Genomic DNA, 121,896 nt, shown 5'->3' on the forward strand with positions numbered 1-121,896 from the left:
CAAAAAAACTAAAATGGTGAGGGTGAGGGGACAGCACTCCCAGAAGCCGGTCAGCGTGCATCAGAGGTGAGTGACAAAAGCAATCTCTTCTTTCGCAGGAAGAGTCCCAGTTGGGCCTCAGACTCTGGAGTCTCAATGTCCGGGCTAGGAATGGGGTTGGGGGGGGCGGTGCGGGGCGTCCTGAAAAAGCATCACTAGAAGTGGCACCGCTCTTGAGGGCATCCAAAGCAGTCCCGGGACTGCTTAGCGTTGGAACCACAGGTGTCCTTCAGCCATTCCCAGAAAGTCCATCTTCTGCCTCCCCACACCGAGAATGACCCCAAACCACCAAGACTGTCGTACAAATACTCGGGAGTGATTCCTCTACCGCCAGACCATGGCATCACTGGGAGGTGACCAGGAGAGGGTGATTCCATTTTAGCCAATGCCAGGGTGGGTGAGGGGAAAAGTGGAAGGATATCTATTTTTTAAATTAATTAGTCTATTTTTAAGTTTCAGTATAATTAATATACGGTGTCGTATTTAGTTTCAAATGTACAATACAGTGACCCAACAATTCTACACATTACTCAGGGCTCATCACCCATCACCTGTTTTCCCAAAGCCATTTGTTGAGAATTTTTCCCATTGCATATTCTCATCTCCTTTGTCATAGATTAATTAAACATGTAAATGTGGGTTTATTTCTGGGCTCTCTATTCTGTTCCATTGATCTAAGTGTCTGCTTTTGGAGAAGTACCATACCATTTTGATTACTACAGCTCTGTGCTATATCTTGAAATCTGGGATTGTGATACCTCCAGTTTTGTTCTAATTTTTCAAGATTGTTTTGGCAACTGGGGTCTTTGTGTTTTCATTCAGATATTAGGACTATTCTGGTTCTGTAAAGAATGCTATTAGATTTTTTGATGGGGATTGCATTGACTATAGATTGCTTTGGGATGATGGGCATTTTAACAATATTTGTTCTCCCAATCCATTAGCATGGAATATCTTTCCATTTGTTTGTGTCATCTTTAATTTCTTTCATCAGTGTTTTATATTTTTCAGAGTACAGGTCTTTAACCTCCTTCATTAAGTTTATTCCTAGGTATTTTCTTATTTTTGGTACAAATGTAAATGGGATTGTTTTAATAAATCTCTTTTTTTGCTACTTCATTATTAGTGTATAGAAATGCAACAGATTTCTGTGCATTGATTTTTTTTTATCCTGCAAATTTACTGAATTCATTTATCAGTTCTAATAGTTTTTTGATGGAGTCTTTAGGGTTTTCTATATATCATGGCATAGGCAAATAGTGAAAGTTTTACTTTTTTCTGTGCCAATTTAGATGCCTTTTATTCCTTTTTCCTGTCTGATAGTTGTGGCTAGGTCTTCCAGTAATACGTTGAATAAAAGTGGTGAGACTGACCGTCCTTACATTGTTCCTGGTCTTAGGGGAAAACCTCTCAACTTCTCACCATTGAATATAATGTTAGCTGTGGGTTTTTCATATGTGGCCTTTATTATGTTGAGGTATGTTCCCTTTAAACATAAGGAGAAGGATATTTTTAATGTCTCAGACTAGACTTGAAATATATTTCATAATAGAAACGATGACTGGATGATTATTAGGTTTCTTGGTTATTTAAGTAAAGCCTACTCATAATACAGAAATGTACTGTATTTTATGTTCAAATAGGACTGTATTTCAGTAAACTCGTGTCAAAGAGGCTTTGAGGAATTAGAATGGAAGTATAACCATCCTTTATAACATTGTTTCTATGAGAACTATGGTATCACTACTTGGGACTTTAAGAAATATCTTCTCAAAAAAAAAAAAGAAAGAAAGAAAGAAATACGTTCTCTCCTCTCTGACTCAGCTTAACAAATAGAGAGCCCACTGCTCATCTAACGAAAAGAGAATGAGGCAGCTCAAAGAATGTTGTGTGCTCTCTGGAGTTTAGCACAACTCTTTCAGTTACTGATCTTAAATTCACAACATACTTGAGGTTGAGGACTAATTCTTTCCTTCATTTGTTTCTCTCTTCTCAAGCACCCTATCATATAGTATGAACATATAGTAGACATTAACATGTTCATAGATAAGATTTGAAATCAGTAATGACCTCACTTTCAGTGGAAATACAGGACACTGGGGGTCCATACCCTGCAGTGACAAAATGTTCCTCAAATCATTACTTATTGTTGCCTGGAATCAGGCACCTTTCAATGACAAGACTTTAGGAAACTAAGTAACAATTAAAGTAAGTTATCCTGATGGAAATTATGAGTTTAAGGGCCTGGGGATGGTTCTGATTGCACTGGAAAGCTTACATAAAGAAAATGACAAACTCAGGGATTTATATTATTAGCTCAAGGTACTGTCAGAGAATCAGAAAGCTTCCTTGACTACCTTTAAAAAAAAAAGTCTTATTTCTTCTATCAGTGGATCTGAGATACCAAAAATCAAACCTACATTTGATTTTTTTGGTTTTATGCATTACAATGCAGACTTTGTAAACACTGGTTGGAAGCATGAGATCGCCCAAATAGAAATACTTGGGTAGGTCCTAATGGTGCTTACTGATCATTCTAATCCGGCTACCTTGAGTCCTCAACTCCCACCGAGTCTTAACTGTTAGGGAGAAGCAGTCTCTCTTGCTCCGTCTGACAATCTCTCTCTCTGCCTGATAATCTGTTACATTACCTCAGGTAGTCAATTTGCCAGGAGGTGATGAAACTCCTTCAGGTCAACCCCCACTTCTTATGGCATCCAGATGTATCCAGATGTATCCAGATGAACCCAGATTCAAATCTGGACATACCTCAGGGAAGAAGAAGAAAAGAGAAAAACTAAACAATACACATGACTACAGCCCTCATTTCTATATAGTTGATTCACTTTATAATTAGGACTGGTTGCCCCCGTCAATACAGTATTTGCAGCTCTGTCTTTTTGCTTTCCTTACACTGTTCCCACTGTCGGCTGACACTTTAGCTAGTTGTGTTATTTATCAGTCCCAGGGACCTAAGCTTTCATTCCTGGAAGGTCTGAACCACTAATGGTTCTTGCTTGGCTTGAGTTGCTCTAATCTTCTAGCAACTTTTACCGTGGACATGGGAGTATTAAGAGTTCCCAGAGACTCCCTGGACTTCCAGACATAGTCTTCCCTCTCTGCCTTACAGAACCAACCCTCTTTCTACTTTATAGTTAGAACCAGTTGCCCCATCCAATACAGTAACCCCCTTCTTTACTTGTTTCAGTGACATGAAGAGCCCGAAGAGGTTAATGTGGCCATCTCCTATTCTTCTGGTATTTTTTAGGGAAAATAATCTCCCCTTGGAAAGTAAAAACACAACATTGTGGAGATAGAAACAAAGGTTGCATGAATTAGGTCATTGTGAATTACAGTGAAGGAGCCACCACTACTTGTACATTTTGGTCCTTAGAGCTGAGTATGATGGCCGAGGAAGAAAGAACATTATATTCTGGTTGCTGGCTTAGGAAATACAGTATAACTGGTAGGACTTCTCTCCCGTCCCACATGTGGCAATGTAGTGAGTTGTCGATAGGGCATTCCACCATTTGTCAAACCAGCTTCTTCATAAGGACATGACCTATATCTTCAATTCTAATTCTTTTTTCTTACGATTTATTTATTTATTTAATACAGAGAGAGTGCATGAGCTAGGGGAGAGGCAGAGAGAGAGGGAGAAAAATCCTCAACCAGAAAGTCCATGCTGAGTATGGAGCCTGACACAGGGCTCAATCCCAGGACCCCGAGATCATGACCTGAGCCAAAATCAAGTCAGACTCTTAACTGACTAAGCCACCGAGGTACCCCCAACCCTAATTCTTTAAATGGAGTTTCTTAGTCAAAAGCAATATTTTATGGGATGCCAGGACATTGAACAAGGCAATCCATAAGTCCATGGACTGTGGTGCTAACAGAACCATTATAGGCAAAGAAGTTAAATCCATATCCAAGTTGAGTGTTTTGTCCTCTATGATGACAGAGGTTCAGTGTAATCCACCTGCTACGGAGCCAGCAGGTCCTGGGATTAGTGCCATTTTAGGGACTTAGTCTCTGATATAGGTGAGGTAGGCACTCATCAGTGATAGTAGCCAGATCAGCCTTGGTGAAGGAAAGCCTACGTTCTTAAGCCCACACTGTTGCCGTTATGTTCCCAAGCCTATCGTATACGCACCAGGGTGGCAGGGAAAACTGCTAACATCTACAAGATTTGTCATATTGTTTACTTGATTACTGAGAATCTTTTTCAGTGGATGTCTTTGATTGAGTATTTATGTGGGACACAATTCTCCTCACTCTACTTACTCTGAGAGGCCCATCCATATAACTCTCAGATCTCCTTTTAATCACTCTGAAGCCTATTTTTTCAAGCCCCTGTATTTTTAAGCCTCATTGTCCAAATAGCCACTTGTCCACGGGTCAGCATAGATCTCTACTTGTCTCTTGCCAAGCAAAGTGGACAATCTGGTTTTAACACATCTATCATGATGTCTTCCACCCTGAGGCCTGCCATCTTCATAGGAACAGAGTAGGGCTCTACAGTGTCCCCATTGGTCATGAAACTAATAAACCTCTATAATCTTTGTGACATATTGGGACAAACTTCTCTCTTGTTTTATCTTCAAACTTCTTCTCTTCTATCTTGTTCTCTTTCCTTGAAGCCCTCCTCTTCTTTCCTTCTCTAGGACTCCTAGCATAATCTTTCTTATAAAAGATAAGAAGAATTTTTGAAACCTCAGACAGCTTAAGATTTCCCCAAGCAACAAACTTGCAGAAGTGGGGGAGCTGGGTGGCTCAGTAGGTGAAGCATCTGGCTCTTGGTTTCAGCTCAGGTCTTGATCTCAGGGTTGTGAGATTGAGCCCTGTGCTGTGCTCTGTGCTCAGCACGGAATCTGTTTGAGATTCTCTGCCTCTCCATCTGCCGCTGCCCCTCCCCCACTCGCACGCACTCTAGCTCGCGCATGCGTACCGGCATACATACATACATACAATTCCAGAAGCACAGAAATAGAGAGTAATCTGGCTACCTGCTTGCATAGTTGGAGAGGGAAAAAATATATATAAAGAAATCATAAAAATAATATCTCAAAAACTATCCTGCACATAATTCTTTGTTTTTCAAAGCTCTTTTGAATATTTTATTTGCTTCACTGAAATACTGTGAAGTGAGTATGGCTAATACTAGTGTGCACACTTTAAATATGACACAACTGAAATGTAGAGTGAGTAAAGTGGCTTTGTCAAAAGTTCTATAACTGTCTAAGAATATAACCAGGGGACCAGGATTTTGCCTTCTAGTACAACGACAAAAGAATGAAAGCACAAACCCCATGGTCGTGATATTCTGGGGTAACTCGGGTTTATGGAGTAGAGAAAGAGAGATGTTGGTTGATGGAAGAAAGATAAAGCAGCAAAGGTCATTCAGGAATGGGTGACCCCAGTGCCCCAAGGGTAGAAACCAGTCAGGCTTTCCAGAAAATCCTGGTAGAATAACCATTGGCATTGCTTTATTTTTGTTTTGTCTTTTTTCTAAGTACATTATCAAGAGTTTTTTTAGAGGTAAAGAATAGGGAAGGACATAAAAAGCATACTCAAACCCAAAGAAATATTTCATAAAGATCAAAATTGCAGAGATGGGGAACACAGGTAACTTAGTGAAGGCAGACAACTTAACATTCCAAAAATAAATTTGTGTCTGATATGAAGTTATATAAACTTAAAAAAAAATCCAGAGAGAAAGGGGGAAAAATTGTCATGTTAGCATCAATTAGACATTTTTTCCTTTCAGCAACATTGAGTCTTCACTGACCAAATCAAATGAAGAGTTTATTTTAAAATCAGTGTAAGTTCCTGAGGTTTTGCTTGCCCTCCTCATTTTGTGGGTTATAGACACTTTTATTTATTGTGACCTAAAACGCCATCTGGGTAAACAGGCCCAAGACCTGGGTATGTCTTTATTTCCTGGTAATCCCAGTTCTGTGACCTAAAACGAGTCATTTAACTTCTTTGAACCAAAGGCTGTTTCATCAATTATGAGCTAAAGAGGTAATGCTGCATATTCTCTAAACCTCTCTTAGCTTTTAAATACAAGTATTCTATAAAAACTCTTTTATCCTTACACAGCCCCGATTTGGCTTTTTGAGTTAAAAAAAAAAAAAAAAAAGCTCCAGCAGGGGTCACTATCGTCACATTGTGCCCTAAATCCAAGTCTTTTACTTTGTAGTTCAAGGTTAGTTATATCCACCCTTTGTCCTGATTTTCTGTTGGAGAATGCGTAGAGCCTCTCAGTACCCAGGTGTTATCCGGATTGATTTCCAAATGTACGTAGAAAACCCACTGCAAATGTTCTCTTGTTCTGTTTCTTTATTTTCCCTGTGCTTGGAGATCATTTATCTCCATTGATTCTGGGGTCCTTTAGGAGAATTTATCTAATTAACTACCTTAGATTTTTTTCACCTCCGAGAATCGTGATGAATATAAAATATTATATACTTCTTTAAATATATGATATGAAAACAAAACACAAATTCTAACCTATCCTGAAGGGTTATCTTTTTGTTTTGGGGGTTTTGTGGGGGGGGGGGGGGTCTATGAATACCTCAAAAAATGTGTTTAGCTTCTTTAGTACACCTCTGTCCCTGAGAAGTCTAAAGTTCTATGAATTGCTTCTACTCCTCCATAGCTATGTTGCTGTGTATATGAAACCATGAAAGGACCCGTTTATATATCCAAGAGAAGGGTAAGGATTTCAGTGACAGTCCTTTTTTTTTTTTTTTAAGATTTTATTTATTTATTTTGGCAGAGAGAGAGCGCACAAGTAGGCAGAGTGGCCGGCAGAGGGAGAGGGAGAAGGGAGAAGCAGGCTCCCCGCTGAGCAGGGAGCCCGACGTGGGGCTCGATCTCAGGACCCTGGGATCATGACCTGAGCAGAAGACAGCCGCTTAACCGACTGAGCCACCCAGGCGCCCCTCGATGACAGTTCTAATTTTAAAGTTCTATTGTCAGATTACAACCTAGTAACTGTACATGTAACATGAAGAGTGGAGGATCCCTGTGTCCATGATGCTGGAAGGCAGCTATCCAAAAAAAGTCAGAATTACTCCCAGAAAGTCATAGGATTCCCCAGAATCCTAAATATTAGGTTTAAGTCCTTAATCTTAAACTCTAAATCTTAACACTTTTTAGAACTCTTGTTCTATTTAGGACTACTCCAAAGGGGTTCAGTCTGCCTTAAACGTTTCTCCAAACTCCATATGTTTAAAGAAGATGTAATAATAGTGTATCAGAAACCAAAGAAAGTTAACTTTTTATACCATGGAGAGCAGTGTCTCTGGTCCTTTGGCCTGATGCACGTGGCATCCCTATCATGACACTAGTAGCCCAGAGTAGTTCTTAACAGGTATATGGTGGCCCATTAGTCTCATTCTCCCCTTTTCCTCCTTATACATATGCACCTGTCCCTTTGAGAAAGACTGGCAGCCCTAGCTGCTGCCGCCATGTCCAATATCCCTCTTAAAGTCTTAGTCTAGGCAGGAAATAGGGCCTTGCAGCATCTCCTTCCACAGCTAATCAGGATGGTGACACATACAGTGAAACCAATAGCCTGTGGCTCCAGAGACAAGGTCATGAAAAGCCTGACAGCGGCCTTGGCCTCAGATTGCTTGCTGGTCGGGGAGTCGGCTGTCTGTCATTCCTCCACAAATCCTGTGGCCAGGAAGGGAGGCCTCCTAACAGTAGCCAGCACCTTCTTGCCAGCCACGATGGCGGGCACTCGCAGGAGGATTCTGCCCAAGAGGATGGAGTCCCCTCCCGTCTCCCAACTCCTGCGGCACGGCCCTCTCTACCCCACTTGGATAGAGCCTCCACCAACCACTCACTTCTGATTTTATACGACCAGCTTACGCAGCTGCCACACCTAAGTGATCGAATTTCTCTTGAGATGCATTCCAGCCTGGGACAGGTACGTACAGGTCGGCCCAGGGCTGCCTCCTCCATGGTTGGAGATGGAGATACGTTGTACAAACAGGGCTGCGATACAAGGAGAGAAGGCGGCCTTCAGGGAAAGGCGTAAGAGCTGAGCAGGTCCTGCAAGTGGCTTCTCCCAGGGTCCCATCCTACGTCTCCCTCGTGGGAGCACTTCTCTTGGAAGAGTACTTAGGAAGCTGTAATCTAACGGCCTGTTGACTGTCAGGCATTCACTGCGTTCTGTAGGCTCCTTGAGGGCGAGAACTCCGGCCTGTTGGAGATGGACCCCCCGCCTAGCACAATCACTGCCGCCTAGTAGGTGGCCAAGGAAAAAAGCTGGAAGTATTCCTTTATGAAAAGACTTTGGTATTTTTCCTGCTTAGTTGCTCCCACATTAATAGATGAACCACCCACACAAATTGAGAAATGAATTTTGCCTAGTAGTCCCAAGAATGGAAAATACCTATGAAAGTTCAACAACATATTGTATTTAAAAAGAAATTTTTTAGATGCTATGTTAATCAGACAGTCTATCTGTGGTACCTGTTCGCATCTGGGGATAGAAACAGAAATTCATCTTAAGTTTAACTCTGAAAGACCAAAGAAAATATTACCAGTATTTCCAGTTCGACATCTTATATATGAATTTACTTCAGAAAGTCTTCCTACCATGATATTTTGAAAGTAATTTAAAGGAATTTTAACCTGTACTAAAATACATTACAAGTGACCTACTTTTAAAGATTAAAAAAAAAAAAACCTGTTTCCTTTGTTTCTTAAAGTAAAAGATAATTTATTTTTATCAAACTAGTAGAATTTATCCTCTTTTACTTAAAAAAAAAATCACAAGTAGCCCAAGTGGAACCATTTTAAGGACTAAAGAGGTCATAACTCACATGAGTGATTTAAAAGGACTATTCAGTGATGTAAGCTATGTTTCTTAACTTCTTAGAGGCCAAACTTTGGATCTAGAGTTTGTACCACAATATCTCTGTGATTCCTTTCAAATATGAAATTTTATAATTCCAATAATAAGTGCAAATACAAATATAAATAAGTTCCATAAATTTGTTTTTAAAATTTTTCATAAGCTTTGAAATAAATTTCATAAACACAAATATAAATATGCTTAAAATTCTGGGTTTCTAGGATAGTTTTTAATACCTGACAGAATTTGAATACAAACTAATGCATATTCATCATAAAAGATTTATAAAATACAGAAAGCACAGAGTTAAAAACAAAAATCCCCTCATCATCTCTTCATTTAGGAATAATTACTGTTAACATTTTGGCTTATATACTCAGTAAACAAATTAGCTGACTACAATGAGAATATTTTCCCATAATATACAATAATGTATAAAAATATTTTATATATTATTTTTATGCATTATCGTTCAATGATTATATAGTATTATGTCATATTAATATTTAACAATTTAGCTCATATTGTAGGACATTTAGATTCTTTCAAATTTTCTGTCATAATAATATTTCAAAATATATCCTCAATGGAAAATCCTTTTATAAATACATATATGTCTTTTTAAAAGAGCTATCCTTAATAAATACATCTTTAAGAATTTGAATCATTTTTCCAATTTGTCCTTCAGAAAGATGTATTGATTTAGATGTGTAGCAGGGGTATTCAAAAGTGTCTTTTCCCCCCAAATCCTTGCCAACCCAGAGAAATAGCCTCTCACGAACATTGTACTTCTGATCTGGGCATAGTTTTGTACTTGCTCAGACATGAGGACTGGCTATTAAAACCAGAGTTCTCTGTCTAATTCTAACTTCTGTGAATAACATTTCACTTGTATTGGGTTTATTGCTAGAAGCAAAAGAAAAGTACTGGAAATGCTATGTTGTCAGTTTTTCGTTTTCAGGGCTATCATAATTCATAATGTTCCTAAAGACGGTGTTCGCACCGCCCATCTCCGGAAACTTCAGCCACAGGTAGAAAGTGTTCACAGGGTGTAGGTGTGCTCATCAGAGTCGTAGATGAGTGTTTACTGGTTGTTTTTTTTAAAAAGTCGTTACTGAGCTAAAATAATAATAATACACATGGCAAGAACCAGAAAATAAATCTTCTTGGGCGCTCTATGGTGTAAGTAGGTGACAAGAGCATTCCGTTTAAGGTTACAGAATAAAAATGTGTGCTCTTGGCCCCAGAATTTTTTAAACTACTGACTGTAATCATAGGATAATGTTTTATTTGCATGTTTTCCTTTCTTCATCCATAATTTCATTTCATTCTGGGACATCTTTAAGTGTGTGCTCTCTCCGTGTTTGTTCAGTCTTTGGGGATTGGTTTCCCCTCCTTTAAAGGTCAAATTTGGCCCTGTGTGTAGTTGTTAAAACGCGGTTCAACAGATTCCGAAGGGGCGCTCTCGCTCCGGGATCCCGGGCTGGGTGGGGCCGTGGAGCCGCGGGAGAAGGCGGCAGCCTCCGGGGCGGTCCGGGGGGAGAGCCGTCGCCCGCCCGCTCCCTCCACCTGCGCGGGGACGGCCTGGCCTCGCTCTCTGTCCTGCCTGTCGGACGCGCACGTGGGGCGGCTACTGAAGCAGCAGCTGTCGCTGAAGGCCCAGGGCGGGCTTTCTCTGATGCTGCTCTCCAGGGACCCGCCAGGAGCTCCCGGCCGCCCCCAGCCTCGGACGGACTGAGCTCCTGCAGCCTCGGCCGGGCCTCGGGCCTCGGGCTCTGCGGGAGAAGCCTGGGTGGATGCGGCGCTCGGGCTGCAGAGGGGGCGAGGGGCTTAAGCGAGCGGAGCGTCTTCAAGCATCCGTCTGCGGGGCGTTTCCAGGACCTCATTCTCAGACACATTTTTACAGGCATTAACAGAGGGACACGTGCAGTTTGCGCTGCTCACGAGTAAGAGGCTGCGCCCCGCTAGTGCCTTCTGCTTTGCCAGAAGGTTCACATGTGGTTTCTAATCTTTTCCGCGGTCCCGTGAGGCTGGTACTATTGCTGCCGTTTTGTAGATAAGGAAACTGAGCTTCTGAAAAGTTAAACTGTTGGCTCAAAGCCACGGAGCCGTGGAACGCCAGGACCACGACCGACACCCGGGCCTGACTCAAATCCCGCACTCCCTCCATGCAGCTTGAGTTTGTCTGTTTTGTTTTGCTTTTTAAGGGTTAAAAGCATGGAATTCTAACTTTGCAAGTATTTGTTCTTATGTTTCTGGCTGTATTTGCAGGATTACTTCATTTTTTAATTTTGAACGGTGTTTTCCAGAAATCAAAGGATTGATTACGGGATGTTTTCTTGCCAGCCAAGTCTGTTGAGCTGAACGAAAAGCCTTGCCTTGCCTTCTGTCACTATTCATAATTTATTCATGGATCCCTGACTGGTTCCTTATTAGCAATATATCTGAGTTATGTATTTTAAATGATCCTTTCAAGGCTTTTGGGAGGGTGTTGAAGGAATGGTAGGGAGAGACGTTTATAGATAGCTTTAAGGAGGAAACAAATGATTACTTTATCTGAATATGAATCATTTAGAGTCTGCTCGTCCAAGAAAAATAATAGTCAAGGAAAGTAAGGGACAAGTCAAAAGAGTAAATGACCAGAATAATAATCCACGAGAGGCACTAAATGTAATTTCTATAAATCACAGAAATTGGAATGAATTTTTGGCAACATCCAAACAAATATGGAAACTCAAAGGTTCAGAGGAGCAGGGTGTATATAAACACATACATTATCTTATATCCTATCCAAAGGGATTTATTACAGGGATTTGACCTTATGGAATTTGGGAACTAGTTAAGTAGTTTCTATAAGGCCGTTGTCTTCATGTCTAATGTTGGAGCTTGAAGTCCACAAGGTAAGCATTTGGGAAGAAAAGATGAATATGATGTAGGAAGAAGCAAGAACCAGCTAGTGGAGCCCACCGGGTGGTCTGAAACCTTTGTCTGTTCTTGTTGCTTCTGACCTTGATGGTGTGGGTGGCCTGCGGAAGCCACACCTTTCTTCACCGAGTTAAACACCCACCTCAGGCTTCAGAGGGGCTGAAGGAGGGTTTAGGGGAAGGTGGCCCAGTTTCAGCTGTGACACTACCTTGCCAATGAAGAGAGCCAGAATAGGGTTGAGCTACAGCATCGCTGCCCCTTCATTCTGGCCCTTCCTGTCACCCACGAGAATGGCTCCTGCAGCCTACCCAAGCCTATAGGAAAGGAAAACTCCAAGAAGTTTCGTTCAGTCTAGACAGGTTGACAGAACTACCACACTAAACAAAAAGAATGTTAGGATATGGCACTGGAGAAAAGAGGGCAAATCTCTATTGGCCAAAAATAAAATGAGCTCTTAATGAGAGTCTGTTAAGATGCCTTCAGACTAACACAGAGCACAGCCATCGGTCTTGCTGACCCCTGCACTTTTACCAGGTAAGACGCACAGACCATGTGACTCCCTTTCAGGAGTTTGCTCCCTGCCTATGTTGGTCCCCAGAGCAGAGGCTGTTTTCTCTGTTAACAGATATCCGTGTTATCATTGCTTCTGCTCTGCTACTGTTCACCTTGTCCTTTTTCCAGATAATTTCCCTTCTTCAGTTTCCCATTCTCGGGGTGCCTGGGTGGCTCAGTTGGTTAGATGCTGACTCTTGTTCTTGGAGTTCAAGCCCTCTGTCGGGCTCCATGCTGGGTATAGAACCAACCTACTTAAAGAAAATTTCCAATTCTCAAAACTTTTTCTTTGGTTTTGTATTAGTTTCCTATTGCTGCTCTAACATATCACTATAAAATTAGTGGCTGAAAGTAATTCAAATTTATTTTACAGTTCTCGAGGTCAGAAGTCTGAAATGGGTCTCACTAGGCTAAAATCAGGATATTAGTGGGGCTGTACTCCCTCCGAGGACTCTACAGGAGAATGCATCTATTTGCCTTTTAAAGATTTCCAAAGATGACCCACCTTTCTTGGTGCAATGCCCTCTTCTATCTTCAAAGCTAGCAATGTCCAGTCAGGTCTTTTTGTGCTGCGCGGGTCTTGACACTGACTCTTCTGCCTCCCTCTTCCACATTGGAAGACCCTGGGATTACATTTAAATCTCCTGATTTCCATCTATAGCCTTAATTCCTCCTTGCGGGAAAACCTAACATATTCATGGTTGCAGAAGTTAGGACATGGACATCGCTGGGGGGCTGTTGTTCTACCCAGCCCAGCTCTCCCTTCTTTTCGTGGCCTAGGCTATTAGGGGACGGGAATTTAGGAGTAGTGTTTCAGGCCCTTGGCTTTCCACTTTCCCACAATCCTCACCCTGAGGCAATGAGCAAAAACTAGCTATTTACCAGGGCAAACACAAAAGATAAGAAAGAAATACCAAGAAGAATATCCATTAATATCCAAAACTAATTTCCTATCACAAAAACAGCTGTGTGTGTGTATGCGGACCAGCTCTGCGGCCATTCTGTCTCCCCGTAAGACTTTTTTGGGCAACAGTTCTGGTTCCCATGATGTCTGGTGGAACGGCTGGATTCCTACTGCCTAAGTGATAGATTTCTTTATCGTTCCCAAATGAATTTTCCTGGACGCTTGCTTCTCCAGCCAGGGCAAAACCCTGCTCTTTTTTAAAAAGTCTGGATTCACCATCCAACTCTCTTCCTTTTTTGTTGCTCTCGTCTACCAACTTGCAATGGCCTGTCCCCTTCACTCAAGGCTGTAGCAGCTCATTCAATTTTCCTTCCTACTCGGGCAGTCATCAAGGATGACCTTCCGTAATCTCTCTATTTATGATCACCTTCTCCCCCATCCATTTCAGCTGCTGTGAAGAGACATTAGTTGCTCACTGGTTATCCGTGTACTCCTTCAAATTTCCCAGCCTCTTCACAAATGATGAAACCATATGACTATTTCTGGACAAAGGATTGTGAACTGAAGTTACATGTTTTGCTTCTAGACCAAGACATTTAAGAACTTGGTGCAGTCTTGTCCCCTGCCATAGAGACCTAGAAGCTATGTGTTGAAACGGCAGCATTTCAAAAAAACAGTATGAGTAATAAATAAAGCTCTGTTTTATTTGATATTTTTGTCTGAGATTGGTGTTACTCCTTTATTTTTTTACTTATTTTTATTAATATATAATGTGTTATTTGCCCCAGGGGTACAGGTCTGTGAATCGTCAGGCTTACACATTTCACAGCACTCACCATAGCACACACCCTCCCCAATGTCCATAACCCCACCACTGTATCCCTACTCCCCCACTCCCAGTAACCCTCAGTTTGTTTTGTGAGATTAAGAGTCTCATAATTTGTTTCCCTCCTGATCCCATCTTCTTTGATTTTTTCCTGCCCTATGCCCCGCAATCCCATGCCCTACCTCTCAAATTCCTCATATAAGAGAGAACATATGATAATTGATAATCTGATTGACTTACTTCACTCTGCATAATACCCTCTAGTTCCATCCACGTCATTACAAATGGCAAGATTTCATGTCTTTTGATGGCTGCATAGTATTCCAGTGTGTGTGTGTGTGTGTGTGTGTGTGTGTGTGTGTGTGTGTGTGTGTGTGAGAGAGAGAGAGAGAGAGAGACATCTTTATCTATTCATCTGTGGATGGACATCTAGGTTCTTTCCATAGTTTGGCTATTGTGGACATTGCTGCTATAAACTTTCGGGTGCACGTGCCCCTTCGGATCACCACGTTTGTATCTTTAGAGTAAATACACAGTAGTGCCATTGCTGGGTCATAGGGTAGCTCTATTTTCAACTTTTTGAGGAACCTCCATGCTGTTTTCCAGAGTGGCTGCACCAGGTGCATTCCCACCAACAGTGTAGGAGGATTCCCCTTTCTGCATCCTCGCCAGCATCTGTCATTTCCTGACTTGTTAATTTTAGCCATTCTGACTGGTGTGAGGTGATATCCCATGGTGGTTTTGATTTGTATTTCCCTGATGCCAAGTGATATGGAGCACTTTTTCATGTGTCTATTGGCCATCTGGATGTCTTCTTTGCAGAAATGTCTGTTCATGTCCTCTGCCCATTTCTTGATTGGATTATTTGTTCTTTGGGTGTTGAATTTCGTAAGTTCTTTATAGATTTTGGATACTTGCCCTTTATCTGATACATTGTTTGCAAATACCTTCTCCCATTCTGTCACTTATGGTTTGGTTTTGTTAACTGTTTCCTTTACTGTGCAAAAGCTTTGATCTTGATGAAGTCCCAATAGTTCATTTTTGTCCTTGCTTCCTTTGTCTTTGGTGGTGTTCCTAGGAAGAAGTTGCTGGGGCTGAGGTCAAAGAGGTTGCTGCCTGTGTTCTCCTCAAGGCTTTTGATGGATTCCTGTCTCACACTGAGGTCCTTCATCCATTTTGAGTCTATTCTCATGTGTGGTGTAAGGAAATGGTCCAGTTTCATTTTTCTGCATGTAGCTGTCCAATTTTCCCAACACCATTTGTTGAAGAGACTATCTTTTTTCCATTGGACATTCTTTCCTGCTTTGTCAAAGATTAGTTGACCATAGAGTTGAGGGTCTATTTCTAGGCTCTCTATTCTGTTCCATTGATCTATGTGTCTGTGCCAGTACCATGCTGTCTTGATGATGACAGATTTGTAATAGAGCTTGAAGTCTGGAATTGTGATGCCACCAACTTTGGCTTTCTTTTTCAACATTCCTCTGGCTATTCAAAGTCTTTTCTGGTTCCATATAAATTTTAGGATTACTTGTTTCATTTCTTTGAAAAAAAAAATTGATGATATTTTGATAGGGATTGCATTAAATGTGTAGATTGCTTTAGGTAGCATAGACATTTTCACAATGTTTGTTCTTCCAATCCATGAGCATGGAACATTTTCCCATTTCTTTTTGTCTTCCTCAATTTCTTTATTAAGTACATTATAGTTTTCTGAGTACAGATTCTTTGCCTCTTCAGTTAGGTTTATTCCTAGGTATCTTATGGTTTTGGGTGCAATTGTAAATGGGATTGACTACTTAATTTCTCCTTCTTCTGTCTTGCTGGTGGTGTATAAAAATGCAACTAGTTTCTGAGCATTGATTTTATATCCTGACACTTTACTGAATTCCTGTATAAGTTCTAGAAGTTTTGGAGTGGAGTCTTTTGGGTTTTCCACATAAAGTATCATATCATCTGCAAAGAATGAGAGTTTGACCTCTTTGCAGATTCAGATGCCTTTAATTTCTTTTTGTTGTCTGATTGCTGAGGCTAAGACTTCTAGTACGATGTTGAATAGCAGTGGTGATAGTGGACATCCCTGCCGTGTTCCTGACCTTAGGGGAAAAGCTCTCAGTTTTTCCCCATTGAATGATATTTGCTGTGGGTTTTTTATAGATGGCTTTGATGGTACTGAGGTATGTACCTTCTATCCCTACACTGTGAAAAGTTGTGATCAAGAAAGGATGCTGTACTTTGTCAAATGCTTTTTCAGCATGAGAGTATCATAATGGTTCTTGTGCTTTCTTTTATTAATGTATTGTATCACATTGATTGATTTGCAGATTTGAACCAACCTTGCAGCACAGGTATAAATCCCACTTGGTCGTGGAGAATAATCCTTTTAATGTACTGTTGGATCCTATTGGTTAGTACTTCAGTGAGAATTTTTGCATCCGTTTTCATCAAGGACATTGACCTGTAATTCTCATTTTTGATGGGATCTTTGTCTGGTTTTGGGATCAAGGTAATGCTGGCCTCATAAGATGAGTTTGGAAGTTTTCCTTCCATTTCTATTTTTGGGAACATTTTCAGGAGAATAGGTATTAATTCTTCTTTAAATGTTTGGTAAAATCCCCCTGGGAAGCCGTCTGGCCCTGGGCTCTTGTTTGCTGTGAGATTTTTGATGACTGCTTCAATCTCCTTACTGGTTATGGGTCTGTTCAGGTTTTCTATTTCTTCCTGGTTCAGTTGTGGTAGTTTATATGTCTCTAGGAATGCATCCATTTCTTCCAGATTGTCAAATTTGCTGGCATATAGTTGCTCATAATGTGTTCTTATAATTGTATTTCTTTGGTGTTGGTTGTGATCTCTCCTCTTTCATTCATGGTTTTATTAATTTGGGTCCTTTCTCTTTTCTTTTTGATAATTCTAGCCAGGGATTTATCAATCTTATTAATTCTTTCAGAGAACCAGCTCCTAGTTTCATTGATTTGTTCTGCTGTTCTTTTGGTTTCTATTTCATTGATTTCTGCTCTGACCTTTATTATTTCTCTTTTCCTGTTGGGTCTAGGCTTTCTTTGCTGTTCTTTCTCCAGCTCCTATATGTAGGGTTAGGCTGTGTACTTCAGACCTTTCTTGTTTCTTGAGAAAGGCTTGTATTGTTATATGCTTTCCTTTCAGGACCACCTTTACTGTGTCCCAAAGATTTTGAACAGTTGTGTTTTCATCTTCATTTGTTTCCATGAATTTTTTTAATTCTTCTTTAATTTCCTCATTGACCCATTCATTCACTAGTAGGATGCTCTTTAGTCTCCATGTATTTGAGTTCTTTCCAACTTTCCTCTTGTGATTGAGTTCTAGCTTCAGAGCATTGTGGTCTGAAAATATGCAGGGAATGATTCCTGGTACCAGTTGAGACCTGATTTGTGACCCAGGATGTGATCTATTCTGGAGAATGTTCCATGTGCACTAGAGAAGAATGCATTTTCTGTTGCTTTGGGATGGAATGTTCTGAATATATCTGTGATGTCCATCTGGTCCAGTGTGTTATTTAAGGTCTTTATTTCCTTGTTGATCTTTTGCTTGAATGATCTGTCCATTTCAGTGAGGGGGGTGTTAACGTCCCCTACTATTATTGTATTATTGTTGATGTGTTTCTTTGATTTTGTTATTAATTGGTTTATGTAGTTGGCTGCTCCCATGTTAGGGGCATAGATATTTAAAATTGTTAGATCTTCTTGTTGGAAAGACCCTTTGAGTATGATATAGTGTCCTTCCTCATCTCCTATTATAGTCTTTGGCTTAAAATCTAATTGATCTGCTATAAGGATTGCCACTCCAGCTCTCTTCTAATGTCCACTAGCATGGTAAATTGTTTTCCACCCCTTCATTTTAAATCTGGAGGTATCTTTGGGTCTAAAATGAATTTCTTATAGACAGCATATTGATGGGTCTTGTTTTTTTTATCCATTCTGATACCCTGTGTATTTTGATTGGTGTACTTGGCCCATTTACATTCAGAGTAACTATTGAAAGATATGAATTTAGTGCCATTGTATTTCCTGTAAGGTGACTGTTACTGTATGTTGTCTCTGTTCCTTTCCGGTCTACTACTTTGTGGCTTTCTCTTTGCTTAGAGGACCCTTTTCAATATTTCCTGTAGGGCTGGATTGGTGTTTGCAAATTCTTTTAGTTTTTGTTTGTCGTGGAAGCTTTTTATCTCTTCTATTTTCAATGATAGCCTAGCTAGATATAGTATTTTTGGCTGCATATATGTTCATTTAGTGCTCTGAATATATCATGCCACTTCTTTCTGGCCTACCAGGTCTCTGTGGATAAGTCTGCTGCTGGTCTAATACTTCTACCATTGTATGTTACAGACCTCTTGTCCCAAGCTGCTTTCAGGGTTTTCTTTATCACTAAGACTTATAAGTTTTACTATTAGATGACTGGTTGTAGACCTATTTTTATTGATTTTGAGTGCATTTCTCTGTGCCTCCTGGATTTTGATGCTTGTCCCCTTTGCCATATTAGGGAAATTCTCTATTATAATTTGCTTCAATATACCTTCTGCCCCCCCTTCTTCTTCTGGGATCCCAATTATTCTAATATTGTTTCATCTTATGGTATCACTTACCTCTTGAACTCTCCCCTCGTGGTCCAGTAGTTGTTTGTCTTTCTTTTGCTCAGCTTCTTTATTATTCATCATTTGTTCTTCTATATCACTAATTCTCTCTTCTGCCTCATTTATCCTTGAAGTAAGAGCCTCCATTTTTTATTGCACTTCATTAATAGCCTTTTTAAATTTCAGCTTGGTTAGATTTTAGTTCTTTTATTTCTTCAGAAAGGGATTTTATTTCTCCAGAAAGCATTTCTCTAATATCCTCCATGCCTTTTTTGAGCCCAGCTAGCACCTTGGTAATCATTGAGCTCTAGTTCTGACATATTACCAATGTCCATATTGATTCGGTCCCTAGCCATCGGTACTGCTTCTTTTTCTTTTTTTTTATGGTGAGTTTTTCTGTCTTGTCAATTTATCCAGATAAAAATATATGAATGAGAGAGTAAAATACTAAAATGGTAGCAAAGACTCCAGAAAAATATACACTAACCAAATCAGAAGAGACCTGAAACCAAGGGTAGAAGTAAGGGGGGAAAGATTAAAAAATTAAAACTAAAAAAAATATATATATTAGACTGGTGAATAGAACAGAGCCACCCACTTGATTTTGGGTGTATTCTGGTCTCTTAAATGAAACCACCTCCCAAAATCTTAAAGAAAGAAAAACATATATATATATATATATATATACACACAAAGAAAAGGGTAAACATGATGAAAGGATGGAATATGACTATAAAGATGAAAATTTAAAAAGATTCTGAAAAAGGAATGATAAGATAAGGTGGTTGGAAAAAGGAAAAAAAAAAAAAAGGAGAGAATGTGACCAGACTGGAGCTAGATTTAAGGTATATTTTGATCTATCAGAAGAAATTGTATCCCAAAATTTTAAAGAAAAAAAAAAACCCTATAGGTATACAAAAAATAAGGTTAAAATCAATGAAGGGATGAAATATGACTATAACAATGAAAGTTTAAAAAGGTTTTTTTAAGGTATTGATAAGATAAAATAGTTTAAAAACATTTAAAGAGGAAGGAGGAAAAGTTAAAAAAAATAGAATAAGATAAAAATAAAATTTAAAAAATTTAACTTTGTGAGACTAAAGGATCATGGGGAAAAAGCCATGAATTCTATGTGCTGCTTTCCCCTTGCTCTGGAGTTCCGCAGTTCTCACTAATGGGTGAACTTGGTCTTGGCTGGATGTTCTTGCTGATCCTCTGGGGGAGGGGCCTGTTGCAGTGATTCTAAATGTCTTTGCCCGATGTGGAATTGTACCGCCCTTGCCAGGGGCTGGGCTGAGTAATCTGCTCAGGTTCACTCTCGGACCTTTTGTTCCCTGAATGCTTTCCGTAGAACTTTGGAGGCCAGGAATGAAGATGGCGGCCTCCCAGTCTCTGGCCTGGGAGCCAAGATCTCAGGGCCCCACTCCTCAGTGTGCCCTCAGAGAAAAGCAGTCAATCCCTCCCATCTCCCTGGTCTCTGGCCATGCTCCGTGCTCACCTGGCCTGTGACCGAGCATTTCTAACTCTGGTGCACAGCCCCATTTGTTAGTCTCCAAACCAGCTGATTCCTGCCACATGCTCCTGCACTGCTCCTTCCAGAGGAGGAAGGAAGGAGTCTCTCTGGATCTTTGAGCAGGGACCCGACTGGGCCTTGGGTCATGGTTTAAGGTAACCCCATTCTAAAAGCTAACTCTTTGGCTCCATCTCTGTAGCCAGCTTCCCCACTCCAATACTTGGCAGCCTTGCCACACTCAGATACCCCTAGTCTTTCTGTGACCCCGTGGATCCTGAGACCACACTCTCCCCATGTGGGCTCCATTAACCTCTGGAGCAACATCCCTCAGTGAAGCAGACTTCTAAAAGTTATGATTTTGTGCTCTGTTGCCCCACCAGTAGCTGGGAGCCATCCCCTCCCCCTGCGGTCTATCTTCTTGTTACTTTGGATTCACTTCTCCGCAAATCCTACCTTCCAGGAAGTGGCCAATTTTCTGTTCCTAGAATTGCTGCTCCTCTTTTTTCTCTCTTGTTGAGTTTGTAGGTGTTCAGAATGGTTTGATAACTATCTAACTGAATTCCTGGGACCTAATGCTATTTCAGTCTCCTACCCCTCTGCCATCTTGCTTGGTGTTAATCTGTTAATGCATTATAGTTTATATTATCCTGACTGATAGAGCTATCATTCCCAGAAGCAGACTCTGGAAGTCATTACCGGAAAGTGCTCCACTTTTTTTTTTTAATATTTTATTTATTTATTTGACAGACAGAGATCACAAGTAGGCAGAGAGGCAGGCAGAGAGAGAGAGAGAAAGAGAGGAGGAAGCAGGCTCCCTGCCAAGCAGAGAGCCCGATGTGGGGCTCGATCCCAGGACCCTGGGATCATGACCTGAGCCGAAGACAGAGGCTTTAACCCACTGAGCCACCCAGGTGCCCCAGTGCTCCACTTTTAAACCACTTCTACAAACTCGACATTCTTAAGTTATAGACTCTGATCATTTTGGTTGACTCACTTGGATCGATCACTACTTCCCTTGCAACTTGCACCCACTGATTATTTGTTTTAGTCCATTTGGGGTGCTATAACACAGTACCACACACTGGGTAGTTATGAACAACAGAAAATTCTTTCTCACAGTTCTGGAAGCTACAAGTCTGAGTTCAGGGTGCCAACATAGTTGGATGAGAGCAGTCTTCTGGGTTCATACCTGGTAACTTCTCTCCATGTCCTCACATGGCAGAAGGGCCCTAAGGATCTTTCTGAAACCTGTTTTATAAGGGCAATAACTCCATTCAAGGGGATTCCATCCTCATGGCAAGAGCACCTCCTGTGGCCCTAGTTCCTAATACTGTCATCTTTGGGAGTTAGGATTTTAACTTGTGAATTTGGGGGTAATGCAAATATTTGGATCACAGCACTATTCTACTATCTTCCTCTCATCTTCTCCTTCCTGAATTTAGTGTGCTCCCTTGTCCAGACTACATAATCCGTCATCTTAGCCACTTTGCTATCAATATTTTTGCTTACCTTGATTCATTATCCTTTTGTAGTGCCTCTCTGACAAATCTCCAAGCCTGGCAAAGCTCAAGCTGGTTGAATCCAGCTACCCACCTCTATGTTTGTACTCAGGCTGAAGAGCACTAGTAGAGAAAAATCGTATGAAATGGCAGACTTCTGAGCTGGCAATATTGCCTAGAAATCCTATTGTGCCTTGATGGTCCATTCTATCTTAAGCTCTGTCTCCTCAAGCCTCTCTCCTTCTTCCTACCCTATTACACTGAGCAGATGAACTCATCTTCTACTTTACAGAGGAAAAAAACACAGAGTCAGAGAAGAACAACCACAGACTTTCAAAAATCAACTTTACAAATCTATCTGCCTCTGTATCCCCTATCCTTTCCCCTCCTACTACAATGTTATCCCTTCACCTCTGCTCTTAATCCACATCCTCTTCCAACTTTCCAGGAATTTCATGTTGGCAAATGTCCTTCCTCTTTATAATAACTTCAATCTTACTCTTTGGTGTCCTTCCTATCAGCAAATAACTATTCTCTAGTCTGTCTCTTCTTAAGGGGAAAAAATTCATTCTTCATGTAACACTTCCCTCTAGCTGTTCTTTTCTTGGCTTCTCCTTACCTCTACCCAACCATCAAGTGAGGGAATCCCTCAAGGTAGATCACAAACCCTCTTTTTCTTCTACTCTACCTCCTTTATTCAGAAAATCTCATCTACTCCAAACAGTTCTGTTTTCCTTTTACTTCCAGCTCAGACTTATGCTCTGAGTCCCAGCCCAGATAGTCTGAGTCTTACTTGATATCTCCCCTGGCCTGTCTGCTGCCTTAAACTCAACATACCAAAAATAGAACTTGGGAAATTTCTCATCAAGTTTGTCCTTCTTCTATTATTTCATTACATGGCATTAACAACCACTCAGATACTCAAGCCAAGCACCTAAGAGCAATCTTTTTTTTTTTTTAAGAGAGAGAGAGAGAGAGAAAACAAGTGTCAGTGGGGGTGGTGGAGAGGCAGAAGGAGCGGGAGAGAGAGAATCCTAAGCAGGTTCCACACCTAGTGCAGAGCCTGACACAGGCTCAATCTTACAACCCTGAGATCATGACCTGAGCCAAAATCAAGACCCAGACACTTATCTGACTGAGCCACCCAGGCACCCTGACCTAGGAGTAATCTTTGACTCATCCCTATCCCTTCCCCCCAATTAAGTCTAGACACAAGTATTAACTAAATTCATTACCTGGGTATTTCTTAAGTCCATTCATTTTTATCTAACCACCCTGTCTAGTTCAAGTCACCATCATCACCTGCTCAATAACTGTATACCACCCCACCCACATCTACTCTTTTTGGGATTCAACCTATTCTCCACTCTGTGTTTTTTTTTTTTTTAAGATTTTGTTTATTTATTTGACAGACAGAGATCACAAGTAGGCAGAGAGAAAGGCAGAGAGAGCAAGGAGGAAGCAGGCTCCCCACGGAGCAGAGACGCCGACAAGGGGCTCAATCCCAGGACACTGGGACCATGACCTGAGTTGAAGGCAAAGGCTTTAACCCACTGAGCCACCCAGGCACCCCTCCAACTTGTGTTTTTAAAATGCAAACTTATCTTAAAATTTTTCAGTAGCTGCCCATTTGATCTTAGGGAAAAAAATGTAAACTCTCAACATGATTTTCACACTCCAACTCATTCTTCAAGCTTATCTCATGCTTCTCTATGTTTACCTTCTATCCTTCAGTGCTATAATACTTAGAACTCCATAAATATTTTTATTTAATGATAAAATATTAAGGTATTCCATAAATATTTTTTGAATGAATGAATATGTTTTTAAAACAGTTTCCCAAATGTATCATGTTATAACATGAGCTAATACAAAAGAATTCTTCATTCCTTTGCTCTAAATGGAAAAAAAATACAGCTTAAAACTTTTTTATGTCTGGGCTCAAAACCAAGAAAGATTGTCCCCAAGTATCATAATTAAAGAGGTAACTCCAAGTCAGGGTGCTAAACAGAATCTTATGCCCCACACAGCTCATAGAATTGTTCCAAGCAGATATGAGCTTTAAAGCCTAGAATTGGTTCTAACAACCACCCTGGAAAGTTCCAGGTCCTGGGACCGAAGAGGAAGTTTGAGCTATTTAGATAAACCTGGGAGTAACAAAAGGTTGTACTGACTTTGAAATGAAGACTAAGGAAACTCTGGTCATCAGCCCAAATAAACAACAAGAAGGTTTATAGTATTCCAGGATCACAGAGAAGACATCACCTGCAAGAAATCAAACCCCCAGGTCCGTGCCACGCACAGATGGAAAATCTGAAATCATATGGCCTGAGTGGAGAAACTTGAAGCTGAGAAATGAAGCTTAAAAGGGATCTGATTCTTTTGCTCAAGTTGAGACAAAAGTAACTTGTAAACGACTTCCTCACAGAGAACTCTCTTCTAATGACTAGTTCATGGTCAAAAAAAATTTTTTTTAAAGATTTTATTTACTCATTTGACAGAGAGAGCACACATACACATGAGAGAGAGAAAGTATGTGCACAAGCAGGGGGAGCAGCAGGCAGAGGGAGAAGGAGAAGCAGACCCCCGCTGAGCAGGGAGACCAATGTGGGACTTGATCCCAGGACCCAGCGATCATGACCTGAGCCAAAGGCAGACACTTAACAACTGAACCACCCAGACGCCCCTGGTCAAAGCTTCTAAACTGCCCTATGACAAATAACTGTGCATGAAGGTCAGCAGATGAAAGAAATAGGCAGAGTTTGAAAGAGTAGAACAACCTTAATGAAAGGTTTACAGAGTATGTTTAAAAAAGTTCAAAAGGATGAAGGAAGGAATATAAACCATAAGGGAAAAAAGCAAAGAGAGAAAAGACTGTAAGAATTTATATATATAATTAGAATTTTGAAATCAAATATGATATTCTTTCCCATCCTAAGGTCTTAGTAATGTTCTTCCTTTGCCTGGACACTCACACTCACTTCTTCCCCTTCACACGCTAACTCATCTTTGCAGGCTTACCTTGGATATCCTCTCCAGAGGCACCCTTTGCCAGCCTCTGAGAGGATATCATTGTCCCTCTAATAAACCCTGTGGCTCTTTCACCTCTCTTTTTGGCAACACTCAACACGGTTATAGGTTTTTGTTTAGTGTTTGTCATTCCCATAGGATGTAAACTCCATGAAGACAGTCCTATTTCTGCCTTGTTTTCCACCACATCCCCAGTGCCTAGCACTATGTTGAGCATGTGGGTCATTGGCAGGGTAGCTGTGCCTCCTAGGGTCATCCCAGTGTATACCTGCTGCCTGGAATGTTTATCAATAATCTCTTTGGCTCCCTTTCACCCAGTTTGAGTAATAAGTTTCATGTATACCCTAATTATTGGCTGATTGATTTATTGAACCAAAATGCCTAATTCACGGCCTTATAAAATATATTGAGTTTTGGGGAACATGGGTGGATTATCATTTAAGCACCTGTCTTCATCTCAGGTCATGATCTCAAGGTCCTGGGATTGAGCCCCTTGCCAGGATCCCTGGTCAGAGGGGAGCCTGTTTCTCCCTCCCCCTTTGTTCGAGCTCTCTCACTCTCTCAGATAAATAAATAAAATCTCATGTGTGTGTGTGTGTGTGTGTGTGTGTGTGTGTGTGTATTCAGTTTTACTGAGTTCCTGTAGTTACTCTAGAAAAAGCTCTTTCCTATGTTTCCAACCATCTGTGTCATTATCTGGAAACATTCATTCTAATCCTAATTCTGATTATCTGACCTCTGTTTACCCTCTCTGACCTCTGCTCACTTCTCTGTTCTTAATTTTTGTCCAGTCCGTGAACATTGGTATATTTAAAGGTTTCTGGCCTCTCTCCTTATCACCTATTTTCTATAGCACCCCCAAATGATTCTGAATTTGGCAGCCATAAAGTCTTTATCTCTTGGATCTAGATTAATTCTTGTTTAAGCAAATCGTATTTATAGTCCAACTGAGGTACCTTATAGCAATAGTATCATCATCCTAAATGTCCAAGAAATGCAACCTGTTCAACAAGATGGTTTTAAGTAACCATGTTCTTTGTCTGTCTCAAAAAAATTAATAATAATAATAATAATAATAATAATCAGGGACTAAAACAACTTTTTTTTTCATTAGAATTTAGGGTAAACAATTGTCTAGCAACTCAAGAGGTATGTTTTTTGTTGTGGTAATGTTAAGTGGTGACCATCACTGAGGAACAGCTTAAATTCACCCAACTGAGGATATTCTATTCCTAGATCCTACTATTCTGCCAGCAAGAAACATAAGCTGGAGAAGGAAGGCTTGAAATTAGAGACTGCTAAGTAATCTTTGGCAACTGTGTGGGCCACATCTAGGTGTACTGAAGAGAAGGGCCCTATTTATATGGAATAATGTTCTTTTTACTCAAGTGTCCAAGCTAGTATGCTTCCGTGTTCTGATATCAGATGTTTATTAGTCAATATCTAAAATGTGAGAAGGGAGTGATATAGTGGAAAGAGCATCCAAACTGACCTGGGTCCTAATTGAGTCTCTCATTTACTAGTTGTGTGATCTTTGACAAGTCACCAAATTTCTCTGAGACCATGTCTTCATCTGTAAATTGGGAACAATAATACTTACTTCACTGAGTTGTTAAGATAATAAAAAAGATATTTCAAGTATATGACAGAACATCTGTCATAAAATAAGCAATTATTTAAAACAAGTTTTCATTAAAGTTGTTGTTTTCTGGTTTTGTCTTATTCATCCACATGTGCTTGGTCCCAGGACTTCAAGCTGGACAAGGAGATGAAATGGGTTTTTCTTTTAGTTTGAGAACTATGGAGTTGGGCTGGTTTGCCAATAGAAGTCAGCTCTTTAGATGAGTCTATTTGATTTCAGGATGATGTCCAGCCTCATCCTTCACCAGCTGAGGACTGCTTGTTCCAGAAGTGTGTTGCTGAAAGAGTGGAGTCATGCAAAGTCAGGCATGGGTGTCTCAAGAAAGCAATGCCAGGACACAGTTTTGGAAACATGGTCTAAGAGTCATTTGGTAATGTTTATTCTTTGCAAATAATCTCAACTAGACAACGTGAGGTGATGCAAAAGAACAGATCAAATTGGATTTTACGGCATCAACAATATTTATGTCTGGACTACACTTTAAAGACTACTAAATATTATTTAAGATCAGAGTCCAATTCCTTCATTTCATGGATGAAGTAGGGCCTGGAGAAGTTAAATAACATGCCCAAGTTAACAAAGCCAGTTGTCTTTATTGATGATCCAGTACATTTGCCACCAAAATCTTTTGGTGATACAGTCTCTGCTCCATATAGAAATTTAGGGACATGTGCAAATTATACATAAGGACAACTCAAAAAAACATATTAACCAATGTAATTGCTTCCAGTTAAATAAAGAAAACTAAATTTGTTATAATAACAGATGCTCTGTGAAGTCATTTGGAAAGAACGCAACCCATTCCCCATGATTTAGCTGGCAATATTCTTGGTACCTCCATATCCAGAACTCCACTCTGGAATATGGATATTTCCCTGAAAGAAAGCTGAAATGATTGAAATGACTAGGTTTAGGAGACTGAACCAGGTAAAGATGTTCTTCTTGGCAGCTGGATATGAAAGTCATAAGAAATGTCTAGGAGTGGCCTATTGGGATCAAAAGGGAAAGGGAGGTTAAGAAGTTTGAATAAAAAGCTAGTGATAGAACACATATTAGAAGCCATGTAGTAAGTACATCTACAGTTTGTTTTGTTTTGTTCTGTTTCTGAACTCTTTGGGATTCTTAATAAAATTCCATAAAGGCCTCATTTCAAGATTAAAAAAAAAGAAGTTATTCTTTTGGAAAACTTGAACATAAAATTATAACTCTCAAAGAAAATTCAAGGAGACCAAAAGGGTTAATGGGAACTCTAACTAAAATTTGCCTCTCTCTCTCAAATTCTTACCAGAGAAGGATAAGTCCTAGCGTTCCCTTTCAAAATTCTTCTGTGGGATTTCTGCTTTTTTCAGTTTCTTATTGCTTCATAGGCGCTGGTTTATAGTATTATAGGAGAAATAGTGGAAGAATCAGTATTAATAAGATGTGTTTCTCAAATATCCTTGACTTAACTGTGAAATTGTATTTCCTGACTTTCAAATCTCATTGATTTTTATATATTATAATGCCATGGTCAAGGGAAAAGGTAGGTATAGTGTGAGGTATAGGAAAACCAAGTAGTTGATTAGAATTATAGGTCACCAAAGCAAGGGTGAAGGAAGTTGTGATAACTAGACAGGCCAGCATGTTTGAAAGTGATGTCTAGGTTTCCCCAGCCTGTGGGCATAACATTCATCTGTATTGCCAACATGACAATGCCTGCAGCACCTGCCTTAGACCTCTATTTTCTCAGATTTGTTCTGACAGTGTCCCAAGAACTGTCATACAGGCTCCTTCATCATTGGGCCTCTATGCCACCACCTCTGCTGACTTTGGTCTCAAGAGATCCCTCTGCATGGGGAGTTCATTTCCAGAACTCCAGGAGATCCTCCACTGGGATGTTCTTCCAACATAACCCAGCTTCTGGGAGAGACCCTCTTCTCCAATTGGCCACTCTGTCCTAAGAGGAATAGACTTTTCCTCTGGTTTCTAGTATCTGTAATCACGAGGCCTGGAGAAGAGAAAATAATCCCCACTTACCCACAAGCTAGGGTGTCTTCCTCTGTCCCCATTGCCTCTCCCAGAATCTGCCTCTTTCTATAGTTGTTGACATAGAATTGTCCATTTTCTTCTGAAGAAATTCTAACTTCAAGGTTAGAATGAGCCTTGAGCTCTATGAGCCCCAGGGAATATTACAACAAAATCCAATATCCCAGCATCAGAAAATTGGGTTCATTTAGATATCTATGGTGCTACCATGAATGCTGTATGTTGAGGGTATAAATGATCTAGGACCAAGGCTTTCAAACTAGCATGCATCAGGATCACCCAGAATTTCCCTCACAACAGAGATTGCTGTGTCCCTGGCCCCAGAGTTTCTCATCTAGGAATTCTGCTGCAAGGCCTGAGAGTTTGCAGTTTTACAAGTTCTCTTATGATACCAAAGCTGCTGGCCCAAGGAACCACACTTTGAAAACCACGGACTTACATATGACAAGATCTATAGAAAGTCACAACCAAATAGAGTAGCTCAAAATCAGAATATAGAAAATATGCTACTTCTATAAGTATCACATAGTGAGGGTATATTTAATCAAAGAACATTAAGCTATTTTTAATGAGATGGAAATTAACGTTTATCTTGAAAATTGACAATGTTTGGACAAAATGCCACTTTGTGAAATGACAGATCATCTAGAAAACTGCCAACCATCCCCATGATACCACGGTCTAAATTCTCATGGACAATAAAGAGCACTGTTTTCCAGACCCACATAAAACTTTGGTCTTTACATTCTGCTATAACACTATTTCTTCTTGAACATCAGGGATTAAATTAAGTGATTTTAAGGCCCTTCAATTTCCTTAAATCTAGAGTTATCCCAGACCCTGCTCAGATGTAGATTGAAATCAAAGTTACAATAACAGGAATTAATAATGACATCACACAAGGCGTAGTAGATAAATAATGTAGTAGTAGATAAAGTGAAGAATAATTTAAAAATCACAACTTTTGGGGCGCCTGGGTGGCTCAGTGGGTTAGGCCTCTGCCTTCGGCTCAGGTCATGATCTCAGGGTCCTGGGATCAAGCCCCACATTGGGCTCTCTGCTCACCAGGGAGCCTGCTTCCTCCTCTATCTCTGCCTGCCTCTCTGCCTACTTGTGATCTGTCAAATAAATGAATAATATCTTTAAAAAAAAATCACAACTTTTTTCTCTTACGTAGGAATACTATATAATTTAAATAACATCACTATTTATTATCATATATTCACCTGGTCTCAAAAATGATCTACAACTTCTAATCGGTGGTGTTTAGGAGCACAAAGTTGAGGAATGAAATACTTCTGACCATGTCTTGTAGCACTGATGGATGCTGAGACATCTGCTGCTTTTACCATCTCTGAGAGCTGTCCTTACCCTTTTACATATGTGGCAGTCTAAGAAGTCTGGTACACAAACCCTAAGGAGAGATGAAGAATATGGACCACAGAGATTGGGGCAGAGGGCTTCCACTCTGCCCCAGGGGCTCTCAGAGCACTTAGAAGCTCAAAGATGGGGCAAAATCAGAACAATTGCTTTATGACTCCTAATCTTTCTAAAGGTCATTGTCAAATAATGGAAAGCAATGCTTCTAATTCTGTGTCAGGGGTGAGTGATTTAGGCCTCTAGGAGAGCAGAGAACCCCTCAGAACATAGGGAACAGTCTGATTTGTGCTGTGCATGAGCACAGGAAGGAGACTGGTAGCAGCAAGGAGATTAGAAATTGAGTGATGAATGGGAGCTGCCATGTGACCCAGATACCTCATCAAAATGTCTACTTTGAAAACAACACAAAATGCAGCCTGAGTTGGAGTCTGTCTGTGGCTTGCTTCTTTTCCTTCAGGAGTGAAATCGGATTCCTTCTCATGGCTGAGTCGCATTACTGGTGATCGAATTCCTGAGTAGTACACCATCTCAAATAGAAGACTGAGCCTCAGAGTGCCCAGTGTCCATTAGCCATCAGTGATATTGCATTAATAAACCCAAGTAGAGGGATGATATTACACTGTAAATGCATTTGGAAGATTTTTATTATCATTCTAATTTACTGAGTATGCTAGCACCATCTCCTCTAACCCTGGGTAAACTAAGCTAAGTATTTAGAGAGATTAAGTCCTTCAGGACCAGCCTAGGTTACATTTACGGCACTTGTGAAAGCAATAATAAGCCTCCCTAGGTCTTTGATGCTTGTCCTTAAAATAGAATATATGATATGTGTAAAAACACATCATGATCAAGAAATAGAATTCGTATCAGGAATATGTCTATGTATGCACCCACTCATATACCTTAAAATATGTAGTATAGTTGTTTGTTTATAAATTTTACATCATTATATAAATGTACAACTCTATTTTTTACCCCTATTATGTTTTTAGATTCCATGTGCTTATAATTAGAGAGATTTATTTCCTTCCCACTTCTACATAAGTCATTCCAATCATAATCATGGTATATCCCTCCATTATTTATAACTTTAATAGAATTTTATAACCTTCTTTGTAACCTCTAAAGAATTTTAAAGAATAAATTTTTCTTATGCATTCATTCATCATTGTATGTAGGGGAACTTAATCTTTTTGTTACTATTGTGATATCTTATTTTCTAATTGTTGGGAAGAGTAACACTGTAAATTTTTGTATGTTAATCTCATATTCTGTTTATTTCTCTTTTATTTACTTAATTTATTTAGTTTGGGGCTTGTCTTCTATTAGCCAGGACCTACCGTGTTTTATGTCAATAGTGAGGATCTTTATCTTATTCCTAAATGTAAAAGGAATGCTTCTAAAGTTTTTCAATTAATAGGATTCTTGCTATGGATTTCCCTAAGGGAATTTCCTTCCATTCCTAGTTTTCTTAAGAGCTTTTTAATCATATATAGTTGTTGGATTTTATAAAGTTCTTTTTTTATATTTGTTTTTACATTTATATGCTTTTCCTCCTTTAGACTTTGCCTTTGGTATAAACCTTACCTGATCATGATATTCTGTTATTTCTGTTATTGTTGTTATTTATAGCATATTGGATTTAATTACTTTTTTATTTAGTATGTTTGCAGCTGTTTTTATGTATGAAATTGGCCCATAAGTTCCCTTTCTTGTCTTATCATTTTATTATGAAGACTGTGTTAGCATTATAAAATTAGTTGGTAGCTTTCCCACTAATTGGAGAGTATAGGTTTCTTGTGGACCTTATCTGTAAAACAGTCTAGACTTAGCCAATTTTAAATGTTTTTAAAAAGGGTCAATTAGATTTCCTTAGTACCTATTGGTTTATTTAAGTTTTCTTTCATTTTGGGAAATCTCAAAATCTTCAAGTTTTCATCATTACTAATTTGTAGTTTATGGTGTGCTTTTATTAATTTTTTAAAAATCTGTTATTCTTTTGGATATTTTCACCTTTTTTGTTCAGTATATTTAATTATATCTTCCTCCTTTTTTTTTCTCTTAATAAGCCTTTTCATTCAGTTCTAAATATTTTGAAATTTTCCTCATGATGTTTTCCTTGATTTGTTCAGAAACAACCCAATAGAATGGGTAAAAATCTCACAAGAAACACTCAACATATATACATGTGCATATATATATGTGTATGCCATACACACATGGTATCTATGTACATAGATATATGCATGTAAATATCTAAACATGCATGGATGTGTACATTACATACATATGCATACTTCTGTATCTGTATACACATATTTATTCAAAAGGTATTATGTTTTATGCAGCCGATTTTATTTATAATTTATTTAATTTATCCACATATTTATTTTGTTTTTCACTCTTTACTGTCTTCTTTTACACTGTTTTCTCTATTTTCTAAACTTTCTTCTCTTTGTCCTTCAGTTTGGATATTTTCTTGTGATCTGGTTTCTAGTTCATTAATTCTCTCTTGAGCTGTGTCTAATCTTCCTTGAAAACAATTGATTGCATTATTTCAGTTATTGTACTTTTCAGTTCTGGAATTTTTTTTTCAGCTTTTTTGTACAGTTTTTAGTTCCCAGCCAAAATTCTGAATCTTGCTTATAGTTCCTTGAAAATATTAAGTGTTATATTATTAAGTACCCAATCTGATAAAGTCTATATCCTCATATGTCTCTTTCTATTATCTACTATTTCTCTTAGTATTTTGGGATATTTACTAGTATAGGTTTTCTTTAGCTTGATATCAGAATCGAATATGAAAAGTTGTAGAGGGCTGCCTGGGTGGTTTGGTCAATGAAATGTCTGCCTTTGGCTCAGGTCATGATCCCATGGTTCTGGGATCCAGCCCCACATCAGGCTCCTTGCTCAGTGAGGAGCTTGCTTCTCCCTCTGCCTGCCACTCCTCCTGTTAGTGCTCTCTTTCCCTCTCTCTGACAAATAAGTAAATAAAAATAAAAATCATAGAGAGATTTGAGGACCAGAATGATGCTGTTTTTCCTCCAAAAAAGTTTTACTCTTGTCTAGGTGTCTAGATGCATTAGTGATCCCAATTATTTTAGTTTAATCCAGTTACTGAGATGATTTAAAGCCAGCTGTTCTATTTTAGTTCATACTTACTCCTAGAGTGTAGTATTTGGGGATGCCCCCTCAAGCTGGGAGTGTTACAAGTACCACATTACCACTTAATTGGTCCTGTCCTCCAGTTTTCATCCTGCTAACTGTATGAGTCTGTGAAACGCTCCGTTCAGATTTTAGCCTATCAGCTGGTTCTTCAGGAATCAATAGATGTCCCAAGTAGCAGGCTTCCCATCTGTGTTTTTTTCCTTTTTCTGAAACTTGGCCCTGTAATTCTTCTTAGGCTTTCCAATACTAGCTTTTCTAGTTGTTCTCAGCAGTTGCATTATTTGGAATTACCAGGTTTACCATTACAGAAAATATGTTACTTTTTTAAACCTTGCAAGACGTAATTATTATTATTTTATATCACCCATTGCTTATATAGGTTACCTACATATTTCACTTAACATAATACACACTGGTTCCATCCATATTGTTGCAAATGGCAAGATTTCATATATATATATATACATATATACTACATCTTCTTTATCAGTTCATCAGTTGGTGAACTTTTGGGCTCTTTCCATAATTTGGCCACTGGTGATAGTGCTGCTATAAACACTAAGTTGCATGTGCCCCCTCAAATCAACATTTTTATATCCTTTAGATAAATATCTACTGGTGCAATTTTAGTTATCATCTTGTAAAGTACTGGTCTCTCTCTTCTTTCTTTGAGAGTCCAATTAGTTATGTTAACCCTTCTTATTCTATCCTTTAAACATATAACCCTCTTTCCTATATTCTATTTTATTACCTCTCAATGCTGCATTCTAGATATCTTCTCTTTAGTTATTTTTCAGTATACTAATTCTTTCTTTAGCTGTATGTAATCTACTGTTTAAACTATCCATAAAATTCTTAATTTGGAACTGTATTTTTCAGTTCTAGAGGGTTTTTTTCCTTTTAAATATGATCTACCAGTCTTTATAAGTTCTTCTTCCCCACAAACTTTTCCCTCCAAATTTGTCTTTATTTATTTAAACATAGTTTGGTTTTATAGTCTTTAACTAATAATTCCAGTATCTAAAGGTTCACACATCTGTTTCTTTTGTCTATTGCTTTTCCCAGTTCTCATTTGTAGTGTTTTGTTTTGTTTATTAACTTGGCTATTTTTGTCTGCCTTATTATTTTTCCCAGTTCTCATTTGTAGTATAGTGTTTTGTTTATTAACTTGGTTATTTTTGGCTGCCTTGTGGCCATTGTACTTTGAAAAATATTACAAGAATATTCTGAGATCTTGGATAAAGTTACATTTTTCCAGAGAAGTTTTGAATTGGTTCCTGCCAGATACCTAAAGACATGGATTATATTACCATATCAAGGCCTCCTTAATCCATGTTCAAGACTTAAGGTCCCTGGGTCTACCTCAATGATGGAAATGTATACTATAATACCCCACAAGTGCTGGTTCATTTCTAGTTAATCCTTAGTCTCAGAATGTAACTTTTTGAGAGTCCAGCTTAATGTGGGAAGTGCCTGGTGTTAGATTCCTCACCTTGTATGACCCTGGGCTTTTTTTTTCTCATCTCCTCACTCAAATGAAGTTAGCAAAATGGAAGTTCAAATATACTGGGATTGGCAAATATTTTCATGTGAAAAGAGGACTCTGCTTTGGCTTACCCCTTTAGATTTCACTGTTCCCTTCAGGCTTTACCTGGTAACTCCTTACAATCTTGTTGGCTCTTTGTTAATTTTAAGAAGGTTTTTTAAAGAAGATTTTTTAAAAATTACTTATCCAGTATATTCAGTTGATTTCAACAAGACTCATTCAGATAACCAAATTTACTAAAACAAGAAGGAGGAGGAGGAGGAGGAGAAGGAGGAGGAAGAGGAAGAAATAAAAGGCAGAAGTTCCCCCTAAGAACTTTATTTCTCAGTTCTAATTTTATTTTATTGAAGTCAGAGAACATAGATTATGTGTCAAGTCTTTGAAGGAGCAGAATATTAATATTTGTGTATGCATCCTTTGAAGTTCAAATGACATAGTATTACGTTTCTTAAACCTAATGAGTTGAACCTCTATATGATGATCATCATTACAATCATTTCTGCCATCTTTTGGCTTTTCTTTTTACTTCAGCCTTTGTTGAAACCATCACCTATGTAGAGGTATAACCTGACAACACACTGTCTCAGCTGCATTGTGAATCTCTTGCTTTCTACTCCAAGGCTTCTTCACTACCACTGCCTGGGACACCTGTAAGAACCTCTCACCATTGTGACACATGGATGAACCAAGAAGGGCAGACAAATTAACAACCATGGGCAAACCTTGATCAATGATGCAGAGGAGCTGAAGGATAAATATCCTTCTCTTCTAGCCTTTGAATAGATGATTCTAAGGTGCATTCTTTAAAAAAAAAAGATTTTATTTATTTATTTGACACAGAGAGAGCAGTAGAGGGAAAGGAAGAAGCAGACCCCACTGAGTAGGGAGCCCAACGTGGGACCTGATCCCAGGACCCCAGGATCATGACCCTAGAGGAAGGCAGACACTTAACCAACTGAGCCACCTAGGTGCCCCTCTAAGGTGTATTCCACATGGCTTCTCAGAAGACCCTAGTGGGTTGAGCTCCACTTGCCCACCATTCCGATTGACTTGATAATGTAGTCTTAAGCTGATTCCATGAATTTGGCTTTCCCTCCTACTCAGCATCACCCTTGCCTGTCTGCTACTCCTATTCTTTGGGATTCTTTCCCAAGTAACTACCTAAATACAAAACCTTGAGGCAAGCTAGGAAAAGACACCATACTTTCTTCCCGAGTTTTTTTCTTTTTCTCCTTTCCTTTCATTATTGGATAAGTTACTCATTCTACTTTTATTCTAGCCATTACTTCTAAATTACTAAAATAGGGAAACTATCTAAAGTTTATCAATATCTCAGTCTTTTTTTCCAAATAATCTTAACTGGTTCTTAAAACACTTTGACCTTTATCTATATACCCCAAACTCCTATTTGTATGACTTAGAATTTTATTCCAGATTCATATAGGTCAAGTGGGTTTTGTGGTAATTGCTCATGTAAACAATTAAAGCACAAAACTCTTTACTCTTTCACACGTATCTCACGGCTTGCTCTTGAATTTATTTTTTTTTTCCTGGAATTTGACTTATAATAGTTATTTCAAAGAGGATGTATGGTAAACTTTCTGTAATATTTACTTCTCCTTACATTTAAACTGTAGTTTAGCTGGAAATAAGATTCTAGGCTTAAATGTATTTTCCTTCTGAACTTTGAAGATAAAACTCCAATGTCTTCTAACTAATATTGTTGATGAAAAGTCTAATCCCTCTCTGATTCTTGATTTTGGAGGTGATTATTTCTATTTCCTTTTTTTAAATTTTTTTATTTTTTCTTTTTGTCTCTGAAAGCCTTTAGAATTTTCTCTGTCTTTAAAATTGTTAAATTTTGGGGCGCCTGGGTGGCTCAGTGGGTTAAGCCGCTGCCTTCGGCTCAGGTCATGATCTCAGGGTCCTGGGATCGAGTCCCGCATCGGGTTCTCTGCTCAGCAGGGAGCCTGCTTCCCTCTCTCTCTCTCTCTGCCTGCCTCTCCGTCTACTTGTGATCTCTCTCTGTTAAATAAATAAATAAAATCTTTTAAAAAAAATAAAATAAAATTGTTAAATTTTGTGGTAATTTGAGTTTTTTATCTTTATGTCAAAATGCTCACATTCCTTAAAGATCAAATTAATTTTTCTCTTTAAATTCATGTTTATTTTTTGGCACAATGGATTTCCTTGCTTAGTGACATTTACCTTAAACAAAATCCTAAGCCTTGGTTTATGTTTCTCATAGAGTATGTGTGTATGTGTGTGTGAACACGCATGTGTGCATGAGACAGAGAGAAGAGAAAAAAGTGAATGAAGAGTGGATGAGAAGACAGGGAGGAGAGAAGAAATGCATGTACACCTTAATCTGGGGTTCTGTTATTCCTATTTTCCTTTTCAGTGTCCCACTCCTGCCTTGGGTATTCTCAATCCCTCCACTGGAGGCACTATTCATGTCTCAGAGCAAATGGCTTTATTTTTTATTTCCTTTCCTGGTCAGGGAGTGAGGAATATAAGAAAAGCACAGTAATACACTACCTCCTCTGCCTTTCCACTCCAGCCACCCAGGCTCTATTTCCATTTTCATGTGGCTGCTCCCAGCTAATACTCTTGCCTTCTATCTCCATGAGATCAGCGTAATGGGCAATGTTCCGGGTCTAGGAGGTTCATGCTCACACAGCATGTGTGTATATGTGTGCGTTAATGTGTGTTAATGTACAGCAAATGTCGCATTGCAGAGTTCTGATTCCTATACAAACCTGCAAGCCTTCAGTGTTGGTCAAACTTTCAACTTTAAAAAGAAGTATATTCTAGATCTGGCCCCAGTTTGGCTGACTGACCATGACTGCCACCCCTATTTTAGGTTCCCACAGGAGAGTGAGAGCAGAAATGAAATTTGCCATCACCACTATCTGCCTCAGTCTGTATCTCAGTTGTGGCTCTCTGGCCCTCCCCTCTACCTTTATCATTTCACTCTCTGTTGGGCTTACACTACTTTCTGATTCCTAAGGAGCACTCACAATGTTGGTTTCCATTTGCTGAGCGTGGCTCTTGGTTTCATAAGTTTCTTCCTCCTTCTTCTGGCCTCTTCTGGTCCTTTTTGTCCCAAAGGTGGAGGTGAGATGGGAGCCAGAAGCCCAGACTTAGTTTCCCATCTGGCAGAATTAGGTTTGCTTTACCCTTAAGTTCTCATGTGGCTATTTAACTCTGTATGGGTGTATGTAGGTGTACTATTTTTTTTTTCCTCCAAAACACCTGACATAGTCTACTATAAACAAATTCCAAAACTAGTTTATAATGGAAATAATGCCTCAAGCTGGAGAGAGGCAGTATAGACTAGTGATTAAGGGTGTGGTATATGGGGTCAGATGACTGGGCTCAAATCCCAGCTCTTGAGGCACACTAATGGTATGACTGAATAACTTACTACAGCTCTGTATAATTCTGTGTCTCTGTTTCCTAACCTGTAAGATGCAAATGGCTAATGCAGATATGTTCTCCCATTATTTTTCTTTACCAGGTAAGTAAGCTCTATTATGGACCTCTCATTTCTTGTAGGTGGCAGTTACGTGACAAGGGATATTGGAGCTGAAATATAGTGGCCCTTTTAAAGAAAAACACCAAATTATAAATACAAACTTAGATATAGGGCCTTAGAAGAGGCCTATGCAAGTGAAGAGGACCCCTGAGATCCACTAGCTTTACTGCAAGTTTCCTCTGTCACTGTGGGAATGGTATAGAAACTACTTTCGTGTTATTCTATACTGTTATTGGGGCATATTTTTACTTAATATAGCCCCTGGCAGATAGAAAGCATGTAATCAGTTAGCTCTTATTATTCTTGGAGGAAAAAACAGGATCCTCTGTTGAAATAAGTGTGAAAATACTACATAGTCTTTCACTTTTGGAAACTGATTAATTACAGTTAACATAGTACAATCATAATACAAGAATCCAAGTGTGCCCGTAAGTTGAGTCTTCTTCACTTTGCAGCTGATCGGGTCTTCTACCCATGCTCACCACCTGTTGCTTAGAAGAACAAAAATAAAAAAGAAAGTCCAGTCTAAAGTTTCATCCAATATTTTAAACACAGGTGGCTCTTGAACAACACAGATTTGAACTGCATGGGTCCACTTATACATAGGTTGGACTTTTTTTTTTTTTATAATACAGTAATGTAAGTGTATTTTCTCTTCCTTATGATTTTCTAAATAACATTTTATTTTCTCTAGCTTACTTTATTGTAAGAATACAGTATATAATACATATAACCTACAAAATGCATGTTAATTGGCTATGTTCTTAGTAAGGCTTCTGGTCAACAACAGGCTATTAGTAGTTAAGTTGGGGGTAGCAAAATTTATACATGGAATTTCAACTGTGTAAGGTGTTGGTGCCCCTAAGCCCCGTGTTGTTCAAGAGTCAACTGTAGTTCTTTTGGAAAGCGTATGGGTTCTCTTGCATAAAAGTGTTTGGGTTCTCTTGCATAAAATACCCAGTCTTTTATCTATCCTCTTCCCTCCTCCAAGAAGGTCAGGTGTCTGAAATGAGATATATCATTATTGTATTGAGAGGTATGTGGCTCATAAGACCTGAAGGAATGGGGGCAAGATAGGCTCCTGGCATTCCCAGGGCTCTACCTTCACTGCCTCCATTGCATGTTGGGCAACCTATCTGCCTAGAGGCTGTACGAAGATGCTCTTCCTTTTAGGCTTAGGCAAAGACACTTGCATGACTCACTGATGGACTCAGCTTCACTTTCAGCCCTTGATGGTGCTACGGACCAGAGCTTCTCCAGCTTTAACAGGAATAAGAACTACCAGGACAGCTTGTTAAAACACAAATTCCTGGACATCACCCCCCCCACCACCCATCCCAGAGATTCGTGTTGAATAGGGTTAGTTAGGAGACTTTAAATTTCTGAAAACTCCTAGGTGGCGATGGTGCTAACACAGCCCATCACAGGGACACGTACTGAGTTGGAAATGCTCCCTTCTGAACTCTGTGGCTGCAACAGAGCTCTGCCTGTGGAGTCTACCCTGAACCACCTTCTGGCTATGGCCACCTTGCCTGCTTGCTGCCATTTGAAAAGATTCTCAGCCAGGAAATTTAACCTCTCAGTATCCCTCTGTCTGATCATGCTACATCAACATGTTGCAATAGCTCTATGTGGGGGCGGGGTGGGGGAGTAGCCTGAGAGAGCACGGCTCCCTTATCTTTGGCATTTCCCTGACATACTGAACACTCGTCCCCATCACCAGTTCAAAGTCAGGAGAGTGGAGCAGTTTTCATGCTTTTCTCGCTGTCTACCTCTCTTCCCTGGATCTCCTTCCCATTAATTCCGGGGTCTGAGAAAAGAGAAGGTTGTTTATATATATATCTCTCACACCATAATCCTCTCCTCAAAACCCTTCAGCAGTCTCCCATCTCACTCAGAATAAAAGCCCAAATCCTGATGCAGGCCTCTGAGATCCCACATGGCCTGGCCGCTTGGTTCCTCTCTGTTCCCACAGCTCTAGCTCTTCTCCTGCCCATTCTTAAGAACACAGTTTGGGAGACTCAGACTAGGAAGTAGTTAAATCTTCCTAAAAATAAGATGAGATACTGTCACTTTGTTAAACTGAAAAGTAAAAGACACGCCATTAAGCAGAACTCAAGTACTTGTAAGAATAAAGGCACAGTCATCGAAGCAATTTGAAATTGTTAAGACCTCAACCCCAAGGAGATAGCACCTCACTGTCAAAATGGTTGAAATAAAAATCACAAGAGGAGGAGACAAGATGGCGGGGAAGTAGGAGGAGGCGCCTTTTCAACCTGTACCCTAAAGTGAGCTGATTACCTACCAAAGAACTCCAATCACCCATGAAAACAGCCCTAGATCAGAATTATACACGTCTGGATCTCTACAGGGGCAGAAGACGCCAGTGGGCAGGTAAAGTGGAGTGGGAATGTCGGACTGATATCGGAAGGTAAACAAAAGGGGGAGGGAGCCACCAGAGGCGACCGGTTGGAAAGTAACACCCCTAATACGAGAGTGCCCTGCGTCTGGGGACCAGCATTAACTCGGAGTCTGGTTGAAAGCACTCAAAGAGAGCAAAGGATCGCGGGGGGGGGGGGGGGGGGAGATTGCGGGAATCGGGGTGGCTAGGGACAGGGGCTTAAGTCCTTGGACCCAGGACAGCCTCCCCTGGCACTGAGCCAGAGAGCCTGCAGCGGAGAAACCAGGTCTTGCTCCTGAGCCGCCAGCTCCTGTGAGGGGGCTGGGAGCCTCGCCAGAAGGCAGAGGCTCCAGAGCCAGAGGGCAGGTGCTACAGAGCCTGAGACGCGCCCCCGCCCTGCTCTTAGACCCCCGCCATTCCACCAGAGCCTGAGTCGCGCGCGCGCACCCCACGCACCCCCCTGCGAGAGGTGCGCGCAAGCCCCGCGCTCTTAGACCCAGAAAGACCAGGCACTCCCAGCCCGGGCCAGCAGGAAAATCTCAGCCTGCCATCGCTGCTTGGAACCTCTCTGGTGGTCTGGAGCTGCCCAGACAGCCGCCGCTGCCGCTGCCGTGGTTTTGGGTACAAGCAGAAGATCCTGCATCCCCAGGGACCGCGACTGGGAACCTGCTCTGCCAGCAGCCAAGGGGGAATTTATTTGGGCTCTGCAGCCAGACTGAGGCTTCTCTCTCAGAGGGAGGTCAGGGTGCAGTTTGCTTTCCTCTAAACCTACAAAAACCATCAAAAGCCGTCAAGGCAAGGAAAAAAAAAAAAGTGAACAAACATAAAAACCTCCAGAGAACAAAAGCCTGAAAAAACCGGTTTCCGCAGAGCCCACCCCCTTGAGGGGGGAGGGAGGACTTAACTCAGGGAACATCATTGACTAAAAACCCACGTGGCAGGCCCCTCCCCCAGAAAACCAACCAGGAAAGAAAAAAAAAAAAGACAAGAGAACAACCACCACTACTTCATGGGACAACTTTTATTTTTAACTCGTTCCCACTATTCTGGTTCATTTTTTAAAAATATACATAATTTTTAATACCATCACAGTGAGATGTCCAGTACATCAAATTCCGTAATAGCCTTCTAACCTGAACTTTTTGATTCATACACCTGTGTATTTCTTTTGCATTTCTATTTTTTATTTTTTTAATTTTAGTTTAGTCTAGTTTATTCCTTTTTTTATTTTTATTTTCTAATATTCATATAGAGTTAAACTTCAAGGTAATCCCCTTTCCCCAATCAATGCTACCCCTATAGGTAAACCAATTTTTAATCCCCCTTTATCTTGGGAAAGTTGAGTCCTTTAACAAAGATATCAAGATACATCCAGGAAGAATCAAAACAACCTTCCTCGCCCACACTGAGAATTTATTACCACTCTCCCATCTTTTTCTTCTGCCAGTGTTTCTGTGTTTGTCCTGATAGTATATAAATCTTATACTTGGGGTTCTTTTTGACGAGGTTCTTCCTTTATTTGCCTATATATATATATATTTTTTTTTCCCCCTCTCTCTTGTCATATACTTTTATCAGTCTTTTTGTTTGTCTGTTTTTGTTTGTATACTCCATAAATCTTACCTTGGGGCCCATTTGGACTGAACCTTCTCTTTTATCTTCCCTTTTTTTCCTGTCTTTCTCTCTCTCTCTATTTTTTTCTTTTTCTTTTCTTTTTTTCTCTCGTTTGGGTGGGGAATCCTGATTGCTCAGAAGCGTTCCAGGGTGCCCCTTGACTGCACCACAGTCGATACATCCAGCTACATCCGTTCAGTCATCTCTCACCAAAATAACTAGGAGGAGGAATGCCCAACAGAAGAAAAATACAGAGGATGGGCCTTCTGCAACAGAGCTAACAGCTATCAACATAGACAATATGTCGGAAAGAGAATTCAGGCTAACAATTATCCAGGCAATAGCTAGGTTGGAGAAAGCCATGGATGAACAAATGGAATTGTAAATTAGGGCCAAACTGAAAGCAACCAGGGAAGATGTTCACAATGTTAGGGCTGAGCTGAAAGCTACCAGGGAAGAGGTTCACAAAGCTTTCAATGAGTTCCAATCTAATCTAAATTCTCTCAAAGCTAGGGTAACTGAGACAGAAGATAGAATTAGTGATCTGGAGGACAAACAAATAGATAGAAAGGATCAGGAGGAAGCCTGGAACAAACAGCTTAGAAGCCACGAAAACAGAATCAGGAAAATAAATGATGCCATGAAATGTTCCAATGTCAGAATTATTGGAATCCCTGAAAGGGAGGAGAAAGAAAGAAGTCTAGAAGACATAGTGGAACAAGTTATTCATGAAAATTTTCTCAATCTCGCGAATGGAACCAGCGTTCATGTACTAGATGCTGAAAGGTCTCCACCCAAGATTATAGATTCCAGAAAAACATCAAGGCACCTGATAGTCAAATTGAGGAATCATAATTGTAGATATAATCTCTTGAAAGCCGCTAGGACAAAGGCTCCTTACTTACAGAGCAAAGCCCATCAGAATAATGTCAGGCCTGTCCACAGAGACCTGGAAAGCCAGAAAGGGCTGGCAAGATATATTCAGGGCACTAAATGAGAAGAACATGCAGCCAAGAATACTTTATCCAGCAAGACTGACATTCAAAATGGATGAAGAGATAAAGAGTTTCCAAGACCAGCAAGGCTTAAAAGACTATGCGACCACCAAGCCGACACTGCAGGAAATATTAAGGGGGGTTCTATAAAAGAGGAAAAATCTTAAGAATAGCATTGAACAGAAATATAGAGACAATCTACAGAAAGAAAGACTTCAAAGGTAACATGATGTCAATAAAAACGTATCTATCAATAATCACTCTCAATGTGAATGGCCTAAAAGTGCCCATAAAATGAAACAGGGTTGCAGATTGGATAAAACAACAGGACCCATCCATATGTTGTCTACAAGAGACCCATTTTGAACCTAAAGATACACCCAGACTGAAAGTGAAGGGATGGAGCAGCATCTTTCATGCCAATGGGCCTCAAAAGAAGGCCGGGGTAGTGATTCTCATATCAGACAAATTAGATTTTAAACTAAAGACTGTAGTCAGAGATACAAAAGGACACTACATAATTCTTTTTTTTTTAAGATTTTTTTTTTATTTATTTGACAGATCATGAGTAGGCAGAGAGGCAGGCAGAGAGAGAGAGAGGAGGAGGAGGCAGGCTCCCTGCTGAGCAGAGAGCCCGATGCGGGACTCCATCCCAGGACCCTGAGATCATGACCTGAGCTGAAGGCAGAGGCTTTAACCACTGAGCCACCCAGGCGCCCCAGGACACTACATAATTCTTAAAGAGACTATCCACCAAGATGATCTAACAATTGTAAATATCTACGCCCCCAATATGGGAGCAGCGAATTACATAAGAAAACTGTTAATCAAGAGAAAGAGTCATATTGATATGAATACATAAATAGTAGGAGATCTTAGCATGCCTTTCTCAGAAATAGACAGGTCATCGAAGCAGAAAATCAATAAAGAAACAAGAGCATTGAATGAAACACTGGACCAGATGGATCTCATAGATATATACAGAACATTCCACCCTAAAACAACAGAATACTCATTCTTCTCAAGTGCACATGGAACCTTCTCCAGAAGACCACGTACTGGGTCACAAATCAGGGCTCAACCGATACCAAAAGACTGAGATTATTCCCTGCATATTCTCAGATCACAATGCTTTGAAACTGGAGCTCAATCTCAAGGAAAAGTTCCAAAGGAACTCAAACACCTGGAAGCTAAAGACCACCTTGCTTAAGAATGCTTGGATCAACCAGGAGATCAAAGAAGAACTGAAACAGTTCATGGAAACCAATGAGAATGAAGACACTTCAGTCCAAAACCTATGGGATACAGCAAAGGCAGTCCTAAGGGGGAAATACATAGCCATCCAAGCCTCCCTCAAAAATATTGAAAAATCCAGAATACACCAGCTGTCTCTACACCTTAAAGAACTGGAGAATCAACAACAAATCAAACCAACTCCACACATAAGAAGGGAAATCATCAAGATTAGAGCAGAGATCAATGAGGTAGAAACCAGAGATACAGTAGAATGTATCAATGAAACTAGAAGCTGGTTTTTTGAAAGAATCAATAAGATTGATAAACCGCTGGCCACACTAATCCAAAAGAAAAGAGAGAAAGCCCAAATTCATAAAATTATGAATGAAAAAGGAGAGATCACAACTAACACCAAGGAAGTAGAAACAATCATCAGAAGTTTTTATCAACAGTTATATGCCAATAAGCAAAGCAACCTAGATGAAATGGATGCATTCCTGGAAAACTATAAACTCCCAAAATTGAACCAGAAGAAATTGACAACCTGAATAGACCGATATCTAGTAACGAGATTGAAGCAGTGATCAAAAACCTCCCAAAAAACAAGAACCCAGGACCTGATGGATTCCCCGGGGGAATTCTACCAAACTTTCAAAGAAAAAATAACACCTATTCTCCTGAAGCTGTTTCAAAAAATTGAAGCAGAAGGAAAACTTCCAGACTCTTCTATGAAGCCAGCATTACCCTGATCCCCAAAACAGGCAAAGACCCTACCAAAAAGGAGAATTTCAGACCAATATCACTGATGAATATGGATGCTAAGATTCTCAACAAGATCCTAGCAAACAGGATCCAACAGCACATTAAAAAGATTATCCACCATGACCAGGTGGGATTCATCCCTGGGCTTCAAGGATGGTTCAACATTCACAAATCAATCAATGTGATAGAACAAATCAATAAGAGAAGAGAGAAGAACCACATGGTCCTGTCAATTGATGCAGAAAAAGCATTTGACAAAATCCAGCATCCGTTCCTGATTAAAACGCTTCAAAGTATAGGGACAGAGGGAACATTCCTGAACCTCATAAAATCTATCTATAAAAGACCCACAGCAAATATCATCCTCAATGGGAAAAAGCTTGCAGCCTTCCCGTTGAGATCAGGAACACGACAAGGGTGCCCACTCTCACAACTCTTGTTCAACATAATATTAGAAGTCCTAGCAACAGCAATCAGACAACAAAGAGAAATAAAAGGTATCCAAATTGGCAATGAAGAAGTCAAACTCTCTCTCTTCGCAGATGACATGATTCTTTATATGGAAAACCCAAAAGACTCCACCCCCAAACTACTAGAACTCATACAGCAATTCAGTAACGTGGCAGGATACAAAGTCAATGTACAGAAATCAGTGGCTTTCTTATACACTAACAATGAAAATACAGAAAGGGAAATTAGAGAATCGATTCCATTTACTATAGCACCAAGAACCATAAGATACCTGGGAACAAACCTAACCAAAGAGGTAAAGGATCTGTACTCGAGGAACTACAGAACAGTCATGAAAGAAATTGAAGAAGACATAAAAAGATGGAAGACCACTCCATGTTCTTGGAACGGAAGAATAAACATTGTTAAAATGTCTATACTGCCTAGAGCAATCTATACTTTTAATGCCATTCCAATCAAAATTCCACCGGTATTTTTCAAAGAGCTGGAGCAAATAATCCTAAAATTTATATGGAATCAGAAGAGACCCCGAATCACTAAGGAAATGTTGAAAAACAAAAATATAACTGGGGGCATCACGTTACCTGATTTCAAGCTTTACTACAAAGTCGTGATCACCAAGACAGCATGGTACTGGCATAAAAACAGACACATAGACCAGTGGAACAGAGTAGAGAGCCCAGATATGGACCCTCAACTCTATGGTCAAATAATCTTCGACAAAACAGGAAAAAATAATACAGTGGAAAAAAGACAGTCTCTTCAATAAATGGTGCTGGGAAAACTGGACAGCTATGTGTAGAAGAATGAAACTCGACCATTCTCTTACACCGTACACAAAGATAAACTCAAAATGGATAAAAGATCTCAACATGAGACAGGAATCCATCAGAATCCTAGGGGAGAACATAGGCAGTAACCTCTTCGATATCAGCCAAGTAACTTCTTTCAAGATATGTCTCCAAAGGCAAAGGAAACAAAAGCGAAGATGAACTTTTGGGACTTCATCAAACAAAAGCTTCTGCACAGCAAAGGAAACAGTCAAAAAAACAAAGAGGCACCCCACAGAATGGGAGAAGATATTTGCAAATGACAGTATAGACAAAAGGTTGATATCCAGGATCTATAAAGAACTCCTGAAACTCAACACACACAAAATAGACAATCATATCAAAAAATGGGCAGAAGATATGAACAGACACTTCTCCAATGAAGACATACAAATGGCTATCAGACAAATGAAAAAATATTCATCATCACTAGCCATCAGGGAGATTCAAATTAAAACCACATTGAGATATCACCTTATACCAGTTAGAATGGCCAAAATTAGCAAGACAGGAAACAACATGTGTTGGAGGGGATGTGGAGAAAGGGGAACCCTCTTACACTGTTGGTGGGAATGCAAGTTGGTGCAGCCACTTTGGAGAACAGTGTGGAGATTCCTCAAGAAATTAAAAATAGAGCTTCCCTATGATCCTGCCATTGCACTACTGGGTATTTACCCCAAAGATACAGATGGAGTGAAAAGAAGGGCCATCTGTACCCCAGTGTTTATAGCAGCAATGGCCACAGTCGCCAAACTGTGGAAAGAGCCAAGATGCCCTTCAACGGACGAATGGATAAGGAAGATGTGTTCCATATACACTATGGAGTATGATGCCTCCATCAGAAAGGATGAATACCCAACTTTTGTAGCAACATGGACGGGACTGGAAGAGATGATGCTGAGTGAAATAAGTCAAGCAGAGAGAGTCAATTATCATATGGTTTCACTTATTTGTGGAGCGTAACAAATAGCATGGAGGACAAGGGGAGATGGAGAGGAGAAGGGAGTTAAGGGAAATTGGAAGGGGAGGTGAATCATGAGAGATTATGGACTCTGAAAAACAATCTGAGGGTTTTGAAGGGGCGGGGGTGGGAGGTTGGGGGAACCAGGTGGTGGGTATCAGAGAGGGCACAGATTGCATGGAGCCCTGGGTGTGGTGCAAAAATAATGATTACTGTTACGCTGAAAAAATAAAAAATTAAAAAAAAATAAAATAAAATGCCTTTAATTTTTCAACTAAGACAAAAAAATAATCACAAGAAACAAAAAAAATCACAAGAAACAGCAAGTGTTGGTGAGGATGTAGAGGAAAATGAACCCTTGTGCACTGTTGGTGGGAATGAAAACTGGTGGAGACACTGAAAAACAGTGTGGAGGGTCCTCAAAAAGTTAAAAAACAATAAAAGAAAGAAATACCTTACAATCCAGTACTTCCACTTCTGGGTATTTAAGGATACAAAAGGATCTGAAAACACTAATTCAAAAAGATACATGTGCACCCCTGTGTTTATGGCAGCATTATTAACAATAGCCAAGATATGGAAGCAAACTGGGTGTGTACTGAGAGATGAGTGAACGTGGATGTGGTACAGACAAACAATGGAATATTATTCAACAGCAAAAAAGAAAGAACGCTTGTCATTTGCAACAAAATGGATAGACCTGGAGGGTGTTATGCCAAGTGAAACAAGTCAGTCAGAGAAAGACAAATACCGTATGGTTTCGCCTATATATAGGATCTTAAAAAACAAAACAAATGAACAAACAGATACTTAAAAACAGAGAACCAAGTGGTGATGGCCAGAAAGGAGAAGGGTAGAGGGGATGGGTGAAACAAGCCAAGGGGACTAAGAGTTGAAAAATATTAAGACCTGAGTCTTAGAGCTAGAAAAAATAAGGGCTGAAACTTAGTTTGGCCCCTTACCTGCTGTGTGACACTGGGAAAATTACTTAACCTTTCTAGTCCTTCTTATACTTAAAAGGAGTGTAGGCAGTCCTCACTTTGCACAGTTCCAACATGTACATATTTCAGCCAGCCTCATTTAGGTTAAATAACACCAGTTTCTCATCAATGCAGTTCAAATTTCAACTACCACACATAGTAGCTGCGAGAAATTGCATAAAACACAAACTTTGTTACTAGCATTTCCGTTTCAAATGTCTGTGTAAATAACAGAAGCACATCCTGGTCAATAACCAGTCACATCACCGTTTTCAGAGTCTGTTCGTAATCGGCACTGCGCACCTGTCACTCAGTTCACGCACAGACCACAAGGCCTGTGGTTGAGCTGCCTTGTTGGCTCCCAGTGATAAAACACATGTGACATTTTTAAAATTTGCTGACCAAAAGAAGATTCTGGACAAAAAGAGGAAATGCAGCAGAGAAATGAAAAGCAGTGATGCTGGAAATGAAATTAAAACCAAACATAAATGGAGTGACCGTGGGACTGTAGCCATTGCTGCCCCTGGGGAGACCCTAGACCTGCAAGCAGAGACACTTAGAGAGGCTGCCTTAGCAACAAATGAGCAAAGTAATTACGAAGAGAAAAAGCAAGATGTCCCAGAGGAAGAGATGCCGGCAAGAATCTCCCGCCACAGGAAGTCTCTAAGATACTGCATGATGTTGGTAGACAAAATGGAGACATTGGTGGACAATGGTGGACAAAATAGGAGAAGCTGGACCCCGCTGAAAAAGGCGCATGCCCATTTGCCAAAGAACAGAGAGGATGCTGGCTCTGATGAGGGAGCAGGAGGCTGGCTGAGGACAAAGCAAAAGCTGGCACCTTGCACCCCCTCTCCACCCACCCCCCTCGATAATATGTGTGACATTCCTCAGGCACCCCTGACTGCCCTAAAAGAAAAACAAATAGTTAACTTGCAGAGATCACAATCCTGCAAGACAGGAGTCTCCCTTGGTTTACCAATGTCCTAGAGATTTACAACAAAGAAGCTATCTTAATAGCACAATTTCCAGAGGCAAATAACTCAGTTCCTCAAGTCCTAAATAAAGTTAAATTTCTTCTAAATCCAAATCTCACTAACAAGGACACTTGATAGGAGAAATGTGAAACTTTATCTCTAGATCTCCAAGATAGTGTCGAGAATCATTCTCAAGCATATGGCCCACGGATATACATCTAAAGGGTCTCACAAGAAGATTTTTACTACTAGTAATAAATAACCTTTCTCCCAACAATAGCTAGCCCCTCAAGGTCCTGGAGACCTTGCTTCCAAAATTCCTTAGAGACTAACATCACCCCCTTTGTTCTCACCTACCCAACTCCTGTGTATATAATCAGCCACTCCTCAGGATAACGGGGCAGCATCTCCGTCTGCCCACGGGTCCTGTCCCAGTGCTCTAATAAACCACCTTTTTGCACCAAAGATGTCTTAAGAATTCTTTCTTAGCTGTTGGCTCCGAACCTCACCCCACCAAACCTCACCTAGGTTCAAGAACTTCATCAGCTCCACTGTAAGATACACAACGGGAGGACGGAGGCTGGAGCTGATCACACTTCTCTTGATGAGTGTTTACTGCTTCCTGTTTATAACTCGGTCTCAATAAGAAACAAAACACCTAAGTTCTGTGTGTTTCTACTGTTTTAAATTGCAAGATGCTTATTTACTGATTTTATGAATTGTTTGATTTCCCTGTATATTTAGAATCTAACAATAGGAGAATTTTTAAAGTTCTGACAAAACATTTTTAGAGTTATGGACCATTGCCATTTTTCCCATTGATTATTAGAATCTCTGGACAGTTTCAGCCTACACAGTCATGTTTATAGTCTTGTGTTACCTCCCATGCAAAGGGAAAACCACCTGGATAATAAAATAATTTACCTTTCAGGGCTGAGGGCCAGATTACGTGAAACCCTGCATGGCAAGCATTGACTATGTGGTCTGGTCTGCATTAGGCTGTAAAGGAATGTTGTTTATTTTATGGGATGATTCTTTATTCTAGGAATTTTGAGGACTTATAGTTACATATGACTTATTTTTAAATTATACTTGGATGCTTTATTATTGTTGGAGATGTTTTTTAAAATATATTCCAAACTAAATACCTAAGCATTTTCTGTGGAAGAATTTGTGATAGCTATTCTCCCCTCCAAAACAACCACAAAATTTAGGAGTTGTTCATGGAAGGGAAACACAGCATTTATGAGCACTTCCATTAGGAAAAGTTTCAAAAGGATTCAAATCCAGTACAAATAAGACATTATTGTTTCATTTCCTTATTTTATTTTTGCCTCTCCCTGAGTTTTCCTTTAGGAAATAAGAAGTGTCAAGTTCCTAAAAAGATGCCTTTAGAGATTAAAGAATAAACATTTTCTGAAGCTCATTTGGGGAATTACTCATGAAAGTGCCTAGAATGATTACAGAAAGGGGGACTTTTCAAAGGAATCAGCACAAGGCTGATGGGGGTCTTAGATGGGGGTCATGGGACCCAAGAAAAGCCCTGGAAACAGAGGAAGTAATTATGTGCCTGTTATTTAACTGTTGGTCACATATTAAAGATAGAGGCTGAAAATACCCAGGGGATGATTTTTGTTGGTTACATGATCACGCACCTTGAAGTAGAGGAAAGCTCGTAAGAGGCAGCTGGCTGAGTGAGCTTTTTCAGAGCGGCAACTCCTGAGAGCTTTTTTGGGTGGGCGAGCAACCTGGGAGTTTTTTTGTTCTTGAAAAACAAGATACTTGCTAGAGAATCCAGGCAGGCTGCTGAACTGATTGATAAACTGATTGATAAAGTGTGGCTTGCATCACCTCCTGTCCTCTTGCGCAAGGGAGAAGTAATACCTGTTCAACCATTAAAATGGTTCACTGCTTGGGAACAGGTGTTCTTAAAGCAGCAGGAGTCGAGCTAAGACTGCAACCTAGTGGTGAGATTGTGATGGGGAAGTGGCTGAGTTCATCTGGGCTGTTGAGAAAGCAGCATCAATTCAAAGTGACAGTGACCTCAAAGGAGAAGTGTGCTTGTGCCCCGTCCGGGAAGACTGAGCTCCAAATCCTGTTGTACCTGAGCTGGAAATGGAGGAAGGATGACTAGAACCGGCCCTCTGATGCTGTTCACCGTATGTAGCATTTTCTGTGTTCTCTGAAGCTTCTGCTCGCTTCTCTGTTTCTTTAATGATGTAGAACCTTGCCAAGCCCGCTTTCACTTATCTGCTCACACTGGGCATTTCTTCTATTTACTTGTGTAATCCGTTTCGTCTTAACGTAGACTTTTAGTTGCTTTTGTCTTTGGGATTGAACCAATTCAAATCCTACTGTTTCTTACTCCAAGTAAGTTTTTCATGTAAAATGATTCTAAGTATCATTCTCATTCTTTGACTCACCAATCGTGTTCAATTTTTTCCAGTTTGATGTAGCTTTTATTTCTTGGAAATGCTTATTCCTAGTTGTACTGACTGCGATTTCCTAGGCTATCGTACTGACCTGGAGAATGGACTGACAGAGCCACGTGCAGGCTGTGATCTTATTGAGATCATTACTTTTCTTACACAAAATAGAGACTATCCAAGAAATGTCTCTGGATGAGAATTTGAGTTTTTTAAATTTCTGCGTATCTTCATTTCATTTTTAAAGTCTACTTGTATCTTAAGTTTCCTCATTCATCTTTTTTAAGCATACGCTTAAAATGTATGTTTTTACCTTCATCATTAAATCATCCTTGTTCCCTAGTATTCTAATTTTTATTTGTTTTGTATTACCTTTCTTTTTAGAGTTTTATTTTACCAGTGAAATTTCACCTATCATTTTTTTTTCTTTGTTTGCTCTTCCCAAATCTCTTTTCTCTAGCAAAGCTTGGTATCTGGGTATGAAGTCTGGTTATTCTGTAGATAATAAAATCAGTCTTGTGCTTTCATGAAGGTTATGAAAATATAATTTTCATTTTCAAATATAAATTTCTCCATCTCAGGTCTTCTGCATTTGATTCCAATGCATTTTCAGAAGCTGTCTTAATTCTTCAAGTTTACATGCTCCTGAGTGCTGGGGGTACATGAATCCATAGCATTGTTAATGCAGACAACCCATGACTGCACAACTCGCTGCAGTGAGTTGACTGTGGGAAGCCCATCCCTGTCCGTGAGATAATGGCTTCTACATAATTCAGAGGATTTTGTTGTCTCTGGTGTCACCATAATGAAACAGTTTTGGATTTTTCTGTCCTCTTTAAAACAACGTTCTACAAAGTACAAATTTGGACTCGATTTAAATGCAATGAGCCAAGAAATCAGCTACCGTGTCATCAATTCAGAAGTCAATGCTATAACCGTGAATTATCAGAGAGAGCTTCCTCTTTCCCTCACACTCGTGTGGGCTGTAGCTTATGTCACCAATTAGTGACATAAGCTCATGGTGGTTGACATGGCATTCTGAAGGCAATTTCTACTAAAGTCAAGTTTGTGGGGCCAAATTCTTTTCTGGAAATCACTGAGCAGAGTACTGAGGGAAACAAAACAAACCCCTCCTCCCCCATAGAGTTGTTATGTTTTGAAAGGAGGAGACAGATTAATGACACAACATGGCACCTCTTGGAGCTATAGATTTTCTTTTTTTTTTTTTTAAGATTTTATTTATTTATTTATTTGACAGAGATCACAAGACGGGGGGGGGGGGAAGCAGGCTCCCTGCTGAACAGAGATCCTGATGTGGGGCTCCATCCCAGGACCTCGAGACCATGACCTGAGCCAAAGGCAGAGGTTTAACCCAATGAGCCACCTAGGCGCCTCTGGAGCTATAGATTTTCAACAAATTTCTTCTACAAAGCTATGAAAAATATATAAGGAGATATTTTTGAAAACCTTCAAAAATCTTTTTAAAAACAAGAATGTCATTAATAATTCAGATTTATTAATTACTATAGAAGTAATGTATTGAAATGAGAGTAGATTGTATAATGGAAAGTATCATTATATAGTTAAAATGTCATTAACGGGAAATCATGTTGTATAAATATGTATAAAAATACTATAGTAAACTGAAAGCATCTTTGCAGTTTCCTTTAAGAAAAAGCTTAATCTTGGGACGCCTGGGTGGCTCAGTTGGTTGGACGACTGCCTTCGGCTCAGGTCATGATCCTGGGAGTCCCGGGATCGAGTCCCGCATCGGGCTCCCAGCTCCATGGGGAGTCTGCTTCTCTCTCTGACCTTCTCCTCGCTCATGCTCTCTCACTGTCTCTTTCTCAAATAAAAAAAAAAGAAAAAAATCTTTAAAAAAAAAAAGAAAAAAAATAAAAAAAGAAAAGAAAAAGCTTAATCCTTGAATAATTCCTTGATTCTCATATAAAGAGGGAAACCCACACGGTTTATTCTTCAGGTCTCAAAGAGCTATTTTATTTGGCAATCTAAATACATCTAAAAGAAATATAAGGAATACTGTTTTATTTTGTCCTTCTCTAACAACAACAAAAAAATCTTTAGTTCGTGATTAATATTCTTTAGAGTCCATAATAAAAGCTCCTGGATATAGACTTGTTTAAGGGCACAGCACAATAGAGTAAGTTTCAGAACTAGGACTTTAGGTGAGGGAAGACAGAGCAAACAAAATTTGGCCCACAAATTCACAGATTTGGAGAGGGCAGGAGTGGTAGGAAAAAGGGGGGGAGAGGAGGTGGTTTTAACTTAAATGATAGACGGAAATAAATGACATCAAAAGAACTGCCATGCTCTTTTTATTTTTTTTTTATTTTATTTTTTTTAAGATTTTATTTATTTATTTGAGAGAGAGACAGTGAGAGAGAGCATGAGTGAGGAGAAGGTCAGAGAGAGAAGCAGACTCCCCGTGGAGCTGGGAGCCCTATGCGGAACTCGATCCCGGGACTCCAGGATCATGACCTGAGCCGAAAGGAGTCGTCCAACCAACTGAGCCACCCAGGCGTCCCTGCCATGCTCTTTTTAAAAAAACACACACTTTATAGGCTTAAATAGAGGATGGATGGCTAGCAAGGGAATATACCCACTCCCGGTCCTGAGGTTTTCGATGTATTGGTATATTTGGCCAGGAGCACGCAGGCTTAGGGGAAGCCGGCGGCCACAGAGCTCAGCACATCTCAGTGCAGCTTCCCCTGGCCACTAGAGCCCTCAGAAGAGAGAGAAACAACCGTTAACACTAGCTGCAGACGGTACACCTTTTAGGTCTGGGAAGCTTTATTTTGTCCTGTATTTTTTATTTAATTTTTTTATTTTTTAAAGATTTTATTTATTCATTTGACAGAGATCACAAGTAGGCAGAGAGGCAAGCAGAGATAGAGGAAGCAGGCTCCCTGCTGAGCAGAGAGCCCAATTCGGGGCTCGATCCCAGGACCCTGAGACCATGACCTGAGCCAAAGGCAGAGGATTTAACCCACTGAGCCACCCAGGTGCCCCTGTCTTGTATTTTTTAATACCAGGGACATACATTAGTATTTAGGGAGAACTTGGGCAATATTTGCTTTTATTGGAAAAAGCAATTAAAACATCTAGGACTCTCTGGTTCTCTAGCCTCACTCAGCAACAAGCTCATTGAGAAGTAAAAGCAGAATGAATGCCCAGATATCCATGGGTGGTGTCCTGACTCCAGCTTTCTGGGAATTAGGAAAGTCTGTCCCCCACCGCCCCAAATACTCTTTCCTCCTTCAACCTCATATCCCCAGATCACTACTCAGAGCAATAAACTGATGGGATGTAGAGATGTGAATCATGAATTTATGGATGAGAAATCTTGGACAAGCCACGTACTTGCACACATTTGAGGAGGATGGTAAATCTTGGAGCCGTCTAAACATAGCTCTTATACTACTACAGAATAAAAATTCATGTGGAAGAAAAGCACCATGAAGTTTATTTGCCCCTTATGATCTGTAAAGAAGTGATTCAAAATGGGGAGCATGTTTTCCTAGCAAATTCTGTCACATTTTCTCCTGCCTTACATGTTCAATGTTTGGGATAACCCTGGGTGGAGAGGTCAGAAATGAGTTCTAGTCACGGTTAGCATTTCTGGTAGAACTTGCCATTTAAAGTGTGGTACATGGACCAGTAACATGGTATCGTGTGGGGACTTGTTAAAAATGTAGACACTTAGTCTTCATCCAACACCTACGAAATTAGAATCTGCATTTAAAAAGCCTCTGGGGGATGGGGCGCCTGGGTGGCTCAGTGGGTTAAAGCCTCTGCTTTCAGCTCAGGTCATGATTCCAGGGTCGGGGATCGAGCCCCACATCAGGCTCTCTGCTCAGCGGGGAGCCTGCTTCCCCCTCTCTCTCTGCCTGTCTCTCTGCCTGTCTCGTGAACTCTGTCAAATAAATAAAATCTTAAAAAATAAATAAATAAATAAATAAATAAATAAATAAATAAATAAATAAATAAATAAAAGGCCTCTGGGTAATTCGCAGCATATGACATTTGGAGAACCACCGCTTTATGTAACTTTGGGCCGGTCACTGAATCCTGCTTAGAGGCAGGAGTAAATATTTAGAGCAGAATAGAAGAAAGCAAGGAATCATCAAGCCTACCGGGTGCCAGGAATTTTGAAGAAGGCGTGAGGTGACTAGAGCAGAAGGCTTGTTAGGCAGTTGAGGGGCTAAGATCGGATCTTCTCGATTCCAGACTAAATACCGAGAGAAAGTGAGAGAGAGAAAGAGGGAACGGCAGAGAGACTAAAGTGATGCAGGAAAACATTAATAGACAGGAGGTCTCACAGGGAGAGAGAACAAAGGAGATAAAAAGCAAGATTGGGGGGCGCCTGGGTGGCTCAGTGGGTTAAACCTCTGCCTTCGGCTCAGGTCATGATCTCAGGGTCCTGGGATCGAGCCCCACATCGGGCTCTCTGCTCAACAGGGAGCCTGCTTTCCTCTCTCTCTCTCTCTGCCTGCTGTTCTGCTTACTTGTGATCTCTGTCAAATAAATAAATAAAATGTTAAAAAAAAAAAAAAGGAAGATTAGTTACTAGACATGGAAAAAATATCGTAGAGGCGGCAGTTATAGCTCCAGGATTTTAAGTCTAAAGGACCAGGAATGGGAAGGCACCTTTAACAAACATGAGAATAATTTAACAAAAATGAAAAAAAGCATGCTGCTTTGAGGAAAAGTTTTATTTGTTTTTGGAAGTGTTGAATATTCGTGATGGGACTTCATCCAATTAATGATTGGGCAGATGTACTAGAAAAACCTGCATTTGGAAAAAGGGCCAATCACACTTCTCCCTTTTATTTTTGTATTACTGAGCACATTACTACCATGAATACAAAAGTAAGACCTCAGAATTCTAGAACAACATCTTTGTTTTCTTTATACATTTCAAATTCTCAGAATCTGCCTACTAAATATTTTTAAAATAAGTTTAAATGAAATGAATTGCAGTATTGGTGTTTTGTAGATCAATATAAAAACTTGGAAGACGAGTCAGATCCATTATCCGATGTGCTGATCCCTGACAACATTTACACTGGCCTCAGAGGAATTAAGAACAAATGAAACATGCAGCCTTAAACTATTCTAAAGACTCCTAGACCTAGAAGGCAAAGATCTTCATCTTTTTGTTCAGGAAAGACACTGGCGCAGTTCCGTGTCCACAAGACGACCGGCCAGCCTCAGTGATGTTGGCCACGGTGTCTTGCCTTTAATGAAACAGGAGCAGCACGGTCGACGGGGCGGTGGGTTGTGTGTCATCACAGCGCGGATCCTTGGGTGGAAAGTGCATTTGTGAGCAAATCGGGTGCCGCCTAGCAACTGTCTCTAGGCGGAGGGGCCTGGGAGCCGGCCGGATGCCTTCCGGGGGCCACGAGCCTGTTTCTACACGCTTCATAGGATACCTGTTTTGGATCATTTGGATTCCAGTTTTAAGGTACAGTTTTCCTTAGCAAACTCTTCATACCAAATATTTTGCTTTTTAGTGATTGACACACTAAACCTGATATGACTAGTTTCCGTCGCTCGCCAAGTCTAACGACGCAGGGGTTCAAGCCTAATGGAGTGTGTCTCAAGTCAGGAGCTTCTGCATTTTAGAAGCGGCTGGTGTCGGCTCCTGCTGGGCCTGCCGCACCCTTGAGCTGCCTGAGACGACACCTAGATTGACACCCACTTCTGAGAGCGTAAGATGTGGTATTGAACATACCCCAGGATCTTTGAACTTCCAGCTCTCCTCCCGGGAAGCCTTCCCCACCCCCCACCCCCACTCCCACTCCCACTCCGCCCCTCAGGACTCACAGCAGGAGCCGCTCAGCCAACCGCGGTGAAGCCGGAGTTTCCAGAGGAACCGGGTTAGGCCAGAACTCGATGGGGGGCGAGGGGCTACACCAGCGAGTACGAGTCTCTCCAGGGACAAGAGCACTCGAAGCCCCAGGAATGCAGTGAGGGCCGCAGCCTCGTCCTGCCTGCGAGCCTCCCGACCCCTGGGCGGTTCTGCTCCCGTCCCCGCCGCTTGTTCAGAGCCGCGGGTCGTTCCCAAGCAGCGGCGCGCTGTCGCTGTCGGTCAACCGCGCGTTCTCTTGTCCCCGTGGCTGCGGGGGCGCCGCACCCCCTTTCCTTGCTTGTTTCCCGCTCTGGACTCTTCCCTCCACCCCGCGGGCCCCTCTGAGAGCAGTTCCCTTCGCAAACCCGTTTCCCTCGACCCACTTACAGGATATCCCACCGCATCCGTGTTCTGTGACGTGCGGGGGAGACCCAGGGCCGTTCCCAAGGGCCCCCACGAGGCTGCGCCCCGCCGGCCACGAGGCCGCCGTCAGCCGGGACCCGCTGCGCTGCTATTCGGGGCCTCGGCCGCCTCCAGGCCCTTCTGGTCGTTCCGGCGAGGAGCCGCTCACACTCGGGACGAACGCCGCCTTCCAGGACGTGGGGTTTGACGCGGACTGGGTTGGGGACGCTGGGGAGAAGACCCGGCCTTTCTGACCCTCCGCTTCCACGTCTGGGGAAAGAGCATCCGAATCTCGCTGGAGGTTTACGGAGCATAATTTCCTCTACAAACCTTCACCGGCCGCCGGCCGCCGAGCCTCCTCCTGAGTCTGAGAAGAACGATTCCGGCCTCGTGGCGCTCGTCGCGTCGTGAGGCAGCGAGTCCTCAAACAAGTAAATGCGCGTCAGTCACGGAGCTTCGTGTGGAAGGAAGCGGAGGCGGTGACGACGCGCCTCTTCAGAGGTACGACCCGGCGGGGACAGCGGGGCGAGCGGCCGTCGGGCGGTGCGGCAGGGACGGCGCGAACACGGCGAGAAGCAGCCGGACACACCCCGGACATGGACGAGGACTGTGCGGGGAGCACTGTGAGGGGAGCGCGGCTGGAGGTGCGGCGGGACCGAATCTGTGGGCGCGAGCGGTACAGCCAGGGAAGGGGTTTTAGGATCATCTTGAACGCAGTGAGGAGCAGTGATTTCCCGCAAGGCTGTCACGGGACGCGCGCCCTTACCAGACCTCCCTGAGGAGGGCGACGGTTGCGGGATGGGCGAAGCGGGTGACAGGTCATGGGGGAGACACCCGCGGACGGACGAGTCACAGGAGCAGAAGGCGCAGCGCAGGGAACACGGTCGGTGGTAGACGGAATGGTGGACCGACGACGACCACAGCCCGGACGGCGCCGGCTGGGAGCCGCGCTCGGGGTGAGCACAGCAGCGCACAGACTGGTCCGGTCGCGAGGTCGTGCCCGAGAGCCGCGCCACACGGCGCGACAGCTGCGCTTCCGTGAAAAATCGAGAGCTCCCTGAGGACGGCGCCGGGAGTCCAGGAGTCCTGTGGTGAAAGGAATCATCTTCACGGGGTCTCGCTTCCCAGTGTGTATGGGGTTCACTGGACCAGGGCCCCGGCTTTTCTCTCGACCCCAAACTCCGGCTGCCCCGTCCCCTTGACGAGCGCAGCCACCGCCCCTCTTTGGAGCGCCCGCCTGCACGACTCCCAGGCGACTCTGCGGCGCCTCGAGGGCAGGGGCCGCCTCGCGGAGGAGACCGGACACGCCGGAAACTCCTCCCACCGCGACTTCGTAACTTCCTGGTTCCTGCCACACCCACGCGGATCCAGGTCCCCGCAGGGGTAGGAGATGAGAAAGGAAAAGCCCTTCGGGCTAGGGCCAAGTTGTGCAGGGTTGCTTTGAGCCTCAGGAATTTGAAATTTAACCTATGAGAAAAGCCACACTGAACATTTACAGTTTCCCAAACATGCACAATATTCATTGAATTTATCAACATTAAAAGATTACATCGAAATCTCTTTCTTACCCACGCCTGTGCACCTTTTCCCTCCAGCTGCTGGATTATTACCGCTATCAGCTTGTGGGTGGTCCTCCCAGTGTTTCCTTGGGCACGTACGCAAGCGCGAGTGCACGGTGGCCGCAGCCGTTTACATAGAAGAACCGAAAATACACACTGTTTTATTCTTTATCTTTTCGAGCATGAAAATTTATCCTGGAGATGTTTCCAAGTCAGTAGTTGGTAAGGATGTTCCTTATTCTCTCTTGCAGATGCACAGTTTCCTATTGTCCACATATCCCATGACTTACCAGCCCCTATTGCTGCGTGCTTCTGTTCCCATCTTCTGATCTTACAAAAATCCTGCAAGGGATATCCTTCCACAACTGTTGTTTCATATTAGTACAAATAATGTATGCATGTATAGATGTTATTTGTGATATCTATATCAATCTATATCTATATTGGGATTCCTGGAAATTAGATTATTGGGTCAAGAGTAAGTGTATCTGGGGCGCCTGGGTGGCTCAGTGGGTTAAGCCTCTGCCTTCGGCTCAGGTCATGATCTCAGGGTCCTGGGATCGAGTCCCACATCGGGCTCTCTGCTCAGCAAGAAGCCTGCTTCCCTCTCTCTCTCTCTGCCTGCCTCTCCGTCTGCTTGTGATCTCTCTCTGTCAAATAAATAAATAAAATCTTAAAAAAAAAAAAAAGAGTAAGTGTATCTGAAATTCTGGTAAATGTTTCCAGAAAATCCTTCCTGGTGGTTATTCCATTTCCTACTTCTACAAGCGGTGTTTGAAAGTGTCCGCTTCCCCAGAGCCTCCCCTGCAGTGTGCTAGAGGACTTTTGGATTCTGCTAATCTGATAGTTGAGGAATTGTATCTTGACGGAATATTAATTTGTATTTTTACCAGTGAAGTCTGGCATTGTCTCATATGTTTAGTGACAATTTTTTTTCCCGTGACCTATCCATTCATATCCTTTGCCCACATTCATATAAAGTTGGTCTTTTTCTTTATTTCTAGAAATTTACATATATATATATACATATAGAGAGAGAGAATGTAAGTACTTATTCTGTGCTGTGAGTCACAAATGTCTTTCTTATTTTGTCATTTGTATTTTGATTTTGCTGTTTGTATATTTCTAACCTGCAAAAGTACTTGTTTTTGTGTTTACTTTTAACTGTCAGCCTTTCTGGATTCTGAATCATCATTAGAAAGGTCTTCCAAAGGATAAAATAAAACTCACCTACTGTTTTCTAATGTGTTTATTATTTCATTTTTTTTACATTTAAATCTGTGATCCATATGGATCTCTTTGCTTATCCTGATACGTACCATGAGTATGGAACATGCTTTACTTTTTTCCAACTTGATTCCCAGTTTTTCCGACACTATTTATTGAAAAGACTATCTTTATGTTTGATTTGGCGTGCAGTCTTCATTTCACACTAAATTCCTTTATGTATTCAAGTTTATTTCTGGACTTTCTGTTCTGTTCCATTAGTTTATCTTTTTATTAGCCAATCCTGCACTTTTAATTTTTTATATAATGTTTATTTTATTTTAAATCTACTATACTTAACATCCAGCATTACGTTAGTTTCAGGAGTACAATATACTGATTCAGCAATCCCTTACGTTACTCAGTGCTCATCATGATGAGTGTCTCCTCTTGAATTCCCGCCACCTCGTCCACCCACCCACCTCCCCTCTGATGGTTTGGTTTATTCTCTGTAGTTAAGAGTCTGTTTTTGGTTTGTCTCTCTTCTTTTATTGTTCAATTGTTTTCTTTCTTAAATTCCACATAGGAGTGAAATCATATGGCATTAGTCTTTCTGTAGCTTACTTTGCTTTGCATTATTCTCTCTAGCTCCGTCTATGTCATTGTAAATGGCAAAATTTCATTTGCTGACTGAGTAATAGTTCCTTTTACACACACACACACACACACACACACTGTCTCCTTTATCCATTCACCTACCAAATATGAGTTGCTTCCATATTTCGGCTATTATAAATGATGGTGCCCTAAACATCAGTGTGTGTATATCTTTTCAAATTAGTGTTTTCATTTTCTTTGGGTAAACACCTAGTAGTGTAATTGCTGAATCATATGGAAGTTCTATTTTTAACATTTGAGGAACCTCCATACTCTTCTCCACAGTGGCTGCACCAGCTTGCATTCCTTCTGCAAAGGGATCCTTTTTTCTACAACCTCACCAACACTTGTTGTTTCTTGTATTTTTGATCTGAGCCATTGTAACAGGTGTGAAGTGATAGGTCATTGAGGTTTTTATTTGTATTTCCCTGATGAATAGTGATGTTGAGCATCATGTATCAGCCATCTGTGTATCTTCTTTGGAGAAACATCTGTTCATGTCTTCTGCCCATTTTTAATAGGATTATTCATGGGCATGCGTGCATGTGTGTGTGTGTGTGTGTGTGTGTGTGTGTGTTGAGTTGCATAACTTCTTTATATATTTTGGATACTAACCCTTTATCAGACATGTGATTTGCAAATACTTTCGCCCATTCACTACGTTGTCTTTCAGTTTTTTTTCTTTAAGATTTTGTTTATTTGACAGAGCGAGAAGGAGAGAGAGTGTGAGGGAGAGAGAGCATGAGCCAGAGGGAGAGGGAGAAGAGACACCTTGCTAAGCAGGGAGCCCTATGCAGGGCTCGAATCAGGAACCCTATCAACGTAACCTGAGCTGAAGGCTGCCACTTAATTGGCTAAGCAACCCAGGTGCCCCAAATGTCTTTTAGCTTTGATGATGGTTTCCTTTGCTGGACAGAAGCTGTTTATTTTGATGTAGTCCCAATAGTTTAGGTTTGCTTCTGTTTCCCTTGCCCCAGGAGACATGCCTAGAAAAAATGTTGCTATTGCCAATGTCAGAGAAATTACTGCCTGTTCTCTTCTATGATTTTTAGGTTTCGATTCTCACTTTGAGGTCCTTAATCTATTTTCAGCTAACTTTTGTGTGTGCTGTAATAAAGTGGTCCAATTTCACTCTTTTGCATGCAGCTGTCCAGTTTTTCTAGCACCATTTATTGAAGAGCTGTCTTTTACCCAATGTATGTTCTTGCCTCCTTTATTAAAGATTAATTGACCATCTAATTACGGGTTTATTTCTGAGCTCTCTATTCTGTTCTATTGATCAATGTGTCTTTTTGTTTTGGTACCATGCTGTTTTGATTGCTACAGCTTTGTAATATGATTTTAAATCTGGGATTGTGATACCTCCAGTTTTGTTTTGTTTTGTTTTGGTTTTGTTTGGTTTGGTTTCAAGATCTCTGTGGCTATTTGAGGTCTTTTGTGGTTCCATATAAATTTTGATTGTTCTAGTTCTGTGAAAAATGCTATTGGCATTTTGATAGGAATTACATTAAATCCGTAGATTGTTTTGGGTAGTATGGACATCTTAACAATATTTGTTCTGCCATAGGGTGCCTGGCTGACTCAGTCAGTAGAACATGCAACTTCCTTGATCTCAGGGTTCAAGCCACACATTAGGTGTAGAGATCACTTAAAAAACTTCTTTAAAAAAAAAACAACAACCAATATTTGTTCTTCTAACCCATGAGCGTGAATGTCCTTCTATCTCCAAATCCTTTATAGATGTTTTATAGTTTTCAGAGTACAAGTCTTTCACCTGTTTAGTTAAGTTTATTCCTGGATACTTTATTATTTTTGGTGCAATTGCAATGGGATTGTTTTCTTAATTTCTCTTGCTGCTGCTTCATTATTAGTTTATAGAAATGCCATGGATTTCTGAACATTACTTTTATATCCTGCAAACTGATTGAATTCATTTATCAGTTCTAATAGTTTTTCAGTGGAGTTTTTAGGGTTTTCCATATACAGTATCATGTCATCTACAAATAATGAAAGTTTTACTTCTTCCTTACCAATTTGGATGATTTTTATTCCTTTATCTTGTCTGATTGCTTGATATTTCTAATATTATGTTGGATAAAAGTGGTGAGAATGGACATCTTTGTCTTATTCCTGATCTCTGGGGGAAAGTTCTCAGTTTTTCACCATTAAATATAATGTTAGCTGTGGGTTTTTCATATATGCTTTTATTATGTTGAGTTATGTTCCCCCTAAACATACTTTGTTGAGGGTTTTTATCATGAATGGATGTTGTCCTTTGTCAAATGGTTTTTGTGCATCTATTGAAATGATCATATGGTTTTTATCCTTTCTCTTGTTATTGTGATGTATCATGTTGATTGATTTGTGAATATTGAACCACCTTTGCGTCTTGGGAATAAATCCCACTTGATCATGGCGAATGACTTTTTTAAGGTATTGTGGGATTCAGTTTGCTAATATTGAAGATTTTTGCAACTATGTTCATCAGAGATATTGGCCCGTACTTCCCTTTTTTGTAGTGTCTTTATCTGACTTTGGTGTCAGGGTAATGCTGACCTCATAGAATGAATTTGGAAACTTTCTTTCCTCTTCCATTTTTTGGAATAGTTTAAGAAGAAAATTAAAAAAATATATATATGTACTCCACGCCCACCATGGGGCTTGAACTCACAACCTTGAAATTGCGCTCTACTACCTGAGCCATCCAGGCACCCCTCACTCTTCTTTAAACATTTGATAGTATTCGCCGGTGATGCTGTCTGGTCCTGGACTTTTGTCAAGAGTTTTTTGATGGCTGATTCAATTTTATTGCTGGCAATTGGTCTGTTCAAACTTCCTACTTCTTCCTGATTCAGTTTGAAATGATACATGTTTCTAGGAATTTATCTGTTTCTTCTAGGTTGTCCAATTTGTTGGCATATAATTTTTATACTATTCTCTTATAATCCTTTGTATTTATGTGGTGTCACTTGTTATTTCTCTTTTCATAGTGTTGTGCAAAGTAACTTCTTGATTTCCTTCGTTTCTGTGATTATTTCTATCTTCCTATATCTTATTTTTTTGAACTTTTGATCTGTTTTGGATTAGAAACTACATTAAAGTGTCCTATTTTTAGTGTGTTTCAGTTTCTCATTGTATATTCTATCGTTTTTACCTCATAGAGTTATTGCTAAGTTAATTGGTACATAAGTATTCATATCTTATCTTCCTTGTGAATTTTTACCTTTAGCACTGAAGCTTTTTAAATTGCTTTTTGGTTTGAATTCTATATTCACTGATATCAAAACCAGGGCCCATGCTTTCTTTGTATTCATATTTACTCATCCTTTCATGTTTATCTTTACTGAAAGGCATTGCCTGAGGAGTATCTCTTATTTACAACATAGGGCTGAGTTTTGCTTTGCAATAACAGTATGACTTCTATCATGCACACAAACCCCCAAAATCACATTTTCTTTTGTTCCACTGACCAAAAAAAGTTACACAGTTGAGTCTAGACTAAAGGGGTGGGGAGTCTACCCCTTTTATACCTTTTTTTTTTTTTTAAATACCTTTTCCACTCTCAGGGAGAAGGTATAAAATACTGTGGCCATTTGGGCAAGGACTAGGTCCATTCAAGACAATGATGTGGACTGTCTGTGAGGGAGCAGAGAGAGAGTGGAGAAGAGCTATACACCTGCAGGCAGATCTCTCACCTGAGACCCTTTTCCAAGGCTTACTTAAGAATCCATGCATACAAGTACTAGAAGAGAAAGCCAGCATTTTAACATGCACTCCCCATAGTGGCTGCTCAGTAGTAGCCCCAGAAGCAGGGACAGCCAACACAGAGGACTGCGATTTTCCACAATCAAAGGAAGAGACATTTTTCTCTCTCCCTTCCCCCGCTACTTTTGCCCCAAATACAGAAGAGCTAGAAAGAGGATGAGGAGATCTGTGGGACACAGACCCTTGTCTGTCCTCACTCTAAGCTGACAGAGCCATGTTTTAGCCCAAGTTAAGGGAGGATAGGAGAAGAACCGTCGGTCAGAATTTTTGTATTTCTGATCATTGGAAATGGCTGAATGGCTGTAGAATCAGGTCAAGAGGATTAAAGGAGCCCCTTCGCAACAGAAAAGAGGAATTTAACAGCACAGAGAGGATACAGAAGAAAACAAGAAGCAGAGATGGAAGATGCGGGAGAGAAGGCGGCAAATCAATGGAGCCAGGTCCTCAAGGAAGCTGAAAGAGTTGGAGGCAATGGAGTCTGGGCTTGAACAGGAGGAGACAAATTTCATCCTCCAACAATGGAGGAAAAGCTTTTAAGAAATGGTATGAACACAGGTGATCATGAACACAGGAGTCTGGAAAGCTGATAACCTCAATTTTCTTAATGAAGTAGGAAGTGAGGATGTCTGGTGAGAATGAGGACAGCTTGAATAATGAAGATTTAGAATGGTCTTTGGGATACTAATGTCAAAATTGATCTAAGTTGGATAAAGAAAAATAGATTACTTTTTTTCTCTACTAGCAACAAGTTTTAAAAGAAAAAAAAAACAAAGGACCATCTGAAAAAAAATAAAATAAAATGTTATGTAAAGACATCAGTGTTTTTAGATATATATACTACCAAAAAACATGAATTCTCCCAAAATTAAGCAAATGTAATACAATCCTAATTTAAATTTGAGTAATGTTTGGGAGGAATTGGATAAAGTGATCTTAAAGTTTATATGAGATAATAAATGTAAATAAGACTAGTGAGGAATGACTTGTCTTACAAGATTAAAGCATATCACAACCTGCTTATAATGGCTTTGGTTTTGGCTTAGAAAGAGGCAAGTCAGAGGATAGAATAGAGAGAGCTCGGAAATAGATCCCAGTACATGTGGCTATTTGATATATAACAAAAATGGTATTTCAGTTAAAAGTGGAAAGATGGGTTATTTTTAAAATGGTGCTGACCTAACAGCCTGTTCATCTGGAAAAGAGTATTTCAAAGTAAATTCCAGATTGATTAAAGAAAAGGAGGAAGAAATAATAGGCTTCATATGCACAGAAATATCCCTCAAGTTGTTGATTACCTGAGATAGGGCTGAGAAACTATGAAAAAAAAAACACACATAATTTATAATTTTAATCCATTTGCAAAGGATCAAATGTCAACCTAAAGGAAATGAATATTGCACTTCAATAAAAATTTAACTTTGAAAGAGGAAATAGCTTAGGGGAAATGATCTGAAATACATGATAGAGATATATCTAAACTATATAAAAAGTGCTTACAAATGGATAAAAACCTAAATAGCCAAAAAGAAAAAATGGACAAATGAGATTTGGACAAAGCAAATGCAGGAGACCAATAAGCATGAACTTGTGCTCAGCCTTGCTGGGAGTTCGGGAAACGCACATAAAACCAGCATGATACATCACCACATAGCCATTAGATCAGCCATTAGATTAGCCATTAAATCAGCCAAAATAAAAAGTGGGAATAGCTCTCACTGAAGAGATTTGGGGAGATGGATATTCTCGTGCATGTGGAAATGCCAACTGTTTCAGCCTTTTTGAAAAGAAATGTGGATTAAAATCCACCACATGGAAGGACAAGTCACTGCTGAATGAGATACCCATATAATTCTATGTGTTGTAACATTGCTTGTACTAGTCAAAGACTGAAAACAACGAAAGTGCCCTCAGGAAGTCAATGACTATGCACATTATGCCCCCCACATCCCCCCACAGCCATTGAAAGAAGTAAATTAAACTCTTAAGAAGCACACCCCAAGGGACGCCTGGGTGGCTCAGTGGGTTAAGACTCTGCCTTCAGCTCAGGTCATGATCTTAGGGTCCTGGGATCAAGCCCCGCCTCGGGCTCTCTGCTCAGCGGGGACCCCTTCTCTCTCTGCCTGCCTCTCTGCCTACTTGTGATCTCTTTCTGTCGAATAAATAAAGAAAAATCTTTTTTTTTTTATTTAAAAAGCACACCCCATGAGCTAGGCACTCCTTTGATCCTCATGGCAACATTATGAAGTAGGTGATGGCAATTTTACAGTGAAGAAAACGAAAACGCAATTTTTTAAGTTACCCGGGGCCTTACACAACTATATTCAAAATTACTGTATTTTTTTTTCCTTTTGCTCATTGAGTTAGATTTTCAGAGTACTCTTTAGTGTGAAAATATTAATATAGAGAAGTATCTATAATAAGATCTCATTATTATAAAAACAAATGACCACCTAAATTTTGTACACACACACACACACCATGGCATGCTCTATATGTAGAATGTTTGTATACCAGAAAAGTGTGGAGGGCTACACATGAGGCTGTTAAGATTATTCCTTATAGAAGAGGTAAATTTCCTATTCATAGTTTAAAAAAATATGTAAGGTATAATCCTATACAACTATTTATGATAGAATGACTTTCTGAGAGAAAGAGTGGATGCTACAGGATTTTTGTTTACCTTGTTTTTATGTTTAATTGTACTTTTTTAAATGAGCGTGCATGCTTGAGGGAAGAGAAAGCTATATCCATGGGGGGATCTAGTTAATGGAGATATAATAACAATAAATCTATAAATCCACCTTGAGATTATTTCTCCACATCTCTAGAACTTAAAAAGGTAATGCTACCAGGAGAAAGCATAGTGATAATATACAAGACTAAGCATCTAAGTATCAAGTCGTGAAAGCAGAACTCTGTAGCAGAAGTTAAATTTAATCTACATTTTAGAATGTGTGCAAACCCTTCAAACATTTATGTATGTCATCACATTTAAAAATTTTTTACTCTAAAATTTTACAGATTTTTTACACAAATTAATTTGAAGCAAATTAAACTGTTTCACGTTTTGAGCAGGAAACCCTAAGAATTTTTTTAATAATCTATATAAATATTTATATATTTTAGATGAGTTTTATTACACACAAACTGTAATCACATTTTTTTAAAGATTTTATTTATCTGACAGAGACAGAGATCACAAGGAGGCAGAGAGGCAGGCAGAGAGAGGGGGAAGCAGGCTCCCCGCTGAGCAGGACCCTGAGATCATGACCTGAGCCGAAGGCAGAGGCTTACCCCACTGAGCCACCCAGGCGCCCCTAATCACATTATTTTTTAACATTGTTGATAAAATTAGAAATTCCTGAGGTGATCCGCAGTCTTATCACTGAAGACGTTTTCCTTTCTGATTCTGTTCTGCTTGGACAAGGCACCTCCAGGGGGGAAAGGGAGGGTGGACGCAGGCCGGGAAGTCCCGCTGAACCGGGAACAGTGTGGACGAGGCCGAAGTAAAAGCATCGCGGAGAGGTTGCGCACAGGGCAGCAGCCTCAAAAGCGGGGAAAATGCTCACAGTGGGGGACTGGAGTGGGCGCAGAATCTTCCATTCCTGTGGGAGCGAGGCCTGCAGGGGAAGGGCTGTCCTGGGGGAGGGCCAGGTTCCCATCCGGCCTGGAGGTGCGGAGACTTGTAGGACAAGAAGAGGGTGTAGGAGCTTGCGGAGGATGGGATGAGGGTTCTCAAGGCCGCGGTGAAGGGGCCACGACGGAGCATAAGGTGGGACTCACCGGAGCGGAGAACCAGAGGGCGCGAGGAGCCACAGAAGGGAGGGCGGCGGCGTTGCGGGGGAAGCATGGGACTTCCTCTCCGCAGTGAAAGTTACGATTAGAGGCCATTGGCCTCCACCCAGTTTGGTACAATATTGGTGCTGTGACTGCCCGAGGGTCCCAGGCGGTCGGACCGGGCTGGGGCTTGTGCACATGGGCCTGTGACCGTCGTGGAGCTGAAGGACAAGACCTTCTCCTGGGGGGTTCGTGAACGTTCTCGCGGAGTCTGTTGTGCGAGCTGCTGTATTCCCGCTTCTGTATACATCACCTCTAATAATGGTATTTTTGGGAGGACAAAACATTCACTCTTTGGTCATGAGCTAAACTGTTTGGACTCAATTTCTGGAAACTTTGATTCTTTCCATCACATTCAGGATGTGCCTATTCTGATCTGAGAAGCAAGGGGTGCTGGAGCGACAGGGTTCTCTCGTATTTGAGGGGGGGAGCCTCACTTCTATGAGGTCCTTTTGTTTGGTGAAACTCGGTGTCCCAAGCTCTCTTTCCCCAAGGCCGTCGGCTGATTGAGTGCTCGGTAGCCACACCGCTCTGGCCGACAGGATGTAAGGCAATAGAGCTTGCCAATGACATTCAATATCTAGGATTGAGAGATCACTTTCAGAAAAAGCTGAATTCAGTGACTCCCAAACCAAGACTCTTGGCAAATGCGGAAGGGTGAAATGTCAAGGGAGCCAGTGAAGAAAAATGTGAAAAGGTCCCAGCTGCAGGCAGCCATCCTTGGAGCCGTTTTTGGCCCCTTCTGAACTTCTGTTCTTTAACTTGGGAAACTGTGACCTTTATCTGAACACATGAAGCTGCTGGAACTAGAATTTGCCAAAGCCCAACTGGAAGTCATTTGTGAGTTTGAATTTCCCTGCAAATAAAACTTTATCAAACACTTTCTTTTGGTGTCTAATTCCGTTTAGAATCGCGACCTCTCTAGAGACCCAGGCAGCCACGCTGGTGGTTCCTCTGGGGGTTTCATTTTGTTCATTTTTAAAGATATGGTTACTAACGTTTTAGGGACAATCAGGAGATGTTTGATCTTTCCATGGATCTGGTTTTGATGTGCCTTTCAGTCTCAGGCTACTTTGATCTTTTTGGTTTCTATTTCTTCAATTCGGTTGCTTTGCAAACACCTACACATTCAAAGGCCTCAGAGGAGGGTAACGGGATGGCCATTTGCCAGCCACCTTCACACAGAGCCCCATTGTCCCCCTGTTCCATTCCTACCCTCCTCCTTCCAGTTGCCTTGATGGCCTGGTTCTAGAAGAAGGTTTTTTGCAAGCTATGATCATAGCCGTGTCTGTCCATGTTACTAATGGAGGATCCTTCACCTCAAAATGCTGAGCTCAAAATACTAGTTTCTTGGTCTTCTACTTAAAATTCCTTTGAAAATCGCATAGCTTACCATATCCTGTGCTGAAAGAGTGTACTCGGAAATTTGTTTTCTCCGGTGATGTTTACAAAATATGATTACAGAAATCTTGTGTGTTGACTTACGGAATGGGAAACAGACTAGAATTTTAGGACCTAACCTCTTTCTCATCTGGGGCAAGAATGACTAGACTTTCGTGTTTGACCTACACCGACTGGGCCAAGTGACATTAAGGCCAGTGTTTTATGTAATGAGCTCCTTCTTCATTTGGGATTTTTAAAAAGAGGAATAGGCTTTGACAAAGCAAAGGTATTAAATAATAACCAGGAAAGAACTTTCGCATGAGGAATGAAATCGTCTGACTCCAAGACAGATAAAGTGAATAAATTTCATGGATAAATAACTTTTAATTCTTAATATAACAGTGAAATTTTCTAATGATGCCACACGTCCATTTGCAGTCACAAAGACGTGTAGTCAGACTTGCCTCCAATCAGAAATGTGTTATAGCCCAGACTGTCTCCCTAAATGAAACTTCATTCAGTTAAATTCTGTAAATTTGTAGTTAATAATTATAGAAAAAGTCAATATTATTTAATGTTACCTGAAATCAAAATTCTATGCTAGAATAGTATATGCATAAGAACTATTATATAAAGTACGAGTGGATAGATATTTACTGTAGAATATATAAAAGACCGAGAGGAAATATATAAAAAACAAGAAGTTTTATTTTTGAAAGACATACTGATTTTTTTAAATTCTGTTTAATCTTCTTTTCTATCTTTTTTTTTTTTTTTTTTTCAAGTAAGCTCTATATCTAACGTCGGGCTTGAACTCATCACCCTGAGGTCAGGTCGCCCGTTCTGCAGACTGGGCCAGCCAGGCACCTCTATTCTGTTTAATCTTAAAAGAACTAACAGAATTAATTTAGCTTCTGCTCAATCACTTCTAGTCTTCAATGAAACCTAATAAAATACTGACATATGAAGAAGGCTAAAATGTAATTTCATAGTTGATTTTGATTTATAGATTAGCAAATAGTTCCTCAGAGGCTTGAAAATTGTTAAAACTTCCCAATTATTTAGGGACAAAACCAGGGCTTTAGTTCAGTTCCTTGATTTTTAGATTTATAATTCAATTGCTTTTTTTTTTTTCTCTCAAACTATACCTGGTGTAAAGTGAAGGCAAATTTAATCCATCGTCAGTGGTTTTCTGAGTTCCCAGACCCTCTTCTGTTTTTATGAGGGTGATTTTCTCATGCTGTTTTTTACATTTGGGCATAATTCCAAGATAGCCTGCACAGCCTGCTTTCCACGTTCTTGCTTAAGTGGTGGAGGGAACAACTCCGCAGCCAGAGTTCTCGGTCAATATGGTCAGCTGTGCCGGAGCAAGCCAGCCCTAGAGAAGAAACTGAATTTTAGCTGTCCTTTGAGAAGGAGCTCCCACTAATTTCAGCCCCCCTGCCTGGGCGTGAAGGAAGACTCCGCAGGGAGAAACCCTCGCCTCCAGACAGGATCAGGAACGCCTCCCCCTGCCCTGTCCGGGCGCTTGCCTTTAGCAGCCCCCAGGGATGGCCCCGTACAGGTGAACCCAGAATGCGCTCGTGCCGGGCTCTAGAGGGCATTTCTTGATGATCACCAAGAGGCACACCTAGTAACGTAACGGACATGCCCTCTAACATTATGCTTGGTTTACTCTTCAGAAACCGTGCGTCTGGGCTTCCCGGGCCTCGAGGTTAATCTGATCTGATCTAAACAACTTAATCTAAACAAATAGCAAGTGGATAAGAGCAGCCACAGTCGGTCCATGGTTTTTATTCTCGTCCTGTCCTTTTCATAGAGAGATCTGTTAGACTCACTATAAAATAGAATGTTATTTTCTATTTTTTTTTTTTTTTTTGACCTTTCATCAGCCTTTGACTCCTGGAGCGGGAATCAGTTACGAGATAAATTGTGACAGTTCAGCAGTGAGAATCCGCGGGCCCCTTCACAGATGCTGGCAGAGAAGCAGGACTGAGAGGGGAAGTCTTCTCTTCTCTTCTCTTCTCCTCTTCTCTTCTCTTGTTGCATAAGGAGATATTCGCCAATGCACTGAAATAGGGATGGGTTCTGGATTTACTCTTGGATAAATAGGTTGTGTTGTTGTTGTTGTTGTTGTTGTACTCAGCCACCAAGAAGAAAAGATCTAAAATCAGATTATATGAATTTACTATTCAGAACCAGGAGTGACTTTAGAAAACTATTAATTCTAGGGGCACCTGAATAGCTCAGTAAGTTAAGCATCCAACTCTTGATTTCATCTCAGGTCATGATCTCAAGGTTCTCGAGATCAAGCCCCAAATGGGGCTCAACACGGTGTCTGGTTGTCTCTCTCCCTCCCCCTCTGCCCCTCCTTCTTTACCCCTCCCACGACTTTCACTCTCTTTCTCAAATAAATATTAAAAAAAAAAAAAGGACTATTAGTTCTACTCTAATCACAGCCAGAAAAAAAGAAAATGGTTTCAGTTCAACTATTCCAAAACCAAGGGCTTTATTTTTGGTAGACGTTTTACCTGGTTCATAATTGGTAGCCCTATTAGTCAAGTTTCTGCAGACTCACTGCTGCCTAGGATGCTCCTTCCGGTGTGGAAGACACAAGATTTAAATCCAGAGAATATCCCTGGATCAAGCTGCCTAACTGAGCACACATGTTTAGTTCCCCCAAACCCCACCCTCACCTCCCACCTACTTGTCACCTAGTGGGGTAGAGATGAACAAGGATAGGTAATAGGAAATAAAGATGTTATTTTCCTTGAGAATCTGAGTAGTAATATGACTAAAGTGTTTATTCTAAGATAATAACTTTTTAAAAATTGGTTTATACATGTGTTGGTTTTATGATAACTTTGTTTAAGCAGAAAATTATTCTCCTCAACCACTCTAGGCAATGAAGTAGTTGGTGAAAAAATGGAGTGAAAAATCTTTGGAAGGATATAAGCCCTAAATGTGGAACATACATGAAAGAGAAACTTGTTATTAAAACTCTATGAAAAGAAGCTTTGGAGAAAAACAGTAGAATTGCTAGTAGAGTCAGAAAGGCAACATCGGAGAGAAAGAAATTCTACTACAATCTCTACTACTACATTTGTGACTACTGAGGTAAGGCAGCAAGGCTCCATACCTTTTGTTTTCTCCATCACTAAAACTGGAAGGCTAATATCCCCATGTTCACTTAACAAAATATCAGAAAAATAACCAAGCTGACTGTTTAAGAACGTTGGTTAAGATTTATCAATAATAAATAAACTTAAGTTCTGATAGACGTATCAGAGGATCCTTTTGGAGTTTTAAGATGTTGTGCATGTGGGAGCATTTTTAGGAGACATTTTAATGAAGATGTTTCTGGCAATGGATACTGTCCATCAGAGTTGATGGATTAGGAGTTGGATAAGGAATGCTGCCTGGAATGCAGCCAGACTTAATAGGCTATTGTGGGTGTGGACAATCAAGACTTTGGACTCAGGCCTGGGTTCAAATTCAAGTTTCACCACATATTAGATGTTGCCTTATTTTTTCCATTTCCTCATATTTCAAACAAATTACACATACCTCAAGGTGCTAGTGTAAGGATTAAATGAGATAGCATGGAGAAGGCTACTATGGTTCCCAGCACATAGTAGGTACTCAGTAAATAGTAATTACCATTATTAGCTCTAAGTTTTAGTAGCTCCCCCCTCCATCAGACAAGGTTATCCGTTAAGTGAAACTTCACAAGCCATAAAATATCCCCATGTGGATAGACTGTTGCTTATGTCCAATTAGCTAGAATTCTTCCATGAGTACCAATTTATACAACATTTGGTAGTACATTTGCTCTTTAAGGAAAATCTTTACAAGATGATAAACTGCTTCCTTAGGCAACAACCACACCAGAGCTGTCTCTGTCCTTGTAGAGGGCACACACAGTAGGATATCAAGATAATGCCTTAGTGCTGGGTGCATTCCAAAGGCCAGCTCACATGTCTTCATATTGCAAAACAACTCCTAAATTATAGAATCCTGGCTTTGGAGGACTCATCTTACAGGATATGGAATTTTGCTATTCTTTTTAAAAATCTTCATTACAGCATCCCAGATAGATTATCTAACTTCTGGTTTAAGAGGAAGCCCACAAATCATTCCATCCTGTTGTAAACTCTAACCAATAGAAATCCTTTTTAAATTAAAGCCAGATATGCCTCCCATGATTTCTTCTTGGTGGTTCCAGCACTTCCCACCAGAACAATCTAAATTAAGTCCCTTGTCCATGCGAATACCCCTCAAGTATCTATTCTAATACCCTTAACTTCTTAAATAAACATTTTAAGGTTTAATGGCTTTCATATTAAAGCTAAGAATTTGCTAAATATACCTTAAAAATGGGAATAATAAAAATTAGGAACTAATAGATATGTGAAAATACAAAATTCCAAGATGGAAGCTGAGTTATTTTGATGAAACTGGGACAGATTATTTTTAACAATCAGGCTATTCAGAAAATGGATCAATCATGTTGGAAGGCACATATGCCCTAAGCAAAAAACATACAATACAATATGATGTTTGAAATAGTAAATTTTTGATCAATGATTGCAGTATTTATCTGGTTTTAATACCCACATTGTATGCAAAAGAAGTTGGCTCCATCTCAAAGCCAGAAATGATTGTCCAAATAAACATAGGTTGACGACTTAAAGAAGCTCAGACTCATGGATCTAAGTTAATATAGTTTTTCTTTGTTTAAAATGGGACAAAATCATAGTAAGCACCACAGCAGAGTGAGAATGTTCAATTCAGCAAACACTGAATGCTTTCTATATGCCAGGCACTAGAAATAAGCACATAGAATACATAAAGAATGTGGTTCCTGTCCTCACCATGTGGAGAATATAGGGGAGAGAAGAAATATACGTAACCATTGAAGACGGCAACAGTAATTAAAAAAAAATAAGATGCTAATTTATTTCCAGACATTTCTACCGTTGGGGGGTGGGGGGAGTGCTAAATCTACTTATACAAGAGAAACAGAGTGCTGATAGGGATTTAGAAACTCCAAAATATATTTTATTTAGTATGAAGAGCTTCAGGCCGATCCTCTACAGGTACAAGAAGCCTCATTTACTGACAAATATACATTAGCAAATTTATTTACTTATTTATTTTACATTAGCAAATTTAAAGACTGTTAACCTTAAAAATAAAACTGCCGGTAGTTAACCAGCAAAAATGTGTTCATTCAGGAGGAGCAGACAGTTACAACCTGGCACAAACCCGCTACAGCAAAGCCACAGACAAGCCCAGAGAACAAAGGAGAACCTTACGGAACAAAGGGTCTAGTTGGGAAGGCTGGTATAGAAAAATAAAGTCCATTAGAGTAAACTGCGAGTCCCAAGTACAGTGGCTGTTCATTGGCTGAGTAGCAAAGTCTCTCATTGGCTGGGCCGTTGCCGGGGCAGAAGAAAAGCCTTTCTTCTTCCCGCTGGTAGGCAGCGTTCCCAAGCGAGGCCCCTCTCTTCCTATTGGCTCCGCAACGGACGACGGCGGTGGGGTCCGAGAGCTCCCCCTGCTGGCCTCCCAACTCCACTGTAAAGGAAGTTTCTTTTTTCTTTTTCTTTTTTAATTTTCACAGTACCAAAACTCAGAATGTAGAACTTCAAGGAAAAATGAGACAATTGAGAATAGGTCGATGGCGCAGGTGACAGTCTATCTAGCTGTTAATGAACAGGACTGGACTATAGAATACATGGTTGGGAAATACTGTTCCATAATACTCTATCTAATGCTCTGCACTAGTTAAACTCTTATTTGGAACTTTCCCTTGTTTGCATTGACAGACATTTAATTACAACTGGAGAACAAGAGTGGGTCTAGAGAAGCCTGAGAAACGTGAGTAAAAGAAATCCTGTGAGAAAAAGTGAAACATTTTTCTTCGGGAAAAGAGGAGGTCTGAGAGGTGATTGGATTCTTGTCTTTCATATGAGGAAGATAATATAAATCATTTCTCGTTCCCGTGACATAATGAGTAAGACTTGAATAGCCTAAAATGCAGCTTTGAAAATTTATTTTGGGTGTAAGACTTTTTAACATATTCTGATATATATTAAAATGTCAAAAAAAGAAACTCTCTTAGGAGATTTAATTTACATTTTCACCTATTTGGCTGGTCAGGTAATCTTATAATTTGCTCTTTGGTTCTGAGAAAATCCTAAAGAAGCATAGGTCATTCACAACAGTGTGATTAAGGTTTGTAATGAGATTCCGAAGCCTGCTATGGCACAGGAACCACCAGGAGGATTACAGGGGCGCGGAAAACGTTTTAAGAGCACAGGATAACACCACTTTCATATCTGCAGCTAGCTAGTGCTTCATCAAGAAATGTATTGATGTGTCTTGGGCTACAAAAAGTTAAAGAATCAGTATGTCATTTCTGCTGCTGATTTTTTTTCTTTTTTTTATAGATCTGCATCTTAAAACCCTAGTCTAGGGTCTGACATGAATATGTGTCTGTCGCCTACTCAGAGTAACTATCTGGTCTCTCAGCCAAATCTAAAATATCTTAGCATGTACAAGATAAGTTTTAGAGACACCATTTTACCCTAAACATAAAAAAGAGTTCACAAAACCTGAATCACTGAAAAAAAATATGTGGGAAATAGCCACGTTGCCCGCAACCACTAAAGTTTTTTCCTCCCTAGACTAGTGGACTATTGATGAGAAATGAGGAGGTAGAATTATTATTTTTATAAACATTTTAAAAAGCATTATTTTTTTCTTAACATAGAATTATTATTATGAAAATCAAAACATCAAAATGAGTTTTCTCATAGGTCTTATCTGGGTGCCATTCTCTCAGTATATATCCCATAACGCTATATCATAAGGTAATTTTTTTTCTGTCTCCTTAGTCATTTTTTACCCTTTCTATATGGTTTCTGTGACTTTCATAACTCTTTAACGGACAGGCACACTCTAGCCTCTATATGAACATTCACTACTGTTCCATTTTTGTATCCTGTCCTCATCACTTCATTGTCAGAAAACAAGTGAAGACATTTGAGTCTCTGGTAGGCCAGTAAGAGCCCCAGTGGCAGGTGAATCCTAGAGACCAGATCCCTCCTGACAGGGGCCATCTTACCAGTCAGAGCTCTTTTAGAAGGTCCCTTCTGCCTCAGTAGCTTGCCCTCTCTTGCTTCTCCCAGAGACGTATGCTGTGACTGTCCACCTGAAGCAGAAATGGAAGTCAGAGGCGTTCAAGAGTCTAAGTGGAGAAACCAGTGGAGGGAGTCAGCTGCCTACCTCTCTCCAACCTGTCTGTTCGTAGTGGAAGTGGAAGTTTTACAGGGACTGGGTTTGGAAATGGGATTTCTTTACTAGGGTAAAAGGAGGGGGGTGGTGCCTTGATTCAATTCTGTTAATTGCAAGTTTACTCTCTGGCCTCAGTCCAGCTCAATAGCTCTTTGCTGTCAGCCGCGTGGGTTCTGGGCTCAGACTGCGTGTGCTCAGATTCTAGTATTCTATCATTACTGTTTTTATCTTACTTTCCATGCCCTTCTGGCAAAAAGAAAACCCACTAAACACTTGCACCCCAGCACCCTCAGCCTACCCCGACCTCACCCTACCACATTCAAGTCAGGCTGTGTTTGGGTCCCTCCTCTTCTCTCTCACTTTGTTCTCCGACACTTTCAAAATCCTACAGTAGGCGTCTGTCAGCAGCCTGAAGAGCCTGGGCTCCCGCCCGCCCATCTTGTTGGAGCCAGGAGATGATGACAGGAGAGCAGAAACGCTGGGGTGGGGGTGGGGGGCCAACAGGGTCCCCTGAGCCATCTTGCCTCTGGCTCTTACAATGGCAGGTCTTGACCAAAGCATGGCCTGTGGTCCCGAGGAGAGGCAAGGCCTCACTGATCTTTTGACATCCTAAGGCTGGAGGCAGGTTCTTTCTCAAAAGCATTTGGAGAAGCAGTTTCTCCTGCAGCCTCGGACATCTTGGCCGGGAGTAGGCCCGGTGCTGCTGGCAGAGCGGGGCAGCTGCCCAGAAGCTCCAGGGAAGCCCCACTTGCCCTTGGCCCCGCCTGCCAGCTGTCTCAGACTTGGGGTTCTGGGGTGGGCGGCGTCTGGGGAGGCCGCGCGGAGAAGCAGCAGAGCCCTGCTTCGGGGTTTTTCTGCGTCTGGGCTAGCCCCAAGACGAGGAAGGGGAGCCTGCCTGGCTCTAGGGGAGCCACAGCCAGAGTGACAGCTGCCAGCCACCTGGGGCCAGGAGGCCCAGCAAGGCCGCTCCCGCGTGGGCTCATTCATTCTTGAGGCCAATGGAGCAGGGGACAGCTGACCCTTGGCAAGGACGATCCCGTGAGTCTCCGAACCGAGTGAAAGGACGCCTGTGTGCGTCATTCTCTTCTAGTGGGGTCCAGGGCAGTTTCCTTGCCCGCCTCTTCTCTGTAACTGGGAAGGAAAACACAAATTTCTGAATTTCTCTTCTCTCGCCTGGAGCACATCAAGGGCTGACACTGCTCTCTGGGCAGGGAACCCAGAGGCCTCATGGATCAGTCCAGCACGAGGCTGGTAACGGCTTAGTGCCGGGAAAGCAGGAGAGCAAGCGACGAGATGCTGTCCGTGAGAAGCAGGCCTAAAGGTGGCTCCTTGCTTTTGACCCTAATTAGTCAGCATGATACGCCCGGAATATGTAGAACTTAAGTATTTGCTGGTATTAGTGTCATCAGTTTGCATATATTAAAATGGGATGCTTGCCCGACGCATCAGTGTAGGTGTATTCCCACCCGCTCCAGTTCTACTAGTCACGTTCTCACGACGGAAAGTCACATTTGGGGGCTCCCGTATTGTACAGCTCAGTCACCGTAGTTAATTAAGCAATAAATAAGAAAGCGCGGCTCGTCTGAAATCCGGCAGGTGCTGCGTAGACTTTGTCTGATCTTTGCCGTCAAGGGCTCCGCGGTCTGGCGGCGCAGGGATGCTCGTGTGCGTCCCAAGAGCTGGCGGTCGGGTGGTGTCCGGATCGTGGGGGTGGTTCGGCTCGTTCTCGACGTCGTGCAGCCGCGGGGTCCGAGAGGCCCCCAGGGTGTCCCCGGGCGCGGACCCCGCCGAGCAGCGCGCCTTGCAACGCACCGGAACCGCGGTCCCTGCTACCGCCTCTCAGAGTCGGCCGCCTGCGGGCCAGTGCGGGAGGACACCGCCGGCCCATGGCCCGTCGCGGGAGACATCCGCGGTCGGAGGAGCGGGAGACGTGTTTGCGCCGAGGTGCTGTGTTCTGAGAAGCGAACCCGAACCCGGTTCTGAGTGTCTCCCGAGCGGAGCGCGAGCAGCCGCGGGCTCTTGAACCAGGCTCCGCACCGTCCCGGGCGAGCGGGGGGCAGCGCCGAGCCCCGGCGCCCCTGCGAGCGGTGAGTGCTAGGGGCCCCGCGGGTTGGGCGAAGCCTCGACCGCCCTCCAAGCCGTCACCAGGAAGGCCGCGGGGAGCGCACAGCCCCGGGCGCCCGCACGGTCCCCGCAGCCAGCTCGGCCCGGCCCGCGCGGAGGCCTCAGGGCAGCCCCTCGGGTCACCCGGGCCGAGCCCCGCACAGCCCGCAGCTCCGCGGGCTCAGACGCGGGCCGGGGTGGGGGGCTGCTCGCTCCCGCGTTCCGGGAACTTTGGGGTCTGGTTTCCCGCGGGGCAGGAAGCCGCACGCGGGGGTGAGCGCGGGCGCGGGTGGCCCGGCCCCCGCCCGGCGCCCCCGCCCGGAGTCCTCCCACCTGACCGCCGCCCGCGGAGGACGCGCCCGGGACCCGAGCGCCGGTTGTCCGCCACCGCCGGCCCGGCTGCTGGTGCGGGGCGCGAACCCGCGAGGAGTGCGCGGCGGGCGCGGCGGCGGGAGGAGGGGCCCGGGGCGCGGAGCTGGGCCGAAGGACACCCGGTCCTCCGAGTGCCGCCGCTCCAGGGAGCCGCGCGCGGGCGGGGAGGCGGCGCCGGAGCTGCGGGGACCGCGCGGGCCGCAGCCCGCCCCGCGCCGATGGCGCTCCGGGCCCGCGGCTGCCCCGGCCGTGAGCCGCGCGGATGACGGGAGGGGGCGGCCGGCGCGGGGGCCGTCGGTGTGGGCGCGGCCGTGCGCTTCTCCGTTCCGGGGCCGAAAGCGGGGGCCCAGGCGGCCTCGGGTACCGGCGCCGCGGACAGAGCGTCCCGCCGCCCTCCCGGAGGAGCGCAGCCCCGGCCGGCAGCCCCGAGCCCGGGGAACGGCAGCCCCCGGGGCCGCGGGTTCTTCCTCGCCGCGCGCTGAGGCCGGACGGAGGCTTCGGTACCGGACCCGCCGCTGGCCGGGGGCGCCCGCTGTCCCTTCGCCCGGCGACCACGGTGAGCGCGGGCTCGCGCCGGGCCCTGTGGAGGGGGGGGGGGCGGGGGGCCCTTCGGCGACTCGCAGGACACGTGGGGACCCGAGCGGACCTGGAGGCGCCCCAGGCGCCCGCTGAGGGTCCGAGCAGCGGGGCGCTGGGGCTTGGTGCCTCGGTCCTGTCGCTCCCCGGCCCGTGCGCGACCACATTGCACACGGGGACGAGCCGGGGAGGGCGCCCGTCCCGGACTCCAGCTCGGGGGTCAGGCGCGTGGCGTGTGCTGCTGTGACCGAGGACGCGCCGGGACGAAGAAAACACTTTTACCAGAACGAATGTAAGTCGCGCCCAGATCCACGGTTGAATATGACCCTTTTCCTCCGGGGTAGGTCGCTGTCACGTTCCTGACCCGGCTGCCAGGCGTAGACGGAGAACGACACTAAGTGTCCCGTCTACGTGTCAGCAAAATGGGCTGGAAAACCAGCATCTGCAGGTTTTAACTTCTTGTGTTGCTACCGAACAGAAATCGCCGAAATTACCTATCGGGCCCACCGTCTTGTAGCGAAAGATGGAGATGAAAACCAGACCAGCCTCCAGCCCATTTCAGTGATGCCCGCTCCGGCGTTTCCGACAGGCCGCGTTTTCATCGAGCCCTCAGTGACGGGGAGCTCACCACCTGTGCGGTACCCCTTCTTTCTGTGACCCTCAGGAAGGCTTTGTTTACGTTGAAACGACAGCGGCTTCCTTGGCCCTGTTTCTCATTAGCCAGTAGTCCTCCAGCTTGTGGAATTATATGGAACATTTTTCAGCAGAAAGGATCTCTAAAACTTCGTCCATCTGAAGAGTCTATGACCAAGAAATAGCTAAGAGATGAAAAGTCTAAAGTGGTACAGAGTAAAGACTTTTGTCCCCCTTACCTGATAGCCTTTCAGAGTCCTGCGCTTCGGCTTCCTTGTCTGTAAAATGGGAATGATCGGAGACTCTAGCTACCCGTGGAATTATTGTGAGAATTGAAAGAGATAATATACACAAACTACTTAGTAGAGTACCTAGAAGCCAGTAAGTATTAGTTATCACTAATCATTGCTTTTATATTTCCTTCCTTCCTTAAGACCCTTCTCTGCGCTGAAAATCCTTAGCCTCAAATTGAATTCCGTAATCTAATCTAATCTGAACAGTGCAGAGTGCAATGACTTTCTATCTTCAAACTAAACCATCTAACGCTTAATTGTCTTATGGAGTAAATACCCCGTGGTTGACTAAAATTCTCACCAACCACCAGCCTCTCTCCCCCCGCCCCTGCCCCACACACATTGCTATCAAGGTAGGCTTCACTAACTTTTTAACTATATCCTTAAAAATTCCGTGAACATTTTTTTCTCTTCTGTTACTTTAAGCCTCTCTCCAATTTCCAGCTTGCTAGATATGTTTCAGTCCTGACTGTGGCATTCATCATGTTAATTGTCCCTTCCCGTTGTATGTCACCTGCACATTTGGTGGGTTTGTTCTCCAGAACTTCGAGTCATTAATAACACATGAAATAGCTCCTTTCGCCACAGAGACTCCGGTATAAGCCTGTGTGGCACAGTGGAAAATGGTCCTGAACTTTTGGAGGCAGGTTTTAGAACTTGGCCTGTGACACTTAACTAGCTCTGTGACCTTGAGAAACTTATTTTCCATATCAGTGGAATCAGGTTAATAACGTTTGCTTTTCAGGGTGCTTGTTAGAATTCAAAGTAATGTACTGAAAGTACCAGGTGCAGTCCTGGTTGGGAACGTAGTTGGCCTTCGGGAGATATTGCTGAGACCGGTCAATGGTCAGCTGACCTCCATTAGCACATCCTCCCTAGTAATCAAACTCTTCTAGCCTGTAGGTCAGTTTCTTCATAAGATGACATGAGGAAAATTTTAATCAAATGTTTTGCTAAAAATAAACATCTTGAGTATCCCCAATCTATTACAGAAGTAGATGGTGTTAGTTTTAAAATGACTAATTCTTAGTGAAGTTCTAGATTCTAGAAATCCCTGGTCTTTTCCATCTAAATAGTCCCTGTTTACTGATTAAATCTTGAATTTTGCCAGAAATTAGTATTAAACTAACTGGTCTGTAATACCTAGGAATTCTAATTTCCTTCTGTTTTAGATTTTGGAAAAAACTGGGGAAAAATAAAGTGTTTGAGTCTCTAGTTTCATGAGATGTCCATTCTTCATGTTTTCCAAAGGTTGTCAAAATATTTCTGTGTTTACATCTGCAGGCTCTCCGTGGAATATAAGTCACTAGAATTTGAAGACATAAATTCTTTTTTTTTAAGATTATTTATTTATTTATTTCACAGACAGAGATCACAAGTAGGCAGAGAGGCAGGCAGAGAGAGAGAGAGAGGGAAGCAGGCTATCCGCTGAGCAGAGAGCCCGATGTGGGGCTCGATCCCAGGACCCTGGGATCATGACCCGAGCTGAAGGCAGAAGCTTTAACCCACTGAGCCACCCAGGTGCCCCTGAAGACATAAATTCTTATAAAGTGACCTTTTCTGCTTGTACCTTGGTTCTCTCTTAATGAGGTTTCTCTGTCCTTTGCTGCATAAAATCATTTGCTTTTAAGAAAGCAAAACAGTTGCTGAGAAGTTCTGTTGTTGTTGTTGTTTTCTAATTAATATACCATCTGCCCTTGGATTCGGGAATTTTCTTTTAACTGGATCCTGTCTTGCAGAGTACATGTATTTAGGAACAGCAGGTAGCAGTTCATGGTGGGAAACATAACCAGTCATTCTGAAATTACGATGTTGAAAGTTTGGGGAGTCATAAATGACTCTAGTCAGTGTCTGAGATAGGAGGAGCCTGTTCTTTGAGACTTAATTTATTGCTTATAAATGAAAAGTTGTGAAATTAAGGATGTGTCGGGAAAATTTTTTTTTCTCTGACCTTATAGGTTCTTTGGCTGATAAATTGATATAAAACAGATTAACAGGGAAAAAACAAGCTTCATTTGACCTGTACAGGAGCCCTATAAGAGTATGAGACCCAGTAATCAGTTGGGCCGTTGAGGCTTCTGTGCCATCCCGAGCCAGGGAATGAGATAATGACCTGAGGTCAAAGGAGAGGAGGGTAACTGACAGGATGATAAGAAGAGCAGATATTTGCCAATTAGATGTTTATCTGCCATATAGATAGGTCATTCACATAGAATTTATTTCTGGTAACAGCTCTCTTTCTAAACCAGCCTCCCTATCTCAATTCTTTTGAGTAGTTAAAGGAGAGTTCAAAGTTTTTCTTGAATCTGCTAGGTCTTGATTGCCTTCAGCTCAAAATAATCTACCTGCAAAGTGGCTTATTTGGGTCATGGGTTCTCTCCCCTTCAGATGTTTCACAAGGGGCTTACGGTGACATACATTAGGGAAGCTGGCTAGGTGCTAGACACAAGGGAGTGACAGAGCCTTGTGAACCAGGGGGCGAATGCCAGCTTAGAACTACTCTCATTCAGAACAGTTTAAACACTGTGCTGGCCAAGTAAGACACCAGCCCAACACTACCATGAGTTTGTGAATTTTGCTTTTAAGTGCCCTGAAAGAAATAGAAGTCTTACAGTTCACAGTTTTATTCCCAACATCTAATACACTTTGAAGCACATGGCTATTTAATAAATAGCCAAGATTTAATTAGCATTTATTAAGGGCCTTGATATAAGAACTATTCTGTGCAAATTAACAAAAGAAGAAATGACTACTGCCTTTGAGGAATATTTAATTTCATTTGGGGAGACAGCACTTAAAAATTAAACCAATAAGTCAAGCAGAGAGAGTCAATTATCATATGGTTTCACTTATTTGTGGAGCATAACAAATAGCATGGAGGACATGGGGAGTTAGGAGAAGGGAGTTGGGGGAAATTGGAAGGGGAGGTGAACAGTGAGAGACTATGGACTCTGAAAAACAATCTGAAGGGTTTGAAGAGGTGGGGGGGTGGGAGGTTGGGGGAACCAGGTGGTGGGTATTAGAGAGGGCACGGATTGCATGGAGCACTGGGTGTGGTACAAAAACAATGAATATTGTTATGCTGAAAATAAATTTTTAAAAATGTTAAAAAAAATTAAACCAATAAAGTGGACATCAGTTGAAAAAGAGAATTCTGAGTAAGGGTGGGAGGAGTTCCAGAAGTCTGTACAAAGGAGATGGAACTTCTCTAGACGTGGAGATAGTAGAGATTTAATTTAAGCAGGGAAGAGGGAAGGAGTGCTGAGTGCAGATAAAGGAGAAGTGGTGTGTTTCAACACAAGCGAAGCTAGGGGAAAAAATGAGCATGGGTGTGTGCATGAAAGGAAAATAACTTAATGGAGAAGAACTTTCCTGGGATTAGTGAGAAATTAAATCCAATAGGTAAAAAGGGGGCTCTAAAAATGTTTAAATTAAATGCAGCTCTACCCCCACCTCATCCGCAACCCCTCAACCACACCCTGAAATAGTGCACCATCAGCTACAGAAAACAGGAACTGTATAAATGACTCCTTAGGAATGTGGTATATGAATCCAGAAAGAATGATGAGACTTTAGGAGCAAAACTTTCTGAATTTATGATCTTTTGACCTAGAGTCTGAATGGATTGAACACTGTGTTTTCCCATGTCTCCACATAAGAATAAGTGTTCTTTTCAGTATTCAGAAGTACGTATACTACTGTCTGGAATTTAATTCAGTGCCTAGCACTTAATAGACAATTTATTATTTATGCCTCCTAGTTGCTCTAAGTATTTGGTTTCACTATGTAACAGAAAGACAAATCTTGAATTTGTAGGGGATGCGAAAAGCTCTTCCTCTACCCTTTTGGCTGGGTCTGCAAATCAAAATGATAGACTAACAGGCAGAAAAAAATGACAACAATGGCCCATGTATCCATGGGCATCACAAAGAAATGTGCTTCAGGGGAACAGAATGGGAGACTTATATATCATCTTAAGAAAGGGTGATAAATTGTGGGAAAGAGGCTAGACAAAGGAAAAGGGGTTTGGGGCTCCTGGGTTGGAGGTAAGTTATGGAAAGTGACCATATATATGGAAATGTATAATAAATAAGGACTGTTTCATAAGGTTTGTTAAGCAGATAAAAGATCTCAGGTGATAAGAATTGTATCTGGAGTGGTTCTCCTCCCAGTAAAGGAGGTAGAGACAGCTTTACAAAGGGAACTGCTTTTTGACAAAAAGGGGGTACAAAGAGCTAATTGCCTTTGGCTTAAAACAACCCTTATTATCATTGTGGCATATTTTGAGATGGCAAACTCTGACTTTCAAATTCCATAATGGCATTTGAGGTAAATAAAATTTAATGATTCAGAAAAATGTCAGTTAAGATAATTTGATCCATTAAAATGACCAAGATTTAGGTGTGTGAGATCAATTTTGATTAGAAACCATTTGTTAAAGTTCAGGCTTGAGTAAGGCAGAGTCTCTACCTCCATGAACTCATAGGCATGTGAGAGAGAGAGACAAATGTACCATCCATTCCAGTGGGAAGAGATGCATTCGTATTGTAATAGAATTACACAAGGATTTACATTTTCAGGATTGTTTTACAGTATATGGCTTCAACTTTTGTGCAAGATTTTGAGGTTGGGGGAATCTCATGTGTTTCTTGTGGGTTAGACTTTTATGAATGGGATTGTGAAAACGTTCAGAACATGGGAGCATGGGTTATCTAAGACACTCAGCTCAAATGCCAGCTTCTCCTTCCTTTTCAATTTTGTCTTCCTTCTTCTTACCTAATTATCAATTCAGTAATGATCTTACAGTAATAACAGCAGAATAGCTGCTGCATTTCTATAATGTTTTGTTTTTCCTTACCAGTGGTTATGTGTTACTCCGAGCTCATCATGATATATGTGCTCTTAATACCCTTACCTATTTCACCCATCCCTCCTACCTCACCTCTGATAACCATTAATTCTCTATAATTTAAAAGTCTGGCTTTTTGTCTCTCTTTTTTCTTTGTTTTGTTTCTTAAATACTACATATATGTGAAATCATATGTTATTTGCCATTCAATAAATGCTTTATCTCAGCATTATACTTTCTACATCCATCTATGTTGGATGGTAACACCCAAATGGCGAGATTCCATTCCTTTTATGGAGGGATAACACTCCGTTGTCCATATATACACCACATCTCCTTTGTCCATCATCCATTGATGGACACTTAGGTTGATACCACAATTTAGCTAATTATAAATAATGCTGCAATGGACATGGGAATGCATATATCTTTATAAATTAGTGTTTTAGTATTCTTTGGGTAAATACCAGTAGTGAGATTACTGGATCATATGATAGTTCTATTTTTAGTTTTTTGAGGAAACTGCACACTGAGGAGCCTCCACAGTGGCTAAACTGTTTGCGTTCCCCCCAACAGTGCCCAGGGCGTCCTTTTACCCCACATCCTAGCCAACACTTGTTGTTTCTTGTGTTTTTAATTTTAACCATTCTGACAGGAGTGAAGTGGTGGCTCATTGTAGTTTTGATTTGCACTTACCTGATTAGTGATGTTGTTATGGCCAATGTCAGACAAATTACAAATTACTGCCTGTGCTCTTTTCTAAGATTTTTATGGTTTCAGGTCTCACATTTAGGTCCTTAATCTATTTTGAGTTTATTTTTGTGTGTGGTATAAGAAAGTGGTCCAATTTCATTTTTTCGCATGTACTTGTCCAGTGTTCCCAGTACCCATCTTTGAGGAGACTGTCTTTTTCTCTGGATATCCTTGCCTCCTTTGTCAAAGGTTAATTGACCTTACTTCTGGGTTTATTTCTGGGTTTTCTATTCTGTTCTGTGATCTATGTGTCTGTTTTTGTGCCAAAACCATACTGTTTTGATTACTACAGCTTTGTAGTATACCTTGAAATCTGGGATTGTGATACCTCCAGTTTTGTTCTTCATTTTCAATATTGCTGTTCTTATTTAGAGCCTTTTGTGATTCCATAGAAATTTTAGGATCATTCTGGTTCTGTGAAAAATGCTGTTGGTATTTTGATGAGAATTACATTAAATCTGTAGATTGTTGTGTGGGTAGTATAGACATTTTTACATTATTTGTTCTTCTAGTCCATGAGCATGAAATGTCTTTCCCTTTGTATCATCTTCAATTTCTTTCACTAGTGTTTTATAGTTTTCAGAGTACAGGTCTTTACCTCTTTGGTTAAGTTTATTCCTAGGTATTTTATTATTTTTGATGGAATTGTAAATGGGATTGCTTTCTTAATTTCTCTTGCTGCTACTACTTCGTTATTAGTGTATAGAAATGCAGTGGATTTCTCTGTATGTTGATTCCGTATCCTGCAACCCCACTGAATTCATTTTTCAGTTCTAACAGTTTTTTGGTGGAGACTTTAGAGTTTTTTTCTTAATTTTATTTATTTATTTATTTATTTATTTATTTATTTATTTATTTATTTGAGAGAGAGAGAGAGAGTACACAAGCTGGGGCGGGGGGACCAGAGGAAGAGGAAGAAGCAAACTCCCTGCTGATCAGAGATCCTGATATGGGGCTTGACCCCAGGACCCTGAGATCATGATCTGATCTGGAGGCAGATGCTTAACCGAGATGCACAGGTGCCCATTTTAGGTTTTTGTTTGTTTGTTTGTTTGTTTTGTGCACTATCATGTCAACTGCAAATAGTTAAAGTTTACTTCTTCCTTACCACTTTAGATGCCTTTTAATTCTTTCTCTTCTCTGATTGCTGTGGCTAGGATTTCCAGTAATATGTTGAAAAAAAGTGGTGAGTGGACATCCTTGTCTTGTTCCTGACCTTAGAGTAAAAGTTCTCAGTTTTTCACCATTGAGTATAATGGTAGCTGTGGGTTTTCATATATATTCTTTAATATGTTGAGGTATGTTCTCTCTAAACTTATTTTATTAAGTTTTTATCATGAATGGATGTTGTCTTTTGTCAAATGCTTTTTCTGCATCTATTGAAATAATCATATGGTTTTACTCTTTCTCTTATTGATGTTGATTTACTTGTGACTATTGAACCACCCCTGCAATTCCTCTTTCATTTCTGACTTTGTTTGAGTCCTCTCTCATTCTCTATTTTGTGAGTTTGGCTGAAGGTTTATCAATTCTATGGTTCCTTTTGAAGAAACAGCTCTGGGTTTCATTGATCTGTTCTATTGGGGGGTTTTTGTTTTGTTTTGGTTTGGTTTGGTTTTTAGTTTCTATTTCATTTATTTCTGTTCTAATCTTTATGATTTCCTTCCTTATACTGGTTTTGGGTTTTGTTTGTTCTTCTTTTCCTAGCTCCTTAAGGTATAAAGTCCCACTGCTCATTTCTCTTGCTTCTTGGGGTAAGCCAGTGTTGCTATAAACTTACCTCTTAAAACAGCTTGTGCTGTATCTCAAAGATTTTGGACTGTTGTATTTTCATTCTCGCTTGTCTCCATGTATTTTTTAAACTTTCTCTTTGATTTCTGGTTGACCTATTAATTGTTTAGTAGCATGTTATCTAACTTCCATCTACTTGTGCTCTGTCCAGATTTTTTTTGTGGTTGATTTCTAATTTCATAGCATTGTGGTCAGAAAAGATGCATGGTATGACTTTGATCCTTTTGAATTTGTTAAGACATGTTTTATGGCCTAATGTATCACCTATTTTGGAGAATGTTCCATGTGCATTTGATAAGAATATGTATTCTGTTTTAGGATGGAATGTTCTGAATCTGTCAGATTCATCTGGTCTGATGTGTCATTCAAAGTCACTGTTTCCCTGTTGATTTTCTGCTTGGATGACCTATCCATTGATTTAAGTGGGGTGTTAAAATCCCCTGTGATTATTCTGTTACTATTCTGTTACTGATGACTTTATGTTTGGCAATAGCTGCTTTATCTATTTGGGTGCTCCAGTGTTGGACGCATGGACACTTAGTTGTTACATCTTCATGTTGGATTATTCTCCTTATGATTATATAGTGCCCTCCTTGGTCTCTAATTACAGTCTTGGTTTTAAAGTCTGTTTGGACTTATAGAAGTATTGCTAGCCAGGCTTTCTTTCATATCCATTTTCATGATAAATTCTTTCCCAGACCTTCACTTTCACTCTGCATGTGTCTTTAGATCTGAAATGAGTCTCCAGTAAGCAGCATATGGATGGGTCTTGGTTTTTTAGCATCTGTCACCCCATGTCTTTTGATTAGAACAGTTAGTCTATTTATATTCAAAGTAATTATTAATAAGCATGTACTTATTGCCATTTTACTTGTTTTATGGTTGTGTTTGTAGTTCTTTTGTTCTCTTCTATCATGATTAGTTGGCGTTCTTTAGTGATACACAGATTCCTTTCTCTTTATGTTTTGCATATTTATGATTGGTTTTTGATTTGTGGTTACCATTCAGTTTATGTATAACATCTTATGCTTACAGCAACCTATACTAAGTTGATGGTTGCTTAAGTTTGAACCCATTCTGTAGTTCTTCCCCCACCTACAATATTTTAGCTAAATGGTGTCATACTTTACAACCTTTTGTGATTACCTTAACTAATTTTTTATAGATATACTTAATTTTATTGCTTTTCTTCTTCCTACCTTTCTTAGTCCTACTTATGGCCTTTCCTTTCCACTCAGAATCACCATTAACATTTCTTTTAGGGCTGGTTTGTGGTCATGAATTCCTTTAACTTGTTTGTCTGGGAAACTCCTTCTATTCTGAATGATAGCCTTGTTGAATAGAGTACTCTTGGCTGCTGGGTTTTTGTTTTTGTTTTTGTTTTTTTCTTTCTCTTAGCACTTTGAATATATCATGTTCCCTCCCTTCAGGCCTTCAGAGTTTCTGCTGAAAAATCAACAGATAGCCTTATAGGGTTGCCTTTATATGTAACTGTTTTCTTTTCTCTTGTTGCTTTTAAAATTCTCTCTTTATCACTACTTTTTGCCATTTTAATTACTATGTATCTTGGTGTAGACCCCCTTGGGTTGATTTTGTTGGAGGCTCTCTGTGCCTCCTGGATCTGGATTTCTGTCTCCTTCCCCTGAATCAGGAAGTCTTCAGCTATTATTTCTTCAAATAAATTTTCTGCCCCCTTTTCTCTCTTCTCCTTCTGGAATCCCTGTGATGCAAACGTTGTTGCACTTGATGGTGTTGCTAAATTCCTTTAATCTATTCTTACTTTTCATCTTCTTTCTCTCTCCTGTTCAGCTTGATTGCTTTCCATTACTCCATCCTCCAGGTCACTGATCCATTCTTCTGCTTCCTCTAGTCTACTATTTATTCCTACTAGCATATTTTTAATTTCTGTTAATGAGTTCTTCATCTCTGATTCTTTCTTTTTTATGCTTTCTGTTGTAGATCTCACTGAAATCTTCCTCTCTTTTCTCAAGTCCAGTGAGTATCTTTATGACCATTACTTTAATAGATAGAGAATGTCAGGCATATTACTTATTTCCATTTCAGTTAGCTGTCTTGGTGTGATTTTGTCTTCTTTCATCTGAGACATATTCCTCTGTTTCTTCATTTTTTTCTAAATTTCTGGGTCTGTTTCTGTGTGTTAGGAAAGTGAGCTATGTCTCCTGATTATCAAAGTAGTGGCATTATGGGGAAGAGGTCCTATAGAGTCCTGCAGGGCAGTGTTCCCTGTTTGCCTGAACCTGGGGTGTCTCCTGTGTGTGTAGCATGCACCCTACTATTGTGGCTGAGCCACATTTGCCTCCACTTCAGTGCAGTCATCTGCAAGCTCTCCTTGCCTGTTGTGGGCAGGGCTTGGTCCCTCTGTTATCAGTGGCCCAGTATGGGGCCACCTTGAACTTGAGTTGGGTCAAATCAGGCATTTGTCAGCGCTGCTACTGCAGCCAAACTGCAGGGCTTTTGTTGGTAGATGGGGCCTGTAGTCAGACCAGCTGTCTGCCCCAGCCTTGCTGGCGCCCCACTTGGACTGATGTGTGTGGTTATCTTCTCTTCTTGCCAGGACAGAAGTCTCCTTGCAGTGGCACTGGCTCCTGTTGGAGCTGCTTGCACAGTGCCATGCTTGGACTCTGCTTTAGATGGACTCCTGCTCAGGGCAGGTTGGGTGGGGCAGGTCCATGTGTGTATGCAGGAGTGGGGTGGGTGGTGTTAGCAAGGTTTACACTGGTCTGCTGTGGGAGGAGACCTGAGCCCCTTTGCAGAACTCCTGTGGAGGATGGGCTGAAGAGAATGGGACTGCAGAAGAAAGCAAGATTGGAGCATGCTGTTATCAAGCTAGGTTAGAGAATGCTCATGTTGGTTCCCACAGGTGGCTGTGTATTGGGGATAAGGGAGGAAAATGGTGCCTGCCAGCTCTCTGTTCCTAGAGAAGTCTCTTAAAGATCCCTGCCCCTCCAGTATGTGTTCTGAGATTAGTAAATAAATCTCCTTCCTATATACCTGAGGCATTTTTCAAACTGCAGCTTCTGTGCTGTATGTCAAGGCTGTTACTTGTGCTGTCTCTTTAAGGTTAAGGACTCAGTGTCCTATATCCTTCTGGGTTTCGCAGACCCAAGCCAGCTGATTTTGAAAGTTCCACGTATTAAGCCTCGCTGATTGCCTTAGTTTTCAAAGCCAAATATTGTGAGGATTTTTCTCCCCAGGGTGGGTCCCCCATGCCTGGGGTGGGGGTCTTCTCCTCTTCTTTCTCCATGCCTGGAGTGGTGTCCCTTTCTCCTGTGGACAATTTTGTGGGTCAATTTGGTTCCTGACCCCATCTCCACCCTTTCGACCATTTTTGATGTAGCCTCTTCTCTATGTGTAGCTGTGAGGAGTCTATTCTGCCAATCTTTGGGTCATTTTTTGAATTACTCTTACTGAGGTATGGGTTATTTAGGTGTATCCATAGGATGAGGTGAGTTTAGGATCCTCCTACTCTGTCATTTTCCCTGAAAGTCTCAAGGTGTCTTTTTTTTTTTTTTTTTTAAAGAAACTTGGTCAGGATCTTGGATGAACTAACAGTCTGCACTAAAGAAATGAGAAATAGTTTCACACACAAAAAAAATAATTTTACCAAACCCTCAAATCTCAAACAACTTTTCCCTTCCTCCTGTACATACAGTATTAGGATTAATAAAAGGCAAACTTTACACTCCACATAGAACAGTGCAGACCCCAAAGTTTATATAGGTAGGGTAGAATGTAAGATTCTGGAATATTTAGGTAAACCACAGATGATAAATACTGAATTTATGGGAAATACAGGAGTTGTTCAGCTTTTTAGTATTCCAATGTGTAAATCTTGATGTTTTGGAACCACTGCCATGGGAGGCATCTACCATATCTCCTCACAAACTTGTGCTTGGTTCTGACCAATTCTGCATTAGTTTAACACTCTCATTTGACTTAGTTTGATGGCTTTTTTTTTTTAACTTAGATGTATTATAGTCCTATTGAGTATTTTTACTTGCTAATCCAAGTACTAGCACTTGGATTGGTGGATCCAGTGCTGTTCTTTCTTCACAAAGTAGTGAATCTCATATTAGCTTAAATCTGGGTTTGAAGCAACTAAAACGTATTTCATCAAATTAGAAGTTTGATTTTTTTAAAAGACATTTCTGATAAAAATAATGTGTATTTGAAAAATTTTGGGAGAGAAAAGCATAAAGAGGAAATGTAAATTATAATCCCACCATCCAAAGATCAACTCTGTTTATGTTTTCCTGTATTTAGCTCTATTCTTTTTAAATCATATAAATTTTAAAAACTAGAATCATACATGTATGTTTTTCTGCTTTTAAAAATTATCAGTTCTGAAGATTTGGATAAATCTTCTAATCTTTGTAAACTTTTCTATCATATTTTAGGAGGCAGATTGTAATATTTTCCATGTTTGATATCTTTTTTTAGCTAATAATTGTACTTAAAAATTATATGATATTACAAGATAGGCTTTATAACAGTTTTGAAAATATTTTCAGTGAATAGAAATGTTGTAGGAAATTACTAGTTCAAATAACAAATATGTGAGTACAAAGCACATGTTTTTAAACAGCATTTTTGTTATTGAAAGTTAAAGTTTTTGTTTTGCCATAAATAACCCATTTGACTAGTAGTTTAAAAGCTTAACATATGAGTATATTTTCATGTTACTAAGTATTCTTTTTTTTTTCTTTTAAAGTTCTGTTTACTATTTGGCTTTTTTTCCCAAATTTTTTTTTTAAGTGTTCCAAAATTCATTGTTTATGCACCACACCCAGTGGTGCAATACATCCCCTCTACAATACCCACCACCAGGCTCACCCCCCCTTCCCCCCCTCCAAAACCCTCAGTTTGTTTCTCAGAATCCACAGTCTCTCATGGTTTGTCTCCCCCTCCAATTTCCCCCAACTCACTTTTCCTCTCCATCTCCCCGTGTCCTCCATATTATTCTTTATGCTCCACAATTAAGCGAAACCATATGATAATTGACTTTCTCTGCTTGACTTATTTCACTCAGCATAATCTCCTCCAGTCCAGACCATGTTGATACAAAAGTTGGGTGTTCATCCTTTCTGATGGAGGCATAATACTCCATCGTATATATGGGCCACACCTTCTTTATCCATTCGTCCATTGAAGGGCATCCTAAGTATTCTTTTAAAAAGTATTTATTTATCTGAGGCAGGGTGGGTTAGGGGGAGAACGAGAGAGAGAATCTTAAGCAGGTTCTGCACCCAGTGCAGAGCCCAACATGGTGCTCAGTCTCACAACCCTGAAATCATGACTTGAGCGGAAATCAAGAGTCAGACACTTCACTGACTGAACTATCCAGGGACCCCAGAAGTTATCATCTATTTGTTATGAACTACCCTAAAACTAGGTGGCTGAATATTATGAACATTAATTTCACAGTCTCTGTGGATCTGCAATTTGGGTGCAACTTAACCGAGTGCCCCTCCTTCTCACAGGTGTCAGCTGGGGCTGTGATCTTATCTGAAGGCTTATCTTGGAACAATCCAGTTTTACACGCACTGTCACTGCCGTACAGAGGATTCCCTCATTTTCTTGACTCATGGGCCTCTCTGTAGGGCTTCTTACAACACAGAAGCTGACCTCTATCAGAGTAAGAGAAGTGAAAGACAGAAGCCAGGTCTCTTTGAAATTTAATCTTGGAAATGACATCTCATCACTTTTGCTATGCTCTATGGTTAGAAGTGACTCATTAGCCCTAAGAGATAGAGAATTAAACAAGGCATGGGAGGGAATTTCAGGAGGCAGAGATTACTGGGGCCATTTAGAGGCTATCTACCACTATTATTTAATAGATCCCTAATATTCCAGGACATAGACCTATAACAAATTTCATATCATTGTACATTTAGGTTATTTTCAATTCTTCTAATTATAAAAAGACTACCATAAAAAATTTGGTTGGCAATTTTAATCATTTCTTTTAGATTTCTGAAAGTGGCATATTTGGGTTAGAGCTCCCAACATGAATTGTTACGCTGCTCTTGAACCGGGTTACAGTACTCTCTGTGTTTGGGAGTGTTCTTTGCACCCTCTCCCCTTTAAGACAAGTCTTTTGAAGAATGGGTTTATACAATAAATTGTTGCATTAATACATGGTTCATCTGATGTAGCACAGACCATGAACTCTAAAAGGTGGTGTGATACAGCAGTGAGACCCTCGAAGCCACCACAGTCAAAAGATGTGAGTTCCAGAATGGCAGTGCAGTTTGTCCCTCCTGCATTGTCATCAAGGCCACGTGCTTCCCCAGGCAGGATATTTAACTTGCTTACATACAGTTCTACAGCAGTGCACTTTGTAAAATGTGGAAAATGCATAAAATCACAGTAAGACCCCAGGAAAGAGTAAAGGGGACCGGAAGCGTGGCAGGCTCCATAGACACAGAGATGAAAGGCGAGCTTGGCCGCTCAGTCGGTTGAGCATCCAGATCTTGATTTTGGCTCAGGGGTGATCCCAAGGTCTTGGGATAGGGCCCTGCATGAGGGTCTCTGCTCAGCAGGGAGTCTGCTTCTTTGTACCTCCCTCCCCCGACCCCTTTGCACCTCTCCTATGCTTGAAACTAAAATAATCTCAAAAAAGAAAGAAAGAAAGAAAGAAAGAAAGAAAGAAAGAAACCCCAAACGAAACAGAGATAGGTGGGTAATTTACTCCGGAAAGCTCTGGATGCTTGGCTGTTGTTTGTAACTCGTGGTCACATGTACTCTGTTGCTCTTTCTACAAGTGCACATGCGTGCCTTGTTTGATGGTTCTTCGCTTTACTGCACTTTGTAGATGCTGCATTGTTTACAAATTGCAGGCTTGAGCAACCCTGTGTTGAGCTAGTCTATCTGTGCCGTTTTCCCAACAGCATTTGTTCACATCATGTCTCTTTCACATTTGGTAATTCTCACAATATTTCGAACTCGTCATAATTCTTGGTTATGGTGATCTGTGCTCAGTGATTACAACTCGCTGAAAGCTCAGATGATGGTTAGCAGTTTTTAACAAAGTTTTTTTCTTTTTAAAGATTTTATTTATTTATTTGACAGACAGAGATCACAAGTAGGCAGAGAGGCAGGCAGAGAGAGAGGAAGGGAAGCAGGCTCCCTGCTGAGCAGAGAGCCCGATGCGGGACTCGATCCCAGGACCCTGAGATCATGACCTGAGCCGAAGGCAGCGGCTTAACCCACTGAGCCACCCAGGCGCCCAACAAAGTATTTTTTTATTTAAGTTATGTACATTGGGTTTTTTTAGGCAGAAAGCAGTTGCATACTTAGTAAACTATAGTATGCTATCAATATAACTCACATGTACAGGGAAACCAAAACATTCTTTGCACTTGCTTTATTGTGATATTTGTTTTAATAGTGGTCTGGAGTTGAACCTGCAGTATCTCTGAGGTATGCCTCTAAAGAAGTTTCTTTCAAACATGTAGAGTTAAATTATTTAAATCAATTAACATTCACTGAGGCCCTTCATTATGCTATGCACGTAGAAGTGGGATGCAAAGATGAATAACAATGGCTTAGTACCCGTCTCCTTTTAGAAAGCACAGAAGTGCTGGGGCCATGTTCCCGCCTTCAAGAGTCCATCTGGCACGGGCACAGACTTGTAAATAAGGCAGAATGGGAAAGTACAGTGATGGAGATAACTATAGCATGGAAACCCAAGAGCCTGGTAGAGTAACATTAGGTGGTTTAATGGCCTTTATACAACAAGTGTACTTGAGACGGACACTCAGGAAAGGGTTAATTTTTAAAAGGAAGAAATCTGTATGTAGTATGTAGAAAGGGTTAGTTTTTAAAAGGGAGAAATCTGAAGAATTCTCCATACCAGGGAGAAGGGGGGAAACGAGAAAGACCTTTTAAAAAAGAAAGCATTCTGTAAGTCAGTGTGAGGTCGGAGTCTATGTGATAACTGGCTTAGCATACAAGGACGATTGGATCATGCTTTTCTGATCGCAGTGAGTTTAGGACTGAACATTTAGTTTTGGTTTCATGTTGTGATTCAAGCTCAGATTCCTAGTCAGCTATAGGATCTAAAGACTAGTCCAGCTGTAACAAACCAAAGACCATACTTTGCCATTGCTACCTGGTTCTTCATACCCCCACCCCACCTTTATTTAACAACGGTGGTCTAAGGAACTGACCAGAATTTTGCAGAGCTTAGCTTAATTCATGCATCATGAGTGCAGCTGTGTCATTTGGGTAAGGCATGACATGACTGAGAAATGAGTTTAGTATATCAGGTTTAACAGTTTTACATTCTTAGTGGTGATCTAGATCACTTCTTCACCTAGTTTTCTTTCAGCCAATTGGTCAGAAGCTACCCTCCATTTTCCTGCAAGGTAAACTTGCAAGCACTGAACTTCGCTTTGCAGTAATTCTTCCTGGAAGAATTACAGTACTGGGAGAATTACTGAAAAGCGAAGTTCAGTGCTCCCGGTTATAAATAGGGTTGGTTAGGTGAAGCCAGACATGCACCCAGAGTCAAGCTCAGAAGGGCCAGGAGAAACACCTGTTCCTCTTCTCCACCTGCAGGACGGGGTAATTGAGATGAAGCACTGATATGTGCCTTCGGACTGTCACATGACTGTAGTGATTCAAAACTACAGTCATTATCAGCATTCTTAGATTATATTCTCTTTCCTTAATTATGATCTTAAAGTAGTAACTAAAGCTCTGAAAGTAATGTGATACTGTTAGTTCTAGGGGACAATCTAAGAAGGAAAGGAAGTGACCTTACTGAACATCTTGCATGCTCCCAGGCAACACTAGATGTTGTCTGTGGAGAAGCTCAACTTGTGTGATGACGTCTGACCCAGGTTGCTGCTCACAGACGAGGTCCTACCACACGGCTCTACTCAGGTTCATGAGAATCTCAGACATCAGCCTTTCACTTAACAGTATCGTTCTCCCTGCTCTCCACCAAGAACATTGGACCCTAAGTGTGACCTCGTGAAGAGCCATCCTGACACTGCCCTGCAGGCGAGGAGCTGCACACTGTGTGCGATCTGTGTGCCCGAGGATGGAACCAGCCAGTCACTTCCAAAGACCATACCGTAGCGCTCTTTACGCAACCTTCACACCGGCCAAAATCATATTTACTGTATTTCCAGCTTTTACTTCTTTGTGTGAGTAGTAGAGTTTATTCTGTTTGCCACTTGAACTGGTATCATATGATCCTGTTATCAGTTTAAAGTCTAAGTCACTGATTCTCAATATTACCAGGACAAAGACCTCTGTTCAAAGTCCAATTTTCAGGGACTCCTTGTAAGAAAGAGGTCTTTCTTATAAGGACAATAAGGACAAATAATGACAAATATTATTAGGAACTCCATTATTTTTTAATGAATTCTTACGTTTTTTAATGAATTAGCATTTATTAATTGCATCTGGATTAAAATTTGAAAAATAGTGTATATATATATGCATAAGGCTTCTTAAAGAGTATCATTTTTTAATGATATAGAGATTTGCATTAATTCAGGGCTAGGGTTCATTTTAAATCATAACTTGAGATATAAAACATCTTAGAAATCTGCTTAGAGGCTTAGAATATGATACAAAGCAGGACCACAGTTGCAACCACTTCTGTTAATCTAGTATTTAAGATAGGCTTTCAGGGACTTACACGCTTACTCCTTTCCAGAGCGTATTTTAGAAGTTAGTTTTTGGCTAGAGCTTTGTGTTTGGACCTAACTCATATTCAAGTTATGGCTTTTTTGACACCTTCCCTGGCACATTCCCAAGGAGTTCACTCACCAGGCTCAATTTGATGACACTGCATTCAGGATGGACACCATAGTGCTGAAGCGAACGACACAGAGTGATGGGCTGCAGTAATGTAAATCTTCTGTTTGAAGGATCCAACAGAATACCCAGTAGTGGCCAGACCTAGTCCTAAGGAAAGTGCCAGAACTGTGGCCTGACACACGCGCTATACTTAGTGCGTCGGGGCTCCTAAGTAACATTGAGGGAACCAAGTAAAAAGAGCTTTCTTTCATTTATGTATGCCTGTGGGGTGTGTGTGTTTGTGGTTTTTTTTAAATCATTTTTTAAATTTATTTTCAGCATAACAGTATTCATTGTTTTTGTACCACACCCAGTGCTCCATGCAGTCTGTGTCCTCTCTAATACCCACCACCTGTTTCCCCCAACCTCCCACCCCCCCACCTCTTCAAACCCTTCAGATTGTTTTCAGAGTCCATAGTCTCTCATTGTTCATGTGTTTGTGTGTTTTGGGATTTGGGGGGTAAAGTGGAGGGTGTGGTGGGGGGAAAGGCATCCTCACATTTTATTTAGCTGCCAGAGGCATGAACAAAAAAAGTCATATCCCCTATTAAGGCGAGGATAAATAAATTAAGGACCTTCTCTGGAAATCTATACTACTTATAGCCTGAGAAAGTTATCATCTTGTTCTTACTCTATTTTGTTCAGTAAGTTTGGAAGCACTTATAGACATTGGTCCTGAACACATCATAGACACTCATTAAATTCTGGCTGGGTGATTAAGGAATGTTCTCACAGCTTTTTTTTTTTTTAATTTTTTTTAAGTTGCTCAGCATCTTTTTATTTTATATTAACACATAATGTATTATTTACTTCAGGGGTACAGGTCTGTGAATCATGGTTCTTACACAATTCACAGCACTCACCATAGCATATACCCTCCCTAATGTCCATAACCCAGCCACCCTATCCTTCCCCCCAACCCTCCAGGACCCTCACTTTGTTTCCTGAGATTAAGAGTCTCTATGGTTTGTCTCCCTCCCCAGTCCCATCTTATTTCATTTTTTCCCTCCCTACTCCCCACGAACCCTTATCCTGCCACTCAAATTCCTCATATCAGAGATATATGATATCGTTTTTCTCTGATTGACTTATTTCACTTAGAATAATACCCTCTAGTTCCATCTACATCGTTGCAAAACAGCAGGATTTCAGGGTGTTTGATGGCTGCATAGTATTCCATTGTATATATATACCACATCTTTATCCATTCATCTGTTGATGGGCATTTAGGTTCTTTCCATGGTTTGGCTATTATGGACATTACTGCTATAAACATTCAGGTGCACATGCCCCTTCAGATCACTACATCTGTATCTTTAGGGTAAATATCCAGTAGTGTGATTGCTGGATCATAAGGTGGCTCTATTTTCAACTTTTTGAGAACTTCCATACTGTTTTCCAGAGTTGCCACACCAGCTTGCATTCCCACCAAGAGTTTAGGAGGGTTCCCGTTTCTCTGTGTCATTGCCAGCATCTGTCGTTTCCTGACTTGTTAATTTTAGCCATTCTGACTGGTGTGAGGTGCTATCTCACTGTGGTTTTGATTTGTATTTCCCTGATGCCGAGTGATGTGGAGCACTTTTTCATGTGTCTGTTGGCCATCTGGATGTCTTCTTTGCAGAAATGTCTGCTCATGTCCCTGCCCATTTCTTGATTGGATTATTTGTTCTTTGGGTGTTGAGTTTCATAAGTTCTTTACAGATTTTGGATACTAGCCCTTTATCTGATACATTGTTTGCAAATATCCTCTCCCATTCTGTCAGTTGTCTTTTGGTTTTGTTGAATGTTTCCTTTGCTGTGCAGAAGTTTTTGATCTTGATAAAGTCCCAATAGTTCATTTTTTGCCCTTGCTTCCTTTGCCTTTGGTGATGTTTCTAGGAAGAAGTTGCTGGGGCTGAGGTCAAAGAGGTTGCTGCCTGTGTTCTCCTCAAGGATTTTGAGGGATTCCTCTCTCACATTGAGGTCTTTCATCCATTTTGACTCTATTTTTGTGTGTGGTATAAGGAAATGGTCTAGTTTTATTTTTCTACATGTGGCTGTCCAATTTTCCCAACACCATTTGTTGAAGAGACTGTCTCTTTTCCATTGGACATTGTTTCCTGCTTTGTCAAAGATTAGTTGACCATAGAGTTGAGGGTCTATTTCTGGGCTCTCTGTTCTGTTCCATTGATCTATGTGTCTGTTTTTGTACCAGTACCATCCTGGCTTGATGATGACAGCTTTGTAATAGAGCTTGAAGTCTAAAATGTGATGCAACCCACTTTGGTTTTCTTTTTCAACATTCCTCTGGCTATTCGAAGTCTTTTCTGGTTCCATATAAATTTTAGGATTACTTGTTCCATTTCTTTGAAAAAAAAAACTGAGGGTGTTTTGATAGGGATTGTGTTATATGTGTAGATTGCTTTAAGTAGCGTAGACATTTTCACAATATTTGTTCTTCCAATCCATGACCATGGAACACTTTTCCAATTCTTTATGTCTTCCTCAGTTTCTTTCGTGAGTATGTTAACATTTTCTGAGTACAGATTCTTTGCCTCTTCAGTTAGGTTTATTCCTAGGTATCTTATGCTTTTGGGTGCAGTTGTAAATGGGATTGACTCCTTAATTTCTCCTTCTTCTGTCTTGCTGTTGGTGTATAAAAATGCAACTGATTTCTGTGCATAGATTTTATATCCTGACACTTTACTGAATTCCTGTATAAGTTCTAGCAGTTTTGGAGTGGAGTCTTTTGGGTTTTCCACATAAAGTATCATACCATCTGCAGAGAGTGTGATTTTGACTTCTTCTTTGCCAATTTGGATGCCTTTTATTTCCATTTGTTGTCTGATTGCTGAGGCTAGGGCTTCTAGTAGGATGTTGAATAGCAGTGGTGATAGTGGACAGCCCTGCTGTGTTCCTGACCTTAGGGGAAAAGCTCTCAGTTTTTCTCCATTGAGAATGATATTTGCTGTGGGTTTCTCATAGATGGCTTTGATGATATTGAGGTATGTATCCTGTGAAGAGTTTTGATCAGGAAGGGATGCTGTACTTTGTCAAATGCTTTTTCAGCAACTATTGAGAGTATCATATGGTTCTTGTTCTTTCTTTTATTAATGTATTGTATCACATTGATTTATTTGCGGATGTTGAACCAAACTTGCAGCCCAGGAATAAATCCCACTTGGTTGTGGAGAATAATCCTTTTAATGTACTGTTGGATACTATTGGCTAGTATTTTGGTGATAATTTTTGCATCCATGTTTATCAAGGATATTGACCTGTAATTCTCCTTTTTGATGGGGTCTTGTTTGGTTTTGGGATCAAGATAATCCTGGCCTCATAAAATGAGTTTGGAAGTTTTCCTTCCATTGCTATTTTTTGGGAACATTTTCAGAACAGGTATTAATTCTTCTTTAAATGTTTGGTAAAATTCCCCTGGGAAGCCGTCTGGCCTTGGGTATTTTTTGTTGCCAGGTATTTGATGACCGCTTCAATCTCCTAATGGTTATGGGTCTGTTCAGGTTTTCTATTTCTTCCAGGTTCAGTTGTGGTAGTTTATATGCCTCTAGGAATGCATCCATTTCTTCCAGATTGTCAAATTTGCTGGTGTATAGTTGTTCATAATATGTTCTTATAATTGTTTGTACTTCTTTGGTGTTGGTTGTGATCTCTCTTCTTTCACTCATGGTTTTATTAATTTTGGTCCTTTCTCTTTTCTTTTTGATAAGTCTGGCTAGGGGTTTATCAATCTTATTCTTTCAGAGAACCAGCTCCTAGTTTTGTTGATTTGTTCTATTGTTCTTTTGGTTTCTATTTCATTGATTTCTGCTCTGATCTTTATTATTTCTCTTTTCCTGCTGGGTCTAGGCTTTCTTTGCTGTTATTTCTCCAGCTCCTATAGGTTGTGTACTTCAGACCTTTCTTGTTTCTTGAGAAAGGCTTGTATTGTTATATGCTTTCCTCTCAGGACCGCCTTTGCTGTGTCCCAAAGATTTTGAACAGTTGTGTTTTCATCTTCATTTGTTTCCATGAATTTTTTTTAATTCTTCTTTAATTTCCTCATTGACCCATTCATTCACTAGTAGGATGCTCTTTAGCCTACATGTATTTGAGTTCTTTCCAAATTTCTTCTTGTGGTTGAGTTCTAGTTTCAAAGCATTGTGGTTTGAAAATGTGCAGGGAATGATCCCAATCTTTTGGTACCAATTGAGACCTGATTGAGACCCAGGATGTGATCTATTCTGGAAAATGTTCCATGTGCATTAGAGAAGAATGTGTATTCTGTTGCTTTGGGATGGAATGTTCTAAATATGTCTGTGATGTCCATCTGGTCCAGTGTGTCATTTAAAGCCTTTATTTCCTTGTTAATCTTTTGCTTGGATGACCTATCCATTTCAGTGAGGGGGGTGTTAAAGTCCCCTACTATTATTGTATTATTGTTGATGTGTTTCTTTGATTTTGTTATTAACTGGTTTATACAGTTGGCTGCTTCCATGTTAGGGGCATAGATATTTAAAATTGTTAGATCTTGTTGGACAGACCCTTCAAGTATGATATATTGTCCTTCTTATCTCTTATTATAGTCTTTGGCTTAAAATCTAATTGATCTGATATAAGGATTGCCACCTCAGCTTTCTTTTGATGTCCATTAGCATGGTAAATTGTTTTTCCACCCCTCACTTTAAATCTGGAGGTGACTTTGGGTCTAAAATGAATTTCTTGCAGATAGCATATTGATGGTTTTTTTTTTTTTAATCCATTGCAATATCCTGTGTCTTTTAATTGGGGTAATATTTAGCCCATTTATATTCAAAGTAACTATTGAAAGATATGAATTTATTGCCATTGTATTGCCTGTAAGGTGACTGTTACTGTATATTGTCTCTGTTCCTTTCTGGTCTGTTACTTTTAGGCTCTCTCTTTGCTTAGAGGACCCTTTCAATATTTCCTGTAGGGCTGGTTTGGTGTTTTACAAATTCTTTTAGTTTTTGTTTGTCTTGGAAGATTTTTATCTCTCCTTCTATTTTCGATAACAGCCTAGCTGGATATAGTATTCTTGGCTGCATAGTTTTCTCGTTTAGTGCTCGATTTTGAGGGGGGTTCTCTGTGCCTCCTGGATTTTGATGCTTTTTCCCTTCACCAAATTAGGGAAATTCTCTGCTATAATTTGCTCCTTTATACCTTCTGCCTCCACCCCGTTTTTCTTCTGAGATTTCAATTATTCTAATATTGTTTCATCTTATGGTATCAGTTATCTCTCGAATTCTCCCCCATGGTTCAGTAGTTGTCTCTTTTTCTCAGCTTCTTTATTCTCCATCATTTGGTCTTCTATATCACTAATTCTCTCTTCTGCGTCATTTATCCTAGCAGTAAGAGCCTCCGTTTGTTATTGCACCTCATTAATAGCTTTTTTTTTTTTAATTTCAACTTAGATTTTAGTTCTTTTATTTCTCCAGAAAGGGATTCTCTAGTATCTTCCATGCTTTCTTTGAGCCCAGCTAGCACATTGATAATCATTTCTCTGAACTCTAGTTCTGACATATTACTTGATTAGGTCCCTAGCCTCTTGTTCTGCCTCTTGTTTTTTTTGTTTGTTTGTTTTTTTGAGGTGAGTTTTTCTGCCTAGTCATTTTATCCAGATAAGAATAGATGAATGAGAGGACTAAATACTAAAGGGTAGCAACGACCCAGAAAAATATACTGTAACCAAATCAGAAGAGACCCAAAACTGGGGAGAAGAAAGGAGGGAAAAAAAGAAACACACACACACACACGTGTGTGTGTGTGTGTGTGTGTGTGTATTACACTGGTGTATTACACTGGTGAATAGAACAGAGCCACACACTTTATTTTGGGTGTATTTTGGTCTAGTAGAAGAAACTGCCTCTCAAAATTTTAAAGAAAGAAAAACTTACATACATACAAAAATAAGGGTAAACACTATGAAGGGATGAATATGACTGTAAGGATGAAAATTTTAAAAGATTCTAAGAAAAAGAATTGATAATATAAGAACTTGTTTGAAAAAATAAAAACAAAGAAAAGAATGATCACACTGGAGACTACAATAAAGCCATGCGTAGATTTAGGGTATATTTTGATTTATTAGAAGAAAGTATATCCCAAAATTTTAAAGAAAGAAAAACCTATATGTCTACAAAAAATATGGTCAAATACAATGAAGGGATAGAATATGACTATAACAATGAAAATTTTAAAAGATGTTTTTAAAAGGTATTGATAAAATAGTTAAAAAACATTAAAAGGGCGCCTGGGTGGCTCAGTGGGTTAAGCCGCTGCCTTCGGCTCAGGTCATGATCCCAGGTCCTGGGTTCGAGCCCCACATTGGGCTTTCTGCTCAGCGGGGAGCCTGCTTCCTCCTCTCTCTCTGCCTGCCTCTCTGCCTACTTGTGATTTCTCTCTGTCAAATAAATAAATAAAATCTTAAAAAAAAACATTAAAATAGGAAAGAGGAAAAATATAAAAGTAGAATAAAAAAAACTAAAAAAAATTTTAACTTTGAGACTGAAGAATCATGGGAAATAAAAGCCATGAATTCTATGTGGTATATACATAGCTTTGAAGTTTTCCAGTGCTCATTGATCTGTGAACCTGGTCTTGGCTGGATGTTCTTGTTGATTAACTTTGGGAGGGGCCTGTTGCAGTGATTCTCAAATGTCTTTGCCCGAGGCAGAATTGCACTGCCCTTGCCAGGGGCCAGGCTAAGTGATCTGCTCAGTTTTGGTCTTGGGAGCTTTTGTTCCCTGAATACTTTCCATATAGCTTTGGAGGACAGGAATGAAGATGGCAGCCTCCCAATCTCTGACCTAGAGGAACCAAGAGCTTGGGACCCCACTCCTCAGTGCACCCTCAGAGAAAAGCAGTTAATCACTCCTTCTTCCCTGGTCTCCGGCCACACCTCATGTTCACCCAGCCTGTGACCAAGCATTTCTATTTCTGTCACATGGCCCCATTTGGAGTGTCTAAACCCAGCAGATTCCCGCAGCATGCTCCCACGCTTCTCCTCCTGGGGGAGGAAGGTAAGTCTCCCAGATCTGCCACTTGGGTCCCTGCTCAAAGAGTAGTGGCCCAACTGTGCCAGGGATCACGGTTTATGGCAACTCTGAGCTGAGAGCCCACTCCTCTGCTCAGTCTCTGCAACCGGCTTCCCCACTCTGATACACGGGAGCTCTGCCACACTCAAGCAACTCGGTCATTCTGTCACCATGAAGGACTGGAGACCACTGTCCCCAAGAGGGTTCCAACCCCCGTTTCACCTCTGGAGCAACGTCCCTTAGTGGAGCAGACTTTAAAAGTTCCAATTTTGTGCTCTGCTGCTCCACCGATTGCGGGGAGCCGGCCCTTCCTCCCACTGTCTCTTTTCCCATAGGTCAGCTCAGATTCACTTCTCCACATGTCCTACCTTCTGGAAAATGGTCGATTTTCTGTTCCTAAAATTGCTCCATTTCTTCTCTTTGATCTCCTATTGGGTTTGTAGGTGTTCAGGATGGTTTGGTAAGCATCTAGCTGAACTCCTGGGACCTGATGATATTTAAGTCTCCTACTCCTCCACCATCTTGCTCCCAGTCATTTAAAAAAAATTATTTATTTGCTTATTTGTTTGCTTATTTATATTTAAAGAGCTTGTGCACAAGTGTGGGGAGGGGCAGAAGGAGAGATATCTCAAGCAGGCTCTGCACTGAGTGGAGACAGGGGCCTGCATCTTACGACCCTGAGATCATAACCTGAGCCAAAATCAAGAGTCCGATGCTTAACCAACTGAGCCACCCAGGCGCCCATATTGGCAGCTATTTATTATTATTTTTTTAAAGATTTTATTTGACAGAGAAAATGTGTGTGTGCTCAAGTCGGGGAGGGGAAGAGGCAGAGAAACAGACTGCCCACTGAGCAGGAAGCCGCATGCAAGACTAATCCTAGGACCCTGAGATCATGACCCAAGCCAAAGCAGACACTTAACCGACTGAGCCACCCAGGCGCCCCACTCTTTATGTATGTTAAGATTATAAAGTATAAAAGAAACGGATTTTCAGTATTTTTATTGAAGTATGATTAACATACAATGTTATATCAGTTTCAGGTGTACAACATATTCAGTAATTCTACACATTACTCAGTGCTTATCATAACTGTAGATTGATGTGTATATTAAGTGTATATTAACGACTACATCTCCTATGCTGTACTTTTCATCTCCATGACTTATCATTGGAAGTCTGTACCTTTTTTTTTTTTAATTAAAAAAAAAATTTTTTTTTGTTTGTTTGACAGGCAGAGATCACAAATAGGTGGAGAGGCAGGCAGAGAGAGAGGAGGAAGCAGGCTCCCTGCCGAGCAGAGAGCCTGATGTGGGCCTCGATTCCAGGACCCTGGGATCATGACCTGAGCCAAAGGCAGAGGCTCAGGTGCTCAGGTGGCCACTGAACCACTCAGGCACCCCTGAAGTCTGTACCTCTTAATGCCCTTTATTGTTTCACCCATCCTCCATCTTTCCTCAGGCAACCGCCAATTTGTTCTTTGATTTTCGGAGTCTGTTTTTTCTTTGTTCGTTTGTTTTTAGGTTTCACATATAAGTGACATCATACAGTACTTACCCTTCTCTGACTTATTTCACTTAACATATACCCTCTAGGTCTACCCACGTTGTTGCAAATGCCAAGATCTCATTTCTCTTTATGTCTGAATAGTATTTCATTGTGTCTGTGTGTGTACACATACGTCACATCATCTTTTTCCATTCATCTACTGATGGACTTGGGTTGCTTCCATATCTTGGTTGTTGTAAATAATGCTGCAGTAACATAGGGGTGCATATATCTTTCCCAATTAGTGTTTCCATATCCTTTGGCTAAATTACTGGATCATGTGATATTTCTATTTTTAACTTTTTAGAAACTGTCATATTGTTTTCCACAGTGGTTGCACCAGTTTGCATTCCCAAGAGCACACAGGGGTTCCTCTTTCTCCACACCTTCACCAACATTTATTATTTATTTTTTGATATTAGCCATTCTGAGAGGTATATGGTGATATCTCATGGTTTCAATATGCATTTCTCTGATGATTAATGATGTTGAGCATCATTTCATGTGTCTGTTGGCCATGTGTAGGTCTTCTTTGAAAAAAATCTCTCTTCAGGTCATCTACCCATTTTTTAAGTCAGATTGTTTGTGTTGGGTCATAGAAGTTCTTTATATATTTTGGATGTTAGCCCCTTTTCAGATATATCATTTGCAAAATCTTCACCCATTCAGTAGGTTGCCTTTGCATTTTGCTGTGCAAAAGCGTTTTATTCTGATATAGTCCCAATAGTTTAGTTTTGCTTTTGTTTCCCTTGTCTGAGGAGACCTACCTAAAAAATGTTTCTACAGCTGATGTCAAAGAGATTACTGCAAGGACACCTGGGTGGTGCAGGGGGTTAAGTGTCTAGTCAACCCCTGTGTTGGGCTCTGTGCTCAGCACAGAGTCTGCTTAAGATTCTCCCTCCCTTTGCCCCTCCTCCTCACTCTCTCTCTCCCTCTCTAAAAATAAATAAATCTTAAAAAAAAAAAATTACTGCCTATTTTTTCTTCTAGGAGTTTTAGGTTTTTAGGTCTCACATTTAGATCTTTAATCTATTTTGGGTTTATTTCTGTATAGGGTGTGAGAAAGTGGTACACTTTCTTTTGCGTGTAGCTGTCCAGTTTCCCCATTGCATATTCTTGCCTCCTTGGTCATAGATTAACGGGCCAGTAGTATGGGTTTATTTCTTGGCTCAGTTTTGAAAATTGTATTTTTAAGACATTTTACATTTCAGTAGTCATCCAGTTAAAATGATAAGAGCTAAAATTCTTTAATATCCAGCATTTATTGTATTATGCCTTCAGCTGATAGTCATAGTAACTTCCCAACCAGACAGATGAATGACATAGTCTTAAAATTAACTTACGACAGCTGATCCCATATGCTATCCTAAGAAAGTTAATTATATGATCTGCTAAACTACTGACTTGTATTAATAACACTGTTGAAATTTTCTGTTGTGACTCAACTAACTTATTAAAAGAGGGAGATGAAAATTATACAAAACTTATTCTTTAATTATAATTGGGTTTTAAGATGTCCATCAAGTATTTGAATAGCTACTATAAACGTCAGTAGCAAAAATATTTTGGTTTTGGCTCTGACTTTCCTTTAAGGATCATACTTCCTTACTCATGATGAACCTCAGGAGACTTCTGTGGGATAGAAGCGGCAGAACTAAAATCCGATTAAGCAAAATGTAGGGCAGTTTACCAAAGCCATTCTATATGGGCAGCTGCATCTTCTCTGAGGATGCAGTGAGAAATTCGATTAGTTATTGATCAGCTGATTACCCAATGACATGAATATATCAATGCCATTTTACCCAAGACAGGACCTGAAAGCCAGAGTTGACAGCTAGTCCTAGGGTGGTGGTCTGTTTGGGAAACTGGGAAACTCTGGGCCATAATGTCCCTGCTCATGGAGACCAGGCCAAGGACTGGGGCAATGAGCAAAGCAATAAGATCCTGGAAAGGAAGCAGGTTGGTCTTTTATTGGCAAGAATCCACTTCAAAACTAGTGGATTCAAGTTTTGAATATAATTCAATGAAGTTCTATAAATTCAAGAGGATATTTAATACTTAAAAACAGAAGCTATGACTGGATAAGGTATTGTTGGAGCAACTGCTAATCCAAGAGGAGACTGAATTAAGGATGGAAGTTCCATGATTAGTTGCCATGTGACCTCTCTGAGTCAGTTTCCTCTGCAAGGGGATATAATGCCTGTTTGCCATTTCATCTATGAGTTGGGAAGAAGGAGATGGTAAACATAATTAGTAAATTGCAGTGAAGAGCAACTACAGAACAGCAGTCTTCTAGTACTGATAGAAGCACTATGGCTAAACTAGCTGAAAGTTAGGAAATAAATATCTTACCAAGTACTTTGAGGTCCTACAGACCATTAAGAGATGTGCTCAAACTAGTAATATTCTGTTCCTTACTACACTCTTTAATTTAGTTCTTTTGGTAAAGTTATATATCCCTCTCCCCACTCCACCCCTTTAGCTACTACTTCAAGAACAATACTGCTAAGAAAAAAGGCCTGCACATTTCCAAATTGATTTCTCTTTTATTGACATTATTCCAACCCAAAGCACTCCCCAAGTTCCCAAAGGAAGTAAGAACTGGATAAAGCCCTTGAACTGGCAATGGTGGGTAGAAGGCGGCTTCTTGCTCTTCTGTAGGTGATAAATATGACCACTCAGTTTGGGATAATTCAGGCCAGGATAAGAACAAAGGAAACCACGTGGCTAGCATAGAAATCATACATGGGCTAGTCTGTGCTTTGGACGCTGCCCCACCACTTTAAGAGCTAGAATTTTAAGCTGATTCAAGCAGGCAGCCCTTTTCAGGTATAAATATATCAGTCCGCTGGATTTAGGTCTCCCAGGATATTCTCAAAAACTGTTACATATATTTTATTGAAGTAAAACTTGGAGTGAAATAACAGAGTACAATTTAACAAATTCTGACAAGTGCAAATATCCATGTAATCAACACTCTAATCAAGATGTACATTTCCATTACTCAGAAAATTCTTTCATGCCTCCTTCCAAGCAGCCCTTACCCAAAGAGATCACTTATGGTGTCCATTCATGGGATTAATATTCCATTCTTAAAATTCATAGAAATATGATGATCAGCCTTTTGTATCTGGCTCAACATATTTCTGAGACTCACCCATGTTGTTGCATTCTTTTTTTACTGTCAACTAGTATTCCATTCATGGAGATCCCAAATTTGCTTAACCATTAAGCCCACAGATGGACATTTCAGTTTTTTTCAGCTTTGACTGCTGTGAATAAAGCTTCAGTGGACATTATTATGCAAATTTTTTTTTTCTGACATGTTTCAATCTGTCTTAAATGAATACCTAGAAATATATGTGCATCATTTTGGGGAGCAGAGACACCTTAAAAATATTGTCTTTGATATCATTAGCACTTCATTTCTATTTAGATTTTCTCAGTAACAATTTGTATTATTCATACAAATACACAAATACACAATATACAATGTAGTTCTTTCATCTATTTTGTTACATTTATCCCTGTTTATACTTTTCACCCAATTGTAAGTGGCATTAATTTCATCTTTCAATTATTCACTAAGTATAAATGGTTGATTTTTGTATATCAGTTTTAGATCTTAAGACTTTGCTAAAATATCCTAATTTTTTGTACATATACATAATCCTTAGGATTTTCTACATACACAATCATGACATCGCAAATAAAGGCAATTTCCTTTCTCTTCCTCATAGTCTTTGGATTTCTTCCCTCCCCCTAATGCAACATTAACAGCAATCATGAGAATGAACATTGCTGACTTGTTCCTATCATAGAAAAATTATTGGTCTTTTACCATTAAAGTTAACATTAGTTTGAGGAAATTCCTATTGCTAGTTTGCTGAGAATTCTTATCATGAATGGTGCTAATGGTATTACCAGATGTTTCTTCTGCATTTATTGTTAGCATTATCTAGCTATGGTAATCTTTTTTATGTTAATATATATTTCTTGACTTTTGAATGGTACATTCTTTCTTGCATTCCTGGTATAAATCCCACTTGGTCATGATGTAGTAACCATTTTATATAGGAATTCAGTTTGCCATTAAAAAAAAAAAAGATCTATGTCTATGTTCCTGAGGGTTACTGGCTTGTAGAGTTTTTGCTTTTTTTTTTTTTTTTTCCCATTTCAAGTGTCTTAGCTTCTGGTAACAGTGTAATCCTGACATGACACAGAATAAATTTAGGTGTTTTCTCTGTTTTCTGAAGAGCTTAAGACTAGTATTCTTTCCTGGAGTGTTTGAAAGAATTTAGAGCTCTAGCTAGCAACTTGGGGCTGGAGGTTTCTTTTTTGGAAAGATTTAAATTACAAATCCAATTTCTTTAATTGACAAAGGGCTAAATGATAAAGACTATTTTCTCTTGTGCTAGTTTTGGTCATTTGGTATTGATAAAAAGTTCATAATATTCCCATGTTGGTCTTGTACATAGCATCTGTACTAATGTCTCTTTTCTTACATACATCTTGGCAATGTGTGTCCTACCATTTTTCTTGATCAGACTAGAGACTTACCTATTTTATTAAATCTTTTTAAAAACTAGCATTGGTTCCACTGCTTTTCTCCATGTTTGCCCTTTTTGCTTTCATGGACTTCTTTTTATTTATCCATTTTATTTCCTTCTACTTACTTTGGGTTTACTTTTCTTTTTCTAGCTTATGGTAAAAGCTTAGATCACGGGTTTAAACTAAACCTTTTTTGCTACAAGCATTTGAAATCCCATTAATTTCCCTCTAAGTTTTTGTGGTGCATTTTGAAAATTTTGGTATGTTATGGTTTCTATTTAGTTGAAAACATTTTAATTTCCTTATAATTTCTTCTGTGTCCCATTGTTTATTCAGAAATGTGATAGTTTTCAAGTACTGGGGGGCTTTTCTTTTTTTTTTTTTTATTGCCACTTGTTTCTAATTTAACTCTAATGGTTGGAAGATAAAGCTTTCAAAGTTTTGACATTTTTTGAGACCACCATGTAGTTTTTCTTAAGAGTATATATCCTACTGCTGTTGGGTATAGCCTTTTATAAATGTCAGCTCAAGCTGAATCCTAATGTTCAAAACTTGAATTCCTTGTTTTTTCCTTTGGATATTCTATCAGTTACTGAGAGCAATGTTCATTTCTCCCTTGAGTTCTCTACTTTCAAACTCTGTTAATAGTTACATATACATTTATGACTGTCATGTCTTCCTCATTGACACATACAATATGCCTCTGTATATCTGGTAATCCCCCTGGTCTTGAAGTCTACTTCGTCTGAATGTCAGTAGTATTTTTTATGCTTCCCTATTTGCCAGGTGTATCTGTTCTAACCCCCTTGCTTGCAACCTTTATAAAAGACCTCTCTTATAGGTAACATATATAGTTGGATTTTTAAAAGACCTTATTTTTTAGAGCAGTTTTAGGGTCACAGCAAAATTGAGCAGGCAATAGAGAGCCCCTGCATCCCCACCCTCAACACATATGGCCTCACCTACTATCAATATCACACTCCAGAATGGTACATTTGTTACATTAACATGCCATCACTCCAAGTCCATAGTTACATTAAGATTCACTCTTTGTTGTACTTTCTATGGATTTTGACAAATGTATAATGGTATGTATCCTATGGAGTTGTAGTATCATATGGAGTAGTCCACTGCCCTACAAATGCTCTGTGTTTCACCTATTCAACCCTCCCTCCTCTCTAACCCCTGGCAACAACCAGTGGACTTTTTACTATTGCTTTGTTTTACCCTTTCCAAAATATCAGAGAGTTGGAGAAGATTGGCTTAACTTAGTAATAAGCATTTAAGCTTCCTCCTTTCCTTTCCATGGCTTATTAACTCACTTCTTTTTAGCACCTAGTAATATTCCATTGTCTGGATATACCCCTGTTTATCCATTCACCTGAAGGACATTTTGGATGCTTCCAACTTTTGGCAATTAAGAACAAAACTACTACAAACATCCATATGTTGACTGGTGTGGACACAATTTTTCAATTCATTTGAGTAAATAACAAGGAGTGTGACTACTGGTTCATATGGTAAGATTAGGTTTAGTTTGGTAAGAAACTCCACTCTTACTTCCAAAGTGGCTGTACTATTTTGCATTCTCCCCAGCAATGAATGAGTTCCTGTTGTTCCCCATCCTTGTCAGTATTTGATGTCATCAGTGTTTGAATTTTCACTATTTTCACAAGTTATAATAGTATCTCGGTGTTTTAATTTGTTCCCTAAGGTAGAATGTTGAGTATCTTTTCAATATGTTTATTTGACATCTGCATGTCTTCTTTGGTGAGGCATCTGTTTAAATCTGTTGCCCATTTTTAAATCAGGTTGTTTACTTAAGTTCTAAGAGTTCTTTGTACATTGTAGGTAATTTGCAAAAATCTTCTCTGTCTGTGGCTTTTTGTTGTCTTGACAGTGTCTTCCATGAAGCCAAAGTTTTTAACATGATGAAGACAAAGTTTTTAACAGTGTCTTCTGTGAAGCCAAAGTTTTTAAACAAATTCTCAATTATTTCATGGATCATGCCTTTTGGTATTGTTATCTCAAAGGTGATTGCCAAATGCAAGTTCCTCTAGATTTATCTAGATTTAACTCCTAAATGCTATCTTCTAGGAGTCTTACAGTTTCATGTTTTACACTTAGGTCTGATCCATTTCGAGTTCATTTTTGTGAAGGGTATAGGTCTGTGTCTAGGTTTTTTTAACATGAAGCTACACAGCTGTTTCAGCACGTTAAAAAGACTCTTTGTTCCACTGTATCACCTTTGCTCCTTTGTCAAAGATCTGTTGACTATGTTTGTGTGGCTTGAATTTTACTTTTTAAGTAGCCTGCCTTTAAGCTGAAATTTTTAGTCCATTTCCTTCTAAATTTTTGATATGTAAAGATTTGTCAGTCACTTTACTGTTTTCTAATTGTCCCATTTTCTTCTTTCTTTGTATATTCTTCATTTCCTGTTGTTCTCTGGGTTCAATGTGTCTAAATCCTTACTGTTCTTAAGACAGACTTTATCTTTTCCCCATTTTTCAGATTGGACAGATCTATAGATGTATATTCATTAATCCTTAAGTATTCAATAGCTCATACAAATGAGTTTCATTTTAGTTCTTGAGTTTTTTTTCTTTATGCTTTCCATTGCTGAGATTCTCTACTTGTTCAGTCTTTATGATCATTTTTCCTTTATATCCTTGAACATAAGCAGCTCTATAGTTCTATTTAACTACCAAATGATGGGTCATTTTGGGGTCTATTTCTAGTAACTTTTTTCTTGGACATGGGGCATTTTCCTGCTTTGCATACCAAGTAGTTTTTTATTCTAGGATGGACATTATGGATAGGAGTCTGGATTATGTCATCTTCCTTTAAATGGTATTGTTTTATTCTTTGTTTGAACTTAGTCCAATATGGCCTATGGCTAGCTAGCCTGTTTTTGTGAGGTTTTATTGGAACACAGACACTGCCTACTTGTTTACATATTGTCTAGAGTTTTGTTTTGTTTTGTTTCGGAAAGTGAATGTGTATGCACAAGTCGGGAGAAAGGCAGAAGAAGAAAGAATCTCTTAAGCAGGCTCTATGCCATGCAGAGCCCAACCCAGGGCTTGACCTCACAACCCTGAGATCATGATCTTAGCTGAAATCAAGAGTCAGACACTTAACTGACTGAACCACCCAGGCCCCCCTGTATGGCTACTTCTGCACTACAACAGCAGAACTGCAGAGTTGTGACATAGACCATACGGCTTACAAACCTAAATTCTGTGCTACCTAGCCCTTTAAGAAAGTTTGTCAACTCTGCTCTAGGATTCACACCTGCCTCCTAAGGCTTCTGTGAGGTTTCTCCACTGAGGTTCTACAGCACTGACGTATGATAAGTCTTGCAAATCCTCCTCCTGTACGTGCACGTCTTAAGTCCTCAGACAGGTGATCTTGAAGAGACCCCCATCAAATGAAAGACCCCATTTCTGCCTCTCCCCACAGCTCCCTCGTCTCTTGAAATTTCATCTACCTTCAGGATTCCAACCTCTTCAACTCAGCAGGACTGCCACTCTGCTCGGGCCCAACCTCCCTGAGATAATGCTCAAAGATGTTTCCAGGCAGGATGCTGAACTGTGGAGTTTAACATTTTGTGTTTCCCTTCTCTTGAGGATCACAGTCCTCTGCTGTTGTTCAGATATATTTTGTCCAGGTTTAAAGTCATTTTGGTGAGGGTAAATCTGGTACTACTTTGAAAGCTGCTTTTGCAAAACCAAAGATTCTAGAAAACAGAATATCATGCGGACTCTACTCATTGTTTAAAAAAAATATTTTTTTTGAGAGAGAAAAAAAAAAGTGCGTGGAGGGGCAGAGGGAGAAGCAGCCTCCCCACAAAGCAGGTAGCCCCATGTGGGATTTGATCCTAGGCCTCTGGGATCATGACCTGAGCTGAAAGGAGACTTTAAATGACTGAGCCAACCAGCTGGCTTACTCATTGCCTTTTATTAGACATTTACTGAATAATCATTTTCAGGTTAACTATGTACAATTCTCTTAACCATTCCTCATAGTACAAAACAGATACTGTGTAAGCCATTATACTTTGGTGATGTACAATCAGGACAGTTCCTGTCTTAAAGGAGTTGTCTAGTAAACCAAGCACTATACACATCTCTTGCTCCATTTTTGAAATACATCTTTGGCAAGGTATATGGAACTAAGGGTAATTAAAAGAAGAGGACTAGATTTCTTCCACTTCCCAACCATATGTCCTTATAATGGGTAGTCGTATGGGAGAACTTGGGTAGATTTTATAGAAATCTAAATATTGTCAAATAGCAAAAGTCACCTTTTCTGGACTTATTATAAACGACTTAAAAACTACCATGCATTTAAATCTTTCTTTTTTCTTCCAAATTTAGGATCTATATTAAAGTAACAATTTTCCCATCATTAGTAATACAGTCAAGAGATTAATTCAAGAAATACTCAAAAGGAAAAAAAAATATCTCTCTACCCCATGATCTGTTGACCTTTGTGTTACCTTTTATATATTTAGTTCTATACCTTATTACGTGTATATTTACTAAAAGCAGACATTGTTTAATAAAAATAATGTCCTTTAGATCAGTAGTTTTGTTTCAGAAGTCAGTCAACTGAGTTTGATTTTATCAACTTTTCCAGAGCTTCATCGTTTTGGCCCATAGTGTTGCAGAGACTTTGCCTGTGCTTTCTCATGGCTGGACACCCTCCAGCAAAGTTGCTTTGTACTTAGCTACCCTGAGGTCCTATCTTAAGAGATGTTCATTCGGTGACAGCACCCAGTTGCGAAGCACATCATGAACCCTGCAGCCTACTTTCTGGCTAGACATCAAACAAGAGTGAGACATTTTAGGGAGGAAACCTTTAACCTACTTTAATCTGAACTTTTCCTGTAGTTTCATAGGGAACATCTAGAGGTGGCTTTGCCACATCTAACTTGTGTTGCCTCAAGGCTGTTATTCTGTCTCTTTAGTTGTAAACATCTAACCAGGGGACAGAGCCAGACTCTGATAACAGCCCAAGAACGTGTAGGCTCACGAGGTTTGAGGCAGGAGCAAATGTTTTATATGCTTGTTTCCTTCAACAGGACAGATCAGAGGCGGCAAACATTTTCTATAAATGGCCAGATAGTGATTATTTCAGGCATTTCAGGACACATGGTCTCTATCAAAATCACTCATCTCTGCACCGCAGCATGATATTAGCCAGAGCCAACATACAAACAGCATGGCTGTGTTCTAATAAACTCAATTTAGAAAAACAGGCAGCTAGTATTTGAGCCAAAGGCTAGTTTGCTGAACCCTGGTATACATAAATAAATCTAGGCTAGCAAAAGTTAAACTGTTTTTAGATTTATAAAAATTTCCAGACCTTGAAAAAATATTTTCCTATTTTGTAAATCGCCAAATTTACTGAGTTGTTTTCTTTCTATTGATAAGATAAAGCTATTCTTACCTCACAAGTGGCCAAAGTGGTAAAGGGACAGTCTCTACATGCTACCTAATTACACAGTATTTTGCATTTGGTAGCTTCAAAAGGAAACTTTTCTTTTCACAGATAAGCACTCAGGTGAAGACTGGCGAGAACAAACACCGATTTCTGAAGTGCCTGGAAAGGAAACTCTGGTCAGTTTCACGTGCACCAGCCCAGTGTCCTCCAGAGATGCTGCTGAAGTAGTCTTCGCTACTGCTTCTCTTCACTCAGCGCTCTACATAACATGGGCTGCATGAAATCAAAGCAAACTTTCCCATTTCCGACCACATTTGAGAGTGAGAAGCGACATGCAAGTGAAGAAAGCTTCATGCCTGAAGAGAGATTTCTACCGAGGATGCCCGCTCCAGTTAATGCCGAGGAGGAAGTGAAGGAACCACGAGGGCCTGAAACTGTGGTCTTCGAGTTTGCACACCGCCTGTCGCAGGAAATCCTCAGTGCCGCCCTGCAGCAGTGGGCGGGCAACAACATGAAGTACGACGACATCCCGTACATTGAGAGTGAGGGGCCCTGACGCCGTAGGATGCTGAGGATAACTTTCTAGAATTGTGGAGGAAGTTGGTGCTAGTTTAAATACATGAAATAATAGCAAAAACTGGTGTGAATAAATACAAATCACTCCATCGGGATGGAGGGAAAAAAAGTCCATGATAGTATCAAGAGTATACAGGAGTACCTAACATGACACGTGATAAGCACTTTTATGTTAACAGCAAATTCTTGCTGCTTGGTCTTGGGCTGGAGTCATTTTAAAGGGCTAAGGACAGGGCCCGCACCACAGTAGTCAGCTGTGTGCCGTACCACTTCCTTCCTGAGCACTAGTAGTAGCACCAAAGAAATCAAATGGTTATTTTAAAGACGCTCCTTTTAAAATAACTATTTGTTAATTTACACACACAAACAAGTTATGAAAAGGATTTTTCAGATGTCTTGGCAAAGAACTTGCACTTAAGCCATGGTAAATACTAGTGGGTCATTTGTCAAAGCCATTTGTGTCAAGGATCCCTACAGTAGAAAGCACCCCCTGTAGAAGTCCACCTTGAAACCTGTCCTTAACCACCTTCAACCTCAGGTCCCTAACTAACCATAGCTGTTATTATAGAACTCAAGACTTCACACAACCTGAACAGGATACAATTTACAGAAATCATGACAATGTTTATGGCATTGACTTAAGCAGCCCAGTGATATAACAAAACAAGAATTCTTACAAACACCAAAATATTAAAATAACGGGAGTCCTACTCAAGGTAGAAAGCAGAGCCTGTTCTCAGTGCTGCAGATATATGAAGTTTTACTGTCTCAAAGATGTAGAGAGTTGGTGTAATGGGCACTCCTTCCCATCTTTATTATTGACTAATGGGGCAATTCCCCCCATTGAGATTACTGTGGGACCAGTCTATGCATGAGACTATACAGTTGCATTACAAAACAGAAGATCAAACACTGCTTGGAAGACAGTACTCGTGTATTTTTTTTATGGTAACGATGCCCATAAGGCATTTCCAGCCATATACTATTTTCTTAAATTTGGCTAACTTTTGGGGGAATTTTTTTCTTCCCAAGAATTAAGTACTGTTTAAAATCAATGGAACAGAAAATCTGGGAGTGGGAGAAGATACTAAGAAAACATAGCCTGCAGAAAACCTGGGACTCAGTCTCTAGAATGGTCTTTTCATCCAGATTTGTTACACACTGAGTTTAGTTGGAAAGGGAATTACTTAAGTCTGTGTGCATTAAATTCTTTTACTAAGATTCAACAGACTCTTGTCACTGACAGCTAAAGGAAGGCAGAAAAAGACTGTGACCTTTTTAATGAGATAAATATGTATTTGGCCTTGTAAGCAGGCAGAAATGCTACCTCTAATTTTAACTATCCTTTGAAACCCACAAAGAATGAATTCTCCCTGTTGTGTGGACAAAGAGAGTACTTTGAAGTGAGTCGTGTGCCATCTTTCAGTTACCAAAGGACACCTGGTCCTTCAACTTTCATTTCACCTACTCCCAGGCTTTGAACTGTCCCGTTGTACTTGCAATCTAGAAACTTACACAGTAGAAAAACCACGACCCCTGTTAATACAAAGATCTGAAGTCCGAAAGCTAAGGAACAAAAGTTTTCTGAAAATGCAAAATATCTTTTGAGCTCGTGAAGAAAAATTTAGGTTTTTGAGTATACTAATGACTCAGACAAAAGCCTAGATGTTGCCATTTTTCATTCATTTTATATCTCACAACAGACCACTTTTGCTGCAAAGTCATTTACTATTTAAAAGATACAGTATTAGGGTGAGAACACAAAGCCATAGCCACACAAAATTTTTCAGCACACGTACGATGTAGACTGTTGAGTTTTCTTATAAATATTTTAACCTCAGCTTCCTCCTGTGCCTGGGCCCCTATGTCCCAGGGGTGTAGCAGGGATGCCTGCCTGGTCCACATCTAGCAAGAAGTCTCTGTTGCCACTCTGACACAATAGCAGTACGGTTTTGTCACCAAGCACCAACACCTCACTACTGACTTTTTTTAAAAAAGATTTTATTTATTTATTTGACAGAGAGAGATCACAAGCAGGCAGAGAGGCAGGCAGAGGGGGGGGGGAAGCAGGCTCCCTGCCGAGCAGAGAGCCCGATGTGGGGCTCGATCCCAGGACCCTGAGATCATGACCTGAGCCGAAGGCAGAGACTTAACCCACTGAGCCACCCAGGCGCCCCGTCTCCTGACTCATTTTAACAGAGTATAGATCTTGCAACATAGAATTATCTTGGAAGTATATGCTCTGTTATGTCAAACTATGGATAAGGGATTGCGAGGCTTGCCTCATCCGTGAGCTAGTGAAGACAGCAAAGCGGGGGCGGGCAGGAGAGAGAACGGGGTCAACAGATTGGTGCCGCACCCGCTAATCCTAAGACACAGTTTGGCCTTGACAAGAACGGATGAGAGCGTCTTTGGTAGAATAACTTCTTTCATACCTTCGTGTCTGAACACTGGATCTACTTCATTTTGAACTTCCGCGAACAGTAAAAGAATGGAGGGTCTATGTGATAAGGAAGGAACGTGTGAAACAGAAGACTGAGAACTGTCAGCGGCCGGAAAGGGAAACGCTTGCTCCGACGCAGACGTCACAAACACGAATGAAAGAACAGTGGCCAAATTATAAAAGAAAGGAAACCGGGAAAAGGAGGGCCCACGAAACAGCACTCATATCAGGCTCTGTCAGAAGACACACGGCAAAAACAAGACTCGTGTTCTCGCCGAGGGAAGGGACGCAGTAGCAAGGTCCTTTCTTTGCCACACTGGCACGTGCCCAACCACTGCATCTTCTCCCTTCAGAACATCCAGGATAGGGGCAGACGAGCCCAGTGTAACCAGGTACCTTGGATGGCAACTGCAAGGGCAGCAGGTGACCAGAGGAAGTGTGCCGGTCCCTCACAGAGCCCCGCAAGAGTGCTTCACTGTCCCCCTGCCCAGGTGACGGGCTCTTGTGTTGTTCCCTTTCAGCTGCCAGCATCTGATCCCAGAGGTCTCAATTTTCAGTTCGCTTATCTGTTCTTTGCAAACTACCTGAGGTCACTAGCACTCAAAGCACAATTTAAGGGGATAAAACTGATCTTAGTTCCATAGGAATAGTTTGTGTCAAACTGCCTTATTAGTATTAAAAACAGACGCACTGAATGAAGGAGCTAGCCTGCACTCCTATCCCACTTAATATCACCGGCATTTGATGAGAAGAGGGAACTGTACTTTTGTATTCTCTGGCTTTAGAAATCAAAGAGACACATGATCAATACTGTCAAGGAATAGTGAGTTAAAAACAAAGTTCCAACAAATATATATTGTTTGCTTCACTGTAATGCCCTCACCCTGTATTTGTGGGGCCCAACAGGACAGGCCTGCCTTGGAGCAGTGCGCACAAGCTCAGATGTACTCCCTCTATATTACTTTGCAAAACTCAAGTTTTGTTAATTCTCCTCCCTGTAAGACTTAGCTATGAAATGGTATTTTTCCGAATATTTTTGTGAAAGCATTTTTTTCTAACCATACATGAACTAGCTGAGTTCTGATTAAAGCAAATGCCTTTCAATATTGTGTACTGTCAAATTTTTCAATATAAAGAGCTTAACATTTTCTGCATTTCTAATGAACACGAAGTGAATAAAACTCCACTGACAGAAATAATTTCTTGGATCATTCAGGTCTAATTTAAGAGCTTTAAGAATATTAATGTAAACATGTCCACTACCATGCCATGTGTACTCTAAATCTGTTTGTGACTTCTGGCGGGGGGGAGGGGGGGATGCTTCATGTTAAATATTTAGAAAATTTAAAGCAACTCCCAGATTGCAGTTCCCTCACCTATAAGAAGGGTGCAGG

General features: G+C 40.7%; 2 protein-coding genes across 6 annotated transcripts; one reads left to right on the plus strand and one right to left on the minus strand.

Annotated features, from left to right (window-relative positions):
- Positions 1 to 57,093: 57,093 nt before the first annotated feature.
- Positions 57,094 to 121,567, plus strand: C3H2orf88 (chromosome 3 C2orf88 homolog). Of its 5 annotated transcripts, XM_047720594.1 has the most exons (5): positions 57,096 to 57,200; positions 59,585 to 59,770; positions 73,299 to 73,513; positions 76,228 to 76,279; positions 117,592 to 121,567. In XM_047720594.1, the coding sequence occupies exon 5, from the start codon at positions 117,752 to 117,754 to the stop codon at positions 118,037 to 118,039; it is 288 nt and encodes a 95-aa protein (XP_047576550.1). In that variant the 5' UTR covers positions 57,096 to 57,200; positions 59,585 to 59,770; positions 73,299 to 73,513; positions 76,228 to 76,279; positions 117,592 to 117,751; the 3' UTR covers positions 118,040 to 121,567. The 5 variants fall into 5 exon arrangements, with proteins under 5 accessions (XP_047576549.1, XP_047576551.1, XP_047576550.1 ...); XM_047720593.1 differs by lacking the exon at positions 59,585 to 59,770 and having other exon boundaries at positions 57,094 to 57,200; XM_047720595.1 differs by lacking the exons at positions 59,585 to 59,770; positions 76,228 to 76,279 and having other exon boundaries at positions 57,094 to 57,200.
- On the minus strand, positions 76,018 to 83,450 carry LOC125094957 (translation initiation factor IF-2-like). The gene is made up of 4 exons (XM_047720635.1): positions 83,364 to 83,450; positions 81,622 to 81,690; positions 78,638 to 81,097; positions 76,018 to 76,044 (listed from the first exon to the last, which is right to left on the minus strand). Exons 1-3 carry the CDS (start codon positions 83,448 to 83,450, stop codon positions 79,793 to 79,795), a joined length of 1,461 nt encoding a protein of 486 aa, XP_047576591.1. The 3' UTR covers positions 76,018 to 76,044; positions 78,638 to 79,792.
- Positions 121,568 to 121,896: the final 329 nt, after the last annotated feature.

The sequence above is a fragment of the Lutra lutra genome, chromosome 3 (assembly GCF_902655055.1).
Source record: "Lutra lutra chromosome 3, mLutLut1.2, whole genome shotgun sequence".
Lineage (NCBI taxonomy): Eukaryota > Metazoa > Chordata > Mammalia > Carnivora > Mustelidae > Lutra > Lutra lutra.

Bases quoted from the DNA above. Each gene is read 5' to 3' on its own strand.
- LOC125094957 (XM_047720635.1), bottom strand. From the start codon at position 83,450: ATGAACTGCTACCTGCTGTTCCTAAATACATGTACTCTGCAAGACAGG. The intron at 81,691-83,363 runs GTATATTAATTA...TTCCACGGGTAG, and splicing joins CCCGAATCCAAGGGCAGATG to CTAGAGTCTCCGATCATTCC. The intron at 81,098-81,621 runs GTAAGGGGGACA...GGAACGTGACAG, and splicing joins GGACTCTGAAAGGCTATCAG to CGACCTACCCCGGAGGAAAA.
- C3H2orf88 (XM_047720593.1), top strand. From the start codon at position 117,752: ATGGGCTGCATGAAATCAAAGCAAACTTTCCCATTTCCGACCACATTT.